Source organism: Ambystoma mexicanum, chromosome 4p (assembly GCF_040938575.1).
Source record: "Ambystoma mexicanum isolate Mex_15411 chromosome 4p, UKY_AmexF1_1, whole genome shotgun sequence".
NCBI classification, from domain to species: domain Eukaryota; kingdom Metazoa; phylum Chordata; class Amphibia; order Caudata; family Ambystomatidae; genus Ambystoma; species Ambystoma mexicanum.
The window spans coordinates 1,171,901,215-1,172,045,393 of record NC_090927.1 but is presented as its reverse complement, the minus strand read 5'-3'; positions in this window follow the sequence as shown (position 1 = coordinate 1,172,045,393).

Below are 144,179 nucleotides of genomic sequence, written 5' to 3'. Positions count from 1 at the left end.
CATAGAAGGTGACAGTGGCTAAGGCGGGGACTCTCCACCGCTTCCAAAACGTTTGGGGACCATTCCTTGACTACGACCAGAAATTCCCGGCTCTCACTTATAAATCCCAGCAGGCCAAACGAATTCTGTACAGCGGGAACACACCCGATGAGGGGGGCGAAAACTAAAAAGAGGATTTGGGGGCCCTAACCTCCAGGAAGGTGACCCGGACAAGCACTTGATGTGGGGGATGGAGGGAGGGCGGGGTGGGAGAAATGTGATTAAAATATGACCGGAATGTTGCATCATTGCATAACTGTACTTGTTTCCTGCCTTGTTTAAAATAAACATATTTAAAAAAAAAAAAAGAATTTAGATGGGTTAGTGAATATTACAGTACTAATTATCCCACCCTCCTTTGTATTAAATGGCACATGAACTCACTAACTTCTAACATGATCAAGCAGATGGAGAATGTAGAAATTAATTTGAATTTTAAGAGGAGAATAAAATGGGCTAAGTTCGACAAATCATCAATCCATCATGATATAATAGCACCAAATGCGTCCTTTTTTGTGACCATTCTTAATGAGGCGAGTGACCGTCAAGTCATCCTACATGCCTTTATTGACCTATTGGGAAAAACACAGATATACTCCAAAAAGAATATGTATTGAAAAAGACACAGTGCAGGGGTTGGTTTATTATGGAATGTAAACAGGAAAAATAGATTTTACTCACCACCCTAAAAAGCTCTGAAGCCACGAGATCAGATATAATTAAGGCAAGGGCATCATCCAAGAAGGCACTAGAAAGTTAGAGCTGGAGGAGTTACCCTGGGAGAATTTATTGGCGGCTCCCTCCTCGAATGATTGAATACAATTTTGGGATCTAGTGGCAAATGCACCCTTATATAAATTCAACATAGTTGGTCCCCAGGCGCTCTGGTTTATCTGCAAACGAGAAGGTGGAATGGGTTAGTAGGTGGAGCGGGAGTAGGATAGTGAGAGGAGTGGTGTTCTGTTGGCAGCTTCAACTCAGTATACACTGGGTGCTGAGCTTTGGTGTGAGTATCGGATCGATGTCAGTCCTCATGTGCTGTTGGTGCAGCTTATGTGTTGTTGCAGTGTTGTGAAGTGCGTGCGGGTTGTTGTGCGAGAGATGGTTCTGTGAGATTTTTGAGTGAGATAAGTCTGCAGAAATGCTGAGTTTTTTTGGTTAGTGGGTTGTATGAAGTTTAACATGCTAACATTCAGAACTCTGTCCGAGTGTGGCTCTCGCCGATCCTCCCAATCTCATCAGGGTGGGCAAAGGGGTTAAGCCTGGCAGGGTTTTAGGTTCGTGTGAGGCGCTCGCTGTACTGTTCTAACACGCTCTGTAACTGTTCTAATTGCTCCTCGCCGTTCTATTCTAGCGAGCTCCGTGGGAGTTATAATGCTGATGGATTGATTAATGTGGGTTGGGTGTCTATTCTCCTCCTTGGGTGCTGGAGCTGGTGTTGTGGTCTCCTCTCACAAACTTTCTATCTAAATGTGTCTGCTGGGGTTTTGGATATGGTACAGCTGGGAGGCAGTGGATGAGTCGTTTAAGGGCTTTCGTCTCGGTCTTACTATGCGATCTGTCTATGGTGACCTTCTTTTAGTGGCTATTTCCCTTAATGTCTTACGGTCTGTCGTGGGGTCCGTTCTTTGGGTTCTGTGTATGTCCGTATTGGGAGTGGCCAAGGTTGGTGTTTTTCATCGTTGTTTAACGGGGTGGGCATTCTAGTGGGTCACTGTTGTAGTTACGCTGTGAAGAGCCATGATATGAGCAGTTTCCTGAATGCTAGGTGGTTTGTTGTGTTCCGTATATTCCTAGGTAGGTCATTCCAGGTTTTCGGTGCCTGGTGAGAGAAAGAGGATCCTCCATGTTTTCTTCTGTTATAGGGTTTTGGTTCCAGGCCTTGCTTGTGTATTGCTCTGTGCGTGATGCACATGGACTTGAACTTTATTCGCTGTTTAAATGGTAGCCAGTGTAGTATTGTAACGCAGGTGTGATGTGTTCTCTTCTGGGTAGCTTGAGGAGGAGTCTGGCTGCCGCATTTTGTATGCGTTGTAGTTTTTTTAGAAGTCGTTCGGGCATACCCTGGTATAGGCTATTGGCGTAATCTACTCTGGACATGATCAGAGCGATGATGTTAAGCGTTTTGTTGGCGAACGACAGGAACGGTAGGATCCTTTTTGCTGCTCGCAGGAGGAAGAAACATTTCTTTAGTAGGGCATTTACTTGTGGCTCTAGAGTGAGGTTGTTATCCATCAGGACCCCTAGGTTTTTCACAGTTGATGATGGTGCTGGTGTGGTGCCAAGTTCTCTTGGCCAGGGGATGCAGCTGATGTCTCCTCCCTTTTTTGAAACAATCATTATCTCTGTTTTACCTGGGTTGATTTTGAGGTGGTGAGGTTCATCCAGTTGAATATATCACAGAATTCTCTAGTGTAGCGTTTTCTTATCGGTTGTCTTGTATGTTGAAGATTATTTGAGTGTCGTCGGCGTAGTTGTAGCATGTGAGGCCGTGTTATTTGATGAGTTTGATTAGTAGGTACATGTAGATGTTGAAAAGAAGCGGGAGAAAGATGATCCTTGTGGTACTCAGCACGTGGAGTCTCTAGGTTTGGACTTAAAAGGTTTCATCCATAGGGTTTCAGTTCTGTTTGTTAGGAAGGATTTGATCCATAGTAGGGAGGTGTCTGTTATTCCTATTCCTTCTAATCTCTTTATGAGGATGTCGTAGTTGACAGTGTCGAAAGCTGCAGATAGATCGAGGAGAATCAGGGCGGTACTGTTGTCCGAGTCTGCGCTCGTTTTTAGGTCGTCCCATATTGAGAGGAGAGCTGATACTGTTCCTCTCATTGGTCTGAAACCAACTTGTGCCTGGTCTAGTAGGCAGTGCTCTTCTATTAATTCTTGGGTTATTTTGTAGACGTATGTTTCTAGCAGTTTGGCTATGTAGGGTATGTTGGAAATGGGTCTGTAGTTGTACAAGTCCTCTATGTTTCCTGTTGTGTCTTTGAGTAGCGGCTTGATGTAAGCCGATTTTAAGGCCGTGTTGAGATTGAGAGGTTGAGGAGATTATTGTGGTATTCCATGTGGTTTCCTTGTTTGAGAATTGTTTTGTATATGTCCGGGGGACAGTGGTATTCAGGGGAGCCTGACTTGTTGCTTTGGTTTACCAGTTTGACGAAAGTCTCCACTGATATTTCTGGGAAGCTTCGTAGCTTGTTTGGATATTCCTCATCGGTGTCGATGGGGTTTGAGGTGTGATCGCTTGGTCTGCTTTGTATGGTGTGTTGGATGGAAGTTATTTTGTTTCTGAAGTGGTCTCCTAGGTCATCGCAAAGTTTCATCGATGAAATTGGCGTGTTGTTGCAGCTCGGTGTTTTTTTTTCCGTTTATGATTTTGAAGAGTTCTTTTTGGGCGTTTGGTGCTCTGAAGATTCGGTTGTCGTAGTGTTTCCTCTTCGCTTTTTGTATTTCCTTTTTATATGAGCAGATCTGTTGCAGGAATTTCAATTTGTTTGCAGTGGTGTTGTTGGTCCTCCATTCAGATTCTTGTTTTCGTTTTTTTCTTTTCATGGCGCTGAGTAGTGGGGTGAACCATTTTGCTGTTGTTTTCTTACGTGATGGGGTGAAGGGCTTTTCTTTGGCGATGTCATCTAGGGTTGTTGCGATCCAGGTATGGAGTAGGGTGACTTTTTTGTCTAGGTCAGCTTCTTCCATGGTTGTTGCTTGTGGTTTGCTGAGTTCCAGGAGCTCGGCTAGGTTGGAATTTTTTATGGTTCTCCAATTTATTTTCATCATGATCAGTGTTTTTTCTTGTTACTTCTTTGTTGGAGCTGCCGTTGTGATTATGAATGGAATGATGAGGTGGTTGCTCCAGAGTATTTGAATTGGGGGTGCCGTGGTGATGAGATCCTTGTTGGCGAAGATTGCATCAAGTGTGTGCCCTGCTGAGTGTGTTGCTCCTTTGACTAGTTGTTGTAGGTTCATGGCTGCTAGTTGGGCGGTTAAGGATTTTTGTGTGGTTGTGGTTTCTTCGTCGAACCAGATGTTGAAATCTCTGAGGATGATCAGATGATTGATGACAGCAATCCTCAACCAGGGGCATAACTGTTCTCCAGACCTTGATGCAATTCCTGCCGATTCATTCCAAGATCTGATGGAGGATCGGGACTGCTTTTGGCAATCAATTTTAATGTCATACTTAAGACGGGTAGCATCCTCCGTCTTGGAAATTGGCAGTTATTTTCCCAATTTTTAAAAAAGGGAACAGGGCGATATAGGCCCATTTCATTGTCAGACATCAGATTTTAAGATCTTTGGGAGGGCATTGCTTGGAAGATTAGAGCAATGGGTTCTTACAAACAACATTCGGCCAGGTTGAGGAACAGGGGACTGGACATGTGCCTGTGGTCGCACATTCCACCTCTATAAAAAAAAAGAGCCAATCTATTTTGCGTTTATGGACTTGACCACAGCCTTTGATAACGTTAGTAGGGCTAAGCTATGGCACGTGCTCATGTCCCTAGATTGTACCCCTGAACCTATAAGTCTACTAACGGCCATTCATCTTGACAATCAGGCTTGTGTCCGAAGCGGTGACTAAGGACCCTGTATGCGTTACTTTGATGTCAACCGGGGAGTATGACAGGGCTGTGTGCTAGCCCCCCTATTGTTTACACTTTATATAAATGGATTGTACAATGCTTTAGTGAAGTCGAATGCGGATTACTATATGCTTGGAAATAGGGCCTTTGCCATGCTGGCATATGCAGATGAAACTGTTGTTGTAGCGCGTACACCAAGGGCTCTTCATAAGCTAATTGACATTTACACGTAATTCATGAACAATCTGATTTTGTGGGTGTAACTCAACACAATCAGCCATTATTGGCTGTAATAGTGAAAAAAGAAATAAATATATGACAAGCAATGGCTCAGCAATTCAGTGGTGTACGAGTTTGATTACCTGGGAATGTGTTTTTCTCTAGATTTGACAGGTGGTGCCCACATTAGAAAACAGGTAATAAGAATGAAACAGCTGATAGGGGGAATAACACGTTTCAAGTCCAAGTGCAAAAGGTAACCTCTTAATATGATTTTCAGGGTGTACGGCAGACCAACTAAGGCAGCCACCAAGTATGGTGCATCGCTACGGGGGCACTCCAATATAGCCGAACTACAAGTCATCGAAAATGACTTGAGCAAAAAAGCTCTTGGGCCTTCCCCCGATCTGCCCTTAATGTTGCTGTGCACACAGAATGGCACACAGGTTGTAGGATTCTTGGAGGATGAATGGCGTACTGAACCAGTGTTGTACTGGTTGCGCATTTGGTCGAACCCCGAGGTTGCTCTTATGCAGAACATTATGAAAGAGTTTTTAAATAGAGATGGCGCCTCCAAAATGCCTTGGTTGAATTATATTAGGAGCAGCTTAGCCCCAATAAATGAGCAGGCACTTTTTTCTTCACCAATCATGATGTTTAAATCAGAGCAAAGCATTTTTAAAGGTAATTTTATGTGAAGGATATACAAGAAGACAGGGAACCTTTAATACATTTTCATCAAAAAACATGCAATAATTAGCACTGTAGACACTTTACAGGAAGATTTAACCTGGAGTCATAAGATGCAGCACAGAAGGTTGAATACAAGAGCTTGCTTTAATTACCTATTGCTAAAAGCCACTACTGCAAAATGGCTGTGGGCTGCCAATAGATGCTAGCTGCCTATTATGTAATGAAGTAGCGGAAGATCTCCTACATTTTATGTTTTGCCTGCATATGTACAAATCAGAAAGCATACAATCTTTTTAGTGGTAAGGCACTTTCAATTCTTACAGTGGCACCCTGCACTATGCTATCTTCTTCCAGCTAATTCGACCTGCGCCACCTCGGCCTCCTTGTCATATCTTAGACAGGCCCGAAAGAAAAAAATGGGATCACACGGGTAATGCAACTATTTTGTAGACATAACTCTTTAAGAGAAATGTGGTTTTGTGATGTGTTTCATGGCTGCAGATTCTAATTGGCTGGCAATGAGATAACGCCGAGGTGATTTCTAATGCTGGTTCTAAGGTTTTAAAAACTGTTTCAAGCACGACTTGCGATGGCGTTGCTGATCAATGGATGAAAATGCAAATTTTACTACAATGGTTTGAGTTATTGTTATATTATTATGAATGTTTTTCCTCTTACGTGACATCTTCTTGAAGTCGACTTTTTAAAATGTAACAACGTGTATTATGAAATTGTATATGTCTGTTTGATGGATTTTATCCGGAATAAACCAATCTTTGATGATGATGATATAATGGTTCTACGTGATTTCGCCGACCTATTTTTGGTCGTGGTACTTTTCATCGCCGTATTTTACATCGCAAGAAACCATGTTTTTGTTTTTTTTTTATTCGGGGGGGGGATCCCACCCCAGACCCCTCCTTACTATTATAATAATACCCCAACCCCAACAAAACACCCCCCAAAATAAAAAAATAAAAAAACGGGATTTCTGGCGATGTAAAATCCGGCAATGAAAAGTACCACGACCAAAAATAGGTCGGCGAAATGCGTGTATACCGATATAATATTAACACCAAAAAGTAAACATGACTAGATACTTTCAAAAGGGGAAACCTAACTTGGGCTGACGTGGCTTTAAATCTGCATGATCCAAGGAGAGACATGTCATCTTATATATAAATGACTCTCATAGGATGTCTGTGCAATGGGAACTGCGCATGTGCACAGAAATCCTTGCCCAAGGGCGTGTCTAAATCTTGTCTGGGGAAGCAAAGCATTATCTCTAGATGGCTTTTGGGCCCTGTTGGAGCACCTAAAGCGGCATCCATTCTACCCTCACATCCAAACCCTGAGTCGGCCCCAATAAGCATCCTTTTAATGTTAGGACGAATGTTGTGAAAAATGAAATGTACTCCAAGCCCACTGTGCATTGTTTACTTCAAGATTCAAACACAGACAAATGCGTGAAATAAAAAGATCTGTGGTCATTCTTATGGTCTTGGAGTATTCTTTGATGTTATGCAAAGCACTTTTTAGCCCTCCCATGTTTTAATTGTCCCCTTCCCGTTTCTCATTGGGGTCTTTTTTGAAAGAGCTCATTAAGAGTGTAACAGACTGCCCTCCTTGGAATGATAACCGTCTATCATAAAATAAAGCATATGGTTATTCTATGTGTTGGTAATGTGCTTTGCTCAGTAAGAAAAGAGTTACATTTTTATTACGACTAAAATACATACTGAAATGATCATTAAAAAATGAAATATTTAAAAAGAGACAGATGACAATATTAGTAGAGTTAAGCAATTATCTTTTTATTTTCTTTGAATGGGTGCAACACAAGTCCTGCCACTAAGATCGGTTTTGTTCTTCTGTTTTTTTTCTTCTGGCTGTAAAGCTGTCAGAAACGGCTGGGGTGGGTCTAGCAAACAAGCATCTCATTATGACACTCTCACCCACTAAGACAAATACAGAGACATAGGGCTTCATTACAGGTTTGCTGGTATCCCGTGGCTGATTCCGGCGGGATCCCGGCAAACTAACTTCCCATTTCCGCTGCCTGATATCCTAGAATTTCTGGGATATTACAGGTGGTGAAAAGGGCAGTAAATCCCCATTCCATGAATTGTCCCACAGGACTTCATCGAGGGGATCGACGGCATTTATGGCACTGGTAATACCGATGCCAGAAATACAGACTGTTTTTGCCATTGGGGGCCTGATTACCTCCAGCTCTTGGCTCTGAACCCTCACTGGCAAACTTATAATGACCCCCCCTAGAGTAAGACAGAGACACAACGGGAGTCCAGAGAGAGTAAGAGAGAGAGAGAGACAGATAGAGTGAGAGTCACAGACATAGAGATTTCCCTATATTGGCATATGATACACTGAGTACAGCTAATATGTATATAATTACGTGCAGGTGTCACAGCAGACCATTTAATTGTTTCAATGGTTAATACTGCAATGCAACAGAAGTTTTTGTGTGAAGAAATGGAGAAAAATGTTATCCTTCCAGTCACGTGGTCAATCACATTATTTGATTTATCTGATGCACTCTCACCAAGATCTTGTATGACCTTTGGCAATGGAATATTATGCTGAGTTGAGATGTTGTAAAACAAAAGAGGTGATGGCTAGAAGGTTTAGAATTAATCTTTACTGCTGGCATATCTCTGGGCAACCCTTGAGACCATTGTTCTTCAACCTGCCAAGCAATTACATAAAGGGGAAAGACCATATGAAAATCAGGCTTAGTCCGGCACCAAGAGGAGAAGTCCAGCCTGAACTGCTAGGTCACATTCCTTCTGCTGAGACAACAGCATCCCCAGACATGTTTCACCCTCATTGGGGTCAACGATGAGGAGTAGCTTGAGTCTTTAGGCAAGATGCAGCATAAGGCCCAGAGGATAGCCCAGGGGCATCGCGCTCACTTTGGAAGCAAGATAACATGGAGCAACACAGGTTGGATCCCTTGGTTCGCGCTTTGAAACTTCTGGGAATTAAGCGTGTTATAAATAGCCAATTACATTACAATTACATAACACCACTATGTGGCTCAGTGCCTGGTGGCTACGTCAGATCCTGAAAGATACATGAATACAATAACCCATATTGCAGCCTTTTTTCTTATGTGTAATGAGTGGTACAACCTGTTTCTACGCACAGGACATCGGTTGTGGGCTATGCCCTTGAGTTATCTTTTTGGGTCTATGTTAGAACAATGCATTATTTTGATAGTGGGTAAAAACAGTTCTTTTCTTTACTTTTTTGCAGCTAAATATGTGAATAAATAATAATAAAAGCATTAAGTAAAAAATGCGTGTTTTCCCCACAACCAAAATGGTGAGTACCCTCTTTTATACCTCGTAAACAGCTACACTGCAGCCGGATGCGGTCAATCATACGCGAGTTCTTGATATAGTGTTAAAACCACCTATCCATTCCATCAAACAGGAAACCAGGTTGCTTGGAGTGGTGAGTGGGGCTCTCCCTCAGGATATTGAATGAAATGTACTAGGATAAAGATCAAGGCATAAATGAACACTAGGTTAATAAACCGGCCCTCATAGCAAGTTTTGCGGTGCAGGAAAAGTGGCAGTAAAAGTGTCAGTCATTCTGTGACTGCCACTTTTCCCACACTGCAAAACTACAAGTTTACCAGTGGGGGTTACCTGATTTACCTTCCGACAAGAGCTGGAGGTAAATCAGGCCCACTGGCAAAAAACAGCTGGTATTACCTGCACCAGTATTACAGGTGCAGGACATACTGGAAATCCCCTCCGTGGAGTCCTATGGAACTCCATGAAATGGAGATTTACTGGTATTCCTGCCGAATGTAATATCCTGGTAATTCCGGGATATGCAGTGGCAGGAACGGTATTACCGTTTGCAGGTATCCCACCGGAATTACCGGCGTGCAATCGGCAAACATGTAATGACCCGGATAAATGAAAGTCCATACAGGTACTATATACAGCTGCTAACTCCTGCATGAGTTGCCTTGCATGGCGTTAGACTCATTCTCCAATGTTTTTGTTATCTCCTGTCTTCACTCATTCAAGTTACCTACCCTCTCTAGTGGACATCTGCTTTTCACACCTTTCATGAGGTCAATATTAGATATATTTTAATTTTAGCATGGGAGGAGTTTTTGAAAGGTGGGACTCCCTCACTCCTGCGCACCTATTTAGTCAGTTGTTGACTATGTTGAACCTGCTGCCTGCGTCCTAGTTTGTCAAGGAACCAACTCCGGGGTTCCTGGTTGTTTGGAAAGTTTGTGGGATTTTGGCAAACACTGGACTAGTGAGGCGCTGGTAGGATTTGATAAGCCACTAGCAGTTGAAAAACAGCTTACACAAATAATTGATTGGTCAAGTTTTTAGCGTTTTCATGGTGATTGTCACCCATGAGATTGTTTTATTTGTAACCAGATGTTACGTTTACACAGCCGACGCGCGTTTCAACCTGAGTCTTTTTCAAGGCTGTGATTTTGGTGATATTGTGTGTTAATGTTTTGGTAAACCCAGTGAGGTGACATACATGTCCAAATCGTATTTTGGATATTCAATTCACATCCATTAGGCATACATGATTGGGCAGTTGCACATGGTAGAACAAAAGAATTCATGATTCATGTGAAAGCATATTGTGACACCCAGGAGAGGTGAATTACCATGTTAGGTGATGGTAAGTGAGAGTGACAGAAACATATTTGAAAGTACAGAGCAAAAGAAATCAGTTGTTTGATTAAAAATGCCAATTGCAACATGATTAACATGAGGAGAAGAAGCCATGTACCAAGGGAGAAGAGCAGAAGGACACAGGTTATGGTAAATTGGGAGGATGGCTAGAAAATTGTTCCAATTAATCCTTTTAGAAGATGCGTTCTGTGATCTTACCTAAATGAGTTGAGGGTGAACATCCGGGTGAAGTGTGCTGGTCCTCCCAATTAGGGTGCCAGTGGACTGGTTAGTCGTTTCTGTAAGAGAATGCACCTGGTTGAGGTATATGGCTGTGGAGGGTGGAGGGATACTTGTGGTAGGAATAGTAGTAGTATGGCGCGTTTAGCATGTTGGTTGGTGGCCCCTGGTTGAACAGATGGTTTGCCGTGACTTATATGGTGTGATTGGAGGCTATGGACAGTGCCTATTGCCTGAAGTATATAGAATACGGTGACTAGGCTGATGAGGTGGTTGGCATTCTCGGGGGTGGGGGAATGTGCATGGTGCTTGTGCAGCCGGTCCGCCTGCCAGTTATGCGCATATATGCCATTTAGTGGCGCCTCGTTAGTGAGGGGAGAGCTAGGATCGACAATGGCGGTGGTCATGGTCTGGGTACCAGACGATGTTATATAATTAATTGAAGCGCTTGTGATTCGTAAGCGTGTTCTGAAATTACTAGCATTAGTTAGCAAAAGCAATATAGGAGGTAGAGATCAGAGTTGTGGCACCTGATGATGTGTTTTAAAAGTGCGAGTGGTCGTTGACTTAATGTTTACGATACGCCGTTTATATTAAGCAAGTTAAAGAGTCGGGGTCGTGAGTGCACCCGGAGATCGGTAATTCCGACAGAGGTTCAGAACACACGTGTGCGTTAGCTTGGGAGGTGCCTGCCGTGGCGCTTACCTGGTGCCGGGTTCGGCTGTGCTGCTGCCGGTGGAGTCGCGGGTCGTCTAGTGTTGAGGTGCACTTCTTCCTGGTAAGACGAGGAAGGTGTGCTGTGATTGGATAATGCAACAAACAAAGTGATTCGTTCGTTGCATAGTGCCCATTGATTGGTTGATGGGCCAGTGTGTCATGATGTTGGGAGAAGGCGCATAGCTTTGTGTGAGGTTGCGATCAGGATAGCGCGATCATACTGGGGAGTAGTGTCTACGCGAGTGCGAGGTTTGAAGGGCTGATATGTTCGCGGTATTGTATGATGTAGAACGCTCTGGTTAGAGGTAAATGGTTATGGACAAAAATGAACTGATCAACCCTGGTGGTTGAGATGGAGGGAGAGGGGGGGATTGCCCGAAGCAGGTTGACACAAGAAGTTGGAGGAGACCCGAGGTGCCCATGTCAATAGTTGAAGGTGCATAGTAATGGCCCTGCACTGTGTTGATAACGAAAAGGGGTTGGAATTTGGGCACAGTCTATTGATAAAATGGTTCTAGAATAAGAATGGGTGGAGTACCAGATGCTGAGATGGTGTGGTAGGAAGGTTGGTGTCCTGGGTAAAAGAGCCAATAACCAGTTCCCTGTAGAGTGTGTTGTTTGAAAATGATCCCAGAATGTGCAGAGTACTACATTTGTATGTGTGCATATTTATAAGAAAACATGAAAGTCATGGTCACTGTTCAATCCAAAGGTGACAGCTCGAAATTTGCTTGGCCAAGCTGATATGCAAATTTCGTGCTCTCCCTCCATCTCAACCACCAGGGTTGATCAGTTCATTTTTGTCCATAACCATTTACCTCTAACCAGAGCGTTCTACATCATACAATACCGCAAACATATCAGCCGTTCAAACCTCGCACTCGTGTAGACACTACTCCCTAGCATGATCGCGCTATCCTGATCGCAACCTCACACAAAGCTATGCGCCTTCTCCCAACATCATGAGACACTGGCCCATCAACCAACCAATGGGCACTATGCAACGAACGAATCACTTCGTTCGTTGCATTATCCAATCACAGCACACCTTCCTCGTCTTACCAGGAAGAAGTGCACCTCAACACTAGACGACCCGCGACTCCACCGGCAGCAGCACAGCCGAACCCGGCACCAGGTAAGCGCCACGGCAGGCACCTCCCAAGCTAACGCACACGTGTGTTCTGAACCTCTGTCGGAATTACCGATCTCCGGGCGCACTCACGACCCCTACTCTTTAACTTGCTTAATATAAACGGATTATCGTAAACATTAAGTCAACGACCACTCGCACTTTTAAAACACATCACCAGGCGCCACAACTCTGATCTCTACCTCCTATATTGCTTTTGCTAACTAATGCTAGTAATTTCAGAACACGCTTACGAATCACAAGCACTTCAATTAATTATATAACATCATCTGGTACCCAGACCATGACCACCGCCATTGTCGATCCTAGCTCTCCCCTCACTAACGAGGCGCCACTAAATGGCACATATGCGCATAACTGGCAGGCGGACCGGCTGCACAAGCACCATGCACATTCCCCCACCCCCGAGAATGCCAACCACCTCATCAGCCTAGTCACCGGATTCTATATACTTCAGGCAATAGGCACTGTCCATAGCCTCCAATCACACCATATAAGTCACGGCAAACCATCTGTTCAACCAGGGGGCACCAACCAACATGCTAAACGCGCCATACTACTACTATTCCTACCACAAGTATCCCTCCACCCTCCACAGCCATATACCACAACCAGGTGCATTCTCTTACAGAAACGACTAACCAGTCCACTGGCACCCTAATTGGGAGGACCAGCACACTTCACCCGGATGCTCACCCTCAACTCATTTAGGTAAGATCACAGAACGCATCTTCTAAAAGGATTAATTGGAACAATTTTCTAGCCATCCTCCCAACTAACCATAACCTGTGTCCTTCTGCTCTTCTCCCTTGGTACAAGGCTTCTTCTCCTCATGTTAATCATGTTGCAATTGGCATTTATAATCAAACAACTGATTTCTTTTGCTCTGTACTTTCAAATATGTTTCTGTCACTCTCACTTACCATCACCTAACATGGTAATTCACCTCTCCTGGGTGTCACAATATTCTTTCACATAAATCATGAATTGTTTTGTTCTACCAGGTGCAACTGCCCAATCATGTATGCCTAATGGATGTGAATTGAATATCCAAAATACGATTTGGACATGTTTGTCACCTCACTGGGTTTACCAAAACATTAACACTCAATATCACCAAAATCAAAAGCTTTGAAAAAGACTCAGGTCGAAACGCGCGTCGGCTGTGTAAACGTAACATCTGGTTACAAATAAAACGATCTCATGGGTGACAATCACCATGAAAACACTGAAAACTTGACCAATCAATTATTTGTGTAAGCTGTTTTTCAACTGCTAGTGGCTTATCAAATCCTACCAGCGCCTCACTAGTCCAGTGTTTGCCAAAATCCCACAAACTTAGATATATTTTACATAGGCTTTCTGGAGGAGATGTGCATTTGTAGCACACATACATGAAGGAAAATGTTGGAAGTTCAATCAGGACATAAATATGTAAATATTTATGTCCTGATTGAACTATTTCTTCTTCAAGAGGAGAAACCAACCAAACAGGGATTTTGAACTTTGGAATAAAATGGTCCTTCACAAAGTGTCAAGGCATCATGAAGCAAGACACAGACAACAGGCTTATTAAAATTCAAATGAAAGATATTTATGAACTTAAATGTTAGGATGGTTGAAGGCCTAACGTCTCCTATGCTGAAGTGGGATTTCCCTACCTGAATGAAACTAACGAAAGTCTGAGCCAAAGAGTTCAACTTCATAGACCGTCTGTGTCCAAAACCTATTCCTGCCCCCACAAGTAGAACAAACAAATGTTTAGGGATGTTAAAGTCAAAATAAACAGTGTTCAACTTAAAGTTCAAAGATTTTGCAGCTCACAGCTTCCTCTCAGCTCCCTTTCCCCAAGCACAAGAAAGTTCCATGAACAAAAGTCTTTTTTTAATACCTTATTTTTTGCATTTTGTCAACACAGAAACCAACCCCAACAAACAACGAGGAGTCCAGTCCTACAGTGGCCCACCCTCCGCTGAATCCACCGAATAACATTACTATACATTTTAAGTGTTCTGTCCAGTCCATATACACATACTTATCCACACATAGTAAGCAGATATTGAACATACAGGGCCCACACATTCGGTGGGCGAGCATGCAGTATTAAAGTTAGAATGAATACTGTCTCCACATCATGAGAATATGCTACATCCCACAGCCACATTAGCATCCCAGCTGGGCTCCCCCTTACTGAGGACATCGCCACCCTCCTACAGGCGACCACCAAGAGAAGCCCTGCCAGGCGTCTACTAGCTCAATACAGGGACTTAGTGCATCCCAGAAGCGCCACCAAGGGATCAGGCTCCACCCGTTCCCCAATGATTGTGGAAACGCTAGCAATGACATCCTCCCAAAACTGGGACACCTCAGCACACTCCCAGACCAAGCGCAAAAACCCAGCCTGACCAGTCCCACATCAAGCACATGAGTCCGGGGTAGACGGAAAGTGCCTATGGGTGCGGGCTGGGGTGTGATAGACTTGGTGTACAAAATTGAAATGGATCAGCTTGAACCTGGAGTTTAGGGATATTTGTGGGTGTGGCACAGCGAATACCACCAGTCCTCATCTGCGATGGCCCTACCGAGAGCTCGCTCCCACCGCCGTCTTGACATGTCCCCTTCCTGAAGGAGATCAGCCATAAATCCACTATAGAGTCGTGAGACCAGGTGGACCTCCCCTGCTATTTAATCACTCTGTGTAGTAATGTCCAAGTTGGTGGTTGCTCAGGGAATATTGGAAATTCTGCTTTCAGGACATTCTGCACCCGGAAATACAGTACTAAGTGAAAAATTGTTTTCACTTAAACGAAAACTAAAAAGATCGATTTAGAATGACGGCTCTGTGACCACTCAGAGCGGTCATTCTAAATCGAACTGTCAGCCCCTGCCACACACGAGTGCGCGCAGAGGCTGACAGGTGAGTGTCTGTATGCTTGCGTGAGTGGTTGCGTGTAGGGATGTGTGAGGACTAATTGTGGTGTGTTGTGTTGGAAAGGGGGTGGTCAATGGGGAAAGGGGAGGTTGGGGGGTAAAACCCCCCTGTTTTACATAACAACCGGTGGGAGAGGGTGGGGAAGGGATCAACTTGGGAGGGTGGGGGCAGGGTGGCCGGGAGCATTTCATATTGCTGCATTTTAAAGACGACACAAAAAAGGCCCAAAATAATCAGTCTTTTTTGTGTTTGGTCTTTAAAATGCGGTAATATCACATAGAACCGGAAATACATGAAGATATCCAATGGGGTACCTCCCCTCTATCAAAGAAATGTATCGGGACTAAGTCCGAGCTTTTGCAAAACCGCAAACAGGACGCGCCATTTCAACAGAGTCGAATGCCTTTTCTGCATCTAAAAGAAATTGCAGATGCCTGTTGTAAAGGACCGGAGGGGGGTGTCTGTACTTCCGCTCTCAATATGGTAGAAGAGAGGCACAGAGGACCCCAGCCAAGATTCTCTATTATTGGTATCGTGGTCGAGCAATCAAGGCCTAGCTTCTCAGGAGGTGATGCAGGCTGGTTCTTAAGTACAGTGTAGTCCCCAAGCACCCACAAAGGAATGTCCGCACACTGTATCGGTTAAAACACAGGGCCTCATTACACGGTAGGCGGTAGGGATTTAACGTTACCGGTAATGAAATACTGGTAACGTTAAATCCACATGCGAATCACGACCCGACACACCGCTATTAGCGGCACCGCTAAGTACGGTGCCACTAATAGCGGGCAGTCCGCGTGCGCGCGACCCACCATCCCGTAAATTATGCCATGACGCTATTAGCACAGCATCACAAGTTGAGCGGACACACCAATAGCGGCATGGTAAAGCCCCCCAAATCCCTTACCGCCATGGCGCAAATACCAGCATCGCGAACCACACGTTAAGAGAACTGAGCAGTGTTCCCACCTGCCACAGGTGGACACAATCAGCACAGGTGGAGGCAATGGAGACTGTGGCAGCTCAAAAGGAGCACACCACACCCCTTCACACACCCCTTCCAACACCAAGATGGTTCCAATACTAGCAGCATTACATGGGCTGGAGGACATGATTGCAGCGCAGCTGCAACAACAACAGGCAGCACAAAGAAGACACAGGGGGAGGAGGCAGAGGGCAAGACAGGCACAGCAAGCACCACCACGGCACCTAATCATACCACAGAGGCACCCACCAATCCCCAGGATCAGAGCCAGTTCATTTAACCTAACCCCTGAGCAGATACACACCCTGTACCGTCTGGACCGGGATACCATCACCAGCATCGTGGACATGATACACAACGACATTGTGAGCCTCATAGACATCAGAACTGCCATCTCCCCTATACTCAAGGTGGTGACTGTTCTCCACTTCCTGGCTACAGGCACCTACCAGCATACAGTGGCCCAGATGCATGGCATCTCCCAACCAGTATTCTCACGCACGCTGAATCAGGTACTTGATGCCCTCCTGAAGCATGCACCTGAACACATATCCATGCCACGGACTGCCCAGAAGATTGCAAACACCAAAGTTGGATTTTATTCAATGGCAGGCATCCCAAGTTACATCGGGGTGTTCGACTGTACACATGTGGAATTGGTGGTCCCACATCGCAATGAAGTGGTCTACCGAAACAGGAAGCAATTCCACTCCATCAATGTCCAAATGGTATGTGACGCCAACAAGATAATCACACATTGCTGTGCCCGATTTCCCGGATCAACCCATGACTCCATGGTCCTGCGGAACTCAACTATTCCACGCTACATGGAGCGACAAACCGCACAACGTTCTTGGCTACTTGGTGAGTAGCAGGGCAAGCACATGGCAGTGTTGTGAAAACAAGGAAATAATATGAGGCAGGGTAACCAAAAAGGAAACACACCAAACACAGGTTACAAAGGAACATACAAAGTACTTTATTTTATACTGAATCCAGTTACAAAAGAACAGAACAAAATTCAGATAGCTATCGACCCTCAGTACAACACAGCGAACTCCGGCGTGGTTCGGTGTGCTCAGAAAGTGCAAATATTCATTGAAACAGTCAGGCTTTTATACATTTCTCCAGCCTGTTGTCCAGCCTTTCTGCAGGTTAACCATTCCATAAATAGGTTACTGCTCTAGGGTCCTTGCCAGGTCAAATCTAGTTCATCTTAGGTTTATACATTAACAAGAAGAAATGGTAATAATGTATGCTCTAGGCCTAACATTACAATGCGGGACTTAATTTATACAATATAGTTAAGCAGGTGTTCTCATTCAATTATAGATCAGTTTCGGTGATACAGGTAATCCATTGCACACAGGTCAGCAGAAGGACAAGGTCTCAGCTCATGACCCTAACAAGTGGCCTGCAGGCAAGTTATACATTAGCTGTACAGAGGTCATGACAATCAAGTTCTGTTCTGAATAACATAGGCTACCATTTTAGCTCACATGGTGACTTTATAGAGCAAGAAAACCTAAAATGGCGGCTTGACCCAAAATGACAGTTTACATGGTTTCTGAGGTCAGGACCTTGCAATGCGAGTTTATTCACATGTAGTTTATAAGCAACTTGTTAGCAGCTTGGCCTAGGTCAATATACATATATTCATAGCAATAGGAGGCACGATATAATTTCTAGTTTGACAAACCCTCCTTTTGGCCTATGCCAAGTGCTAAACTACTTCTGATCTCCCTGCAAATAACTCCATGTGTCATCGTCCATACACCCTGAATAGCTGTCAGAAATATCTATCGCCATTAGATCTGTTACTAAGATCTTTTTCAGTACATACTCCTTAGAGGTTTTATCCGGGGCATACACTTTATGTCCTATTGTACCTATCGCCTGAGCGCAACATCCCCCTAGCATTGAACATATACTTGGTAGACATTGGATACAACAACAAAGAAATAGCACAATTCCAAAAATAATCAGCAAGACTGAAAGCACTTTCCAACCCCAAGACTGCAAGAAGTCCCAGAACCAAGCGCTAAGATCCCAATTTCCCTCGGGAACATGCACTTCTGAACTAAGAATGTGCAGATTCTGTATTGCCTTAAAAATAGTTGGGGAGGAATCCGGTACGAAAACACAGCAAGCGGACCCCACTAGTTCACATACTCCACCACGTTCAGCCACAATGACATCTAATGCCATCCGGTTCTGAAGCGCTACCAATCTGATCGCTTTCTGCTCTAAAGTCATATTATAGAGTATATCTGTGGTCGGTTGATGGTTCTCTCCAGTACTCTCGCTAGTTTCCTGATATCCTCGGAATTCGCTATCTGCCCAAAGAATGGAAGGAATGATTTCGCTACATCTCCTAAAACCTGTGCTGGAGTGTCGCCATTCTCGTCCCGCTGTGGACGAGCCTTCGAAACCTCTACAGTACTTGCTATAAACACCCCAAGTAACAGGATTCCTAGAAAACAAGTTCCCTGCCAATCCCTGGGCAACCATGGAAATGCTACATTACCGCAAACAAAATAGATAGGTTCGCCTACATACAAAGGTCTGTCTTCCCCAGTCAAATTTGCAACGTGGACACAACCTTTAAAATCTCCCATTGACCGGGTGCCATTCCTCTGTATGCAGAAAGAAACTGAATCCGGGCTATGGTTAACAGTATTAGAAGGAGACACGGCATCCTTATTGCCTATCTGAGCCAATTTAAAGGAAATCAAATATTGGAAAGGACGAGACAGTCTATCAGAAGGCCTAATAGAAGCAATATTGAACTTACTCCTATTTGCGAAAAGCGAGCATCCCAGGGGAGTCAGAACACGTTTCTCAAAACTATTCAAATTAGTGCCATCAAAGTTCCCCGAGATGCTATCGTTCCATCGGCCAAAGAACAGTGCTCTAAGTGAAGCATAACAAGCAGTTGTCAAAGGTAAAGGGTGAATATACCAACCTAGCCCCTTATCCCCATGTTGCGGTAAATGCGAGCAGATCCAACAATTGGTTCTGTTAAAGATTGCATGGGTAGCATTCATAATTAGAAGTAGAGTGTTATTTTGATAATTCCGTCTGTGCAAAAGATCTCTAGGTGACAAGGTATGTAGTTGCACAGAAGGAGTGGGAACAACAGTTATATTTTCAACAGGTAGGAAATCATTCAAAGGGTACATTCTCTCCAAATACCAAAACCCACAACCAACAGTTACTAATAGTCCCGTGATTATCACCAGTAGACAACAAAACGTTTTCGGGGCCCCCACACATATCTGCTCATTGTCTCTCCTAGTCACATTTTTGTCCAAAAGTTCAGTACGAACGGTAGCGGATGCGGGCATTGTCGTCTTCAATCGAGAAACACCAATTGTTCGTTTGCTGGCGACTCCGGTCGCGCGTCTTCTTAATGTCTTTTCCCACATTCCTTAGCCAGCAGAACCCTTTATGCAATTGGGCCAAAAAAAGGCAAGCCCTCAAATTCTTTCAATTGTACAGCAAGAGCCGTATTGCAAACCTATCTCCTTGGGCGGAGATTATACTTCACAGTTTCCGGTGCAAAAGAATCAGCAGACAGGATGTCGTCACTTCCCACAGGAGGTGGCGAGTGAACGGAAGTTGGATCAGAAGATGGATGACCCACAAACGATGCAGTGGGAGAGCAAGGAGGCAAGATGGCTGTTTTGTCGGGCCTTACAACTTCCGGAACGGCCTCCGATACTCTCTCTCCACCGTCTGCCGTTTTGGGTACGTTGGTTTCAATGTCGGAAAGGGGTTCTGCGTCTTCTGTATCGTATGGCACTGGGTGTGGGATCCGTTTGGTGTGGCTGCCGTGGATCCAGTGGCGACGTCCTCCTACCTGCACCGCAGTCTCAGTGACCAGGAGCATCTGGTAGGGGCCCCTCCAACGTGGTGCGAGGCAAGACGCTCTATCGAAGCATTCAACAAGGATCCAATCCCCTGGTCGTAGACTGTGACGGGGGCCCTCGTACCTCACCGGCAATGCCTCTCGCACCTGGTGATAAATTGAAAACAGGTTTTTAGGCAATTGGTTACAATAGTCAGAGAGAAGTACATTTTCTACATCGCGCAATGCGCAGTTTTTAGGCAAACCCCAAATATTAGCAGGTCTCCCCATTACCACCTCAAAGGGAGAGAGCCCAGTCTTAGTTTGAGGGGTTGTCCGCATTGAAAGTAACACGATCAGTAAGGCGTCCGGCCATTTTAGTTTGGTGCCGGCACACGTCTTAGCGAGCTTGTTTTTTATGATACCATTGTGTCTTTCCACTAATCCGGCGCTCTGAGCATGTCTGGCCGAATGGAATCGTTTGTCAATTTGCAATGCCGTACATATCTGTAGAATTACAGCAGCGATAAAATGCGGACCATTATCCGACCAGATAACTCTCGGCAAACCGAACCGTGGGAAGAATTCCTTTAACATGGTCTTTGCAGTGGTCATGGCTGTAGCGTCTTTTACAGGGAAAGCCTTGACCCACTTACTAAAGGCGCAAATGACCACAAGGACATATTTTAGATTGTTACATCGCTCCATTTCAATAAAGTCAAAGTGAATCACTTCAAACGGGACAGAAGGAGGCCCAAAGCTACCTCTTGGAGTTGCTGTCCCCTTTCCCACATTTTGGACATAATGCTGGGCAATTTTTGAAATCTTATCATTTACCCAGACTTTCTCTAACATTCTCGTGATCTGTTGAGCGCACACATGTGTGGGACCATGTGCCACGGTAACCATCATTACTATATAGGCATTAGGAAGCAACCATTTCCCTTCAACCATGTCCACCCAACACCCATCATCATCTAGTTTCCCCAAGCCCTCAGCCCACCTCTTGGATTCTTCTCATGTGGCATCGGCTTGGATATCCCGTACAGACCCAACACCCTCATCCATTGCATAGGCATCTACAGTCTCTCTTGAAACATACATCTCTGTGAAGAGATCAGAGGCAGTTTGTCTAGCTATTTGATCAGCGAAAGCATTCCCTTTCCCTACATCATCTATAATCTTGCGATGTGCTGCGCACTTAATGATTGCTAACTGACTGGGGAGCGCAAGCGCTGAAAGCAATTGTACTATCAGGGAGCCATGTTGGATCTTGGTGCCATGCGAAGTTAAAAACCCTCTCTCTGACCAAATTCTCCCAAAGTTGTGAGCCACCCCAAAGGCATACCGGCTATCAGTATATATGTTTACTGTTAGCCCTTCGGAAAGCTCACAAGCTCGAGTCAATGCTATAATCTCTGCGGCCTGCGCAGAGTTATGCGTAATTCTCTTGGTCTCCACAACAGTACTCAATGTAGTGACTGCATAAGCAGCTGTGGATGTACCATCCAGTAGTTTGAAGCAGGAGCCATCACAAAACAGCTCCCCTTGTGGGTTATCCAAAGGAGTGTCTCTCAAATCAACTCTGCCTTTTGTATCTTGTTCAGTAGTATACAGGCAGTCATGTGACTCTTCGTCACTGCAAACAGTATTTTGCGGGAAAGGTAGGAGTTCAGCCGGATTAAGAACGCAGCACCTCCTAATTTGAATGTGGGGAGCAAACAAGATTAATTCATATCTTGTCAGTCGTGCGGAAGTGAGGTGTTGCGTTTGGGTTTTGTTCAATAGAATATCTACAGAGTGAGGCACCATCAGGGTTAAATCATGGCCTAGGACCATTCCCTCACTCTGTTTTACAGACGCAGCAGCAGCAGCGACAGCGCGCAAACATCTTGGCAAAGCGCATGCAACAGGATCAAGGGCGGAAGAGTAGTAACCGCATGGCCTATTCTTCCCTCCATGTTCCTGCGTTAATACAGCCAAAGCACATCCATCACATTCATGCACAAACAACACAAAGGCCTTCTCATAGTTCGGTGTGCCCAAAACTGGCGCCGAACATAATGCAGTCTTGAGCAACTCGAATGAATGTTGATGCTCCGTATTCCATGGCAATGGCGAAGAAATACCCTTCTTCGTCAAGGCCAACATCGGTTTTATCACTAGTGAGAAGTTTGGGATCCATAACTTACAATAAGAAGCCATACCTATCAAGGCTCTAACTTCCTTTTGTGTATTTGGGACAGACTTGCCAGAAATGTGTTTTATTCTTTCAGGTGTCAATCTTCTTCCCTCCTTTGACAGGAGATAGCCTAAATAGGCAACCTCCTGGCAACAATATTGAAACTTTTTGAGCAAAGCTTTGTGACCATGCTTAGCTAGATGGATGAGCAACAACACAGTGCCCTCTTTACAAGAGCTCTCAGAGTCAGCGGCTAAAGGCAAGTCTTCAACATATTGAAGCAACGTACAAGTAGGGGGCAATCCAAGGGTATCAAGCTGCTCTTTCAAAGCCCTACTATAAATACTAGGACTCTCAGTATAACCTTGAGGTGCACGAGTAAATTTGAATGAGCGTCCCCCTAAGGTGAACGCGAACAAGTATCTACTATCCTCATGTATAGGAATACTGAAGAAAGCATTCTTTAGGTCCACAACACTGAAGTGAGTAGCCGTCGCTGGAATAATGGTTAATATTGTCGTCACATCAGGCACAATTGGAAATTGCGGAGCGACGACTTTATTAATGGCACGTAAATCAATTATAAAACTAAATGGAATTGCATTATCACCTTTTTTGTGCACGGGTAAAATCGGACTACTGCACAAACTTCCTGCAATCTCCTCAATCACCCCACGATGCACAAAATCGGAAACAATGCTCTTCAAAGCTTGCTCGCCTTCAACTGAGATCTTATACTGTGGAATACGGGGCAGCTTAATTCCATGTTTCAAAACTATTTTAACAGGCTCAATCTGCAAAACACCGACATCATTGTCATCAACTGCCCACAAACACTCTGGTACATTACTGAATTCTGGCGGCAAAGGTCTAGTCAAGAATTGCGAAACAGAACATTGCTGTGGTGAAATCGTCAAACGCACTCCATCAGAAGAATAATGAATTACCGCATTTAATTCCTTCAACAGATTCAACCCCAGCAAATTCTCTTCACAATTCGAAGTCAAGAGGAATGGACAGTGGTCCGTAAAGGGACCCAAAGAAATAGATACCGGTGAAGAAACCGGACAAACAACTGGTGTGCCAGAAAACCCTACAGAAACATTGGTTTGCCCTGACAGTGGAATGTTTGGAACCCGAGAATGATCACTGGAGCACTTCTGTGCTCCAGTGTCTATCAAAAATTGATGTTTCCTATTTCCCACTACCATTTCAACGTAGGGACCTTTCTGATTAACGGGAATAGGTGTAGGTTCCAAACCCTGCTTCGGGCAACCCTAACGAAACAACATATCATCAAAAGGAAGCTCTTCAGATAGATATGCAGCAGAAGGATGATCAAATATGTTTCTAGTATCCACACTCGAAGTCTGATTATCCTGTGAAAAAGGTTGTTGGGGATCCTGTGAAAACTGGCCTCTACCAGGGCCCCCTACACCCAGGCGACCTCTGGATCGTCTACCCATATTTCCAAATGTGTTATTTGACCTCTGTCGAAGGACGGGGCATTGTGCACGCCAATGACCCTCCTGGCGACAATACGCACACTGGTTAATATTCACAGGACCCAAGGGCACATTCCCTTGTGGAACATACTGACCTCTAATCTGCGAACTACCCTCTCTGGGGCCTCTAACAATTTGCTGTAACAATACTTTAGTCTTCAAATCACCTTTTCTCTTCTCAACTCTATCTTTTTCATTATTGACACGGTTCTCGTAGTACTGAGCCATGTGCAGTACTTCTGATTGGGATTTCGCCTGCCAAGCGCTCTCAGAAGACATAATTTGTGACTGGATGTCAGGCAGCAATCCACGTACAAATTTGTCCACAAATAATCTTTTCCCAGACTCTGTGCCTAAGTCTCGTCCACTGAAATCCAAGAATACCTGTTCAAACCGATTAAAGAACTCGGTAGCACCCTCAGATTTTCCTTGGACACAGGCCGTAAGCTTGTCCCAAATAATTCTCTTTTCGGGGATTATAGTTTTCAGTTTTGCAATGATTCTGTCAGGCAAAGTTAGTATCACCTGAGGTGGTCTCTCACCAGCTGGCCTTTCCCCATCAAGCCTAACTATGTTAGCCCATGTATCTCCCAACCCTGGTACATCGTCTATAGTTCTAACTTGTTTCCACAAATCTACAGGCAGGAGTACAGGGAATAGCAAATCAATGTCGCCTAGGGTAAACACTGAGGACTGCAAAACGGACTCTATCTCTTTATACAACCCTGTCGGATTTTTCCTGTCGTGTAAACGGGACGTGAACAAACTGCGATACATAATGTGCAGGAATGTCCACAGCAGGTGTACCTGCTGCAGCATTAGCAGGAATCTCAACCTTTGGGACAAATGTCGGAGGAACCTCTCTCATAGACAACTGAGATGTAGGCAACTCCGAACGCTTACTAAGCAACAGAGCTAAGTCGAGCGCTAAAGCAGTTGAAGAAGTGTCAAGTGAAAAAGCTCTCTTATAAATGCTCAATAACTCTGTGGGACAACTAACCTTTCTCTTTAAACATTCATCCTGCAGGTACTCTACCATTACCTGTATCACTTTCCTCTGCATTTCTAGCGTATATTGACTGTATGTGTCATATACCTCAACTGGAGTTATCGATATGTCTGAAATCCATCTAATAGCATCTTTTGTACAAATTTGCGCCTCCTCAGATGTCGATTTACGACACGGAAGAAATCGTTTCTGTACATACATACTTTCTTCTTCGTCATCCTCATTCCATAACCTTTCCAACTCCTTTCTATACTCAGATATCCTCTCAACATGCTCATGTACCTTCTGCACAGTGTCTCTTGAAAATGCTAAAGTATTCAGGTCCCTCAACCCTTGTGGGAGGTCTCCATTATTTAATTTACCCCACATTACACATAAATGAATCCCTAAACCTTCAATGAAAACATTTTTCTCAGAAAAATTATCCATATTAGAAAGTGTGGCAAGAACATTAGCTCGATCATCTCTCTCCATACAATGCTTAGCCCATGCAAACAAATCCTGTTTCTTTTCTGTAGGAACAGTATTACGAGTAACAATCCTCGACCCCGCACCCTGATCAACTACAAGCGGTACAGAACTACTTGGGAGTGAGGGTGCAGGCAAATTCAATGAAGGTACTATTACTGGTGCAATGGGAAGAGGCAGAGGAGCAGGTGGAGGAACAACAACCGGAGGAATAGGAACAACAGGTCGAGCAGGAAGAGCAGGAATAACAGCAGGAAGAGGTACAGCAGGAGGAAGAGGAACATACGGAGGTGGTGCAGAGGCACCAGGCCTTCGTTCATTTAACAATTTGTCGATAAACTCATCAGAAACATGAAGATCTTTAGAAGGATAGATTTTCTGAATACCGAGTGAGAAAGCCCTGTCCATATTCCTAACCGACTCAGACTGTTTGTCCTGATCATATAACAACGCCTTTTCAGCATTTGTTTTATGACGGCGCACATGTTTTTCCCTACTTTTAAGCTGCTGCAACGCTTCGCTTTTCCAATTTTGCAAAACATCAAATGCTGCAGGTGTGGCCTTCTTTTTTAACAAGACTGACTCTAAATATTCAATACGAGGGATCTCAATACTACCATTGACTGGCCACTGAAGTTCGGAGGCATGTCTGGTTTGGCTATGCCAAATTTTATTAAATACTACACTTCCAATGCCATGCTTACAGTACATAGTACATGCCGGTGACCCCTCCTGTGGTGCCGGATGGCTAAATTCCAAAGATTGTCTATCGCTGCGGAATAATGCCCTAAAGCAGCTAGACAATTTCCCAGGCATTTCTCAAATACTCGGTTTTACCTGGTCAATAATTGTGTCTGCAGATACAATGCGCCAAATTCAAATTGTCAGGGTTGAATTAAGAGTCGGGTAATGACTCACCTGACCAAACTTAAGGAGGACCGATCGGTTTACAAAGGACTTACCTAACGAATTTTACCTTGTGTATGGTGATTTCGGCAAATCTGCCCGCCTCAAAAAATTGACCCTTGTCAAGATGCCGTCTCAGACCACACGGCTATCATCCAGGGAATGGATCGTGCAGCGCTGTTGAGGTGTCGCGTCTCGTTCAGTCGGGCCCGTTATGTCACACCGTCCGATCCCGGTCCGATAGCGTGCGTCAACCTTCAATAATCCGGCATCAATCTTGAGGGTCCCTATTCGGGGCCAACTGTGAAAACAAGGAAATAATATGAGGCAGGGTAACCAAAAAGGAAACACACCAAACACAGGTTACAAAGGAACATACAAAGTACTTTATTTTATACTGAATCCAGCTACAAAAGAACAGAACAAAATTCAGATAGCTATCGACCCTCAGTACAACACAGCGAACTCCGGCGTGGTTCGGTGTGCTCAGTGAGTGCAAATATTCATTGAAACAGTCAGGCTTTTATACATTTCTCCAGCCTGTTGTCCAGCCTTTCTGCAGGTTAACCATTCCATAAATAAGTTACTGCTCTAGGGTCCCTTGCCAGGTCAAATCTAGTTCATCTTAGGTTTATACATTAACAAGAAGAAATGGTAATAATGTATGCTCTAGCCCTAACATTACAATGCGGGACTTAATTTATACAATATAGTTAAGCAGGTGTTCTCATTCAATTATAGATCAGTTTCGGTGATACAGGTAATCCATTGCACACAGGTCAACAGAAGGACAAGGTCTCAGCTCATGACCCTAACAAGTGGCCTGCAGGCAAGTTATACATTAGCTGTACAGAGGCCATGACAATCAAGTTCTGTTCTGAATAACATAGGCTACCATTTTAGCTCACATGGTGACTTTATAGAGCAAGAAAACCTAAAATGGCGGCTTGACCCAAAATTACAGTTTACATGGTTTCTAAGGTCAGGACCTTGCAATGCGAGTTTATTCACATGTAGTTTATAAGGAGCTTGTTAGCAGCTTGGCGTAGGCCAATATACATATATTCATAGCAATAGGAGGCACGATATAATTTCTAGTTTGACAGTGTGATGGGGGAGGGGAAAAACATACTCCAACTGGGTGTGATTGGGGGGGGGAGATACATACTCCAACTGGATGTGATTGGGGGGGGAGAGATACATACTCCAACTGGGTGTGATTGGGGGAGGGGAGATACATACTCCAACTGGGTGTAGCTTGTCATCTGTCTGGGAAATGCACATAAAGATGTACGCCAATGTCCATCTGGGAAGGCCGCAACTTACTAGAGATGAACCGACATGCAAGTATGAGCTACATTACACACCAGAAATTCCAGGTCTAGTACCATCAAACATCCATTCACATACACATTGCACAACATTGTACCCCACAAAATGGCCAGATTCCATACGTGCCATGAAGATAGTCATCCGGAATCAGTCCAGCACAACATCAATAATGCAATGTGCCGTATGATGCATGCAAAAGGATCAGCCCTAGCCATACACATTGCATTTCACCACGCACTTTTACCACCACTGAAGTGATGCCTCACTGCATGGCAACATCTATGTTGAAATGGCAGTACAACAACAGTGAGGAACAAAATCTGCCTGGGCCCAGGGACACCTAAGACCTCGCCTCACCCAGGACATGTCAATAACTGTTGTAGACAGTAATGGGGCATGTCAACTTGCAGGGTCGAGCTCACCCTTGCACATTGCTGTCACACGGACCATCTGCATGTATGCCATTGACTGTGTACTGGAATCACTATGCAATGTCAATTTGTGTGATATGAACAGGCTGCTCTGCAGGTGAACAGTAACAGGACCCCATTTGTTCCCCCATACAGGTTATGCGGGCTATCCCCTGAAGAGCTGGCTTCTCACACCTGTACGGAACCCACAGAACAGGTACGAAGAGGAATACAAACGTGCACATACCCGTACCGGCATCGTGATCGAACAGACTTTTGGCCTTTTGAAATCACGGTTTAGGTGCATTAGTAGGTCTGGTGGCGCTCTCCTGTATGGCCATGAGAAAGTGGCCAAGATCACCATGGCATGTGTCATGCTGCACAATATGTGTATCAGACGGAATGTGCCACTGCCCCCTGACGTTGAAATAGAAGCACCTGATGAGGATGATGAAGCTGATGAGGACGGAGGCGAAGGAGATGCAGGACATGCAAGAGGGGATGGCCAGGAGGGATGTGCTGTGAGACAGCATCTGATCAACCAAATATTCTGAGGGACATGTTTTGGTACTGTCATATGGACATGGGTAGTGATGCACTGGTGTATGTTTAGAAGTACGCAATGAACACTGTCTCCAATAAGGTACACAAACACAATGAAGATGTCCAAGCCTGTGTTTTGATTAGACACCAGTGTATTAAGTAACGGAAAGATAAAAAAGTGCATGTCCCCAAACATCCCACCACCCTTCCCCCACCCCCCACAACAGACCCATAACACCCTTCCCCCCAACAACAGACCCATAACACCCTTTCCCCCACCCCCCACAACAGACCCATAACACCCTCCCCCCACAACAGACCCATGACACCCTTCCCCCCAACCGCCACAACAGTTCCTCACGTGTCTGCCATGTTTGCGTTGGCCCATGCACGCAGAGGAATCGCCATTAACCCCCTATTGGCCATTGTCTGTAGCAGCATTTGGAGGATGGCCAGACGTGCGCCTGGTGGTGCGTGTTGAGCGGCGGAGGGGGCTTGTTTGTGTTGAGCCGGCAGATGACGATGGGGCAGACTGTCCTGGTTGTGAGAAGTGGCGGTCCATTGTGTCGGCTATGCGAGTAAGGACCTCCCTGAGCCTGGATATCTCGTCACACAGCGTGTCAGTACAGGCGTCCATCCTCTCAGTGGAGTGCCTTGCCGTCCCCACAATATCCTCCCTGAGATGGGCAGCCTCCTCAACATGCTGGACAACCAGCACAGTCAGTTCCTGTTGACGCTGCAGGATGGTGGGCAGATGGAGGGCAGTGCTGGGTGATGGTGTATTGGATGCTGTGCCCTCATATGCATCCATTGCAGCAGGTGAAGCCACCATGGGGAACATTATGGCTGGAATGTTGTCCTCAACAGTAACATCAGACCCAGTTGTCTGGAATGGTGCTGGCTCTGCGGTTCTAGGGGGGCTTGGGGTGTGCATCTCCATTGGGCCAACTATAATGTCCTCAGGATCAGATAGGGGGGCAGTGGCGGCTGCCTCTCCAGCGGAGCTTGCTGCAGCTGATGGTGGGCCCTCGGTGGCTGGTATTGGTGGCTGTGGGTTCACCTCCGGTGGTGGGGCTGCAGTTTGTGGTGCAGCTACTTCTGCCCTGGCAGTGGCACTCCTACGATGTTTCACACTCATCAGGTGTGACCTTCCCCCCTTGCTCCTTGATGTTGTGGGGGTGTCCTCCGAGTTCTGTGCCCTTGGCCTCTTACTCATAGCTGGTGCCTGGGATGCATTTGCGGCATCCTCACCATCTGTATGTGAGCTTGTCAGGGACAAGAAGGGGGATGGCATTGGTTGCGTTTCAAAATACTTAATGCAGAATACATCAATGATGCAGTTGTGGCCATTGGGACTTAGTAGTTGTGGAGGCAGGTGATGTGCCAGTTCAGTGCCTCATCCATGCATGGTTGTGTTTGGAACTTGTCTCTGGTGATGTGTGCATGTGTTTGTGTTTGGGTCTGACACTGACATGGTGAGGGATGGATGCATGTGTGGATGTGTGTCCATGCATGAGAGGATTCTGTGCTCACATATGGGGGGAACAGTACATTCACATAGCATCCTGTCATGTGTACACTCACCTCCATCCGAAGTGGTACCCACGCCTAGCTCCATGGTGCCTACTCCCTCAATGGATTCCACAGCGATTAGGTTTCCACAGGTCTCCTCCCATTCTTTTAGTCTGATGGGTGAACCAGGTCCACCTGCACTGGCTATTCAGTGGTTTTCGGCAAGGATGCCCCTCACCCGCAGTCTGAGGCCGTCCCACCTTTTCCTGCACTCACGTACAGTCTTTCACCGCAACTTCTTCCCAGATGGCTTTTTTTTTAAGTAGTGTTGGCCGCCGCATGTCATTGGCAAAAACAACCTCAGCATTGTCAGCCAGGGTCTGGGTCAGCATGTTCAACTCCTCTGCTGTAAATTTTCTTTGCGCTGCCTGTCGGTGCTTTTTTTGAATGCCTTGGGCATGTTGAAGGTGTCCCGGATGATTTTCAACTGCTAACGACTCCAAACAGGTCCAGGGGGCAGAGGATGGCAATGGATTGTGTTTTTGAAGATGGCCGCCATGCTCTTTCCCGTTCCTGTGCGATGACGCTATTTCCGGTTCCGCAATTTAACGGTCACCGCTAATTGCGGTGACCGCTATTTGCATGCAGCAGGAGGGCAGTGGTGCAATCTGCACTTTCGTCGAGGGCGGTAAGTGACTTTTTTGGGTCTTTACCGCCATGGCGGTAGGGGGTTTACCGGCATGGCGCTATGCTCGTGTCCGCGTACTCGTAATGGTACGCTATTAGCGCCCTCTTGCGAGGGCGGACACGTTGATAGCGCCATGCCGGTATTTTGAGGTTTTTACCGCACAACGTGTAATGAGGCCCACAGTCTTTATATAATTAATATTCAAGGTTATGTACACTATCACAATAACTCACTTTGTGCTCAGAAAGTCAACAATGGTAAATATATACAGTTCTACAGTGGTACCACAAATATTATCAGATCTCATTAAAGTGCATCAACTATACTGTCAAAATGTCACACAGATCAATAAAGAGGAAACCAGCAGTAAAGAGAGGAAGGAAAGCAAGATGGTTGTACAATTGGCAGAATGCTGGCCACTACCGTTAAACACAGCTCTGTGTGGAGATCCCCCCACCTAGGCAACCTGTATAATAAAGATACAAGCCCAGTTCATATATTGTTCACACTAGACTTTCCAATAGTTATGCAACCCCAAAGTACTTGTTGTTGTAGCGTTCCTCGTCGGGGAATCTACGGCCCTTCTTGAGTGTCCTCCCTTTAAGGCAGGAGTCACGGGTCGTCGAACGTCCGACGGACAACAGGGCGCGCTACGACAATGAAGTGCATCTTCGTTCCTAGCGGTGCTCGTTGACGGGGAAGCGTAAATGTCCTGCAAGGAAGACACGTGCGGGGCACCTCGGTGTCGATAGTTCTGGACCGCAAAGAGTTTGAAGAACTGTGGCCCACAAAGGCCGTTGAGTTGTCACGTCTCTGTGGTCTTTGGGTGGCGGGAAACCCACCGGCGGATGCTCCTCGACGCGTCAACGGTCACGCCTTCTCAGGAGGATAAAGCGGTGACGATGCGGACAAGAGCGTCCTTGGATCAAATGAAGTTCTTAGGCAAACGGGAGCACGACGGCTCCGGTCGGCGACGGTGGCGGACAACATTCCGGGCGCTTCTCCTTGTGATTCCGCGGCGGTTCCCGTCTTGGGTCGGCAGCCTTTCGAAGGTCTGTCTACCAGGGAGCTTTGGCAAAAATCAGCTGGTGCACGATGGTCCCTCGTAGCTCGGGAATAGAGCGCCTTACAAGGTCCTCTCTGGGTCAGTCCTTGGAGGCACAGCAGCTTTCAGATTGTGAAGGAGAGCAACAGCAATTCTTCTCGTCCAGCAGGGCTTCAAGGTCAAGCTTCAGTTACTCCAGTTACTCGTCGTAGTGGACTTCAGCTTCTGAACACAATTCCTTGCAGTGAAAGGTCCCCAGATATACTGTTGATCTCCCATTCATTCCGCTGGGTCATACTCAAGCATTGAATCACGACTAAGGGCATTCATGCAGGCAGGCAGCCAATCAGGCACACAGTGCATTCAGGCCATTCACTTCTCTCCAGACACTCACAACAATGTGTATTGGGACAAGTACCCAGTCATTCAACACTCCATACTGCATTCATACCGGTTTCGGGCAGGGCTGTCTCAGTCATTGTGTCAACCACCAGATACTAGACACCCACAACATAGAATGCGTATTCGTCACAAACTCCATTCACCCAGGTCCCACCCACAGGCGTACCCACAACATACGGTCGTTGAGAAGGCTCCAGCCAGTCTGGTCAGCACTTCCCCACACTACCCTATATGGACCTTCCATCCAACAGCCAGTCAGGGGGAAGGGACAGAGTCAGGGCTTCCCGGGACCTCGGGAAGATCAAGGTAACAGGCGATGGAAAGCAAGAGGCCACGAGGGCCATTTTGTCTCCATCAGGAATCTACCGATTCTAATGACAGGGCCTGGGCATCCCAAAATGGAGCACGCTCAGGGCACCAGCCATTTCAGCACGGAGCTGCCACCAGCCTGTTCCCTGCTCTGTGGGCCACACAAAGGTGCCCGAAAACATACACTAAGTGCACAGGGATGTACCCCCACCCTTGGGTGCCATAAGGGTATCCCATGGGTCTGTTCACCAAAACCAAAGGAGAGAGCTCCACCGCCAGGAGTCCCACATGAACTCCTGCGCGGATAACACGACAGAACACACGATAAAAAGCAGTAAAGGACAAGGATACGGAGGCCCTGTGCCTCCGATGCATTTCCAGCATCACACCTGTGCCTATGGTTCCAGCGGCACCAAAACGCCAAAGAAACGATGTAAGCTGTATGTGGTGTTCTACTTGGGCACAAAACCGGCATGATCTGCCAGAACAAGGCCCGGCATGAGAGGAATCAGTCGGTTGGCCAACACTTTGGCAAAGATCTTGTTATCAACGTTGATCAATGAGTTTGGCCGATATGAAGCACACTCCTTGGTCGGCTTCCCCTCCTTATGTATCACAATAATATTAGCCTCCCACAGGGAGGGAGGGAGTGACCCCGAGACCAGGGACTTGTTATACACCTGGCGCAAGAAAGTGGCACAATGGCGGCAGGTAGGCCATCAGGGCCGTGGGACTTGGACCCCGGGAGCTCCCCAATCACTGCTAGAATCTCTGGCTGGGAGAGTTCACTGTTAAGTGCTTCGTGAAGCGGGGTTTCAACCAGTACAGCTCCAACCCGTCCAGGTAGTGTTAGAGGACCTCTGCATCCTGCAATATTCTCCACAGCAGGGCTTCATGGGGGTCCCTGATACAATACACCTGCGCGTCTCACCTACCCGTTGTTAACAGTAGGGGCAACAAGGTCCCAGGCTTTTGACCTTCTACATATTGGCGGACCATGTGGCCCCAGTTCACCCTCCTGGAACATGTCTAACTCCCACCTCAGCTCAGCCAGCGCCTTAGGGTCCGCCAAGGATTCATAGTCGCTCTCCAAGTGCTTTAACCATGTCTCGCTAGCCTCCAGTTCTCTCCGAATATGCGGGAGAATCCTGTTTTTCTTGGCCATACAAATCCCCCTTATGAAACACTTGAAGCTCTCTCATAGCATCGCCAAAGAGGAGACCAAGCCTTCAGTGTGTGCAATTTATGCCCCAATTTCGTCACGCACTTCCGGTCCGGTGCGAACACTGTGTCCTGCAATGCAGCCAGCTTAAAGCGCCAGGAATAGGACCCCCTTATTTACCCCATCCTGTGTGCACTCCAGGAGTACCAGTGAGTGGTCGGAAAGGGTCTCGGGGAGGGTTCAACAGTCGCCCATGTTAAGCCCCCATCACGGGACCAGTAGATAATCTAGTCTGGAACTGGACCTGTGAACCCACGAGTGAAAAGTATAACCGCGCTCATCCCGGTGCTGCATCAAACAAGTTATATGTCGCACCGATCTTGCATACCTGCTGACTCGCCATGGAGAGAGAGCCCCAACCATCCCCGGACCTATCCAGCAAGGCATCCATTACCAGATTGAGGTTCCCACCCCATAGTATCGTCTCACTTTGGTATCCGTCTAGCTGGACCATCACCCAGTTGAAGGAGTCATCACCATCCAGATTCGGCCCATATAAACAGATAAGAGCCACTGCCACCCCCTCCAAAGTGCCACGAACCAGCAGGGCTTTCCCTTCATCATCCCTAGTGACCGAGCCCAGACAAAATCTTCCTCCCCTTGCAATTAATATGGGCGCCCCCCTGGCATAGGAGGAATAGGACGTGAAGTACTGATGACAACCCCACTGAGAACCCCAACGTAACCCTGAGACAGGAGTAAGATGAGTTTCCTGAACAAAGGGCACCTCTACCCAAGGCCAGGGATGATACTGTGCCACCCTTCTAACCTTAGCAGGCTGATCCCCCCCTGATATTCCAAGTAGCTACCCTAAGGTACATTCCAGTGAGCCAAGACAAAGCATGGGTCAAGCATCCCCCGCCTGACCAAATCTCACCCCATACTTCCTGGTGTGAACAGCAGACCTTCTTGTAGGACACAGACTCCAAACAGATGAAAAACACAAGTGCTCCCTTCCCACCACCCCTACATCAACCCCATGATATCCCCCAGTACTCCAAGGGCAACCCCCAAACATCTCAAAGAATCCCCTCCAAACCACCCATCCCATTTCCTAACCCCCCAACACATATATACCACCCCCAACAAATCACAGCCAACAACCGTGCAGCGCTCGGGCGCTAGTGCCAGACCAGGGTGAGCCGGCTCCGCTTCAAAGGAACCATCCGTCCCCTGCATGGGGACTGCTGCTATCCACAAGGAGGGATCATTGTGTGTGTGCTCCATTCAAGTCTCAGGTCAGTACTCCAGGCCAAGACCAGGCTAACCCAGGACAACATCGATCTCAGGGGCTCTCCTGGCCCTCCCCGCCATGGTTCCTAACACCATTACGGGGTTGCTGATGGTTCTGCCTATGTGCCCTGTCAATGCTGTCAAGAAAGGTGCTGGCAGATTCCGGGGACAAGAAGAACTGTGTCTTTCCTTCATGTTGGATTCTCAACTTCGCCGGGAATAGCATTGTGTATTAGATATGATTTTCTCGGAGTCAGGGCTTGACCCCCTCAAAGGATTTCCTGGACGCCTGTATCGCCACAGAGAAGTCAGGGAACACATGGAACTTGTCCCCATCAAATTGTAGATATCCCTTCTGTCTCGCCAGCTGCAGAATGGTGTCCTGAGCTCGATAATTTAGCAGGCGAGCGATAATAGGTCAGGGGGGCCGACACAGAGTACAAGGCCGGTATGTGGTGTGCCCTCTCTACCACAAAGAACAAGGAGAGTTCTGCATCACCGAAGACTGCTCTACACAGGGGTTCAACAAACTCCTCCATCTTGGCCTGCCCCTGGCGCTCTCTAATCCCAAAAAGCCGGATGTTGTTCTGGAGGACCCACCTTTCCAAATCCTCATTTTTAGCGTTGACTGCCTTAATCTACACCTCCAAGGCCGAGACCCTGGCTGCGAGAAACACTACACCATCTCTGACACCAGGCACTCTTCGCTCCACCTCATCGATACAGTGCCCATGCTTATCCAATCTGTGTTGGAGCATGTCTATCTGGGAAGAGAGCATGTCCAGCTTGGCATCCAGCCCCCCAATCCCAGTCTTGAGGTCCAAAAGAATAGCTTTAATGTCCACCTTGGGCTCTCTGACTGCCACCTCAAGGGCAGCCTCCCCCAGATCCAGAGCCCCAGGTTGAGCCATTGCACGGGGAGTTCTGGTTGAGGAGATTCCTTAAAAATTGAGTTTCTTCTGGAGTCTGTAACCCTTTCCCATCGCGGGTCGAGCTATGCCCACAGGAGACTGGGCAAAAAATGAGGTTTCAGCTGGTCAGCACGCCCACCTCTCTCAGTGCACAGTGTAGCCCCCTGAGCCACCGCTTCTACCCCATGCCAACCCGGCCCTCCAAGATGTCAGTAAGGGGGTGCCCCACCCGTCTTCACTCCTGGCCAACCTAACTGCACCAGGGAATCAGTGGGGTGCCTTTCACAACCCAACCCCATCAATAGATCCCTTATCTGACATGGCTCTTAGATCACTCTGGGGCACCTCCAAGGAAGGCGACCAAGCCTGGGACACCCAGCCAACCTCTTACAGTTTTCAGCCCCAGTCGGGCCCTGTCGCCACACAGTCTTGGGAAGGGGGCTCTCCTCACCTCCCAGTGGGGGAAATTGTAGATGGTCGCCAGCCACCTGCAACAGCTAGGCCCAGAAAGGCCCTTCGCCCTGCCTCAGGTGCACCTAGAAACACTTGTGTACAGGTGCATTAAAAACAACATATCATATCATAACCGAGCCAAAGATGCTGCAGTAGGCAGGCTCCAAACTGCCTCCGCCCGCACGACCTGCAGGCCCCCTCTCCTCTTCTGTCTCTGATGAGGGACTAGGCTGTATCTGCAGCATGCAGGCTCCATACTGCATCCACCTGCTGCATTCTGCTTGTAAGATGGATTTCTGAACTCTGACCAGGTGGGCAGAGGTTCAGAAGGCCAGCCTAGTTTCTTGCAACAGGGTAACCTCTGGACAAGCCAGACCAATCAAGGTAGCTATGGCAGGCGGTCAAGAGGGCCTCATTACGAGGCTTGCGCTTACGGAATGAAGGGGACGGTATGGGACCGGCCCCCTTCATTACATCAGGGCTGATTAGGAGGTTCCCTTCTCGGGACCCGGATCAAACGTCTGGTAAAACCAGACGTCTTTTCCGGGTCCCGCGAGGGGAAGAGGGAGGTAACAACGGGACACTTATAATGTGCCCGTTGTTACCTCCATCCCCATTCCCATTGATCCCTATGGGGGCTGAAATGGGAATGGGGAATGGTTCCTGCAAGGAGGATTTACCGGGTCCTCCTATGTCAGAATGACCCGGTAAGTCCCAATGCAGGAACCCGGTAAAGGAGCCCGGTTTGGAGGCAGCCATGGAGCTAATAACTCCATGGCTGCCTCCAAACTCGTAATGAGGCCCAAGGTCTCAGGAGGGGTGAGGGTGACTGATGGACCTCAATGAGCACACACAGCAAGGACACTTATAAATTACTCACAGACAGGTATTATATCAAAAATATAGACACATTTATTACAAGGCCTTTGTAACTCAGACCATAGCAAAAGAATCACAGTAACACTAAGTAAACCAACACAACACTATCAATACAATGTATATAGAAGACCCTTGGGGTCTAAAGGGTTATATGCACGAAATATGTCTACAACCTAGAGGGGAAGGAAACAGGCAGTGCAGGTAGTCTTTAGGGTACCCGTCTTGGGGTCCTAGGAAGGGTGATTGTTTATGATATCCCCCAGGTAGGTGGTAGTAATTCCTGGGAGGGGAGTCCTAACCACCATAGACTTGCATTGGGGAGTACTCCCGTTCTCAACTTCTCTTCAGGGGTAGGGATGTCCATCTTCCGACCTCTGGAATGTTTCCATGGAGTTTCCTGTGGCCTTCCCTGGGGTGAGCATTTGCACCTGTGCGTTAGAACGATCAATAGGAATTGCTCCTATTATATGCTCTGTAAGTTTAAACTAACACTGCAAATCTCCTTATAGTGACTCTGGGACACCGACCTGCCCTGGGAATGTTTGCTTGATCCCCACAGGGTTCTATGAGCTCTGTTTGCCATAGGAAATGTCTTATTTTTCCTGCTGACGTAACCTTCCGTAAAGTGCTGTAGGGACACTTTGTGTCCCTATAAGATTGTTTTTAGCAACTTTTTGTTATTGCATGATATTCCGAGGATGGGCAGCGGATACTTTTGTAGTGTTTGCACTTTTGTAGTCTTGAGTTTTAGCATTTTAGTGCGTATAGCCAATTAGGGTACCATATACTCTAAAATGGCCATGCAACAAGATTTTCGTCTGTCATCTTGTCTTTTAGCCTTCTATCTACCCTAGAGAGGCTGGAGTTTCCATATATGGTAAGCCCTTTCCCGGGAACAGCTCCAACTTGCACAGCAAAAGTGGCAGTCTATGTGTGGCCAGATGTTGGGGTTGGGTTTGTCTGGGCCAGGTTCAAATCCTGGCCAAGTGTCTGTAGCTGGGCAGATGCAGTGGTCAGAGGCTGTCACGGGTTGGACAACCCTTTCTAGTTTGAATGGTGTAGATCCTTGCCATTGGTGGGATGGGGCAACTCTGGCCTGGATTTTAGGTAAATCGAGGACTCCTGCAGTCGTTTCTCAGATCATGGTTGGATTCAAGACCCGTACACTGGAGAGCAGCCTGCTGGAGACTTGGAACTTATCATTGGAAGATCGCCAGCAGCCTTTTCTTCGCTTGCCTGGCAAAGCCCAGTCTCTCTACAGATCGCCTGAAGACCTTCATCAGTGCTTCAAATCCTATACCAGTGGGAACAAGCAGTCCCAACCTGCTCGAAGATCCAGCCACCAGAAGCACTCTGTTGAGCCTTAGAAAGCTGCAGATACTCTGCTTATAGAACAAGCATTTCCCTGATGGGGCCTTGCAGGACCAGTTTTTGTTCATGCGACAAGGGTTAACTTCTGCCATTCGTGTTTCATGTGGCTATTGCTGTTCACTGCTTGCATCGTGTCCTAGCAGTCCGCTGAGGTTGGTGGAGTGGTTGTCCTGTAATCTGTTTGACCTGGGTGTCGAGTTGTCCAAAATCTGGTCTATATGAGTACGGAACCGCGAGCTAGCCAGACCCAATAAACTGGCTGCTAGAATGACCTCTGCACCCGCGACCCCTGTGCTTCATCCAACGGAACAAAGGCACACAGCCAGAAGTCCCAGTGATTTCAGGAACTCCTACTGTGCAATAACACCTTGAAGCGTCGATGGAATTGCCAATAATTATCTCGGAACCAAATAACCATACAGACTCGAACATGGCAAAGTACTACTTTATTATCCGCTTAATAAAGTACAGCAATCGGGTGAACAAGTCGTAGTCCACTTCAATTTTGATTACACAAAGGCTTTATACTCCAATGTACGTCGGCTATGATGTCCTACGTGGCAAACAAAAACCTATTGAGGAGAGGGATTGGTTAAGGGAACATATATACTTATAGTATGCGCTAATAATATGGCTGCCCTTTATCTAGTAGGCACTCCTCGAGCTACCTCTAAAATACGTGTAATATTGATTATTGCAAAATACTAACAGCCAATTGGGTTTTGCAACATTGTATAGCATGCTGCATAATAGCCCCTTATGATTGGTTGGCATAACCTCCCAACATTCGGCTCGCTAGCAGCACATGAACAAAATTAAATTCTGGTGCAGAGAGCAATGTCGGACTACTACCCACTTTCCCAACTGGTCCATCTCTCATCGGTCAGGCCCCAAGCCAAGCCTTCTTCTTTTTAGTTGACCTTGCTGACTGTTTTCTTCAATGGGACTTAAAGGGGGTCTGGGTACACCACTATCTTCTGAGGCCTAATAAATAGACCTGGTCTTCTGTTTTTGCACCACGTGTTAGACCACAAATTTGTCCATTTTGTCTTTTTATTTACTGCTAATTGATTTAATTGTGCTGGGTATTATTACTCCTTTTGGCTTCTGGCGACTTGGTCGTTCTACCTTACATATGCCTTTCACATCTTTAATTGTCCACTACCTGGCACTTGCAGATGTTTTTGCTTCTGCTCAATCTAAAAAAAATGTTCCCTGCATTCTTAGTTTATCCTGGTTAACTCTTTGTACTTTCCAATTATGTCCTGCTGTGTCATCGCCTGTCTTAGTAAAATAGATATCCTTTGTTCTTAGCACAAAGCTGTTCCTGCAGCGTCTCCCAGTCATGCAGCCTTGGTTTGTCTTGGAGGTAGTTTCAACATGATCAAACGCCCATCTTTCCATCATGGCTGGTCTATTTACATTATAGTTTCTATTGCAGCAAGCTTCTATAAGTCTTATCTACCTTGCGTTTCTGCAAGGGTGGGGACTGAAGCAATTACTACACGCCGGAATACCCTACCACCTTCACTAAATAAACCTTAAACGTTTTAAAGTTGCACTGTACTACCACATATTAGGTTTAAATGATTATTTCTACCCTAACAGCATCACTATACTGAACCTTGCATGTAGACTGTGCTCCCAACATCATTGAGTGTGCCTAATAACGTCAAAGTTGAACCTAGTAAGTGTGCCTAATGGTGTGCTAAAATTCAATTTAGAAAGTGTCCCTAATAGCATCAGTGTGCTTAAGTTGATTTTAAAAAGTGTGCCTAATAGTGTCATCTCTAGTGGATGGAACGGATGGAGCAGATGGAGCTGAATTTAGAAAGTGTGCCTATTAGCGTCACTGTGGTTAAGCTGAACTTAGAAAGTGTGCCTAATTGTGTCTCTATGCCAAAGTTTGAACTTAGAAAGTGTGCCTAATTGCATCACTATGGTATAGTTGAATTTAGAAAGTGTGCCTATTAGTGTCACTGTGGTTAAGCTGAACTCAGAAAGCTTGCCTAATAGCGTAACTGTGGTATAGTTGAACTTAGAAATACCGTAATAGTGGTATAGTTGATTTTATATAGTATGTCTAAATTAACATCTTTGTGCTAAAGTCGAATCTAGAAAGTGTGCCTAATAGTGTAACTATGGCATAGTTGATTTTAGAAAGTGTGCCTAATAGCGTCTCTATGCCAAAGTTTGAACTTAGAAAGTGTGCCTAATAGCGTCACTGTGGTATAGTTGAATTTAGAAAGTGTGCCTATTGGCGTCACTGTGGTAAAGCTGAACTTAGAAAGTGTGCCTAATTGCGCCTCTATGCCAAAGTTTGAACTTAGAAAGTGTGCCTAATAGCGTAACTGTTGTATAGTGAATTTAGAAAGTGTACCTAATCTAACATCACTGTGCTAAAGTTGCATATAGAAAATGTGCCTAATAGTGTCACTGTGGTATAGTTGAATTTAGAAAGTATGCCTAATATCATCACTGTACTAAATGCTGAATCTAGAAATTTTGCCTAATAGCGTAACTGGTATAGTTGAACTTAGAAAATGTCCCTAATAGCATCACTCTGCCAAAGTTTGAACTTAGAAAGTGTGCCTAATAGCGTCACTCTGCCAAATTTTGAATTTAGAAAGTATGCCTAATATCATTGTTGTGCTAAATGCTGAATCTAGAAATCGTGCCTAATAGCGCAACTGTGGTATTGTTGAACTTAGTAATTATGCCTAATGTATGCCCCCTGTCCTCCTCTCATGCTTGATCGCAGGTGCTTTACTGATAACCACCATATCACACTACTATGCTTACTCTCCCCTATACACCATCATTCAACTAGAACACAGCTGTACTATGACACATTCAGTCTAGCTATTGTCATAATAACATGACCCCACAAACTCCACATCATCCTAATAAAACACAGCTAGCTGAGCACATTCCGGCTATCTTAAGCGTCTACGCAGGCCTGACGCACCCAGAACTCAGTCTGGGTGTCCACCCTCCAGACTGAACACATCCAACTCATTTCCTCAGCACCACAACTACCGCTAAGAAGCAGCTATCATGCAACAACCTCACCAGCTGCAGACATATGTGGTGCGCCCACGCACTATACCACACTCTCTCTCTCTGCTGACTGAACTGCAGTTCCCGAGGGCGTTCAACCTGCCAGCGCTTTGAGATCAAACCACCGATACATACGGCGCTATATAAATGCCAAGTAATATAACATAACATAACATTTAGGCCCCTTCGACATCAACAACACACCTAACTAAGAGGCAGTCCAAGCCCTAAGAAGAGAGGAGCCTTGTGCTCAATAGTACATGCAATGCAAGCGCACGCGGTTGTTCCAATGGGCAAAATGGGGTCTCTTCAGGGGTCTCTAGCAGCACAGGAAGGTGGGTGAGGCGATGAAGAATAAATTCCCACTATTCAGTGAGGACCTCCACTTGAAGGCAGAGGCAGTTCCAGAGTTCGGGAATAGTTTGCTAGTTCGCACTAGCAGTGGAAAGGAGAGGGGCCCTCATGGGGCATTCGTGCGTAAAAAGGGGCCTTGGCACTAGGGGCCACCGGTTAGTGTTGGAAGTACTCACCGGTCCCAGGCGCACTCGGGCGTAATCTTCGCCAGTTCATTCCACTTCGCTTGCAGGTTCGAACACGACAAAAAGGACGTCTATGCGGCTTTCAGTTCCGAAGATACAGTGATGATTCCCAAATGGGACAGTGGCAAATTCTCCGCTTCGGGTGGATGAATCGACCAAGTTTCACTGCAGCAGGCTTCAGGGGCAAGAGGGTCACAAATACAGCACACCTGCAAAGGTTGTTGCTGTGGCAGGGCAACACGGTAACCGCATATGCTCCGGTCCTGGCGCAGTCGTCTCACTTCAGACCTGGGAATGCCAAGTGTACGAAATTCAGTGTGAAGGGGCCGCGGACACAGAGCTAGCAGTACCAAGTTTCGAGGGCCTCCTCAAAACGGTGACAGTGACAGAGCAAAGCAACTTGGTAAACTGCTCAGCCCACTGGTTGGCCCATGGACACTTCCGAGAAAGCTTACTTGCAGGTTTTGATGAAGGTGCCGAGAATAGTTGGTCCCATTATTATAATGGGTCGAAGCGTCTTTGCAGACCTTCTAGGATGATCAGATGCAGAGGGGCCCCATGGGACAATAACAGGCTCGGGGTGCCAAACCTTCCAGCCGGTCACCAGCAGTTCCTCGACTCAGCTTCGTAGTTTCAGGATACTTGGATCCTATCCTTTGTTTAGTGAGAACTCCAGAGATCGACATGGTATGGGTGTTTTTGGCCTCTCATCCAAAGTTCCCTTTGCGCCAAAATGAAGAGGACCCAATGGGAGATCTGCTCACAAACACACACTCCATACGTGGACCAATCACAGACCACGGTGTTCCCACTCATTCAGGGCACTCCAGACTCTCTGGCACCCAGGATGTGTATTGGACTCAGACGTTCCAGCCCACTAGCTGGAGGCACACACACAAGGCATGCAGAAGCCCGCGAAAGCAGTGCGTTTTTCAGGAAAATGCATGACCAAACAAGGACGGATCCAGGTCGACTCGACCTGGGGAAGATGAAGGGGCAAGATGGCCAAAGGACAGGACAAAGAACCTCGTTGCATGGCCATTTTGGAGCCAGGCCACCTATTCCTGCCAAACACAGTTAACGTGGTTAACATGGCAGGAAAGGGTTCAAAATAATGCGAAAACATAGCTGCCACTAGCCCTGTCCATGACACATCTGCACATCTCACAAAAAGTCCATGGGGAGTATCTAGGGCCTTTGGAAATGACTACAGACCCAAGTACACTGTACTGGAAGGTACATTGTGCACTTGTTACATGTTGCAGAAAAGTTGCAACATTGGAAAAGGACTAAGGGAAACAAAGTCTCCCAGTACTGACTGTCTTAAAGGCATGTCAGTTTCCCCATTAAAAGTGAGCAAAAGCCCAGAGGAGTGAAGCTGAAGGCAGTGCTTCTCTGGCAAAGTCAGTCTATGGTGTCTAAACAGCAGCAAACAGTTTGGGGGTGTACACATGGAGGGAAAAGTGCATACAATTATGAAATCTTTCCTAACAGTGCTCCCCATCAAGCCTGCAGCGTCCGCCCTAACACCCAGGAGAGCTATGGCCCAGGTGCAATTCCATGGGTAAGGCCGGCTGATGGGATCCAGACTGCCTCTGTTCGCCGCCTCTTGGGCTTGCCACGTGTCACTGCTCCCCTTGCTTCAGTACAGCTGCAGTAGGCTCAGCGGGAATGTGGCCCCGTATTTGTTAGCAAATACGTTGGGTGGGCTCCAGCCTGCCGGCCCCTCCCGGGGAGAGGGTGCCCTTCACTGGCACCACAGCTCCTCGCCCACATCCTGGCTAGGGGGCAGTGCCTGGCCCCCTTAACCTCGGCAGGGCCAATGGGTTCTCTCAACACCACCTGGTGGGTAAATAAGCCCAGGCACCTGCCTCCCTCTGCTCTTGGCCATCGGGGTACTCGTCCGGGCTTCTCGACCGAAGCCCACCTCACAGCCACCAGGTCCTGATATTGCTTGGTCCCTGGCAGGCAGTCTGCTCCAATGTGCTCCCCTAAGTAGGGGCACACCGCAGGCACACTTTTAGTGTCTCTCAGACAGCCCTGGCATGTAGGAATTCAGAATTAATGGGAGCTGATGAGCAGAGCTCACAAGGAGTCCACCATTCCTGGTCGGCTCACTAGCGCCCTCCACCATGAACAAAAGTCTTGAAGTTTACCTTTTTCCAGTTCAAAAGCAATGTAATTCAGAGCCACTCCAGGTGTTCCCTTCCCCAAGTTTCAAACACAACAATCCAAACAAAAGAGGGGGTCTTGAGATCCCAACCCCAAGACACTTGCTAGGCCTCAGGGTTCCCTTCCCCAAGACTTTTATGTCTCTAATTCAAGGTCAGTCTTGGGATTCCCTTCCCTGGGTTTCAAATACAACAATCCAAACAACAGAGAGGTTCTTGAGAACCCAATCCAAGAGACTTGCCAATCCTCAGGGTTCCCTTCCCCAAGACTTCAAAATCTCCCACAGGCTCCTTGGAACTTCCTCTTGTGAATCAAGTTACTTTCACTTGATTCCTTTTATTCTTCTCTGGATTTAGGGTGTTCTCTTTGGGCTTCTCTGGTTTCTCTTTGGCTACCCCGTGGCTCTGCCATCATGTGTCACACACCCTTTTCCAAAGAGCAGTCTTGTACCACTTCATTCCCTTCTTGTGATTCATTGTTAAGACTTTTTTTATGGTGCATCAATCATTCAATGATGTTTAAGTATAGTTCATGGTTTAATACTGTATTTTGTCGCTTAATTACATTCAGCTTCAAGGTTTGAGTTTGTTAATTGTTCTACATACAGTTAGTATTCAGTGTTTTATGGGTTTGCTTCACTGTTAAATTCCGCTTCTAATTCAATATTCAATATACACTCTTTTCTGAGTTCATTTGGTGTGCAGCATGCATTCAGCAGTCAATTGTTTTAATGTCAAACTTCCCTTTGAGTTCGGTATTCAATGTGCCCTTTCTTAACACTTCCATTTAATACAATATTCAATGTGCGCTAATTCGGTATTCAATATACAATACTTTCAGTACTTTTATTCTGTTGTTGAAGACTTTCGAAAATATTCCTTTCATCTAGGCGACCACTTCAAAATTCTTAATTAGTTAATAAAGGAAGGATTTGTAACATTTGGAGGCTTTCCAAAATGTGCTTGTTTCTTTAACAAGGCACAGGACCTCTCTGCTACACTATATCAGTCTCAGGTATTATTAACAATACCAATTCACTTCCCGAAAGCTCGCGATTACAGTAACACCAGGTTTCTCATTTTGAAAAACTCACCGGCTTCATCTGCATCGCACAGGACACAAATTTGACTGCTTCCATCCAGGGGGTTCACTCTGTCCCTTAAACACTCTTGCAGCACCACGGGAGAACAAGCAGTTCCTTAATTGGAATGAAGGACGATCCTGCATTTGGTCTCCTTCCCATTCCTCGCCTCTGAGACACGAAGCTCCTGCTCCAACTTCACACTCGCCCGGACCCTCTGCTGCTCTGGTCCTCCTTGTGCTTCTACGACTGAAGTACAGCTCCTATGTACTCCCATCAGCATCTCCCTTTCCTCTGCTGCACACACCCCTTTCACACACCTGAGATGTGTAAAGGGTTTGCAGATGTGTATCCTTTTCATTAATTGACTAACTATAGTTAGGCTTGTTAGCGAGACATGCCTGATCTTTATAATGATACTCTTCTGAGGTCCTTTCCCTCGTCTCAGTACTGTTAAACGTAATTTGTAGAAAGCTGATGGGGACTGACTTGGAACAGCCCATAAAGGACAGGAAAGGGTTAGGCTTGTCATCAATGGGAAAAGGGGGATACCATGTCTCGCCCAACCATATTTAATCCTTTTTGTTCTTTTTCTTGTACATCTGGACTGGTGGTATTTCATACCTCTTCCTTGATTAATGGAACACGGATAACAATATCCCATTACTGTCTCTGGAAAAGAGGGTTCCTTCTGGATGGGTTATGGGAAATGCTGTGCTTCGCCTGAATATGCCTCACTCCCAATCCCCACAGAGGCTCCTCCCAGGCGATCCTCCCTCATTTCTCCGCCACCAGGGTCAGGATCCAAGAGCAAGGGCCTTTCCCTGGCCACCTGCGCAGAGGATCCAAGGGAAGTAGAAGTGAGAATACCCTCAGGTTTCTCACAAAAGGGAGGTATAGATTACTTCAAAGCTAGAGCTGGAATTCCATGTGAGGTGATTGTGGAGTGAAAACATTTAGTAATTTCCATTTACTCCAGAAACACTTTTGTAATACACAGCTATACTGTAGAATATTATAACTGTTTAGCAAATGATTTAAAAATACTGGAAACAAAATGTATTTTGCAGAACCTTTGTAGAGCCGTATATGGTGAATCAGAATTAAAGATTGGAAAATTCACCCTGACAGCTGTTAGAGCGGCAAGTCACCACAGTGTAGCTGGTGTATTTTCTGCCTAGTTTTTTATTATTTGAAAAAACGCTGCTATGGCATTGAATTTGGAAAGTCTGTATACATGAGTGTGGAGGCTTCCTAGTATCACCGGAAGGTAAAGTTCTGTGGATGTACATTCGAAGTGTTGCTGGAAGAGGTGCTGACAAAGGAGCCAGTTCTGATTGTGGCCCAAGTGCAACACACAACACAATTACTTAAGAAGGCATTCTACAGGATTGTCCTCAATCAGACATACAATTAAGGTGGCAAGAAGAGATGGTATGATATACATTCGTATCTGATCATACACATTGGCGGTTTTGGAAGAAGTCCCTGGATGCCAAAGTTCATCCGAAAAGGGTTGGATGCCCAATAAATGAACCCAACTACGCTTAACTAGAAGCTAAGGTCCCGGCTACTGAGCGTGCTTGGAGCATTGCACATGTAGGGTTATACACATATAACGCAAGTCCTCGTTGTAATGGATTATGTATGAATTTGATTATGTTGTGCAAACCTAGTTAGAAAACAATGGAGTGCTGCACATATACGAGGTAGAAAACACAGACAGAACCGTGGGAGCAGCGAAGGGAAAAGTGGCAGACAGAGGTGAAGTGTATTCAGCGATGCCATGGGTGTTTCTTGACAAGCATGGTCTTTCATTCCTTCCCTAAATGCAGCAGGGATCCTGCCAATATGAAAATCATCAGCGTGTTTTTGCACTTATCAGGTGCATTGCAGAAACCCCCTTTTTTGTTCTTCCCTTCATATATCACTTAGATTCAAGTACTGAGGTGCAGATGGTGAGTTTCTTCATCCAGGTAGTATGCAACATTGTCATTGCTGTGCGTGTGATGCAGGCCATTTTGGAGGTGATTTAGAATCCCAGGGTTAACTAGTGTAGCTTTCTGAGGGTTTAGGTGATGTGGTCATATTTGCCATCTGATGTGAAGAAACTGTCTGCGGCAGGCTTGACAGCTTTCACTGGGGCATAGTGGAGGAAGGTATCCAGCAAGGAAAATAGGTCCAGGGCTTGGATGCTGATTGTATGGACTGTGGTGATAATGAAGGGTTTATTTTCACAAAGGCGAGGAGCGTGTGCTAGGTTGTCTGGATACCCTTCATGATGTGGACATTGAAGGTATGCTGGATGTGAGCCGGTGAGAGATGCTACCATGCTTCATTTCTGTAAGCCAGATAACTTTTGAAGCTGATTTGTAGTGCTCTAAAGAAAGATAAATTCTGTGTTCTTGATGTTCACTTTCAGGCAGGTGCTTGGCATCAATGCTTGCATTAATGAGAGCATTATCTGTATTAGACATTTATTGAAAGGACCATAGGTTAGAGTTGGGTCGTTGTTATACAGGTGGATCTTGAGGTAATGTTTATTGTGGAGTTCTCCCAGTAGTTTCACTTACAGGTTGAAGAGGATCTGGTTAAGGATTGACCCTTGAGGGACTCTGCATGCAACAGGGTGGGCACTGGAATCTAAGGATATTCTTTTGGATGAACCGATTTCTGTCTCTTCAAATAAAGTCAAATAAAGTCTCCATTCCTCTCGACCCTTGAACCTGAAGTACTGCCCTCTACGTGTGTCCTATTACTTTGTCTCTGTCTATATGGAATGTGCTCTGAGGCCTGCGGACTGCAGCGCTTTATAAATATATAAATAAAATAAAATGAAGTAGGGGTTGAAATGAAGAATTTAGTCATTTAGCCCCATGGGAGTGGTATGTATTTTACTGAGTGCTTTGTGGCAAACAGCATAAAAGACTCTGAATAGTTTGAGCAGGCCAGGTGGACAGGGTTAGTTTTATCCATGATGAGGAGTGCATCCTAAATTAAGGTAAATGCCATGTTTGGAGGTGTACAGATAATTATGTTTTTTCTTTTTATTCTCATATTATATAAAGAAGAGCTGACACAAAACTCTGTAAAAACAGAAACATGCAACAGAATGAGGACACATGGCGCCCAGATGTGGCCAGCAACTTACAAGAGATGAGTGAACCATGGATCGTTCTGCATGAGGTACAGAAAGCACTTCACAATAATCCATCAATACCCCTTGGTGGGGTTTTCCAAGTAGTGGGCAGCACTACCAAAGTACAGTTGAGACAACAAATGCTTCCCATAGCAACCCCAAACATTTGCCTTTAGGAAGAAGTATTCTAAGACGCAAATAGGAATGAATGTCAGTTGGGAGCATGTGGGAAGGGCTATGAGACGGTGATACAATTTAGAAGATTGCCAGCGGAAATATGTATTTTGAAATCTCTGATAGAGATCCTTTGGTGGCTGCTGAAATGTACACTAGTGAATCAAAGAGGAAATTTTAGCCTGCAGGAAGGTCAAGCAATGATCCCCTTAACACAAGATGTTTGTAATTAAATAAAGTGAGTTTATTTTGTAGTATGTCAGCAAAGGGTTGACCAAACCTATAGAAACTATGGAAAGTTCTAGAAGCAATAAAGGACTGCCTAATAAAACAGTGTAACAGTGTCAGGAATTGAACAACACAAAGTAGGACGTTTCTCAGGTGTCCAACAACTTCAGTGGCATTTCTACAAATCATGAAGATCAGCACCTAGCTTGAAGCATCCTGGTCCCTACATTGACAGCCTAGTTTACAATTCAATGTCCAAAAATGGTGGCCAACAGAAAGATGTACAATTTAAACTTAAAATGTCCTTGGCCTTCTGGATATCCCTAAGCTAAAACACAAAGGTTTCAAGTCTTGGCCAACAGAAAAGTTCACAAATCCTATTTTGACATGACCAGCACTATACTAAAGACAAATAAAAAAAGGTTCGCCTTGGAAGGCACTTTCAAGGGTATTCATAGTCTTTACCGTCCTACAGTCTTCCTGCTTTCACGATCCACCACAAAACCTTTCCAGTGCAGGTCCCAGGATTCTTAAGATGAGGCTTTTTGTCTTCCAGTTTGCACTGGGTGTTTCACACTGTCTTGTTGAGTTTCACCCAAAATTTGGAACTTCACAATACCACATATACCTCCTCAACATCTCTTGATCCTTACCTTTCAGGACACGTCCCTCCCAGGTCTCGGGTTTCCAATATTCATGATTTAGGTCTCTTCAGGCCCTCAGGTTTTCCATCTCCAGTCGATAGGCTTTTCTTGGGTGGCTTGGTTTTCCAATGTTCAGGGAATAGGTCCTTTGTTATCATTTGGACTGAGCAGGTGTCTGCCAGACCTTGTGTGTCTCATTGGTCCAGAATGATCCCTTCAGGGTGCTTTGTTCCACATAGGTCCATTCTAGACCTCTAGTTTCTTGGTGTTCAATACCGTGGTTTCTCAAGTTTCTTTGTCATTCAGTGTTAAGGTCTGGTGTGGAATTTTGAGTTTTTAGCATTCAATGTTAAACACTTTCATAGACCTCAGATGCCTCAGCAGTAAATTGATTGGGCTTCTCATAGCCCTCAGGTTTCTCAGCAATCATCCGGTTAGGTCTCTTATAGATCTTTTATCTCTCAATGTTTATTTGTTCAGGTCAGTTACGACATCTGGTTCCTCAGTATTCAATTGTTTAAGTCTCTGGTAGAAATTTCTCATCTGTGATGAATCAAACAAGTTCATCATCACTCCCCAAGGGGGATACCATTCCTTTCGGGACTAGGACAGTGAGACAGCTGCACTTAACACCCTCTGGAGACAGGGTAAGCGGGATCCTTCTGGAGGCAAACCCCCCTTAGGAGATAGAGGAACCTCAGAGAGAGACTCAAATTGCCATCCCTCCCCCTAGATACTAATACCTTTATAAGGTATGCAAGAGCTAGTGTATGTGAGGAACCTTTAACAATGGCTGGCTCGGCTTCTGACCCTAACTCATTTAATCTCCTTTAGGGAAACAGCAGAAATGTTGATTAATCATCCTCCTGGAGTCATATCAGACGAGGAACCAATCAGGAAGGAGTATATGTGCAACCCTCAGAGTTTATGTACACCATAGCGCACATTGGGAGGAGAGACGCTCGGGGAGACAGAACGCCAGATGTGACGTTGCACTTGGAGGACTGCACTTAGAGATTCCAATGCAACCCGTCAAGTGAGAAATTGAAGCTGTAGGGTGTGGAAGCCTGAGAACTGAGTACCTCAACAAGCTGAGGCAGTGCCTGGAGGAGGACCATGTACAAGGTCCCACACCGAGCAAGCGGGAACCAGGAGAAGATGTCCACTGTGAGGAGTCACATAAGTGCCTCGCGGAGAGAGGAGGACAGTTGGCCTACATAGCCTTCCCAGGCAGCACCACTCGACATATACAGATGCACAGTGGCTTCCGAGGAATAGGTGGCAGACAGCAAGGTCAAAGAAAGAAACCTCAGAGTGGGGAAGAAAAGAGAAGCCCCAGAGTGGAGAGGGTAACTGAAAGGAGCCCTGGGGTGGGGAAGAAACAGAGAAGCACCCAAGTGGAGAGAGAAACCAAAATAAGTCCTCATGTGGGGAAGAAACACAGAAGCATCTCAAGTGGGGAGAGAAACTAAAAGAAGCCCAGGTGGGGTGTAGAAACAGAGAAGCTCATAGTGAGGAACGAACAGAGAAGCTGTGGAGTGGGGCGAGACACAGAGATAACTCCCAGTGTGGTGGGAAGTGCCAAGTAGTCCCAGAGTGGGGAAAAGAGAAAAAGGGAAGTCTGATGTGGGTGATAGAGCCAAGTAGCCCAGAGTGGGAAAGAGATAGAAGCCCCAGTGTGAGGAAGTAACCAAGGAGGCCAGAGGGGAAATGAGCAAGAGCGACCCCAGACTGGGTGAATGGAGAGACTGAAAGAACACCAGACTGCTGGAAGAGGAAATACGAAAGTGAAACACACATGTTTCAAGGAGTTTCTCCAGCTGGAGCCTTGGGATGTCACTCCAGCTGTACACAAACTATATCTTTTGGACTGTGAACATAGGCAAGGGCCTAAGGTAAAGAGACACATGGGTGAGGATCAGAAGCCAGAAGTTATCTCTTTCACTTCAGCAAACCCTCAAAAGTATGTCTTGGTAGTTTCATATGTTCTTTCGAGCAATAGGGAAAGAAAGTAGGTTAGAATAGGATTTCTGAACAGAGGGCTATATTTATGTTTACCCATCTTGACACCCTGATTAGCACAAGTATTGGCTTAGTAGGGCTCTGTATCATAGAGTTAGGAAAAGAACAGATGTTTTCTGAGAGAATAAAACTTCTGGAAATCATGCCTCCTTATTCGTATCCTGATTCTTATTTGCCAGGCACCATTAACTTGTTTATTTTCAGGTCTCTGATAGACCTCTGAATGCCCAACATTCACTTGTTGAGGTTTCTTGTCGCCCTCTGGTTTCTCAGCACTCACCTGATTATGCCTTACCCAGACATCTGGTCTCTCAAAATTCAGCATTCAAGTCTTTCCTAGACCTGTGGCAGAGTTCACACCCTTGTATCAGAGCACAGGTATCAAGAAGCTTCTTCAGCAAAGTGCACTCCTTATACCAACTGGCAGTCTCTCTGTCTCCACAGGATGCGGCTAAGAGCAGATCCTCTTCATCTGCCGCTGCCCTTTCTGGATTCACCCAGACCTTTTTATAGTGCATGGCTCAAGTGTGTATCTGTGTCAGTCTTTGGGATTGGACAGGCCACTAGAGTGTTGTGTTACATGTTGAGATTGGGGTTTTGCCCTTGTTTACTTTACTTGCCTCTTAACCTTATAATGAGCAACTTCTCTGCATTGGTTAATGGCTGTTTTGGAACTCAGTGGTTCTGTAGCTATATAACTGATACATAACGTGGGCATCATAATTGAATCCTTTTCGGAGAAGCTTCTCGCTTTGTGACATTCCACACCCTCCCAAGCTTAGGGAGTGTACTGTTGAAGTGTCGCTGCTTGACCACTTGGCTAGCGGTTGTTTTTCAGTCGTTTTTCCTCTGTGGTTACGTTTTGGACCCATTCCAATTGTATTTCATGAGTGTCGCAGATCAACAAATGGATGTTGTAAACTTTGGTGTTTTCATCTGTTTCCTTCCACAAACTGTTTGTGCACAGATGGCTGTGGGTGTTTAAGTCACATTTACCTTTGGGAGCTGAACTCATGGATATTCCTGGTTGGGTCCTGCTCCATCCATCCTCTGGGAAAAACATTGTGTGGTGGACTATCCCAATACATTGTGGTTCACCTGCCCAATCAATAGGATGCAGAGCTCCTTAAACTCACCACAAGCGCAAAACCAAATATTAACAGACTTCATGCGTGCTTACAAAGAGTGCGTTCCTAAGAGCACCTAGAAATGCATTGTCAGTTCAAGTGAAAATTCAGGTAAAAAGCCAGGGGAGCGAGTGGAGATCGAGCAGAAGCAGTCAACGGCAGTGTACTGACTTCTGCGAAACCCCTGCAGGTAAAGTGGTCTACCTGGAGGACTCCTGTGTGCGGAGCACACTTGCTCTTTAAAATATTATCTGTGTAGAGTGCGGCATGGAGCAAGGCGGTGAGGAAGTTGTAGCAGTGTGCAGCAGTGACCTCACTTGTGTGTGTGTGGAACCCCTGCAGGGAAAGTAGTATACCCGGCGGACTCCTGTGTGCAGAGGATACTTGTCCTTTAAAATCTCATCTCTGTGTGGAGAGAGACAGAGAGCAAGTTGTAGCGGTCTTTTGCAGCCCGCGGTGGTACATGGTTCATGGGGCCAAACTTACAATTGTAAGGGCTAAGCTCAGATCTCTGCACTCTAAAATAGCCCACCTCTCAAGAAGTTAATGCACACTGTCATTACATCTAGTTTATTTCACAACGGCTGCTGGGACAGAGGCTGGACAACTCCTTGGAGATTGAACTAGCCTGAGTCTCCCTGAACCACAGAACAGATACAGTACCTTTCCAGAACAGTTGGCACACTCCCACATCTCCCTCAGGTTCACTTACATAGTAATCACCCAAAATACAAATGGGTTAGCCCTATACAAGGAAATCTAATCCCCAAATCGCATTCACTGCCTTCACTGTGGCACCATCCCCTTAGACATTCAACTTTCATGACATTGCAAATACAAGCTCAACTCTCTTCTTGGGTTTCTTTCTGCAAAACATAAAACACCCTAACATGGGATTCCATTTAGTCACAGACCTACAACGCTAAATCTGACATGCATGGTTTATGTATGGTCACTTCATGAAGCTATAGAGAGCTAACAAAAGACTCCTTTGATCGGGCACTAACTCATTTTTCCGAAAACTCTGACACTCTGGATATTTATTCTTGGGGTCCTCTCACACTCTTTCGTTATGCAACCACCAGTTCAATCCATCTGTCCTCCGTTCCCATTATGATCTTTTTCCTGCTGATGTATTTGACCCTCTCTTATGCCCGTGATCATCTCCGCTCCCAGTCACCCTTTTCCAGTTTTAGTCACTAAACCTAGATTGACAGTGCCAGGTGGCAGATGCCTCTTCGGCCACTCGCTCAACAATTTTCAAGCCCAAACCCTGGGCCCATGCACTTTATTCTATTTCAGCTTCAAATAGCCGTTTGCATGTTGTTCCAGCTGTTCCCCTGCCAATTGATACCTTGCTCTTTGGCCAGCCATTCTCCTGAACAAGCTATACATCTATTTCTCAAAACCAGGCCTCACTTTACATGAGTTCAAAACTACTCCATCCCCTCATAATGAGTTTCCCATTCCAGAGCCTTTTTCCACTTTGTATGAATCTCTGCACTTTAAATTTCATTGTGCAAAATTGCACAATGTGCTGCCATATTATGGCCACACAATCTTAATCATTTTGCTAGATATATACTAATCTAAAATGTATCATGTTCAACACCAAATAACACTAAAAGTAGCCATTAACAACCCTTTATTAACTATCTTAGATACATGCAAAACTGCAGCATTGTAACAATATCACATCAATTCTTAACATTAATATGGTGGCTGCAACGTGAACCTCTTCTTCCCATTGAGATAAAATCCATCTACCCTAACACAATCGAAGGCTGAAGGGTACTTGTAACCCTATCTGATTGTTATTACCTCACACATGCATCTTCAAGAGTGTTCCAAGTGCACAGTCTGCGGTCTGCTGTGCTGCAGTGTATTCCGTTCTACTGTCCTCAGATTTCTTTAACGCAGTGAGTTCCACTGGTAAATTACAGTATAAACTCCAGCTGACATAGACCTTGTTGTTTGGTACCACTATCTTGTATGGTTTCTGGCAACACAGTGAATAACTGTGAGGTTATGATAAGCATTTTAATCTGAAGGGAGCCTGCTAGTCGAAAGCAGATGTTTTCAGGGATTGTTATCAGTGCAGCTTGACACACAGGTTAAATTGGGTGCTGGTTACCGGTACCTTGAAACTTTTACACAGTGCTTAAAGTGGGCCGGGGCCTGCCGGGGCCGGGCCCCGGCAGTCTCCAAAAAGTGGGACTGAGCCGGGGCCCTGCCGGGGCCCCCGTCCAACCGCAACATTGGCGGAATGCATTATCCCGTCGCGGCCGCAGCCGCGACGGGAGATGCGCCTGCCATGAAGTCAGGCGAGCCGACAGAAGTGGCAGCCAGCCACAGCGACGCTGTGACTGGCTGCCACTTCTGTCAGTCATAGTAACTGCCTTTGGTGACCCCTCGCGCGAAAGGTCACCAGAGGCAGTTGCTGTTCCTTTGTTTCCCCAGGTCGCCGAGGCGTCTTTAACCCTCGGCGAACCTGGGGATTCCTTGACGTTTATAAAAGATGGCTTTGAAAGTACACATTTCAAGCCATCTTTTATAAAGCTTTGTCGACGGACAATTTTGTCCGTAGTCAAAGCTTTATAAACGATGGCTTGAATTGTGTACTTTCAAAGCCATCTTTTATAAACCCGAAATCTTTTTTTAAAAAAAGATGGCCTGAAAACTAGGCAAACCGTAGGGTATGCAAACAAATATATATAAATGTTATATATTTGTGTGCGTACCTTACTATGGTTTGTGTACTTTGCAAACCATCTTTTATAAACGTAGAAATATGTTACATATCTCTATGTTTAGAAAAGATGGCTTGCATAGTACACACACCATAGTAAGGTACGCACACAAATATATAACATTTATATATATTTGTGTGTATACCCTACGATTTGCCTACTTTTTAGGCCACGCCCCTCCCACAAGCCACGCCCCCAAATGAGGGCCCCCCCTCGATTTCTCACCCCACTTAAAGCCCTGCTTTTACATTTTTATGCAAATTGCTTGCGGCTTTGCACATTTCCAGACTCTTATAGTATTCAGACCACGTATCATCTTAGATATGTTAAAGAAGTAGCTTTCCATAAAATGGCTTCTTCCTACATTCTCCGGAGTAAAGGTGTTCATGAAATAGAGCGAATCCCAGAGAGTGCTTCAAGTTAATTTGATAAACTATAAACTGGAATGCTGAAGAAGGCTGTTGAAGACCCAGACAAATTAGTTACCATCTATTTTGTTCCCTTTACATACCACTTTAAAATTTGTCAAGAAGTAATTGCAAGTAACCCTGAATATGAAAATGACTATGTTTTTTTAAAAAACTAAACACACCATATGCCTCAATTTCAACTGGGAGATACAACCCACTGCTCTAACTCAAATTTAGTTCTGGTGGATGAAATCTTGGATAGTGAGATGATATCCTGTTTACATGCAAATGCAATATCTGATGCCATTCTGGATGTAGATGCTGAGATAGACAAACCAATGAGGAATGCTAGTCGTGATGAGCAACCTGAAGATCTAAGAGAATTGCTGGACACTTTGGAACACAGTAAGGGCATAAGTGAAACCATGGACCCAGATTCAATATCTTGTGCCTAAGAGGATTCAGTACAAAAAATGTCTGAATTCCCAAGGTTGTTGGGTAAAACAGGATGTGAAGCATCTGAGACACAAGTTGGAGATTCAGCAGATCTGATTGGACTCTTATTTGAGAATCAGCAATCTAATGGTCAAGAACATTCTGATAAGCACCTACCTGCGTCACTGCTAACTTCACTGGTTCTTTATAATTCACCTTCTGCATCTGAGAACTCTTCGCCTTCCTAATGTTCCTCTTCTGTTTCCCCCACTCCTGGCTCTCATTCAACTCATTGTTTTGAATCAAACACCTTGGGACTACCTTTGGGTCCCACAACATTATCTGCTCTAAATTCTGTGTTAAGTTTCTTGGTATGTTCGTATAATAATAAGCTGAATTGGACAAACTGCTGTGTTGAATACGTTAACCTCAAAAGTTGCCTTTCTAGAAGGTTACATTGTGGCAAAAACATCTGTACATTCCTTAGCAGGATTAGAACCATGAGTGGAAGATTCTAATGGTGGGAATCAGGTGGATGAAACAGATTTAGAGCAGATTAGGTTGGTTAGCTTTAATGAAATGTGTATAAATTAAGAATGCACAAATGTGAGTCCTTGCAGAACAGTGAATTGTAACAGTAAATAAGGTGACGTACAAGAAGCAGTGCTTGTCGAAGAAGTAGCGGTAAATTCTGAAGTAGTGTTTGTAGAATCGCAAACGGATGGGTTGAATCCCACTGTCTTGGTAGAAATAGAGCAGTAAAAGGAGGTGTCAAACTACTCCATCTTTTGTCAAAAGTGGAAAAAGAAGCTTGGTGATAAAATGTGTCAATCTAATGCCCAACAAATCTAAAAATGTTAAGGCAGGTGGGGCAGTAAAAAATGGTGACTCATGAACATTTTTTAGATCCCTGAATCTTCCACCTCAAAAAAATACAGAAAGAAGTGTGACTAATAAACCAAAACAGCTGTCGAAGGGGGAAACAGGTAAGAAGTGATTTTGAATGGACTGGGCAAGAGTTACCCATTACCCATATTGCTAATCAAGCCGTGGATTTAGACACACATTACGATAACGTTTGGATTGATTATGAATGCAATGATTTAATTAATATTTCTTTACATTCACTAGATGGTACCCTGTTACCTTTTGTTTCTAAGCCTCCAGGACAGCAGAATTCAAAGGGAGGTGGGAAATATGTCTCTCTGTCTTTGATTGCGCCTTCACAGCATATTCCTACTATGCTAGCTGTGAAAGGGGCATCAAACGCAGTAGAGCTTACTGATAAACCAAACTCCCCTTTTATCACTTTGGAGCAGCATAGAAATATGTTAAGCAGCTTGGTGCTTCCAACAACACAGCTGAACTCTTTAAAATCTGCAGCGAACTAGCCAATCCTTCCACAGTTTCCGCCTCCCCTCTTCCATCCCAGCCACTGTGCAATGCACTGGCCACACATTTCACCACTAAAACTCTGGACATCCTGAGCACCCTTGCTACCCTCCCCCCAACCCCTTCCACAATCCCTTGCCTCCTATGGCCTCCCACCATCCTTCTTCCTCTCTCACTCCTTCTCCCCATCACACCTGACGAGGTCACCATAGTTGTCCGCTCTATGAAGGTCTCATCTAGACAGGTTTCCACTTGCTCCTCCAGAATCATCAAGGACAACATTGGCTCTCTTACCCCTGCACTCACTGATTTCTGCAACCACTCTTCTGCCACTAGTTCTTTCAACTCCTCCCTCAAGCACTCCCTTGTGTGCCCCTTCATAAAAAACCTTCAGCAGACCCTACCTGGCCGGCCAACTACCGCCCTACCTCTATCACCCTCTTCTTGGGAAACTCCTGGAGAAGCTGGCTTTCCCCCAACCTATCCCTCTGGTGGCCAAGATAAGGCCCCCTCGGCGAGCCTCAGTTTGCAGCAAATAAAGAAATCAGACAGACGGGTGGTTAATTAGGCTTCATGTATTATATCGCAAATACACAGCATTCAGAGTTATCAAGCAGGGACAGCAGCATGCAGCATGCAAGTGTTCGGGCAGTTGGCACAATTAGCTCGCTCTAGAAATAGTGCCGGTTTATATAGCATATCATAGGCAAGCACTAATATGTTTCTGTACTTTCACAATGGAGGTGTTACTTGGCACAACATTACAGACATTTGGCAAGAACTGTCAACATCTTACTTGTGACCTTGTGATGTAGCCCTGCAGAGACATTGTGTTGTATTATGAATAAGCAGCATTCGCAGAAACCCCTTCTGTTGCTAAACCTGTAGAGAATAAGAAACCCCTTCTGTTGCTAAACCTGTAGAGAATAAGAAACCCCTTCTGTTGCTAAACCTGTAGAGAATAAGCGGAAGGAAAGGTCTGACGTGCCCTCTGCCCTAGGAGGGGTTTGGGACTGTCCGGGGTGCTGTGTGTAGATTTATTGAGAACATTGAAATAAAAAAAAGTTCTCTCGCTTTTTGCCAATGATTTCATGGTAATCTTTCTACGTATCACACTTTCAATAATGTGACTTAACCTCAGGCATTTGCTTATGCTGAATAGATTATGACTTTGCTTTAAATCAAGTCCAATGGGAAGACCTTTTTGTATGTTTATGCTGATTGCTTCCTTTAGTTCCGTTGATGTTGAAGTTCCCTTTAGTTTTATATATGCGTGTAGAGCGTGCACAGGGAGACAGAGGGAGTTGACATGGAGGGTATGAGGCCTAACTGTATTGGAGAGCCTAATAGCATTACATTGCATAACATAACTTAGTATTGCATAACATAGCATACCAATCCTGCATAGCATAGCAATCCTGCATATCATAGCATAGAAATCCTGCTTATCATAGCATAGCAATCCTGCCACATCAACGCCCTGTTTGGCCGTCCCTGAACAGGGTGTAGACCACAGGGAGCAGGATTGGGGTATAGTCTTAACTAAAGATACCCAGGTATATGGGTGACATAAGGAAAGGGTGGAGAAGCCTAAGGATTGCTACTAAACAATGTTGTTCCTAGAGACAGAGATTGTGCACCTAAAAAGTTCCTAATTCAAAACGTCAGCCCAATTAGTGTTGTGCATTTGAAATGTCTATAATTTGAAGCTTTTCTATTTCATGTGGCAGCAGTCTGGATTGGAGGGTCAGTAACATACCTGTCTAGCACAGCATGAAGGAAGGACGCGAATAAGAAAATGGAAGAGACCTGTGAACCCAAAATTGTTTGAAAGTGGTGAAAGAGATCAGAGCATAACTTATTGGTGCAACATGGTGCAAATACGCCACAAAACTAATGTAATAGCAGTAATATTCCTAGCATTAGCAGTCCAACCATAAAGAGATTGGGGCCTTATGCCCAAAAGTTCCAAAGAGTGTGTGTTGTCACCGGACCCGGTAGGCAGGAGAGATGATGATGCAAAAGTTCAGGATCCCCGTCAGGATGATGCTGACAGATGGGTGCAGCTGAAAAAAACCTTTGAGAGTGATGGTTCACCTGCCGGAGACAAGTGTAGCAAAACCTTTGAGATCGATGGGTCACCTGCTGGAGACAAGTGTAGCAAAACCTTTAAGATCAATGGGCCACATGCCGAAGACAAGTGTAGCAAAAAATGTTTAGAGCAATGGGCCACATGCCGGAGACAAGTGCAGCAAAACTTGGAGAGCGATGGGCCACCGGCTAGAGACAAGTGTAGCAAAACTTTGAGAGGGATGGGCCACCTGCCGGAGACATGTGTAGTAAACCTTTTGAGAATGATGGGTCAACTGCCGGAGATAAGTGTAGCAAAAAATGTTGAGAGCGATGGGTCACCTGCCGGAGACAGGTGAGATGGTGGCCACACTCCGCAAGTTGTACCTCGGGACCAGTAGCAGAACTTCTGATCGAGGAGTGCTGGATGCAGTGTTCCTGATGTTTTAGCTTCTTGAACCCCCGTGGGCAGCTGAACAGTAGTCTCTTTCTCCTGTACCCATGCAGATTGCAAGATTGCTGTGTCTTTGGTGCTGACAGACAGCGGGTTGGCTTTGTCCTGGACCTATGACTGTTTTCCATCATCGGGTGGAGGTGCTGCTTTCATGCACTGCCTGGCGTGAACCCAGGAGTCATTTCTTCTAGCGAACAGCTGTGTGGGTTGTCAATAAGAACTGGAAAGGTCCTTTCCAGTGAGGATGCAGGGATGATTGCCGCTGATGTACTTTTAGGACCACCCAATCTCCCAGCAGGAGACTGGGGCATGACGTTTAAGGTGGTCAAGGCAGAACTTCTTTAATTTGCTGGAAGTGAGAACTGACAACGAGCATTAGTCTTTTGCAATATGATGCAACAAGATCATCATTCAGTTGTAAATCACAGAGGTCAGGGGAAGGTGGTGCAGTAACTGCCATTCACATGGGCCTCCCCATGAGGATCTCGTGGGGGGGAGAGTCCATGTACTCTGTTTACATAGTTTCTTAGGTCCATGAGGGCAAGAGCGAGGCATCAGACCAGTTTAGGCTAGTTTCCTGGCAGACCATGCAAGGCAAAGCTTCATGTTGAAATTTCGGCGTTCCAGAGCCCCTGCCAATTGTGGGTGAAAATGACAATGAAGGTGCTGGAGGATCCACAAGGAACTGCAAATGTTCTGTACAATTTGTCCAGTGAAATTGGTGCCGCTGTCAGAGTTTATGGAAACTGGAAGGCCAAAGCGTGGGATAAAATCTTTTAGCAGTCTCTAGGCCGCTGTAATGGAATAAGCGTATTTACAGGGGTAGGCCTCAGTACATCCCGAAAATTATCAACTATTATTAGGACGCACTCAAAGGAGGCACATTTGGGTAAGCTAATGAAATCTATTTGGGTATTCACAAAGGGGCCATAAGGGACTTCATGTGCCCCTGGAGTGGTTTTCACAGGCTTTCCAGGGTTAAATGTGAGACATGGTGGACAGTGAGCACAGTATTTCTGGGCAATGGAGGGAATTTTGGGGGCCAACCAATATTTCTGGGCCTCAGAGGTCATCTTCCCTTTGCTTGAATGGGACGCCGAGTGAGCAACACATGCAATGTATGGGAGGAGTGCTACTAGGGCCACTAACGTGCCTGTGGTGTCACGCCATAGGCGATCGGAGTAACAAACACATTCATGCTTTTTCCAGCCCTGTTTCTCGGCCTGTGGCCCATGTCTTGGAGATCCGCCAGGATGGGAAGAGATTCTGGGGGTCCTCCACTGAGAGGAGAAACAGGGGCACATAATCTGGAGCTAGAGGGCCATGGAGGGCCACATTATTTGCATGTCCATCAGCCAGCTCGTTACCCTGCAAAGTGCTGTAACAATATCTAGTGTGGGCTTTGCACTTCACAATAGTCAACTCAGTAGGTAGTAGAATCGCATTAAGCAGGGCTTCAACATAGGGTGCGTTGAGAATGAGAGTACCTTGTGCAGTTAGGTAACCTCTCTGTTTCCATAGGTTTCCATAGTCATGTGAAATACCAAAAGTGTAGCGTGAATCCGTGTATATCGTGACTGCGTTGTGTGGCAATCCTGCAAGCCCATGTTAAGGCAATGAGTTCAGCAACTTGTGTTGATCATACTGATGAGAGCTTAAACACTTCTACTACTTCAAAGGAGGTGTACACAGCAAAACCTGCCTGGAACTACCTGTTTAATCGCTAAGACAAGACCTGTAAACAAAGGGAATGAGGTCTGCATTGGGGTGGGGGATATCCTTGAGGTCAATTCTTGGTGAAAATACAATGTCAACCGCTGGAAGGCAGTCATGTGGGTGACCGTCCCCGGGTATAGGCAGGAGGGAGGCAGAGTTGAGTGGGGCACATCTGATGAGAGGGATCTATGTGATTATTGCGACAGCCGAAAATGCAGACTTTTTTTAAAAACCCCTTTACACCACATATAGATGCGGGGGGAGACCCCCCGCTGTCCCCCCTATATTAATATTATACTCTGTACCCCCACATATATATGTGGTGTAAGGGGGGGTAAAAATAAAAAAGGCAGCATTTTTGGCTGTCGTAATTGTGAGGGCGACATTTTGGTACGATTCTGATGGGAGTGATGTTGGTGGTAGAGAGGAGCAGTTTTTCATATTTGTTGGGACGTGCAGCCGATAAATGTTGTGTTTTGTCCCTGAGGAGGAGTGCTAATGCAGAGTGTGGTCCTGCTATGTTTATGTGATGTGCTAGGGTGATTTTGTCAGCTTTTGTAAGGAAAAGGGCAGTGGTAGCTACCGCTCTGAGACATTTTGGACTTGCGGAAGGCACAGCGTCTAACTGTGAGCTAATGTGGGCTACAGGGAGTTGTAGGTCCCAGTGCTTCTGTGTGAGTACACCAAAGGCTTACCCATCTTTCTCATCACAGAACACAGTGAATAATTTACCGTAGTCAGGAAAGGCATGGGCCGGAGCAATGAGGAGGTCAGTCTTGACCTTGGTGAAGGCTGTTGAAACATCAGGAGATCATGTGAGCTTGTCAGGCTTGGAGTCATGTAGCATCACCTGCATGGGTGCAACCTTCAGACATAATCAAGACTCCATAGGCAACAAAAATTGCTCATTCCAAAAAAGGAGTGTGTTAGAACTGATATAATATTGTTTCGTCCTCAGTGTATATGTTGGCCTATGCCTAGTCACTTTGCGAGGAAATCCGTATTGCAAGGTCGTGACCTTAAGTGAATCAAGCCACCATTTTAGGCTAAAGCCGCCATTTTAGTTTATTGTACAAAGTTACCCTGTGGCCTAAAATGGCCGTCTTGTGTTCTCTTGTTCTTGCTTTAACCTCTTCAACCTCTGTAGGAGAGTTAATGTCTAACCTGCCTTCAGGCTACATGTTAGGGTCATGTAGACCTTGTCCTTTGTTGACCTCGGGATCAGGGGATTACTGGAATCGGCGATGTTAACCTACAAATATACAAGAACAACAACGCTATCTAAACATGATATGTGAAACATTTGTATGATCTGTATCAAAGCAATGAGTAAAGAGTGTAAAGTTAAACCTAGAGAATAATAGTGTTTGTTAGGAAATGTATTAAAAAAGTAAACCGCATGCACGAGATATGTAAATTAGGAGCGAACCTGGAGCGACCCTAGCCCAGTACATGATTAACTTGTAGGAGGCTGGACATCGTTATAACAAACTGTATAAATACGCTGATGTCCAGCTAGCAAATCCTGTTCACTGCTCACATTGAATCCTGCTGGTGGTCTCTGTGATGTATTGACGGTCAAATAGCTATTTGTGTACTCTGTTTGTAAACTGTACAGAATTGCAATAAAGATTCTGGGAATCTTTACAAGCCTGTGTAGGTGTATTTCTCTTTGCATGGTGTAAAAGCCTTAATATTGTATTTTCTGATTCCACAGATGGCGCCCGAATAGGGACCCTCAAGATCGACTGTGTCTCGTTGAAGGTTGGCTCGGCTATCGGACCGGGATCGGACGGTGCCAACAGAAACGGCCACTCTGGACGAGAAGTGAATTCCTCGACAGCACTGCACGATCCGATCCCTGAATGGTGAGCTGTAGCCCGAGATGACGTCTTGACGAGGGTCCATATATCGAGGTGGGTAAATTTGCTGAAATCACCAGACACGAGGGTCCTTAGCATTGTCCTTAGTAACCCGATCGGGCCTCCCAGTCCTTTGGTCAGGTGAATCGTGACCCGATTATTAATCTAACCCTGACAATTTGAATTTGGTGCATTGTACTTGCGAGCACAATTATTTGACCAGGTAACACCAGAACTTTGATATGCCTGGGAAATGTTCTGCCTGCTTTAGGGCATTATTCCGCAGCAACAGACAATCTTTCGAAGATAGCCGTCCCGCACCACAGGAGGGGTCGCCGGCATGTACTATGTACTGTAAGAAAGGCTTTGGTAGTATAGCATTTAATGACATTTGGCACAGACAGACCAGACATAACTCTAATCTTCGGTGGCCAACCAATGGTAGCTTTGAAATCCCTCGTATAGAATATCTAGAGTGTGTATTAGTAAAGAAAAAGGCTAGACCTGCAGCATTTGACGCATTGCACAGTTGGAAAACAGAAGCTTTGCAGCAACAAAAGAGTAGAGAGAAACATATGCGTAGACATATGACAAGTGTCGAAAAGGCACGGTTATATGATCAAAATAAACAATTGGAGTCACTTAGGAACACGGACAGAGCGTTTCAATTAGGCATTCAAAAAATGTACCCTTCAAAAGATGTTCATACGTCAGATGAATTGATTAATAAACTTTTGCATGAACGAAGGCCCGGTGCCTCCGCGCCACCTCCATACGTCCCTCGTCCTGGCGCTTTGCCCCTTCCCGTTGTTATTCCCCCTCCTATAGCTCCCCCGGTCCTCCCTGTTGTTCTTCCTGTTGTTCTTCCAGCCGTCGCTCCCTTGCCTGCCCCCTTGCCTCCACCTGTTGATATTCAGAATGTGCCTACTCTTCCTCTTCCTCTTCCAAGTGATTCTGCATCGCTTGTAGTAGACCAGAGAGCGGGATCAAGGGTTGTGACCCGTAATACTGTGTCCCCAGATAAAAAGAATGAATTGATTGCTTGGGCCAAACATTGCATAGAGAAAGGTGAACAAGCTGATGTTTTTTCCACACCCGAAAATGTAAAAGGTATTCCTCAGAAAAATGTCTTTATTGAAGGATTAGGTATTCATTTGAGTATAATGTGGAATAGATTAAATGATGTAGATCTCCCACAAGGGTTACGGGATTTGAACGCCTTAGCGTTGTCCAGAGATACTGTGGAGAAAGTACATGAGCATGTCGAGAAGATTTTTGAGTATAGGAACGAGTTGGAAGGGTTACAGAATGAGGAAGCAGATGGTGGTAGTTTGGGTATTATGTTCTTACAGAAACGGTTTTCTCCTCGCCGTGAATTAAAAGGTGAGGAAGCGCGAATTTGTACAAAGGATGCGATAAGATGGATTTCGGATATGTCGATAACTCCAGATGAAGTATATGACACATATAGTCAGTATACGTTAGAAATGCAAAAGAAAGTGATACAGGTTATGGTAGAATACCTGCAGAATGAGTGTGTAAAAAGAAAGATTTGTTGTCCCGCAGAATTGTTGAGTGTTTATAAGAGAGCCTTTTCGATTGATACTTCTTCGACTGCCTTAGCGCTTGATTTGGCTCTGTTGCTTAGTAAGCGTTCGGAGCTACCTACTTCTCAGTTGCCTATGAGAGAGGTCCCTCCGACATTTGTCCCAAAATTTGAGATCACGGCCGATGCTGCACCAGGAATACTCGCGGTGGACATTCCTGCACATTACGTATCTCAATTTGTTCATGTCCCGTTTTCAAGACAGGAAGTGAACACCATAAAGCAATCTATTCCGGATGTTAGAAAGAACCCGACCGGATTCTATAAAGAAATAGAGTCGGTCTTACAGTCATCGGTATTCACCTTAAGTGATATTGATTTATTATTTCCCGTACTTCTGCCAGTTGATTTGTGGAAACAGTTTAGGACTGTAGATGATGTACCTGGGTTATGAGATACATAGGATAACCTGGTTAGGCTCCACAGAGAAAGACCAGCTGGCGAGCGACCGCCTCAAGTGATATTAACTTTGCCTGATAGGATTATTGCAAAATTAAAAACTATAATTCCTGAAAAAAGAATCATTTGGGACAAGCTTACGGCCTGTGTCCAAAGAAAGTCTGAGGGTGCTACCGATTTCTTCACTCGGTTTGAGCAGGTATTTTCAGATTTCAGTGGACAAGACTTAGGCACAGAGTCAGGGAAAAGGCTGTTTGTCGACAAATTTGTACGTGGATTGCTGCCTGACATCCAGTTACAGATTATGTCTTCTAAAAGTGCTTGGCAGGCGAAGTCTCAATCAGAAGTATTGCACATGGCTCAGTATTATGAAAATCGTGTGAATAATGAAAAGGAAAAACTTGAGAAAAAAAAGGGTGACCTGAAAACAAAAGTCCTATTACAACAGATTGCTAGAAATCTTAGAGGGGGTAATCAATTCAGAGGTCAGTACATTCCACAGGGAAGTACGCCCCTGGCTCCGGTAACCATTAACCAGTGTGCCTATTGTTGACAGGAAGGCCACTGGCGCGCACAATGTCCGACCTTGCAGCAAAGGTCATTTGGGAACATGGGTAGACGATCCAGAGGTCGCCCAGGTGCAGGGGGCCCTGGCAGAGGTCAGTTTGCACCAGAATCACAGCAACCTCCTTCACAGGATAAGCAAGTTTCGAATGTGGATAATAGAAACATTTTTGATCACCCTTCTGCCGCGTACCTCTCTGAAGAGCTTCCTTTTCACGATATTCTGTTTCGCTAGGATTGCCCGAAGCAGGATTTGGAACCAACGCCTATTCCCGTTCATCAGAAAGGCCCCTACGTTGAGATGGCGGTGGGAAATAGGAAGCATCTATTTTTAGTAGATACGGGAGCACAGAAATGTTCCATTGACCATTCACGGGTTCCAAATATTCCCCTGTCAGGGCAGTCCAACGTTTCCGTAGGGTTTTCAGGCACACCTGTAGTTTGTCCGGTCTCTTTGCCGGTACCAATAACACTGGGTCCCTTCACGGAGCAGTGTCCATTTCTACTTACCACAAACTGTGGGGAGAACTTGCTGGGGTTAAATTTGTTGAAGGAATTGCATGCAGTGATACATTGTTCTCTGGACGGAGTTCGGTGAACAATTTCACATCAGCAATCACTCGTCTCTCAGTTTTTGACTCGACCTTTACCGCCAGAATTCAGTACTATTCCGGAATGCTTATGGGCAATTGATGATAATGATATGGGCATTCTTCAAATTGAACCTGTTAAAATTATTCTGAAACATGGAGTTAAATTGCCTCGCATCCCACAGTATAAGATCTCAGTTGAAGGCGAACAGGCTTTGAAATGTATAGTCTCTGATTTTGTACATCGTGGAGTAATTGAGGAAATTACGGGTAGTTTGTGTAACAGCCCGATTTTGCCAGTATACAAGAAAGGTGATAATGCGATTCCCTTTCGGTTTATAATTGATTTACGTGCTATTAACAACATTGTGGCTCCTCAATTTCCTATTGTACCTGATGTTACAATGATACTGACCATGATTCCGGCTTCTGCCACTCACTTTAGCGTTGTTGACCTCAAAAACGTGTTTTTCAGTATTCCCATACACAAGGATAGTAGGTATTTGTTCGCGTTTACCCTAGGTGGACGCTCGTTCACATTCACTCGCGCACCACAAGGGTACACTGAGAGTCCAAGTATTTATAGTAGGGCATTAAAAGAGCAGCTCGATACTCTCGAGTTGCCTACTACTTGCATGTTACTACAGTATGTAGATGATCTCCTCTTGGCTGCTGATTCTGAGGGTGCCTGTAAAGAAGGCAACGTGTTGTTGCTTTGTCATCTAGCGAAACATGGCCACAAAGCTTCACTCAAAAAATTCCAATATTGTTGTCAGGAGGTCGCCTATTTAGGCTATCTCCTGTCAAAGGAGGGAAAACGGTTGACACCTGAACGAATAAAGACTATTTCTGGCATGTCTGTCCCAAATACGCAGAGGAAGTTAGAGCCCTGATAGGTATGGCTTCTTACTGTAGATTGTGGATCCCTAACTTTTCGTTAATGATTAAACCAATGCTGGCTTTGACAAAGAAGGGCATTTCTTTACCATTGCTATGGACTTTGGAACACCAGACAGCATTTGACTTGCTCAAAACCACGCTGTGTTGAGCGCCGGTTTTAGGAACTCTAAATTATGAAAAGGCCTTTGTGTTCTATGTGCATGAACGTGATGGATGTGCTTTGGCTGTGTTAATGCAGGAACATGGAGGGAAGAATAGGCCGTGCGGCTATTTCTCATCCGCCCTTGATACTGTTGCATGCGCTTTGCCGAGATGTTTGAGAGCTGTTGCTGCTGCTGCTGCTGCATCTGTAAAACAGAGTGAGGTCCTGGGTCATGCGTTAACCCTAATGGTACCTCAGTCTGCAGATATTTTATTGTATAGGACTCAAACGCAACAACTCACTTCCGCACGATTGACAAGATATGAATTGATCTTGCTTGCTCCCCACATTCAAATTCAGAGGTGTTGTGTGTTAAATCCGGCTGAACTTTTGCCTGTCCCGCAAGATACTATTGATGGTGACGAAACATCACACGATTGCCTTTATGCGACAGAACAAGTGACTAAAAGTAGAATTGATCTGAAAGACACGCCTTTGAATAGCCCACAAGGAGAGCTATTTTGTGATGGCTCTTGTTTTAAACTTCCGAATAGTACATCAACGGCTGCTTATCCGTTACTACTTTAAGCACGATTGTGGAAACCAAAAGAATTATGCATAATTCCGCGCAGGCCGCAGAAATTATAGCGTTAACTCGAGCTTGTGAAATTTCTGAAGGGCTTGCAGTAAATATATATACTGACAGTCAGTATGCTTTTGGGGTGGTTCACAACTTTTGTAGACTTTGGAAAGAACAAGGTTTCTTGACCTCACATGGCACGAAAATCCAGCATGGCACTTTAATAGTGCGATTACTTTCAGCACTCGCACTCCCTGTTCAGTTAGCTATCATAAAATGTGCAGCACATCAAAAGGTTACAGATGATGTAGGAAAAGGGAATGCTTTCGCTGATCAGATAGCTAAACAAACTGCCACTGATTTTAGTTCAGAAATGTATGCTGTAAGAAAAACTGTAAATATTTGCACTTCGGGTGAAAGTATCGATTCTGTGAAATACATTCAAGCAGATGCTACTATAGAGGAAACCAAGAAATGGGTTGAGGGTGCAGGAAGATTGGATGATGATGGGTGTTGGGTGGACAATGTTGAAGGAAAATGGTTACTCCCTGACGCCTACATTACAATGATGGTTATTATGGCTCATGGTCCGACACATGTCTGCGCACGTAAATTGACTAAAATGCTACACAGTGTATGGGCCAATGATAAGATTTTCAAAATTGCGGAGCGCTTTGTCCAAGGGTGCATGGTCTGCTTGCAGCACAATGTAGGAAAAGGTACCTCGACTCCTAGAGGAAGTTTCGCTCCACCTTCTGTTCCATTTGAGGTTATTCACTTTGATTTTATTGAAATGGAACGTTGCAACAATCTTAAATATGTGTTGGTTGTCATTTGTGCCTTTAGTAAGTGGGTTGAGGCCTTCCCTGTTAGAGATGCAACGGCCATAACCACGGCAAAAACTCTGTTGAAAGAGTTTTTTCCTAGGTTCGGGCTGCCGAGAGTCATCTGGTCGGATAATGGGCCACACTTTATCGCTGCTGTAATCCTACAAATATGCAAAGGATTACAGATTGATAAACGGTTCCATTCGGTCAGACATGCCCAAGGTGCCGGATTAGTGGAAAGGCATAGCGGCATTATAAAGAACAAGCTCGCTAAAACGTGTGCTGGCACCAAGTTAAAATGGCCGGACGCCTTACCAATCGTGTTGCTGTCAATGAGAACAATCCCTCAAACAAAGACTGGGCTCTCTCCCTTTGAGGTGGTGATGGGGAGGCTTGATAATATTTGGGGTATGCCAAAAAGTAGCTTGTTGCGGGATATAGAGAATGTGCTTCTTTCAGATTACTGTAACCAGTTGACTAAAAATCTGTAATCAATTTATCACCAGGTGCGAGAGGCATTACCTGTATGTTACGAGGGTCCTGGTCACAGTCTACGACCGGGGGATGGATCCTCACGAAAGTTTTCGAGAGGTCGTCTTGCCTTGCACCTCGGTGGAGGGGTCCCTACAAGGTCCTGCTAGTCACCCAGACTGCTGTGCGTGTAGCGGGTCGTAAGAACTGGATCCATGCGACGCACACCAAACGGATCCCACAGCCCATGCCATACGATACAGAAGACACAGAATCCCTTTCCACTGCTGTAACCAACGTGCCCGAAACAGCAACAACCGACACGAGAGTATCGGAGACCGTTCCAGAGTTCGCAAGGCCAGACAAAACGGCCATCTTGTCTCCGCACTCTCCAACAGTGGTACTTCCGGATCAATCATTTTCTGATCCCATTTCCGTGCACTCGCCACTTCCAGTGGGAAGTGACGTCACCTTGCTTTCTGATCCTTCGGCACCAGAAATAGTGAAGTATAATTTCCGTCCAAGGAAGTAGACGTACAGCACGGTTTGACTGTGTGATTGAGGAAATCATTTGAGGGCTTGCCTTTTGGCCCGATTGTACGAAAGGATTCTGTTGGCTAAGGGTTGTGGGAAAGACATTAAGAAGACGCGTGACTGGAGTCGCCAGCAAACGAACAATTGGTGTTTTTTCGATTGAAGACTACAATGCCTGCACCTGCTACCGCTCGCACCGAACTTTTAGATAAATATGTGACTAGCAGAGACAATGATCAAGCATGTAATGGGACCCCCAAAGTATATTGTTGCCTTTTTGTAATAATAACTGGGTTTTTAGTAACTATTGGTTTTGGGTTATGGTATCTGGAGGAAGCATATCCGCTAGAGGACTTTTTACCTGTTGAAAATGTATCTGTTTTGCCCACTCCTTCCGTGCAATTGCATACCTTATCACCTAGAGATTCTTCGCATAGATGGAACTATCAGAATAATACCCTTCTGTTAATAATGAATGCCACTCATGCAATTTTAAATAGGACCAATTGCTGGATCTGCTCACATCTACCGCAACATGGGGATAATGGGCTAGGTTGGTATATTCATCCTTTACCTTTGACAACTGCTTGTTATGCTTCTCTTAGAGCACTATTGTTTGGCCGATGGAATGACAGCATCTCAGGGAATTTTGATGGTACAAATTCGAATAGTTTTGAAAAACATGTTTTTGATGCCCCTGGGATGCTCGCTTTTTGTAAATAGGAGTAAGCCAAACGTTGCTTCTGTTAGGCCCTCTGATAGATTGTCTCGTCCTTTTCAGTCTTTGATCTCTTTCAAAATGGCTCCTATAGGCAATAAGGATGCCACGCCTCCATCTTATTCTGTTAACCATAGCCCCGATTCAGTTTCCTTCTGCATACGGAGGAATGGAACACGGTCAATGGGTAATTTTAGGAAATGCGCCAACGTTGCGAATTTGACTAGTGAGAACAGACCTCTATACATAGGTGAACCTGTCTATTTTGTTTGCAGTAATATGGCATTTCCATGGTTGCCCAGGGATTGGCAAGGAACCTGTTATCTAGGGATTCTATTATCTGGGGTATTTATTGCCAGTACTGCAGAAATTTCGAAGACTCGCCCACGACGAGGCGTGAAAGGGGATACTCCAGCGCAAACTCTAGGAGACATCATGAAATCCTTTGTGCCAATTTGGGCAAATTACGAATTCAGAAGATATCAGGGGACTAGCGAGAGTATTGGAGAGAGCCATCAACCGGACCACTAACATACTCTATAATATGACATTAGAACAGAAAGCGATAAGATTAGTGGCTCTTCAGAACCGGATGGCATTACATGTCATTCTGGCTGAGCGTGGAGCAGTATGTAAATTAGTGGGGTCCGCTTGCTGCATTTACGCACCAGACTCCTCTCCAACGATCTTTGGGGCTATCCAAAATCTACATGTTCTTAGTTCAGAAGTACATGTTCCTGAGGGAACGTGGGAACTTAGTGCATGGTTTTGGGACCTTCTACGGTCATGGGGATGGAAGTTGTTTTCGGCCCTGCTGATTATCTTGGGAAGTTTTCTGTTCCTTTGTTGTTGTATACAGTGTCTCCCTGGTATATGCTCAGTATTAGGGGGGTGTTGCGCGCAAGCAACAAGTGTATTAGGGCATAAAATATAAGCCCCAGATAAGGTTTCCAAGGAGTTTGTGTTGAAAAAAACTCTAGTGTCTGATCTAATGGCAATAGATATGTCTGACAATGATTCGGGGGTGTATAGATGTTGAAATGTGGAGTTAATCGCAAAATGATTGAAGGTAGTTTAGCGCTTGGCATAGGCCAAAAGGAGGGTTTGTTAGAACTGATATAATATTGTTTCGTCCTCAGTGTATATGTTGGCCTATGCCCAGTCGCTTTGCGAGGAAATCCGTATTGCAAGGTCGTGACCTTAAGTGAATCAAGCCACCATTTTAGGTAGAAGCCGTCATTTTAGTTTATTGTACAAAGTCACCCTGTGGCCTAAAATGGCCGTCTTGTGTTCTCTTGTTCTTGCTTTAACCTCTTCAACCTCTGTAGGAGAGTTAATGTCCAACCTGCCTTCAGGCTACATGTTAGGGTCATGTAGACCATGTCCTTTGTTGACCTCAGGATCAGGGGTTTACTTGAATTGGCGATGTTAACCTACAAGTATACAAGAACAATAACGCTATCTAAACATGATATGTGAAACATTTGTATGATCTGTATCAAAGCAATGAGTAAAGAGTGTAAAGTTAAACCTAGAGAATAATAGTGTTTGTTAGGAAATGTATTAAAAAAGTAAACAGCATGCACGAGATATGTAAATTAGGAACGAACCTGGCGCGACCCTAGCCCAGTACATGATTAACTTGTAGGAGGCTGGACATCGTTATAACAAACTGTATAAATACGCTGATGTCCAGCAAGCAAATCCCGTTCACTGCTCACATTGAACCCTGCTGGTGGTCTCTGTGATGTATTGACGGCCAAATAGCTATTTGTGTACTCTGTTTGTAAACTGTACAGAATTGCAATAAAGATTCTGGGAATCTTTACAAGCCCGTGTCGGTGTATTTCTCTTTGCATGGTGTAAAAACCTTAATATTGTATTTTCTGATTCCACAGAGTGCAGCTGCCGTTTAGTGGTGGGCATGGGACACTGTAACCTGCAGGACACTCGAGAGGGGGCAAGGCGCCTAGCGCCATGGGAAATGTCATGTCCTAGTTAGTGAAATGTACATAGACAGAGCAGCAATTTCACTTGTTAACTTGGTGACCCTTTGCTGCCAAGGCAGTCAGGGGCACTTCAGAGTCGGCGAGGGAGACCTGAAAGGAAGCTGATGCTAATAGCAGGTCATCCATGTATTGGATCATAGTGGAGCCCCCCTGGAAGGTGATGTCCTGGAGTTCTTCCTGTGGAATCTGGGAGAAGAGGGATGGGGAATCAACAACCCCCATCGGAAGGGACCTGTAGGTGAGCTGACATTCCATGTATTTGAACGCAAAGAGATACTGAGAGTCATGGTGGATGGGTACAGAGAACAAGTCTGAGGCAAAATTGTGCATTGACTGGGACACAGGAGAGAATGGTTAGGCAGTGCAAGACCACTGGATGTGAGGATATTACTGCCTTATTAAGGGCACGCAGATCGTGAGCAAAACAGAATTTGCCTGTGCCCTTTTTCACAATCGGCAGCACCAAAATATTGCACGAGCTATTGGTGTAGTAGAGTATGCCCTGTTCAATGAGGAAAGAGATGACAGGATTGATACCTTCCTCTGCTCAAGGTGATATTCTGTACTGGGACACACGCGGGAGACAAACTTCCCAATTGAGAGTAATGCGAACAGGTTTAGTAGAGAGAATGGGCCTCATGAGGAGTTTGGAGGTAGCCATGCTGTTTTTAGCGGCATGGCTACTCCCAAACCGGGTACCAGGTCCGGTTCCAAAAATAGGGAATTACTGGGCCATGCCGACTTTAGCAGGCCCGGTAATTCCCATTCTCGGTACCCAGACCCGGTACATCCCCATTCCCATTTGAGCCTCCATAGGGCTCAATGGGAATGGGGAGGATGCTAAAAACAGGCCCGCTAATGACGGGCCCGTTGTTAGCATCCTGGTCTGCTAGCGGGTCCCGCTCTGCATGTCTGGTCTGGCCAAGCGTGAAGAGTGGGACCCGCTGCAGACCTCATACTGTTGCGGCCCGGAATGAACGGTGCCGCGCCCTTACCGACACTGTTCATTCCGCGGCTGCCAGCCTCGTAATGAGGCCCAATGTGTCCTATTTCATTTTGCATGTGCTGTTCAGAGGGCCATAACACAGAGTCAATAAGGTGTTGTACCTGTGTAGCTTGTGCAGGTGTCAGTAATGAAAGAGGCCCTGTAGGAGGCTCCATGTGAGTGGGCTGTTGGAAGAAAAACAAACATTCAGCTTGCCTAGATTGTGGGACCTCTAGATAAATACCCTCCGGTTATCAATAAATGGTACAATGCATCTTGAGGGATATATTTACCCACTCAGCAGTATTTCCCCACATCACCAAGCTGCGCAGCTCCAGTCAACAGCATAATGGCTGTGCTGGTTCCTGTGAGCACCACAGCCTCAAAACTGCATTTTGCCGTGCCAAAGGGGTGGCTGCACCATCTTGCCAAATATGAAATGGGCGAGTTGGAACAAGGAGCACACAGAGAAAGTTGCCTGTGTGTGCTCTTGTGTGCACCCAAAAAGAAGCAAATCAAAGCTGCACTGCTCTACTGGTTGCAAAATGTCCCATTGAAAAGGGGATATTTTACCTTGAAGAAAATGCTGCTCTGAGGCTAGTTTCATCTGTTCTTCATTAAACTACTGTTATTAATAAGGTCCTGCCATGCCCATTAATACCCCATTGTGCTTCAGCAAAAGAAAGCATGACGCTGGAATGACAGGTTCTGTCAAGCTAAATCTGAAAAAAAGGCCCAAGAATCTTCACTTTCACCCGCACAGCAAACCCTGTACTTTTTGAGTTACAAAGTGTCAAAGATCAGTAATTCAAAGAAACTCCAGCTCTGGGCTATGTCAATTTCAGTGCATATGTGGTTCAAGTGAAATTGCTGTATAAAGGAACTAACTACGGCTGCAAAACCATGTGGGAATTCAGATGGAAGGGCAAAACCGAATTTGAAAGGAATATGCCAGCTTTCACCACATGTGTCAAAATGGGCCTTTGCAAACTAAAGAAGAAAATGCCCATTTGAAAGTACTATGTTGAACAAAAACTTCTCCTTGCCTAGCAATGTGAAAGGGGATTGTGCTGTGAAAATACATGTATGAGATGGTTTTATTCAGTAGGATTTCTTCCAATTCTGAGCAAAAATAAATAAAATAAATCAAACTGTAGTGGCTGCATCGGGGGAGGTCAGCCCAAAAATAGGTCTGCTGGGAGGATGCTAGCAACAGAAGGACCCCACATTAGATCCTCAAACACACTAGTGATAATTACTAGGTTGGACAGACTGTTGTCTGTGTCTGTGCTCCAGCCTCTTTCAATAGAAATTCCGGGATTCCAAAGTGCGAAGTGAAAAATCACACTTCCTCGTGACCTTAACCAAAATCTCTGTGACAACCCTCGTTGAGGGAGTAGCCTTTGAAAGGCATGCCCATACATGGAGAACAATACTGACATTTGCCTCCAACGACTATGTTATTAATAAAAATGTTAATACTTTTATTTCTGCAGCAGGAAAATGTGAAAATTTAGCAGTTTAAATGTGATTTTGTGGTTCATCATTTAAGAAGTTGTAGCATTCACGGACACCGTGGGAACAGAAATGGCGGAGAATTGAGTATTCCGAGGAAAGCGTACCTGATGCCAATGTAAAATGTAATACTGACATGCCTGACAATAATCCAGACACACATGTGAAGTTACAGAATTTTAGACACCACCTAACCATTCTCTCCTGTGTCCCAGTTCATACTCAAAATAACAAAAAAGTATTAGAAGGGCGAAACAATGTCTTACAGATTGCAGAGTTGGCCTGGAAAGGTCTGCATAAAATATGTAACCTGTTTATGTAAATTGTTAAGAGACTCAACTGTATAAATGTACCATTTGTGGCAAAATTGGATTTTAGCTAAAGTAACTGTGTGAGGTTGTGAACATTGTAAAACTCACATCATAAATCTGGAATCATGCTCTTGAAATCCAACCAGATGAGAGCAAGGCACCAACCATCACCCCTGACCAATCCAGTGGTTTAGGGGCATGCATAGCCAAGCCTGTCCTGCCATATACTTTTGTGATGTCACCATGCTCTATATAAAGAGTCCCTGACAGGACTCTAGACAGTCTCTCCTGAATTTCCTGCACTCGCATTCCTGATCTGCTCCATTCATTTTGCTGATTCCAGATTTTCACTACAAGGCCAAATCATTGCTGATCCCGTCCCAGCAAGGCCATTGATCCAGAAAAACCCACTAAATCCCATTAAAAAGGGAAAAAGCTGTGGTATTCTTTTGGGAAGCATCCTGAGACCAGCCTGGCTTGCAGCCCACTAACTGTTTGCCCACTAACTGCATCCAGCGGTACCTGTGCCATCCAGTGATCTGAATTGCCCAGCTGTCCTTGCCATCAGGTGACCAGAACTGCCCAGCTGTCTTTTGCCAGGCGTGTCTGCCGTTTGTTGGGGACCAGACCTGTTGACTGTCCAAAATCCTAGATTCAAAGGTGGACTGTGAGTATCCTGCATCCCATCATCCATAGTCTACCCCATCTTGATTTTTCTTTATTCCACTTTTAAAGCAACCCTATCCATACCCTGATAATTTGTCCAACTGCCAGAATTCTTTGTGCATCTTGTCCGTGCCGTGATTTCCTAGTGTTAGCGCCAATCTTTTATTCACCCCATCTTGTAACTCCTTAGCTACGTTTTGATTAAAATCAATTAATTTCCCCTAAAGAACAGAGGTACACTGCATGAAGGGTTACAACTGCAGCGTAACTTTTATATTCACGGGTGGCATTCCTCTTTTCTAAGCCATTAAAAGCAGTATAAGCAAAAACTGTCTTTTCCTTTCAAAACCGATTTTCTTATTTTTAACTGCTCTATTTTCCTAATACTGAACCTCATTCCACCCTGAACATCTCATACAAATCTTCAACTACCACCATCCTTTCACTTTAATATTGTCCCTGTGATATACATCTTTCCCCAGCACAAAAACTGTATTGCAAATCAGAGTATTTCACCCGTTTTCATAGAAACGTTCATGCCATTTTAAACGGGAATTAGGTAACTTGCAAATTTTACAATGCGTCATTTGGCTGCAGCATGCTCTAAACTTTCCACTCATTTTCGAATTGTATACCTTTTGCTGATCCATTGACTTGTGATTGCCAGTGATATAACCTACATGCTATTGTGGTAAAACATATGTATATCATAATTTACCAATACATTAATTAATTATTTGTTAAAATTCTAGTGTTATTTTAGCCAGGGAAGGTAGGATTTTGATTCTGTTTACTTTCACATATTCCTGACTACCTGCTGCTTCTTTCTATCCACTCAGAATATGATTTTTTTGTGGGTTGAGAGAACCATGCAGGGGGAAGCTTTACCTTGGGTGCTATCTATCCTAATTCAAAAAGTGCTTGTATTCTCTTGTGCTTTGTGTATGTTCTAGGAGAAGGTTAATTAAGTAGTGCATTGCTTCCATTTTCATTGTCATTATCACCCCATTGGTGATTGCTGCCCCATATTAAACATTGTATGATCTCTTTTGAATTTTTAAAATAAATAAAATTTTGCTTTTTCACCAACTAGCCTGGTGCATGGTCCATTGTTACGCAGGGTATTTAAAAAAGGGGGTGAGATACGAGTTGTGTACCATCTCAAATTGAATTTGCGTAAAATAAGGAGAAAGCCATCTCAGTTGCGCGCTACATAATTGGCTGAGACCAGGGTGTGTGTTGATCGATTGAAATCCTTAACAATCTTACATAGGAGGTCAATACCTAACAAATTAGCAGTTGAGCAGGGGCTTAACAGAAAGGCATGGTGTTCAGAAGTAGGACCAATAGACAGAGACAATTTATTTAATATTGGTGGTTGTGGGATAGTGGTGCCAGGTATGCCAACAGCATTGATAATTTATTTTGAGACATCCACATTTGGAAATTCAGCCGCTCATAACGTGGAGTGGCTGGCCCCACGATCAATCAAACAGTTCACTCTCTTCCAATGAATGTCACATTGAGATAGGGAGCAGACCAGTCCAGTGGTAGCAAGGCAGCAGACCGCACAGCAGGGACCATGTGGCAATTTCATTGTGGACCATAGGAGATCTGAATTTCCTGGTAGCCCACATTAGGAGGAGGACGAGGAGGTGGAGGGACATGTTGTGTGGGTGCCGGGTAGCCATTAGAACTGTTAGGTGGAAATAAATCATTGCAAGGAGTAAAGGGACCATATTGCTTTGGTCTGGAAGGTTTGGTAGGACATTGCTGGATGAGATGACCCGTCTGCTTACCATATCTGCAGAAATGTTGCCCTGGCAGGGGTTGTTGAGCAGGCAAAAATGGGTGTACAATGTCTGTTGTGGTTGAGGGATCTGTTGGGCATAGGTCTAGCGTGGGGTACCCAGGCGTCCCTGGCCCCCAGTGGCAGTCTTTTGTTGAGCATGCTGTATTTGCAAAGACACCAGGCGTGTAGCGCCATCTTTTTCCTGGCGTTTGTGTTTGTCATAAAAAGGTTGTGCTGCTTGCAGGGCTTTTTCAATAGATTCAGTTTGCATATTCTGTATATTGTTTGAAATATCAGGAAGCAGACCATTCACAATACAAGAAACAAATGCAGGTTTAGCTTGTTCCCCAGCGTTCGCAATACCAGAAGATTTAGTGAAACAGTCAGTTAATCTAGAAAGGTAGTCAGAGGGAGATTTTGTTTGCACGTGGCAATCTTTGACCAGTCAGTCAGCTTTGAGTGGGTATTTCTCTTTCATGAGGGCGGTAAGTGCGGTAATATATGCATTAATAGCCTCCCCCTCTTCCTGGCAATCAGGCCATTGCAGTTTGTCCCTAATTTGTTTGTGTCTTTGAGCACCGCCCGTGGGAGTTGTTTAAGTTCTCATAACTGGCAATTACTTTGTTCAAATGATCCATGAAAACAGTGGGGTTGTCAGACAATGAGGGGAAATTCTGTGCCATGTGGTGTAAGTCAGTGGAGCTCCAGGGAGTGTAAATTCTCTTAAATTCTGCATCAGTTTTTGCCTGAGGGAAGGTGCACATAGGCATAAGCGTGGTGGCCATAGCAGAGGATGTGGAGACGTCCATAGTGTGTAGCGAGGAAGGCTCAGACATGGAAGTAGACAATTGATGTGAATGTGACAGTTGAATTTCCTGCCTTGTTAATTGTCCTCGCCTGGATTTAAAAGCATAGGAGTCAGACAGTCCTTGCAGGTCCTCCATGTATTTCTGCCAAATTAAGTCAGACATGTGCCTGTAGGACTGGGGATAGGCAGGAGAGTGGATGCACATTGAGGTGGGAAAATACTTGGCTGAGAGTGGGTCCAGGGTGTTGTGTAAGTAGAGGCCGCTAGTGGCAGAAGTGGAGGCGGGACAGGGTGGAGAGAAGTTGTACTGTCTCCTAATGGAGTGGATGGATCAGTCGAGGAAGCAGGCTGGGGTGTGAGAGGCAGGGGAGGGTGGTGCGAGAAGGTGACAGTTGGTGGTGGTGTAGCTGGCAGTGGTGGGGGTGGAAAAGGAGATGTGCGTGCTCTCAGATGGGACGGGTAGGGTACTAGGTCCTCCAAAATGTCTACAGGTGGCACTGCAGGTGCCTCTGAAACGGCAACTCTACTGGTGTCCGCAAAAACACTGGGTAGAGGCATGTTTTGCTAGTGGGTCTATTCTTTTGCCGGCCAGCTTTTGGGAGTAGCCTGTACTGCTCTAATTCTTTCTCCAACCTATGCTGAGAGTTCTTAAGCAATCTAGTCTGACAGTCACGCAATCTGTCCATAGACACTTTGTACCATGCGAAATAAACTACCCAATGAACATCAGACACCTTACACTTTCTTTGTTCCAAAGCCTCGCACAACAAGGTGGTCTGCCTGAAATGACCCTTCAGTGGCCACTGAAACCCCTTTTGACCCTGAGTCAAAAAATTCAAGCCTTTCAAATATTTACAGGTGAATGCCCCATAGGTCGAATATATGAAGAAGGCATTCATCCCTACTGCAGGGGTAAATTGTGTTGTGGAAAGCACAGAGCCCATAGCTAAGTCCAGAAATCCAAAAGAGCGGGGGAGACACAAAGGGAGGTAGGCCCACAGGGACTGCAGATAAAGAGTGGTATTGCAAACAACCTCCTGGCAATTGGTTTTTACCAGTGTTGACTGCTTAAAGACAAACAGGAGAGGTGGTACACAAAAGGGAGACAGGAGCAAGCAAGAATTTATAGAATTTGCTGAATATAAAGATAAAGTCATGTACAAGAAGGAAAAGAGTAACCGTGTCCCGCTTATGTCAGCAGTAACTTTTGACACTTAACTATCAAAACGCCAAAATTCCCTCCACCTCACCTCTATAGATGAAATAAGAACATAGCTATAGACTGCAGGGCTCTGAGTTTTGTGATAGGTAAAGCAATGAAAGTAGGAGGCCAAATACGCAAATTTAGTTAAGCAGGAAGTTTTTTCTTGTCAATCAAGCCCCCCCCCCCGTGCCTGGAAGAAAAGCATGCAGGTATTTATGTAGCACTAAGTTGTCTGTAGCATGGACAGTGTGATGGGGAATAGCAACACAAAGTCGCAAAAGCCCACAATAAATCAAAAAGTAAAACCCAAAGTCAATTAATCAAAAAATGACAATTACAAGTAACCCAAGGGAATATAGCAATTCCCTAAACAAGGTGGGCCTGCGGGCAGCAATTTAAAGACTCTGACCTAAGCCAAGGATATTTATGGTAATGGCATACCACTGCGACCCTTTAATTGAGGGGCAAGTGTAAGCCACAGCGTGGAGAAAGTGAAAACTAACTCAGCGACAGAGAAAATCACAAGGTCAATCAATCAGCTGTACACCACCAAAATAAAACAACAACCCTGTGCTGACACTGAACACAGACAAAGAACTCCTAATAACCAGTATTGGACATATGGGGGTCATTACGACCTGGGCGCAAAGGGATACCGGGCACTGGTAATGACACTGGTGCCGGTAATCCCTTTGCGCCCTATTCCGAGGTCCATTTGCGGGTGGCTCCCTTAATGCCTTGTTTTACCAGGCGTTAAGGACGGGACCCGCAAAGGGATACGGGGGTCAATAACGGTACCGCAATTTACGGTACCGTTATTGACGCCTTCCCCCTTCCCATTGAGCCCTATGGGGGCTCAAATGGGAATGGGGAATGGCTTTTCAAATGGGGACTTACCGGTCCCACCAAGGTCGGATTGGACCGGTAAGTCCCCATATCACCAATTTGGTGGCGGTACCGATATTGGTGCTAGTCATGGCGCTAATAGTGCCATGACTAACACCAACCTCGGAATGAGGGCCATGGATTGATATCTGCGCACAATCCTGTACAATGATGCCACCACCCAAGGACCAAAATGGTGGTGCCTGTGGCGGTAATGAATTACCAACTCACTCAATCTGGGGCAGCGACATGTCCCCTGTTTTTGTAAACTGTGGTCCCGGTGAAAGGATAAAAAAATATATAATAATAATATGGAGGTGGAGAGGGAACGAAAAAAAAACACAAGACAATTCTGTCAGCTGCAATCTAGGAAACGGTAGCCCACAGGAATGCACAACAATCAATCTGAGAAAGTACCTTTAATATCCACCCAGTGGCAAATGCATTGCAACCTGGAGGCCATGTGACAACACACCTGGACCCCCCACACCTAGTCAGAAACCGTGTTTATGTGGCAGAACACATATACCATGGGGGCACTAGCTCCAAAACCAGAAATCAACCATGACAGCACACAGCCCCTTTCCTAAATCACAAGAAAATGCAATGAGGATCTAAATATTGTCTTCAAACAGTGTGAGCAGCAATGTAAGTCCCAAAATGAGTTACTGCAAATAAATGAAGAACACCAGTCGCGGAACAAATATGTGACAAGAGTTTTATTCTCCCTTCAAGCGGTCTCAGGTTCAGCGATGTCTGCGAACAATCATAGAGAAATTGGGCAATTTACAGGGTGGCCAGTTAGCCTCTTTATACAGTTCAGAGCAGCATTGGTTGTTGCAATTATAGATGGTTTACGACCTGCGTAACGTGGGCATTATCCGTGGCAACACATGGATCCTTGCTCTACATCATGTCTGTACAATTTACTGTTGTCACAGTGATGAGGTTTACCCTGTTCCCAGCGCAAGGAGACATTCCTGGCCTATCATTATCTGTGTTTTTCTTGTACGAAAAGGGCACTTTGCATTTCGGCTCAGTAGTATCTTTTTCCTTCCTAGAAAGTGCATGGTTCATCATGTTTCCTAAACATTGGTCGCGCAATTAGCTTCGGAAAGCAGGAGACAGGAAGACACATAGGCTACCCTTTATCTCTGTCTGTGTCTGCATGTTCAAGGCTCGAAACTGGTATATTCCATTAGTTAAGCTTTCCTTTGTAGGAACACGTTCACCAGCCCTTCAGGCTGCAATAATTTTCTGCATGAAACATGAAATCCCAAAAAGTGAGCAAAGAAACCAAAATGGAGTCTGGAGGGTGCACTTCAATGTGTGCGCTTAGGTTAACACAGAATAACACAAAATGGATGCATTTTCACAAACCCTAATTTAAGCATTAGCTAACACATCAAGGTCATGCATCATCATCATCACGTATATCGATAGCCATAAATTGTCTAATCTCTACATCCTGCATGATCAAGGCATTAGTCACATCAAAAGGAGGAGAAGGTACCGGTTACAATTTCTCCAGAGCTCTAGAGCAGCAGTTACCTAGTATAGAACCTAAAACTGGTAAAGATTGTACACAGCAGCAACAAAACAAAATCACTCCAACGAAAATGGCAAGTACAGATAATATCTTCCAACCCAAGGTTCTAATCAGATTCCAATCCCATGTCCCAATCACCTTCATCAACATGGATATCAGAACCCAGTGTATGTAACCTTTTGATAGCCTGAAACTCAGTAGGGGAGGAGTCAGGTGATATCCGCAACACACTGGCCCAACCATTTTGCAAACTCCTCCACGTTCAGCTAACATGACATCCAAGACCATTCTATTTTGAAGAGCAACTAGTCTAATAGCTCTTTGTTCTATTATGTCAGTAGTTTCATAAATGGTTTTCTCCAAATACTCTGGTCAACCTTTTAATATCTTGAGAATGGATTATTTGTTCCCAAAAAGGAATCATGGATTTTGCTACATCTTCTAATATCTGGAGAGAGGTGTCATCATCGATCCCCCTCCTAGGGCAGTGTTTCAATATGTCTGCAGTTGAAGTGATGTAAACCCCTGACAACAGTATGCCCAAGTAACATGTCCCCTGCCAATCTTTGTATACCCATGGATATGCTTGTTTCCCACAGGCAAAGTAAATGGACCCGACGATGTATAAAGGCCTTGTCTCATTACCAAAACCGCAGTGTGCATACATTTGTGATATGTACCCATATGTCGAGAACCTTCTTTACTTAAACCAAATGGTACTGTATCAGGATTATGATTGATGGTGTAGGATGGGGGAGTTGCTTCCCTATTACCTACTGGTGACATTTGGAATGAGTTCATCGATTTGTCGGGTCTAGATCTTTTATCTGTATATTTGCTAGAGGCAACATCGGTTGTGCTTTTATTAGCAAAGACAGAGCATTCTAGAGGCAGCAATACCTGTTGATCAAATTCATTGAGGTTTGTGTCAAGGAGTTCCCCCCTTCTCATCTGAGTTCGATCTTTGCTGGATTTCTTGATCAATGCCTTCTTGCGTACTGCTCAAGTCTTGAATAAGGCTGCATGAGTCTCTTCCTACTCCAGCGTGCGTTCAAGTACAGGGATGAGGGATTCAGGAAATAACACAGTGTGCAACTAGCACACGAGTCCAGGAATCAAGAAAGGAAGGAAAGGGACTAGAATTGGGTTAGAGTGGAAGAAGCAAGGGAAACAATACCGCGAGCTATGGAGCACACGTCTGGTCGCTACTTTGCAATAGCATTGAGACGCGTGTTGCCGCGAGGGCGTAGCATATTTATGGAATGTACTACTTCCGCTATGTAGGCTGGTGCGTGGCGTGTCACGTGATACGGCCATGTTGGGAGAAACACTGAATGCAAGCCCCGCCGTGACAAGGACCAGGAAGTCCAGAAGGGGCGCGTTCTGTGGGTCATGACAGCATGCCTCCTCCGAAAACCTGTTCCACCAGGTTTGCCTGGGTGTATAAGGTGAAATCTTCTGAGTAGTCGAGGGGTCTTGAGATTAGAAAGTGGTTCCCAGGTTCTTTCACTAGGAGGATATACTTTCCATTCAACCAGGTATTGAAGCTGACCCCGTTTATACCTGGAGTCACATATTCGAGATACTTCATATTCCAATTGGTTTTCGACCAGTAGAGGAGGAGGTCGGTAGGATTTCCAGGAGGATTGGTGGTAGGGTTTTAATAAGGATGTGTGGAATACTGGGTGAATTTTCTTCCAGGAGTCTGGTAGACTAATCCGGTATGAAACTGGGTTGATCATTTCCTTGATGGGAAATGGACCATAGTACCGAGGGGCCAACTTATTTGGCCGTAGATGCCGGGGTAGTAATTTCGAGGACAACCAGACTTGATCACTGATTGCATAAGAAGGACCTGGTCTCATTTTTAAATCTGCATACCTCTTAGTCTGTGTTCTGGCCTTCTCTAAATTTTCTTTGGCCTCTTGGTGTACGTTGATGAGGGTTTCAATCCAGGAGTGAACAGTAGGTACTGGTGTAGGATGAGGGAGAGCAGAGGGTAGAACTGATGGATGGAAACATTGGCTACAATAAAAGGGGCTGGTCTTAATTGTTGAATGGTCAGAATTGTTGTAGGCGAATTCAGCCACGGGTATCAGGAGCGACCAGTCATCCTGAACCTTGGTGGCGAAACTTCGAAGATACTGTTCCAGGGTCTGATTAGCACATTCTGTGGCCCCGTTGGTCTGGGGATGATAACCAGATGAGAGGGCGCGTTGGATTCCCAAAATGCGACAGAGATGTTTCCAGAATTGAGAGACGCACTGAGGTCCTCGATCAGATATGATTTTGGAAGGGAGTCCATGTAAACAAAATATGTGTTCCAGGAAGATTCCAGCAAGTTCGGACGAGGATGGTAACTTACACAGGGGTGTAAAATGAGCCATATGAGTGAACAAATCTATGGTAACCATGATGGTCGTGTACCCTCGGGAAGGTGGTAATTCCACAATGAAGTCTGTAGCAATGAATTCCCATGGCCTTGTTGGCAGCGATGGTTGCATTAGAAGACCCGCCGGTCTCCTGTTATCATGTTTGTTTTGACTGCAGACAGCACAAGCTTTGATGTACTGCTGTACGTCGGTCTTCATTCCAGGCCACCAAAACTGTCTTTGTATAAGACGGAGGGTGTTGGTTATGCCACGATGTCCGGAGTGAAGGGTATCATGACAGAGGTTTATCATTCTTTGTTGCAAATTCTGTGTAGGAATGATCAGTGCATTGTCCTTGAATAAGTATCCTTCCTTAAGTCTTAGGTTCCATGGATTCTTCCTTGAAATATCCTTCCAGAGGTCAGAGGATTGGGTTTGTACTCGAATTTCTTCCAGGAGGTTGACTGCTTGAGCTACAAAGATCGTGTGGGGAAACATCTTAGGATAGGCCTTGTCTTCAGTAGTTACATAGTCAGGACGTCGAGATAAGGCTTCAGCAATCATGTTTTGTGATCCTGGAACATGAGTGATTTGGAATTGGTATTGGGCAAAGAAGTTTGTCCAACCCGCCTGATGACTGTTCCTGCACTCCAATGATTGTAGAATTTGAATATTCTGATGGTCCGTGTGGACCTGAACTGGACATCTAGCACCCAGAAGTAGATGTCGCCATTCAGTGAAGGCCTGGCGGGTGGCTAACAGTTCCTTTTCCAGGACGGAATAGTGCATCTCACTGGAAGTCAGGGTTTGTGAGAGGTAAGCAATGGGGTCTTCCAGTTTATCCTCAAGTTCCTGTTTCAAGACCGCTCCTATGGCGTAGTTAGAGGCATCTGTTTCTACTAGGAATGGGCGATTTATGTCTGGTTGGGCCAGGATGGGGGCTTGCGTGAACTCTGTTTTCAATCGTTGGAATGCTTTGTCTTGCGGTGTAGACCAGATAAAGGGAGTGTCTTTCTTCAAGAGAGCAACAATTGGCTGGACGATCTCGGAAAAGGTAGAAATGAACTTCCGGTAGAAGTTGGCAAGCCCCAGGAAGGATTGAACTTGTTTCACGGAGGTGGGAGCAGGCCATGTCAGTGTGGCCTTTACCTTTGAAGGGTCCATACCAATTCCTTCTGGGCTAAGGATGAATCCCAGGTAGTGAACAGAAGTAACGTGAAACAAGCATTTTTCGGCTTTGGCTAAAAGTTTGTGTTCACGGAGTCATTGCAGTACTGCCTTTACATGCTCTTCATGCTTTAGAGGATCCTTGGAAAAGATCAATATGTCATCCAGATAGACAATGACAAGAAGGAATAACATGTCAGAAAACACCCTGTCCATAAAATGTTGAAAAACCACGGGGGCATTAGCTAGTACAAAGGGCATGACTAGATATTCATAGTTACCAAAGGGTGTTCTAAAGGCTGTTTTCCATTTGTCTCCTTCCCGGACATGGATCAAATGATAGGCACCCCGGAGATCCAACTTCGTGAATACTACGGCGCCTCTCACAGCTTCCAGGATATCCGAGATCAGGGATAGTGGGTACCGATCTTTGAGGGTGCATTGATTTAAGCCACGATAGTCGAGGCAAGGTCTGAGTTCCTTGGTGTCCTTCTTGGGAACAAAGAACAATGAAGCACCCGCTGGAGATTTTGAGGGTCTTATGGTGCCGTTTTCAAGGTTAGTATCCAGGTGTTCTCTGAGGGCCTTTTTCTCAGGTTCGGAAAGAATTAACGTTCTGCCAAAAGGAATCACTGCTGAGGGATCTGTATCTATGGCACAGTCTTCAGGTCTGTGACGGGGTAAGGCCTGGACTATGGCAGTTGAAAATACATCAGCATATCCCTGATAGGCCTCTGGGACTTGTATGATATTAGAAACCATGAGTGGTGTTTTCAGGTCTCTTGGTGGTGCTTTAAGGGGTGTCGAGGAGGGATCCAGGATTAGACAGTGGGACATACAAATCTCTGAGCCTAGGAATAGTGATCCTGCTGTCCAATTGATATACGGATTGTGCTTCTGTAACCAGGGCATACCCAATACCATGGGGTAATGGGCTGACTTAATGATGTCGAATGTAATCCGCTTTTGGTGATTGTTTATGGAAAGTTGGATCTCTTTTGTCTGCAGGCATATGGGTCCTGAAGAGAGGGGTCTTCTGTCGATTGCTTCCACCAGCTGCATGGTGTTTTGTGTCTCGTACGGAATATGATGACTAACAACCCAGTCTTGATCAATGAAAATTCCCATAGCTCCGCAGTCCACCAAGGCCAGAATGGGATAAGTCTTATTCTTGGAGGGCGACAGGAAGGCTTGTAGTATCACCAAATTGTTTTGTCCAGGAGAGTTCAAGGATGGAATTGATGTGGAGCAAACATCTCTCTCCCAAAGCTCTGCTCCATCTAGGATCGGGAGCTGGCGTTTCCCGAACGCAGAGGAGGGGCCAGAGGTCACTCCCTAACCAGGTGTTTGTCTGAGGCACAATACATGCACAACCCCGTATGAATCCTTCTCATTCTTTCTTGCGGGGATATAGGTCCATGGAAGGCTCCTATCTGAATGGTTCAGAGATTGAGCCTGGGTATGTGTCCGCCTTGGTGGTACTCTCAAAGGACGGCTTCGGAGGATTAGTTTTGGATTTCTTCTTCTCTGCCTTTCTTTCCTGGATACGAAAATCTATTTGCATAGAAAGGTCCATTAGTGCCTGGAATGAGTTTGGGCGAGCCACTCTGGCCAACTCATCCTTAATCTCCTCATTCAGTCCTCTCCTGAAAAGGGTAAAACTCGCCTCCGGGGACCAATCATCTTCCTTGACTAACTGCTTGAATCGGGTAACATAGGTGAGCATATCCTGGGATCCTTGCTGAAAGTCTAACAGGCGTTCCTGGGCACTATAGACCTGTTCTGGATGGTCAAACATGATTTTAAGGGCTTGTATGAAGCCATCATAGTCATGTAGAAGAACGTCGCCGGAATTAACGAGGGGCGTGGCCCAGGATAAGGCGTTTCTTGAAAGGTGGGAAATTATGAAGCCCACTTTAGCCCTGGGAGTTGAAAAGCAGTAGGGTTTAAAAGTAAAGTGAACTAAACATGATTCCAGGAATCCTCGAAGGGTTTTTGGTGAGCCATCATATTTGTCCACTATACCGCCCAGCAATACACTTTCTTTTGTGGTAGAATCGTGGGATAGAACTAGTTGTTTGAGAGCGGCGTTTTCTGCCTTTAGATTCTGCACCTCGGTTGATAGCTCTTGCATGCCACGCATGAGGTCCTGGACGGCTGCTTCCATGTCCATATCGAGTTCGGTCGGTTGGCGTCTCAAACTGTCAAGGAGTTCCCCCCTTCTCACCTGAGTTCGATCTTTGCTGGATTTCTTGATCGATGCCTTCTTGCGTACTGCTCGAGTCTTGAATAAGGCTGCACGAGTCTCTTCCAACTCCAGCGTGCATTCAAGTGCCGGGATGCGGGGATCCAGGAATCCAGGAAATAACAGGGTGCACAACTAGCACACGAGTCTAGGAATCAAGAAAGGAAGGAAAGGGACTAGAATTGGGTTAGAGTGGAAGAAGCAAGGGATACAATACCGCGAGCTACGGAGCACACGTCTGGTCGCTACTTCACAATAGCATTGAGACGCGGGGGGCTGGGGAGGTGGCATATTTATGGAACGTACTACGTCCGCCGTGAAGGCTGGTGCGAGGCGTGTCACGTGATACGGCCATGTTGGGAGAAACAATGAATGCAAGCCCCGCCGTGACAAGGACCAGGAAGTCCAGAAGGGACACGTTCTGTGGGTCATGACAGTTTGTCCTATCAAAGTTACCAGTGGTACTATCATTCCATTTACCAAAAAACAGAGCCCTAAAAGAAGCACAGCAAGCAGTTGATAATGGGAGTGGATATATGTACCAACCTAAACCTTTCTCACCGTGTTGTAGGAGGTGAGAACATACCCAGCAATTTATTCTGTTCAGGATCGTGTGTGTGTCATTCATAATTCATATGAGGGTGTTGTTAAGATACCCTTCTCTGTGTTCGAGTTCAAGAAGACGAAGGGTATGGAGACAAGGTAGTGGAGCTAACTGTAAGCAACAGTATGCAGGGAGGATGCAAGCTTTCCAAGAACCATAACACAGGTATCAGTATGAGCAAAATACATGCCACAATAATTATGATTATACATTTGTACCTAGTGGACCATAGTCCTTTAGATCTGGACTCTTCAGTGGCAATATTTTCCATTTCCTCACTTCTACGTGCCCCAAACAGAGGCATAGTCTTTCAGTGTCTGTTAAGAAGCCTCACCGAAACAGGCTCTATAAGTTCATCCGTGGGTGGCACCTGACCACGTGGCCAATCTTGCTTGCAGTCTTCTTTTCCTAGCCCCCCCCTACCTTCAAGCGTCTTTGAGTAGAATAGAGGGAATACCATTGCTTTCTTGTGGGTGCAGTATTCTTACCACACTTTCCTACCTACCAAATGTCATTCCCTAGCTAGTTCCGTGGTCGAAGGTTATACCTGGTCACTCCAGGCACAGAGTGATCCGTGAACAAAGGATCCGTATTCAAATAAAGTGGTGAACAATCAGGCTGCTTAGACTGACGATGAGAACATGTGTCATCACTGAAAGGGGCACACTTGGTTTCAGGATCTCCTTCCCCCTCCTTTACCCACTTGTCATAGGACAAAGGCAAGGGCACTCATTTCAGGCGTGCTGCATGAATCCAGTGCCTCTTTCCGTCCACTCAAACAGCTGTCTGAGTGGCCAGTAGCACCAGATAGGGTCCTTTCCAACAAGCGGCAAGACTGGACGTCCGCTCAAAGTCTTTCACCAGGACATAGTAACCAGGTCGAATGCGGTGACCAGGACCCTCATATTTATCTGGCAGTGCTGCACAAACCTGTTGGTGAATCAAACACACATTTTGAGTCAACTGGTCACAGTAATGAGTCAATAATGGGTATTCAACATCAGATAATCTCATAGGCCTGGGTGCGTTCCATACATTAGCAGGTCTCCCCATTACTATATCATAGGAAGAAAGTCCTGTTTTTGCCTGGGCAGTCGTTCTCATAGATAACAGAGCTAGTGGTAGGGCATCGGGCCATTTCAGTTTGCTTTGTGCACACACCTTTGCTAGCGTGTTGTTAAGGATGCCGTCACGGCGTTCAATTAAACCAGCACTGTGAGGATGTCTTGTGGAGTGAAATCGCTTCTTAATCTGTAGCCCCTCAGATACCTGTAGTATGGTAGCAGCAATAAAATGAGGTTCATTATCAGACCATATTACTCTAGGGCCCCAAATCTAGGGAAGTACTCTTTTAACAAGACTTTCGAAGTGGTCAAAGTAGTATTATCTTTCAAAGGAAAAGTCTCAACCCATTTGCTGAATGCACATATCACTACTAACACATATTTGAAATGTTGGCATCGCTCCATCTCAATTAAGTCCAAATGAATCACTTCGAATGGCATGGAAGGAGGTCCAAAACTACCCTTAGGCGCTGGTAATCCCTTCCGAATGTTGTGCTGTAGACAGAACACACAGTTCTGAACTAGTCACTCAGCAATTTTGGGAATGTTGTAATTACTCCATACTGTGTCTAGATGTTTACAAATACCTTTCGCAGTGATGTGAGCTGGCCCATCTGCCATAGTAACTACAGCTGTTACATAAGCGTTGGGCATCATCCATCTTTATTTTTCATGATCAACCCAACAACCTTCATTATCCAACCCTGCTGGGCCAGAACCCCATAGTTCAATGTCCTCGACTGTGGCTTTGGTATAAATTTCTTTCACGCTACTAATGCCATCTTCCACCATCCCGCTCTCAGTGACTCACCTAGCAGAGTCTAACAAATATATTCTTTATTGTGTGTCTGTGGCAGTTTGCTTTGCTATTTTGTCTGCGTATGCATTCCCTCTCCCAAAATCGTCTTTCACTCTCTGGTGTGCTGCGCATTTCATTATGGTTAGTTGTTTAGGGACAACCAATGCTGATAATAGTTTCACTATCAAAGGACCGTCTTCAATCTTAGTACCATGAGATGTTAAACATTCCCTCTCTCCCCATGGTCTCCCAAACTTGTGAGCTACTCCAAAGGCGTACTGACTGTTAGTATAAATATTAACTCTGAGCCCCTGGGATATCTCACAAGCTTGGGCAGGATTGTGAGGAATCCTCCTACTTTCAATAATGGTGTCTAAGGTGGTGATTGCATAGGCAGCAGTAGAAGTGCCATCAGAGAGTTTGAAACAAGAACCATCCAAAATAGTTCCCCTTCCAGGGATGGCAAGAGTGTGTCACTTCAATCAATCCTCCGTTTGCTGTCTTGTTATGTTAGTAGAATATTTAAAGCGCACGCACGCCCGAAGGCATCATGGTGCTAGGAGGAACCAGGATAGTAGATAACAGCAGAAGAGGTTCTAGAATGGCAGTGTTTTTAATGTCTGTCAAAAGAGGAGGTGGTCAGCAATCTTTCAAAGGTCAAGAGGAAGTTTATTCCAAGCCTTTGCTGCCACAACAGTGAACGCGCGCCCACCAGTGCGAGTGCACCTGAACCGGGGGACAACTAGGAGATGAGCGGATTGGGGACGAAGAGTGCGAGTAGGAGTATAGTGAACAAACTTAGCTTGCAAATACTCAGTACTGATGCCGTAAAAAGCCCAGTGAACCATACGCATAGACTTAAACATAATCCTATCCTCAACAGGAAGCCAATGCAGTTGTCTAAATAATCGGGACATGTGTGTACCAAAGGAAGGACGAAGAACCGATCTTGCTTGTGCATTTTGAAGAAGTTGCAGCCGCCTGAGTAAGTACAGGGGCTGACCTAAGTAGAGTGAATTACAGTAATCAAGTCTGCTTTAAACCAGGGCAGCCACCACAGGTGCTTGGGGAGCGGTTGGAATGAAAGGAAGAACTTTTCTTAGAGTACGTACTTTGAAATGACCATTCTTACATACCACTGCTACCTGGTCCGCCATGGTCAAAGAGGCGGCTATTTCTATGCCCAGGTTTCTTACTGATGCAACAGGCGCAGGAAGAGAGCCCAAGGAGGGTAGCCAGAAGTCTTTGATCAATACAATGAGGGAAAGCCATGCCTACAACTAGAACCTCTGTTTTGCTGGCATTCAGCTTGAGCCAGTTGGAGGTCATCCAGCCTCCTAGCTCTTCCAGGCAGTTCCTCAAATGGGCTGCAGTATCCAATTGAGATAAATCCAGGCGCACCAGAATCTGGGTGTCGTCAGCATAGGAATAAAATCGGAAGCCGTGTGACTGAAGGAGAACCATCAGGAGTATAATACAATGGGGGACAGCGCAGAGCCTTGGTGGACCCCACAGCTGATAGAGACAGGAGCAGAATGAAAGGGGGGAAGGGACACCGATTGAGATCGATCGGCCAGGAACGCTGAGAACCAGCTAAGAACTTGGCCTGTCAGGCCGGCAGCCGATAACTGGGCTATCAGAGTAGAGTGATCAATGCTGTCAAAAGCCGCCGAAAGATCTAATAACAGGACGGCTCCGACACCGCCCAGATCAACCAGACTTACCAGGTCATCAAGCACTGAGTTTAAAACAGATTCAGTGCCTCTTCCAGGCCGGAAGCCGGACTGAAACTTATCAAAATATTGGGAGGACTCAAGAAAGGTAGATAAGAGAGGAGATACCAGGGCTTCCAGGACCTTCATGAGAAACGGCAGTAGTGAGATAGGACGATAATTAGCAAGTACTGCAGGATCTGATGATGATTTCTTCAGTAATGGAATAACTAAGGTATGTTTAAGAGCAGGGGGGATAATTCCAGTGGAGAGAGACAGATTGACAGCAGAGGTGATATGAGCAATCAGATCACCAGAAGATTCCTTCATAAGAGTCAGGGGTATGGCGTCAGCGGGGGCAGCAGATTTTAGGTGCTGAATGGCCCGAAGCACTTCAGAGTGTGTGAAGATAGGGAAAGTGGACCAAGTCCCCATAGCAGGTGGAGGTTCAACAGGTGTCATATTCACAGGGAGAGCCCTTGCCTCCTTATTTATAGTGTCTCTAATAGCAGTTATTTTGTCTACAGGGAAGGAGGATAGGGAATCACATAGTGCCTGAGAGGGTGTTATCGGGGGACAGTTAGATATATGGGTCGAAAGAGATTGCACTATGTCAAATGGACCCTTAGGCTTGTTTAAAGCCACTTACACGGTGTGCTCAAAGTAAGCATTTTTAGCCTTTGTACTAGCAGTATGCTATATAACCAGGGTCCTACAAAAAACAACTTTTGTCTCATCTAGGTATGGGGCATGCCATTTCCTCTCTGCTTGCCTGCACTGAAGTTTAAGAACACAAAGTTCATTAGTAAACCACGGTTCTGGAGGGTGGGCTCTTTGTTTAGGTAGTTTCATAGGCGCTATTAGGTCAGCTGTAGTAGTATATGCCTCTTCTAGGATGTGTAGAGAGCAGTTTTCAGCCTGACCACAATGGGCGAACAAAGAGGTAGCAAGCTCAGGGTTACTGATATCACGCCAGTCGTGTTTCAGCTTAGCTGGCTTAGGACAGGAATGGGGAGGAGTCTTTCCAAGAGCAGAGAAGGGCACCAGATAGTGATCTGGCCATGGCACCGGGATAGGGAGGCCACATTAACAAGGCTATCAGAGCCAAAGATCAGGTCCAAAACATTTCCATGTACATGTGTAGGATGGTTGACCCTCTGGGGGAGACCTTAGTCACTCATAGTAGCAGTGAAGTTGGCCACTTGAATAATAGTGGAGGGGGTCAAGGGCATATTAAAATCACCAATGACTATCAAATCAGGATGGCAAGTCAGTAGTTCCAGTACCAGTGACAGAAATGTGGCACAGAAGTTACTGCCAGGGGCAGGTGGTCAGTATACTAAAAGAACCGAGAGAGTATCGTTAGAAGATACTGCGATCTGCAACAAGAAACACTCCATTTTGAGGGAGTGGTTAGGAGTGGTGCATCACATATTATATTTGGATTTATAGATCAGTGCCACACCCCCACCAGGATGAAAGGATATGCAATCTAAATGAGCTATAGAATAGCTAGGGGTAGGGCCTGAACAAGGGCCGGGTCGGAAGAGTCTCTTAACCAGGTTTCGGTAAGAAACAGTAACTCAAACTCATTTGTAGTTAGAAGATCATGGAAATTCATATGGTGAGCTACCAACAACCATACATTCAATAGGCTGCATTGTAAGACAGCCAGCTGTTTAACAGTAGCAGGCATCGTATGGGGCAGTGCAATTATAAATCCCATCGGTTGTTTGGTCTCAAAAGGGGCCAGTGAGAGTAGCGCAGATCTTTCCCACGTGCCGGATGTATAGCAGTAACCAAGAGCCCATCCAGCACAACCCGTGCACGGACGGGCACAGACGGGCTTGCCTTAAGTGCGCCTTCAGCGCACTGATGCGTACCTGCTGCACCTGTCCGCTGCGTGGGCAGACTCCTCGGCACATAGATGCTGGTAGCCATTCAGAGCGAGGCGGGGACCACCCACTCAAGATAAAGAAAGAGGACTATAGAACTGTAAGAGCACACGTTCGTGACAGGGGGGAAAGACTTCCCGATCTCTCAGTATGTGTTGCAGCACACCCCTAATCAACAAGGAAGTCAATATGCCTTGCCTTACACAATAGTCACCAAGTAAAATCACAGATCAATCATACATCAGTCATTAAAATCTCAGGTTTATCAAACAAAAGTATTCTTTTCTGTGCTGCATTCGTTGTTGTGCTCAGTACTTGATTCCTAGTGTATTAAACATATTATTCTGTGTTCTGTAACCCCCTTGGTGATTGTGGTTACCTATTAAAATATATTGTGATTTAAATTCTATATACATAAATAAATATTTACCTTTGCAAACTAGACTGATTCCTGGTTCAGTGTTACCGGGGGAGGGGGACCTCAGGGGAAGGGTGTGATATGAGTGGTATATCGTTCAGAATATTGAACTTATAGATAAAAATAAATAAGGGTTTCATTTGTACACTACATGCTGGGCGTGACTTGGGTCTGTGCCAGATTGGAATCACTTACAATTCCCTCTGCGTGGTCCTCTTGCAACCTGCTGCAAGAGTACCCTAGTTTTTAAGTCAACCTTTTTCTTTTCAATCTTTTCTTTATCATTGTTCACTCTATTCTCATGATACTGAGCCATATGTAGAATTTCGGATTGCAACTTAGTTTGTCATGCACTTTCAGAGGCAGTGATTTGAGAGTGAATTTCGGGCAATAGCCCACGTACAAATTTATCAACAAACAATCTCTTCCCTGCTACAGAACTCAAATCATGGCCACTGAAATCTCAAAACACTTGCTCAAACCTGTTAAAATAGTCTGTGGCACCCTCTGTCTTCCCTTGCATGCATGCAGTTATTTTATCCCAAATTATTATTTTCTCAGGCACCAAAGTCTTGAGTTCGTCCACATGTATGTGATTTGGTAATTTCAAAATGTTCTGTGGAGGTTTCTCACCAGCTTTTCTTGACCTATCAGCTAGTTCAAGTACAGCCGATGTATCGCCAATAACCTGTACATCGTCTATGGACCTAACCTGTTTCCATAAATCTGCCAGCAAGAAGACAGGGAATAACAGATCTATGTCTCCTATAGTAAAGCCCGACAAGTTTAATACAGACTCTATTTCTTTATAGAACCCTGTGGGGTTCTTCCTAATGTCAGGGATAGACTGTTTAAGAGTATTAACTTCCTGTCTTGATTATGGAACATATACAAATTGCGAGATATAGGGCCTCATCATGACTTCGGCAGTAACCCTTAAATCCGGCGGTAGTGCTATTACCACCGGATTTAAGGGTCCGCCAAAGAAGGACCTCGGCGGATTTCTCCCCAGCTCTGAGCTGGGGGGAAATCCGCTGAAAATCCGCGCTATTACCGCCGGCGGAAAATCCGCCAGCGGTATTAGTGTGAAATTTCCCCATTGAGCCCAATGGGGAATGGGGCATTCCCGAATGGGCTCATTGGGGAATGGGGATTGACATTACCGCCAAACTCGTGATCCGGCGCTATTAGCGCCGGGGAGTTCGGCGGTAGGGCTAATACCGCCCGCGCTAATAGCCTTACCGTTACCGCCCAAGTCGTGATGAGGCCCACAGTGTGCAGAGGTGACTGTTGCAGCCGCACCATTAATGCCTGCTTCCACCTTCTGGGGCAGAAGAGTAGGGAGAGCTTCTTGTATAGGTAACTATGCAGTGGGATTTTCAGAGCGTTTATTAAGGATCAAAGCTAGGTCGAGAGACAATGAGGTTAGCTGTGTGTCACTAGAAAATGTGCATTTGTATATTACCATAACATCTGCAGGAAAGCATAATTTCTTCTTGAGACATTCGTCTTGCAACCTGTAATGCTTTTCTTTGAAGGGAGGGAGAATATTGGCTAAAACTGTCATGAATGTTGATAGGGGAGATAGAGGCATCTTAAATCCATCTAAGAGCATCTCTCGTGCAGATACGCATCCCTTCACTAATAGTTTTTGGTGCAGCTAAAAATCTTTTCTGAACATAGGATGTTTGTTGTGTTCTCGCTATTTAATTTTAATTGGTGCAGCTGGTCTAGTTCTAGTTTAAAGGTAAATCATTTTTTACATGTGTTCATGTATTTTCGCTGTTGTGTCTCGAGTACAGGACAAGAAATTTAAATCCTACAACTCCTGTGGAACGGTGGAAACAGTAAGATCACTGCAAATCTGGGCCAAGTATTGGCCAATTTGTTCTAGTAATATCTTTTGTTCAGGGATACCTCCATGATCTGCCAGAGAGCCAGAAGCGGCTGCTTCGCCGCCGTCCCCTATATATACTTCTGCCCATTGCTGTAAGATTTTTGTCCGCTCAAGGGGTACTGCACTATGAGTCACAGTTCTTGAGTTGCTAGGGAGATTTGAAGGTGGTAGAAGAGCAATATCAGAAGTGGCAGAGTTAATTGGTGGCAAAAGTAAATCCTGTGCGGTAGGGTATGGAGGCCGATCGTCAGAGCGTATGTCAGGAACTGGTAAAGGTGGCTGTGCTGGCATAGATGGGGTGGAACATACGGAGGAGGTGCGGTAGAAGGTGTTTGACATTCATTCAATAGTTATATTAATTCATCAGATGGATGCAATTCTTTTGATGGATATTTTTTCTGTACCTCTAATTGGAACTCTATCTCCCTTACCCTGATAGCCTCATCTTGTTTCTGTTTAATGTATGCTAAAGCCTTTCCAGCATGGGTAAATTTCTTCCTACTTTTGAGACGTTGGGTGGCTTTTTTGTGCCAGTCCCTAACTGCGTCAAAAAATGGCAGGCCTAGCCTTCTTCCTTAATAGTACTGACTCTAAATTCTATATCCGGCTCAGTTCAAAACTTCCCAACGACGACCTTTGAAGGTCCGCTTCATGTCTGGTCTGGTGGTGCCAAATACTGTTAAAAACTATAGATCCTAACCCATATTTTACATACATTTCATAGGCAGGTGAACCTTCCTCCAGTGCCGGAAGACTATGTTCTAAACCATTTTGCTGTCTTCTTTTGCCAACAAGTTGACAACTTACTAAAACCAGGCATACTTCAAGAAAAACAATTATTACCTGGCAAATATTTTGGGCAAAATATTTTATCCAAACAGTTCCAGTTTGAAACAAACTCACCTGATTCAAAAAACAAAATCAATTCCCCATCAAAGAACCCCTCATCGTGGCTGGTGGTCTCCCAAAAACCAAAACACAGTCACTGCATACGGTCCGGGACTTTCGCTATGATGACCTCTGGGCAAAGTGGTGAACGTAGATCACGAGTAGCAGACTGTGAGAAACAGTGTCTCCTAATTGCAGGGGCCCCGGATACTCACTGGTCTCAGCCCATCCACTTCATCCTAGGAAAGCGATGGGTCATCATCGGAAAAGGCCCTATATTGGATGTCATTTGTAAGTCCCAAAATGTGTTACTGCAAATAAATTAAGAACACCAGTCATGGAACAAATATATAACAAGAGTTTTATTCTCGCTTCAAACGGTCTCAGGTTCAGCTATGTCTGCGAACAGTCATAGAGAAATTGAACAATTTACAGGGCGGCTAGTTAGCCTCTTTATACAGTTCTGAGCGGCATCGGTTGTTGCAATTACAGATGGTTTACGACCTGCGTAACGTGAGCATTATCCATGGCAACACATGAATCCTCACTCTAAATCATGTCTGTACAATTTACTGTTGTCTAAGCAATGAGGGTCAGCCTCTTCCCAGCGCAAGGAGACATTCCTGGCCTATCTTTATCAGTATTTTTCTTGTACCAAAAGGGCACTTTGCTTTTTGGCTCAGTAGTTTAATTATATTTCCCTTCCTAGAATGTGCATGGTACATCATGTTTCCTAAACATTGGTCGTGGAATTAGCTTCGGGAAGCAGGAGACAGGAAGATACATAGGCTACCCTTTATCTCTGACCGTGTCTGCATGTTCAAGGCTTGAAGCGGGTAATTTACTTTAGCTAAGCTTTCCTTTGTAGGAACACGTTCACCAGCCCTTCAGGCTGCAAACATTTTCTGCATGCAACATAAAAACCCAGCAAGTGAGCAAAGAAACCAAAATGGAGTGTAGAGGATGCTCTTCAATGTGTGCACTTAGGCTAACTCAGAATAACACAAAACGGATGCATTTTCACAGCAAAACGAACTGCAACATGAACAGTAAACCTAACATTACAAATTCATAATTCAAACAGCCAGTGCCACAAGCGATACCAAATTTACCAGTAGTAGAAACAACAACACTTCCAATATCCTTACACAGAACATGACAAAGAGACAAAAATTACATTACACGATAGGTCAGTTAATCGCCAGAAAAGCCCTTTAAAAAAAAAAACCTACTAAACCTCTCCTGCCTTCTGTAGTCTCGATCATGACTTTATCATTGTTTTATGTTTGTCGAGAAAATTTGCAATAACATTAAATACTGAACATTAAACATTCAGCTTTGATGTTGAGCTGTGCCAGCACTTTCTGCGTTTGGATCGTGCTGCACTGATACAGCGAAGAGGGGGTCGTGGGTGAATGCAGGGCACTGCTCTGCTATACTATGAAACACTATGGGACACTATATGTTTCTCTATTTGCCTGCCACAAACTGTACACAAACTTGTAATACTATTTATCTCTCAGGTGATAGCTAATAATAAACATAAAATCGCTACGCACAAGATAGCTTCCTGCACTCATTCTTAGTTATTCATTTTATTCCCTACACCGAAGCCACCATTTAGCATCCCACAACAGACAGACCGAAAGACAAATACAATGACTGCGCTCAACAGAGCTGAAACTCTCTGACGTGCTGCTATCACATACAAATACTGAACACAAAACATCAGGGGGTGTAAGAAGAGAAAGAGCATATAAGACATTCCAAATCAACTTTAGTCAAAGTAACGTGCAGTGCCGAGAAAACACAGTGCCAGAAGGGTAAGGTTGATATTTAACACTCCATTTGAAGAAAATCAAACAGGTTCACGGGCATACTCTGTGACAGAGATTTTCCAGAGGCCACGTCCCAATCACACCACTGAGTTTGGCATCTTTGAAGATAACAGGTGTTCCATGCTTCTTAACAGCACCCTCAGTATGATTAGGACCTATTATATTCGGCTGGCGGTGGCGGTCGATGGCAGCCCTCAGAAAAACTCCTGTCCATTCCTGACCAGACATCACAGCACCATTTCTGCGGTGGCCAAGGTAAGGCCCCCTCGGCCAGCCTCAGTTTGCAGCAAATAAAGAGATCAGACAGGCGGGTGGTTAGTCCGGCTTTATGTATTATAACGTAAATACACAGCATACAGAGTTATCAGCAGGTACAACAGCATGCAGCATGCAAGTGTTCGGGCAGTCAGCGGAATGAGCTCTTTCTTGCCCCCCCAGCTCTAGAGTGCTGGTTTATATAGCATATCAAAGGAAAACACTAATATGTTTCTGAACTTTCACAATAGGGGTGTTATTTGACATGACATTACAGAACTGTTGACATCTTACTTGTGACGCAGCCCTGCAAGGACATCGTGTTGTAGTATGAATAAGCCGCATTCACAGAAACCCCTTCTTTAATCTATATGGGGATAATGCTAAACTTGTAGAGAATACGTGGAAGGGAAGGAGCTGATGTGTCCTCTGCACTAGGAGGGGTTTGGGCCTGTCCGGAGTGCTACATGTAGAGCAGGCAGAGGGAGGTGACATGGAGGGCCTGAGGCCTAACTGTATGGGAGAGCCTAATAGTATTGCATTGCATAACATAACATAGTATTGAATAAACTAAAATAGCAATCCTGCATAGCAATCCTGCATATCATAGCAGAGCATAGCAATCCTGCCTATCATATCATAGCATAGCAATCCTGCTACATCACCTCACACACTGAGCTGGTTAGTGGTCTCCACAACCATCAATCTGGATTCCGAGCATCCAGAGGCATGGAAACTGCTCTACTGAACACCCATGAAACACTGCTCGCATCTCTGGACTCTAACTCTCCAGCTGTCCTCATTCTACTCGATCTCTCCTCTGCCTTTGACATGGTCAACCACTCCATCCGCATAAAACAGCTCCATGATACCCTGGGTATCTGGTAGCGGGCACTGGACTGGCTGACCGCCTTCCTAACTGACAATTCATCTCAGGTTATTCTGGGTACCTTGTCCTCACCCACCTCTTCACTCCACCTGTGGAGTCCCACAGGGCTGCAACCTTTCCCCTTGACACTTCAACACTTATCTTGCTCAGCTCGAACTCCTAATTTCCTCCTTCTCCCCCAACTTCCAGTGTTACGCAGATGACACACAACTCTTTTCAAAGTTCCTGCTGACCCTCTTGCATCTTCCATCATCCTGGACTGGCTCTCTGCCATCCAGTCCTTGTTCAATTCTAACTATCTCAGCCTCAATGCCAGCAAGACTGAGATCCTTCCTGTTGGGACCCCAGCTCCCTCTTTCTTCCCTGCACTCTGCCCATCCTCCATGGGCTCTCCCCCTTCTTCTTCATCTGACGCTAGAAACCTTGAAGTCAATTTCAACTCCTCTCTTTCCTTCCTCCCTCACATTCTGGGCATTGCCAAGAAGTCCAAATTTCAAATCTTCCTTCTCAAAGGAATTCTTCTTTTCTCATTTTCCCCCAGAAGCTCAATATTCTGGTTATCTGTAGCCTAGATTACTACAATAGCCTTCACTTGAATCTACCCTCTTCCTCTCTACAACCCCTCCAGCAAATCCAAAATAAGGCAGCAAGACTTATCCTTGGCGTTAGGCCCAGGGACTGCATTTCTCCTGCCGTAAAAACTCTTCACTGGATCCCGGCTTCTGCAAGGATCAAGTTCAAATCCCTCTGTATCATCCATAAGGCTATCTGGGGGCAGGGACCACGCTATCTGCAACTTTCCTTACTAAATACTCTCCCTCTATACCTCAATGTTCTTCTGGTAACAACTCTCTGTGTGTCAAGCGTTTCGCCAAACAGAGGTCTAGGGGCCAATCTCTTTCCTCAGCTGGCTCCCTCTTATGGAACAGCCTCACCCTTCCTCTTTGTCTTGAGTCAGACTTCCTCGAATTCCAGAACCTCCTCGAGACTTTCCTGTGCACCTCCTCCTTACGTTCTTCCCTTCTCTGCTAATTTCACAGTTTCTGTGATTGGTGACCACGGCCCTTAAGTGTCCTGGCCTCCCACAGACAATCGCATGCAGCCTCTGCCTACACAATGCACTTGCATTGGCACTTAATGGCCTTTGCCACTGTATGCCTGCACTAAGCCATTTATTTATTTTTTCAGATGAAAGTTCCCTAGCAATTCCTAGACTAGGCACTTACACCTGCTGCTCACTCATGAGCATGGGCACTCAAGCACTTCCCCCTTCTCCCTCTTCCCCTCTCCTCTCTCTGGACTTGCACGCTCTGAATACTCACAAAGCCTAGTAGGTTTGTCTTTACCCTCGAGTGTATTAATTGTTTTCTATTCAAAATGGAAATATTCAGATATAATCACAACTAGATGTTTGCTATTAGAACACATTCTGGGACCGCAGAAGAATACCACCTTGAATCACTCAAATGTTTTGTCATTATTTCACACAATACCAAGCCTTTATGTGATTGTTTCAAAAGATATTCTTGGTAGAATTGATGGACAACACAATCTTGGATTGGGTATGCATACGCATTAATTCTCGATTGGTTGTGCAAGTTGTTTTAGAAGCTGTTTTATTATTACTACCATTTGGATATGACTTGACGGGGGTTGATTATTGGAGTCTTCAAAACAAAAGGAATGATCTAATTAGAAATAAAAGAAATGGTGAAATGAGCTTAAGTAATCAACCCTCTATTAAGGTTACATGCATTGTAGATGATAGAAATTCAAGGAAGGTTTTGCTGAGTAACTTAAACATTCACTCCCTTGAATCAGAAGAGAGCTGGTCTTGGCTGGCAAGGACCTTCAAATTGAATAAACAATAGCTTAAAAACAAAAGAGCTATGGAAATATAATGATTGCCTCTTGGAATACTAGAGGATTGAAGCATCTTTTATAGAGAGAGTTTGTGACTTTGGACCTAAATTTCTATGATATATTTATGTTCCAAGATTATTGGTTGCAAACACTACCTTCACTAGACGGTTACCAGTTATTTTTAAATCTAGCTACTAAAGGACCTATGGGTAGACATGTAGCTGGTTTATTGTTTGGAGTTCGAAACAGTTTAGGAATTACCGCCATCATCTGTAGACAATCAACTCCTTTTATACAAGTTGATCTGGCATCCAAGGTTTTCAAAGGTTGCAGTCCAATCCTAATGATTAATATCAATTGGAACCCTTTAGTATTGATACACAAGTTTTCCTGGATATATTTGCACATTTAATGGATGATTGGTGGTAGGACTCAATTTATGGTGGTATTCTTATAGGAGGGTATTTAAATTGCACTTGTCCAATGGAAAACAATAATACACAATCAAAGAAAAATGTTTCTACGAGAAACCAAGGTGATGCTTGGTCAGGTTTAATGCATGATTGGGATATACATATGCTGAATGTAGAGGTTGGGGGAGGCCTCTCTGCTCATTTAACTTGGTCACAAGGTATGCAATCAGCATTGATCGATTATATGCTGGTGTCAGAGTCAATCTTTAAAAATTCAAGACATTAGCAGATTATTCCCTGTGAACATAGTGATCATCACATTATTTAAATGGAATGTGAACTTTGATTGGAAGAAACATTGAGAGGAAAATATGCTACTAACCTATAGGTCAACTCAGGGAGGAATAGACTGAGGTGGAATGTTTCTAATGTAGAAGAGTTCAATACGTTTTTACAGAAAATTCTGTTGAATACGGCTGAAACAAATAATGTGTTTTGCCTAATGAAATATGCCATGGTTTTAATTTGTATATATGAAACAAAAAAATTAAGAATAAGCATGTTTCTGAAATTGTTATCCGGAGACGTAAAAAGGCAGATAAAATCCTTTATCAGGGCACTCAAATGTGGGGATGGGCTGCTCCTGAGAATCCCCATCCATGCTTTGTGTGGGGACTGTTGTGTGGGGATGGGATGCTACTGAGGATCCCCATCCATGCTTTGTGTGGGGACTATGGTGTGGAGATGGGCTGCACCTGATCATCCCCATCAATGCTTTGTGTGGAGGGACTTTGGTGTGGGGATGGGCTGCTCCTGAGAATCCCCATCCATGCTTTGTGTGGGGACTGTTGTGTGGGGATGGGATGCTACTGAGGAGCAAGATGGTTAAAGTCAATTTATTTTAAAGGTGTACAAACAGTGGGACCAGGGCGCCTTGAGTTTGAAAAAGAGGATATTCAACAGATAATTCTAAAAACTAAAAACTCATGTGCCCCTGGCCCTGACAGCCTCTCAAACATTACCCTTAAGAATTCACCAGAACTTTGGTCTGAAATCTGATACCAAATTTGTATCTAAATTTTAATTGACAAAGATACTCCATCTTTCTGTATGTCGCAATCAAGAAGGCCAGCTATCTCGGCAAATACCCATATATATCGGGGTCTTAAACAGGGATGCATGCTGGCTCCAATGTAATTTAGTTTATTCATCTCGGATATACATGAGATGCTGAGTAAGGCCAGCTGCTCTACGCCGTGTTTAGGTTCTCAATCGTTAAGCAGACATCTGTACGGAGACGATTTGCTGTTAATTGACTAAACATCAATATGGCTTCAACATCAATTGTCAGAATTAGCAAGATATGCAGAAGCTAATGCTCTCTCAACAAATGTCTCGAAAGCAAAGATTTTGATAATCTATCCTTCTAGGAAGTCTAAAGAGAATAGGTATAGTTGATATTTAAACCAAAATGTGCTGGAGCGAGTGGATTCCTTCATCTACCTTGGGTTTGTGTCACAGGTACTGCAAAGCTGACATTAATGATTAATAATGTAAAACTGGAACAAAATGTTTAGCTTTGCAGGCATGTATAGTAAAAAATAAGTTTGGGAACTTCTCCTTTGTGCTGGTAATACGGTTCTACAAATTGAAGGTGATTCCTGTCCTAATTTATGGTGCAGAAACTTTTGTCATGCCTGCACATGATTCTTGGGAATCGTTGGAGGGGTTGTTTTGGAGGAAACCTTTGGCCCTCCCAAATGGAGTCCTGATTAAAGGAATCCAATTTGAGTTAGGGTTATTGTCAATGAAGGCTGTGATCAAGTGGAGACTTATTTCCATGCTTCGTAAATGCCTTATTGCAGTAGGAAGTACTGCCTATTACCATGTATATAAAACTATGTGGCAGGAAAAATTATAAATGTCTTGTAGAATGGATGAAAGAGATATCAGCTATTCTTATACAATTGAATGTAACTGTTGATAGCTTATTAACCAATTTGTTATGTGTAAAGAAGAAACTGGGCCTTATTAAACGGATGGTGGTAACCATGGGGTCAGTAGCACCATGGTTGCCGCCGGAGTCCGACATGGTGAATAGCGGAATTACCGCCCCATTCCAAGGTTGGCAGGGGCGGTAATTCCCCATTCACCATGTGTTATGGAGTTACCCCCTTCTAACCTGGGTCCGTTCTTTGCTGCAGTCCTTGGTCGCTGCCTTCTTGCGGACGGGCCTGGTTTTGAATAAGGCTGCCCGAGTCTCTTCCGACTCCAGAGTGCGTTCAGTTTCCGGGACGCGGATCCAGGAATCCGGGGAACTAGGAAAGGTGCAACTAGCACACGAGTCCAGGAAATAGGAGGAAAGGAAGGGGCAAGGAACGTGTAGCTAGACAGGTACAAGGAAACAATACCGCGAGCTACGTAACACACGTCGGATCGCTACTTTGCAATAGCATTGAGACGTGTGGAGCCGCGGAAGGCGTGGTCTATTAATAGAATACGTTACGTCCAGCGCGTGGAGCGAGAAAGGGGTTTCACGCTGGACGACCATGTTGGGAGTATTATGGAGTGCATGCCCTGTTGTGACAAGGACCAGGAAGTCCAAAAGGGACGTGTTCTGTAGTTCATGACAGCATGCCTCCTTTGAAGACGCTTTCCTCCAGGTTTGCCCGGGTGTATGAGGTGAAATCTTCTGAGCAACCGAGGGGCCATGATATTAGAAATAGGTTCCCAGGTTCTTTCACTAGGAGGGTATCCTTTCCATTCAACCAGGTATTGAAGCTGGCCCCGTTTATACCTGGAATTGCAAATCCGGGATACCTCATATTCCAGTTGGTTGTCGACCAGCAGAGGAGGAGGTCTACAGGATTTCCGGGAGGATGGAATGTAGGGTTTCAATAAGGAGGTATGAAAAACTGGATGAATTTACTTCCAGGAGTCTGGTAGTTTGATCAGGTATGAGACAGGGTTAATCATTTCCTTGATGGGAAATGGACCATAGTACCGGGGGGCCAATTTGTTTGGTCGTAGATGTCGGGGTAGTAATTTTGATGACAACCATACTTGGTCACCGACTGCATAAGAGGGGCCTGGTCTTCTTTTGGAATCTGCATATCTCTTGGTCTGCGTTCTGGCCTTCCCTAAGTAATCCTTGGCCTCCTGGTGTATGTTGACGAGGGTTTCGATCCAGGAGTCAACAGTAGGTACCAGTGTAGAATGAGGAAGAGCAGAGGGTAAAACCAATGGATGGAACCCTTGACTACAATAAAAAAGGACTGGTTTTGAGTGCTGTATGTCCGGAGTTGTTGTAGGCGAATTCAGCAACGGGTATCAGGAGTGACCAGTCATCCTGGACCTTGGTGGCGAAACATCGAAAGATACTGTTCCAGGGTCTGATTTGCACGTTCTGTGGCTCCGTTGGTTTAGGGGTGATACCCTGAAGAGAGGGCACGTTGAATTCCGAGAACTCGACAGAGATGTTTCCAGAATTGTGAGACGTATTGAGGTCCTCTATCAGATATGATCTTGGAAGGAAGTCCATGCAGGCGGAATATGTGTTCCAGAAAGATTCCAGCTAGTTCGGAGGGGGATGGTAGGTTACTGAGGGGAGTAAAATGAGCCATATGAGTGAACAAGTCTATGGTAACCATGATAGTAGTGTATCCTCGAGATGGTGGTAGTTGCACAATGAAGTCTGTAGCAATAATAAATAATAATTTGGCATTTATATAGCGCTACGAACCCTCAGGTATCTGAGCGCTGCTTATTATTACCCACGGTGTGTGGTGCTCATTTATCGACCTCGGAAGGATGAAAGGCTGAGTTTGACCCCGCCGGGATTCGAACCTGTTTTAGCAGGCTCTGCACGGATGTCAAAGCGAGCGCTCTACTCGCTGTGCCACTTGACCGGCTTTCCCATGGCCTTGTTGGCAGTGTTGGTTGCAGTAGAAGACCCGCCCATCTCTTGTTATCATGCTTATTTTGAGCACAGACAACGCAAGCTTGGACGTACTTCTGTACGTTAGTCTTCATTTTAGGCCACCAGAACTGTCTCTGTATAAGACGGAGGGTATTGGTGATGCCACGATGCCGGAGGGAAGTGTGTCATGACAGAGGTTTATTATTTTCTGTTGTAATTTCTGTGTTGGAATGAGCAGTACATTGTCCTTGAATAAATATCCTTCCTTGGCTCTTAGATTCCATTGGTTTTTCATTGACATATCCTTCCATAACTCAAAGGATTGGGTTTGCGCTCTGATTTCTTCCAGGAGGCTGACTGCTTAAGCTACGAAGATCGTGGGGGAAAACATCTTAGGATATGCCTTATCTTCAGTGGTTACGTAGTCAGGATGTCAAGACAAGGCGTCAGCAATCAGGTTATGTGATCCGGGAACATGAGTGATGTGGAACTGGTACTGGGCAAAAAAGTAGGCCCAACGCGCCTGACGACTATTTCTACATTCCAATGACTGTAGAATCTGAAGATTCCGATGGTCCTTACGGACTTGGACTGGATGTCTAGCTCCCAGAAGTAGGTGCCGCCATTCCCTGAAGGCTTGACGGATGACTAACAATTCCTTTTCCAGGACTGAGTAGTCTGTTTCACTCAGAGTCAGGGTTCGTGAAAGATAAGCAATGGGGTGTTCCAGCTTATCTTCTAATTTCTGTTTCAACACTGCTTCTATGGTGTAATTAGAGGCATCCGTTTCCACTAGAAATGGTCGGCTTATGTCGGGTTGGGCTAAGATAGGAGCTTGTGTAAACTCGGTATTCAAACGCTGGAACGCTGTGTCTTGCTGTGTGGACCAGATAAAGGGGTGTCCTTCTTTAAGAGAGCAACGATCAGTTGAACAATCTTGGAAAAGGTGGATATGAACTTTCGGTAGAAATTGGCAAGCCCAAAGAAGGATTGAACTTGTTTCACGGACGTAAGAGCAGGCTATGCCAGAACAGCCTTTACCTTTGAAGGGTCCATACCAATTCCCTCTGGGCTAAGGATAAATCCTAGGTAGTGAACAGCGGTAACGTGAAACAAGCATTTTTCGGGTTTGACTAAGAGTTGGTGTTCACAGAGTCTTTGTAGTACTGCCTTTACCTGTTCTTCATGCTTTTGAGGGTCCTTGGAAAAGATCAATATGTCATCCAGATATACAATGATGAAGAGGAACAATATGTCAGAGAACACCCTATCCATAAAACGTTGGAAGACTGCCGGGGCATTAACTAGTCCAAAGGGCATGACCAGGTATTCGTAATGGCCAAAGGGTGTTCTAAAGGCGGTTTTCCACTCGTCTTCTTCCCGGATACGGATCAAATGATAGGCACCCCGGAGATCCAACTTGGTGAATATTACCGCGCCTCTTACGGCTTCCAGGATATCCGAAGTCAAGGGTAGTGGGTATCGGTCTTTGAGGGTGCATTGATTTAGGCCACGATAATCGAGGCAGGGTCTGAGTTCCTGGGTATCCTTTTTGGGAACAAAGAATAACAAAGCAGCTGCTGGAGATTTTGAAGGTCCTATGGTGCCATTTTCAAGGTTGGTATCCAGGTATTCTTTGAGGGCCTTTTTCTCGGGTTCAGAAAGGATGAACATCCTGCCGAAGAGAATCACTGCTGAGGGTACGTTTCTATTGCGTAGTCTTCAGGCCTGTATGGGGGTAAGGCCTGGACTATGGCAGTCGAAAACACATCAGCGTAACCTTGGTAGGCCTCAGGGACTTGTATGATATTGGAAACCATGAGTGGTGTTTCTTGGTCTTTATGCGGTTCCTTAGGGGGTGTTAATGAAGGTTCCAGGAATAGACAGTGAGACATACAAAACTGTGAGCCTATGAATAGTGATCCTGCTGCCCAGTTGATATACGGATTGTGTTTTTGTAACCAGGGCATGCCCAATACCATGGGGTAGTGGGCTGACTTAATGATGTCGAACCTAATCAGCTCTTGATGGTGATTTATTGAGCTCTGGATCTCCTTGGTCTGCAGGCTTATGGGCCCTGAAGTGAGGGGTCTTCCGTTGGTGGCTTCCACAGTCTGCAAGGTACTTCGTGTCTCGTACGGAATCTGCTGACTAGCAACCCAATCATGATCAATGAAGATCCCCATAGCTCCGCAGTCTACCAAGGCCAAAATGGGATAGGTCTTGCTCTTGGAGGGTGATAGAAATGCCTGTAGTATGACCAATTTGTTTTGTACAGGAGAGTTCAAGGATGGAATTGATGTGGAGCAAACATCTCTCTCCCGAAGCTCTGCTCCATCTAGGATCGGGAGCTGGCATTTCCCGAACGCCAAGGGGGGGCTAGAGGACATTCCCTAACCAAATGTTTGTCCGAAGCACAATACATACACAACCCCGCATGAATCCTTCTCATCCTTTCTTGCAGGGATATGGGTCCACGGAAGGCTCCTATCCGCATGGGTTCTGGTTCTGTGACTGAGACTGGGTTTGTGTCCATTCTGACGGTGCTCTCAAAGGACACCTTGGAAGGATTTCCTCTGGATTTCTTCTTTTCAGCCTTTCTTTCCTGGATACGGAAGTCTATTTGCATGGCAAGGTCCATTAGTGCCTGGAATGATTTTGGTTGAACCACACTGGCCAGCTCATCCTTAATCTCATCATTCAGTCCTCTCCTGAACAGGGTGAAACTCGCCTCAGAGGACCAATCAGCTTCCTTGGCCAATTGTTTGAATCGGGTCACATAAGTGAGCATATCATGGGAACCCTGCTGAAAGTCTAACAGACGTTCCTGGGCACTATAGACCTGCACAGGGCCATCAAACATGTTTTTAAGGGCCTGCATGAACCCATCATAGTCATCTAGGAGGGCATCGCCGGAGTTAACGAGGGGTGCATTCCCCGAAAGGTGGGAAATTATGAAACCCACCTTAGCCTGGGAGTCGAAAAGTAATAAGGCTTAAATGTAAAGTGGACCAAACATGAATCCAGGAGTTCCGAATTCCGGGATAGGACCAATTGTTTGAGTGCAGCGTTTTCCGCCTTTAGATTTTGGACCTCGGTTGATAGTTCTTGCATGTGACGCACCAGGTCCTGAACGGCGGCTTCCATGTTGCTATCGAGTTCGGTCGGGTGGCGTCTCAAACTGTCCAGTAGTTCCCCCCTTCTCACCTGGGTCCATTCTTTGCTGGAGTCCTTGGTTGCTGCCTTCTTGCGGACAGACCTGGTTTTGAACAAGGCTGCCTGAGTCTCTTCCGACTCCAGAGTGCGTTCAGAGTGCGGGACGCGGATACAGGAATCCGGGGAACTAGGAAAGGTGCAACTAGCACACAAGTCCAGGAAATAGGAGGAAAGGAAGGGGCAAGCAACGGGTAGATAGACAGGTACAAGGAAACAATACCACGAGCTACGGAACACACGTGGGATCGCTACTTTGCAATAGCATTGAGACGCGTGGAGCCTCGGAAGGCGTGATCTATTAATAGAATACGTTACGTCCAGCACGTGGAGAGAGAAAGGGGTTTCACGCTGGACGACCATGTTGGGAGTTTTATGGAGTGCCCGCCCCGTTGTGACAAGGAAAGGGAAGTCCAAAAGGGACGTGTTCTGTTGTTCATGACACCATGGCCCTTCCCCATTCCCATTGAGCCCCCATAGGGCTCAATGGGAATGGGGAAGGAGAAAATAACGGTACCGGAATTAGCGCACGTGGTAAGCAGTGTTCGCAGGGCAAGGTTTAATTGTAATTGTTAATGCGACTTTCCATGTGTGCATGGCAAGCAGCACTCACAATTAAAGTAAACACTGTCAGCGTTTACTCACTTTGCACAGTGGAGTGCAAACGCCCAGGACAAAAGGCAGCATGCACACGTCGCCTTTTGCCCCACACTCTGCCATGCAAATTACAAAATGTGGCATCTGACCCATTTACGTCGCATTGCTAGCATAACATCTATCCGCCAGCAAATTTCACTTTTGGGGAAGATGCGCTCCTTTGGAGGCACATTCCGTTGGTAGTCCATCAGTATTAAGCCTGCTTGAAAATCTCATGCAGACGTAAAGCCAAATACTCTCCTGAGATGGAGGAGCACCCCACCTTCTCCCCCCCACGCCTCAGGTCAGCTGTAACAGGAAGTGGAGTGTAAAAGGAAAGTATGAACTACTTTTATGCTTAACTTTTATGCTCCAATTCATTATAAAATGAACCGCTTGGAGGCGATTTTCCCTCGTTTCAACCAGGAAATCATTCCAAAATGGCTTGGATCGTCAAAAACGGATGTAACAAGTTTACCTCTGCCTATTTATCTGTATACTTTTTTTTGTAATTGTGTGCTTAATTTAAAATGAGGCAACATTTTTGGCAGTATGCTGAACAACTATGCACTCAGCATATATTAGATGTTCAGTTATATTAGGGAGGGTTGTTTGTTTTGATGGCATTGCTTTTATTTTAATTGTAACATGAAACCCCATTGGAATGCAGGGACCCATGCACAGTACCTGCTGTTTATAAAAGTATGACTTCTTTAGTTGTAGCCACTTCCTCTTCAATGTCACGCCTTTTCAGATGACGTGAATGAGTGCATAAATCCTTATGAAAAAGGAAAATGGCGCTTGCTACTATTAGTGATGCTAAAGACGTATTTTTACAAGCTTGTTACAAAAGCACTACCGAATAACAGTAGAAGGTGTCTGGGAAAGTGTTCTTATTGGTATTGGCTAAATTGAACAAAACCAACCAGAACACTCAATAGTACAATACTTACATTTTTTTTTAAGTGAATATTTTTGCAAAATGTCACATCTCACAGATGACTCTGTGTCTTCCACATTGTCGTGCATGGGTCAGTTTCTCTGTGTTGCAGCATGGAGCAATGTAGAGTACACTATCTCAATGTGGCAAGCCTTTTTTCGGGTGTGTACATTGGGTCAACACCCGTGTTATCAAGACAATGAAAGCGACATTTCAGCAGGCCGAATTTCCGCTCGATAATGTTATCGCTGTGCATGGGTGCTGCATTGTATCGCATCCGAGCACATGTTTTATAATTAATGCGAACAGCTCATGATGCAAACTCTTCATGAGTGTGGCATGCAACACGTCAGAACACCATGGGCCTCATTATAACTTGTGCGGAATGGGTTTAACGGCGCCGGTAATGGTGCCGGCGCCGTTAAACTCATTCCGCACAATACGAGGTCCCCTCGCAGGACCTGCTCTGGACGTCTGGTTTTTCCAGACGTCCATAGCGAGTCCTGCGAGGGGACCAGGGAGCTAACAACGGGCCTGTTCGTAATGGGCCTGTTGTTAGCTACCTCCCCATTCCCATTGAGCCCTTTGAGGGCTCGAATGGGAATGGGGAAGGACCGGGCCCGGGTTCCCTGAAGGAGGAAATACCGGGCCCTCCATACTCAGAATGGCCCGGTATTCGCCCATTCAGGGAACCCGGACCGGGACACGATTTTTGAGACAGCAAAGTCGTAATGAGGCCCCATGTGAGTTTCCTGAAATGAACCAGAGGTTTGCAAATGTTATCCTGCAAAATGCTTGACAGCTGTGCAAAATGGTTCTGCTGCACTCAGAGTCATTCAGGATTAAAGCTAGAAAAAAGCATGATGCTTTACAGTCTATCCTATACAGCTTTACTGCCTGATCAATGCACATCTTCATCACATTGATTCTGGCATTCAAGTTATTTATTTTGGGATAATTACATTGGGGGTCATTACGAGTTTGGAGGCAGCCATGGTGCTATTAGCACCATGGCTGCCTCCAAAGTCGTGTCCGGGTTCCCTGAATGGGGACTTACCGGGTCATTCCAACCGTGGAGGACCCAGTAAATCCCCATTAAAAAAACCCATCCCAATTCGCATTCGAGCTCCCGTGCGGCTCAATTGGAATAGGCAGGGAGCTAATAACAGGCCCGTTAACAATGGGCCCGTTATTAGCTCGCTGGTCCCTTAGCAGTTCCCGCTAAGGACGGCTGGTTTTGCCAGCCGGCCTTAGTGGGACCCGGTAAGGGACCTCCTAATGAGGTGGTAAGGGGTTAACGGCATCGGCATCCTTACCGGCGCTGTTAAACCCTTACCGCCACACTCGTAATAAACCCCATTGTGTGTGAAAGCAAGTAGAGGTGGAGTTAAATGCAACTCCCATTTTAGGAATAACTAAGTGGTCTAAGGTAATAGAAAGTTCAGACCCATCTGAACATCCACAAATAAACTGAAAGTTTAGGATAGTTTGCTTGCACTCTGGGATTGTCTCAGGGATCAATTTCTGACTGAGACCTTGGATGAACTGCGCACAATCTGACGAATTCCAGAAAAATGTACTATATTTTCAACTTCAGTTTTCAGGGTTTCCCACACCCTCTTCTCTTGTGTCTCCAATTTCAGTGGATTCTCAATGCCTGGTTCTTTTCTTCCTCATGGTTCTTGAAAACCACTACCCAACCCAACCCAACATGCAAATTATGGCGTAGTTTCGCTCTTATTCTTTCCCCGTCTCAAAAACATCGTATTCCTAGTCCTCTGTCCGTTCGCCCTTTGAGAAACCACAGCAGTCTGATTCTCGAAGAGGAGAGTCTTGATGAAGTACTTGAAATCCCATAGCTCGGAGCACAGGGCCTTTGGTAGGGATCATGGCAAGTCCTGGATGCCTGGATGTGAGCTTGGCAAGGTTATCAGGATGTGAGTGTTAAAAGGTTCTCTGACTCCCTGTCCCATCTCAACATTCTTGCACTTCGGCCCCACTGGTTGCTCTGTGTGCACTGCCTCTTGCTTGAATTCCAGTCCTCCACTCCTCGAGTTTTCCTTCCAGTTCTCGTACCAATTTCCTCCTCTGATTTTCCTGGCTGGACTGTGGCTCTCGACTCCTCTACTTTCTTTAAAAACATGTTGTCCGGGAGGGCGCTGTTGCCCACGGGAGAAAATGGCCGCTCGTGTGTGAGCTCCGGAGTGAACCAGGGCGGTAATGCAAATATAACTGTTCAACGGGTCCGGTTCTACTTCTATGACACATGGATTGAATGGCAATCGCTACTGAACAGGGCTGTGAAATCTGGAAGCCAACGGTGAACGACTCTCCGAGATATAGCATTATACGAACTTCACGGACAGCGGGGATTGGAGCCTGAGGTCGAGCCCGAACTCGAGGGGAGGAGCTCGGCGGAAATAGACGCGCTTCGCGCCCAAGACACTGGAGGCCCATCGTTATTGTGGCCTGCTGCGGGTGCTCTGCTCCTCATAGAGCGCCTGCCGGGTCCCCCCACGGGCTCCCGCCACCCCCCTCCTTCAAGCACCGCTGAACGGCCGGCTCTCGGTCCCTAACCGGCGACAGGAATCCACTGATGAACTGCTGGAGCGGTACCTTCTCGGCGAGAAAAACGCAGATAAGTGGGGCGGCGAGAGGGAGGTGGCAGCATTGCACAAGACACGAACTCCCCCGGCCCCCGCAATATATTTGGGGCGATTTACAAACATACACGGCAGACAGAAACGATTAGAAAGAATTTTGGTTTGTGTGTCGTGGATAGTGTATACGAAGGCGTCACAGGGACACTTTCAGAACTGTATCTTCATAGCTAGCGACCAGGAGGCTTCACGACAGGCCGTGTCGAGCTTTTACCATGGCTCTGGTGCTGTGACTACGCACTACCTGCAACAAGCATATTTACACTGACCCCCCCTACCGCTGATAAGACTTTCCGCGAAACGAGTGCTGTGTTGGCCCGACTAGCCCTGCTGTGGGCTGTGCACACTGGGGGCCTCGACCACATATTGCAATTACAACCATACGCCGATCAGAGAAGGCAGAGCACATTAATCCTGTTGAACAATCGATCAAAAAAAAGGGGATAATGCCCAAGAATTTTGGCCCTACGAAGAACAAGTACAAATACACCACGACTATCCAGAATGATCCGACATCCGAGATGGAGGAGGTAACGATCCAGCTCGACCAGCAGGCTCCGTCAACCACGCTGATGGACCCGCAAGCGGTCTTCCTCGCAATGCAACAGGGGTTTGCAGCACTGAACGACAAACTTGACGGGATCACCGCAAACGTGGCGTCCATTAAAACAAAATTGGACAAAACGACAACACGTATAACGGAGGCGGAAACAAGAATACCGGTCACTGAAGATGCCTTTAAAGCCCTGAAAAGTATGGTATCCACGATGGCGATCGAACTAGGAACGGTGAAGACTAAATGCGAGGACTTAGAAGCGAGGTCAAGACGCAACAATATTCGCATAGTGGGGTTGCCGGAGGAAGCGATGACGGGCTCCATGGAAAAAGGAGTTGAGGCCCTCCTGCACACACTTCTGGGGGACCCCGGGTGGTCACCAATGTTCATTATTGAGCGAGCTCACAGATCTCTGGCCCCGAAACCGAAGCCGGGAGCATATCCCAGACCAATAATAGCACGTGTGATGAACTACAGGGACAGGGACCTGATACTGAGGGCGGCAAGGGAAAAGCAGGAGCTGAGATGGGAAGCCAAAGTTATACAGATCTTTCCAGACTTTACACTAGCGGTGCAACAAGAAAGGAAACAATTCAATGGGGTTAAGAAACTGCTCCGGGAACGGCAGGTTCAGTACGCCATGCTCTATCCGGCAAGACTTAAAATTCAATATCAAAACAAGATCCACTTTTCCACCTTCCCTGAGGAAGCCGCCAGCTTCATAGAGACACATATCCCCACTCCGTCGAGGAGCACTGAAGTTAACGAACAAGATGCACTGAAGTTAACGAACAAGATGCATTAGTCCTGTAGCATCGGCTCCCTCGTTTGGGGGTAGCTTTAAGTGGGGGCGGGAATGTCTCAATAAGTGTGATAAGCTGCATTGCAATGTCCCCCGCTGACAATAACAAGTGTGAGAGCAACATATGGAACCGGTTACCCTTATTCAAGGTTTGGAAAGGCAAAGGCCCTGGGAATCGCCACAGGCCCCCCTGTAGCAGGTGCATATGCAGTTGGAAGAGGGGAAGGGTTGGGATCCTAAAAGCACAGTTGAAGTTAGGGGAACTGTGAGGGTGGGGGGAGGGGGAGAGTTTGACACGCTGGGCGGGGGTTATGTTATGTTGGGGAAGAAAGTAAAAAGCACACAGTAAATGTACACTGGCAAATCTGAAAGCATTGTGAAGCAATATTCGCAAACACACATTCACGATCATTTCGTGTGGAATGGCTGAAACAGGCATTGAAGATATTAAAGTAATGAGCTGGAATGTTCGAGGTCTAGGCTCCAGAGTTAAGAAACGGAAAATGATAGCATACATTAACAGACAGACTCCCAAGATTCTTTCCTACAAGAGACACACATTGGGCCACAACAGGGGGGACAGCTGGTTCCGAATTGGGGAACACACCAATATTACACAACTTACTTGAAAAGAGCTAGAGGTACAGCAATCTTGTTACACAAGACCTTGCGGTTCACGTGCAAAGAAGTGGAATATGACTCTGGGGGGAGATATGTGTTAGTACATGGTACTCTACGAGATAAAGACATAGTCCTCCTTAACATATACGGGCCGAACATAGATGACCCGGAATTCTACTCCACAATCTTTGGGAAACTGGCAAACTACCCCAGAGCCCATCTGATATGTAGGGGGGACTTTAACACCATTCTTGATGTGAACATCGACCGTACTTCGACACAAGTGAGAGCACTATCCAAAGCAGCACAGAGAATTATCACTCACATGGCAGATTTGAGACTGAAGGATGCGTGGAGGACACTACACCCCTCTGCGAGAGGATACACATATTACTCGACAGTACACAACATGCATTCCAGGATAGATATTTGGTTGCTGGATAACACAGTATTATCATGGGTCACCGACACTCAGATACTCCCCAGGACATACTCAGATCATTCCCCCATACTGATGGCATTGCGAATACCCGGCGATGCGGTGGGCAGGCCCCATGGAGATTCAAACCGGCTGTGCTACGGGATCTGGTCTACAGAAATGCAATAGACCAGCACGTACAAGAATATTTTGAACTCAATGAGAACTCAGTGTCCTCTCTCGCGATATTGTGGCAAGCATTTAAGGTGTATATAAGGGGCGCATCCATATCAAAGGAAAGTGGCATCCTCAAAGATATTAGGAATAGATTGCAACGACTAGAAGCGCAAATAGCATCAATACAAGCCCAATATGTGCTCAATCTGACACCACAACTCACTTTAGATATAAAAAACAAGCTAGACGAATATACGGACACAGCGGACCAAGAGATCCTCTACTTTGACAGACCGGTGGCTGCATGCCGCTAGGGTGAAAGCGAACGCCCGGGGAGGTTGTTAGCCAGAGCAGTGAGGGGAGAAAGGGGATCAACAGATATCCCATGTATACAAACAGTGGACGGCTCGGTCACCACAGATCAGGGTAAGATACGTGACACATTTCACGCATTCTATGAAGAACTTTACTCACCTCAATCCGACGCTACTGAGGCGGACATTGAACATTACCTCTCCCAAATCCCAACGACATTACTGGCGGAGGATACCAGAGAGTTGTTGGAGACTCCGACATCTGAGGCAGAAGTTGTGGAGGCAATTGAGGCACTCCCCAATGGGAAGACCCCTGGCACCGATGGCCTTAGCGCAGAGTTCTACAAGGAGTTTAAACATCTTCTGGTGCCCAGACTACTGGCAATGTGGACCGAAGCCCTGGACAGGGGAGAGCTGCCTGAGACTACAAGGGAATCAGTCATAACGCTACTGCTTAAATCTGGGAAACCCCCGGATGACTGCGGGTCTTATAGACCTCTATCATTAATTATACAGATGCAAAGGTCTTGGCAAAGATACTCGCCACTAGGTTAACACCTTTGATGCCACATATGGTCCATGAGGATCAGGCAGGGTTCATTCCTGGCAGGTCCACGGCCACTAACATCAGAGGATGCCATGAGATCCTGACTACAACACCCCCAGATCAGCAAGCCATAGCCGTGTCACTAGACATGCGCAAAGCATTTGATACGGTATCCTGGCCCTTCCTATTCGGGGTTTTACGAAATTATGGGTTCGGTCCAAACATCCTGAAATGGATACAATTACTATACACAGGCCCCCAGGCCAGAGTTAGAGTTAATGGCACCCTAACAGAAAAGCTCGAACTGCGAGGGGGCACTAGACAGGGTTGCCCATTGTCGCCATTACTGTTCGCCCTAATAATAGAACCACTGGCGGACATATTGAGGGCTCGCTACAGCGCATATGGGCTAAGGATAGGGAATAAACTACACATCATAAATCTATATGCAGACGATATCTTGCTGTACCTAAAAAACCCAGACAGAACATTGGGGAGGGTCCTGGCAGTAGTAGAACAATTTGGTAGACTCTCGGGCCTACGACTTAACCCCAACAAATCAGAAGTGTTCCCCATTACTGAAAACACGAGTAAACTCCATGACCTGCATGGCCTACAGTGGTGCCCAACACATATTTTGTATCTGGGAGCATGTATAGCAAGGACAGCTCAGTTGTCTCGGGCACTAAACTATAGCCTGCTGGCAGACGCTCTATGTATGAAGTTAAAGCGTTGGAGTGCTCTCCCCATTTCCATGATGGGTAGGATCGCCTTAGTGAAAAAGATAATTCTCCCAAAGCTGTTTTATTTATTTAGTACGGTACCGGTCTGGCCGGGGCGGGCCTTATTCTCCAAGATGTCTAGCGCATGTGTTTCATTTGTTTGGGGTGGTCATCCTAGGGTGAGCTGGAGGGTACTTACTGATGACTACCCAAAGGGCGGTTTGTTGGCACCAGACCTCGAACTATACTACTTGTCTGCACAGGTACAGCATGCCGCCCAGTGGGCCACAACATTTCTTAACCCAGCGGGCCCTGTACCGAGCCAGCCCGAAAAAGAGGCCGTGTTGGCGCTCCACCAACTTACGAGGCCCACTTCCAAGCATTATAACTCCCTGAAACCATCAAAGGTGGTGACTACGGCGTGGGCAAAAATAGTTGAGATATATGGCACGGATAAGATATACCACCCGAGTATGCCGCTCTGGGGTGACCCCCAGACACCCTTCAGTATAGAGGGGGAAGTAGCCTGCCATTGGTCCTCCAGGGGCATATCACAATGGGGTCAACTATTCACAGATGGGCACTTTACCCAGTGGGATGATATCAAGGATGTAGTGGGGAATAGGCACGGGACCAGACAACAATATTCCCGTATACGGGCAGCCATACAAAGTATATATCCGACCTTTCCTAATGAACCACCACTTAACATGGGATTGGGATATATGTTCACGGGGGGATCCCAAAAGATAACGGCGTCAGCACTGTATAAGATCATACACGCCCGATAGAGAAACACACAATTAAGGCCAAGTGGGAACAAGACTTGGGTGAGCAGATTGAAGACGATGAATGGTCCCGACACTATGCACTCACCAAACAGATTTAATGTAACTCCAGATACAGGCTAATTCACTATAAGATAACACAAATAACACCCTACACTCCTATGAAGCTCAAACGCATATATCCGGCCATGACTGGGAACTGCCCGAGATGCCATGCTGAAAATGCAAACATTTACCATATGTTATGGGCGTGTGTTAAACTGAGGGGATATTGGGAGGAGGTGTGTCTAGCATTAGATGGGATGGCAGATCAACCAGTGAAATGGACCCCACGGATGTGCCTGTTGGGGGTAGTCGAGAAAATGAACCCGATATGGCGGAAACTGCTGAACTTAAGTCTGCTCCTGGCCAAGAGGACGATCCTGCTCAAATGGAAGAGTGCAAAGCCCCCAACGAAGGCGGATTGGGACAGGGACATGGTATGGGCAAACGACATGGAGGAACTGTACATAGACTTGGTACTGCCTGTTTGCCGGCCAAAGAATATATGGGAAAGATAAAAACTGTACCTATTTGAAAAGACCGTACAAGAACACTCTGACCCTGAACAGTAATTGAAATTGTACAATGTATGAACATATTAATATTACAGCTAAGTGTTTGTATTAACTGTGTGCAACAGAAATAAAGAATTTAAAAAAACAAAAACATGTTGTCCCTCTCCTTCAGTAATTTGTTCCTTGACAGCCACCTTAGTTCTTGGTCCTGTGGAGAATCCAATGGGATTCCCCCAGGAACCTTGTTCTGGGTCCCTTCTCATGTGGTATGGGGAAGGCAGGGCACTCTGATCCCAACCCTGGGGCTGGAGTACTGTGGGAGGATCTCATGAGCGGAGAATTAGACAAGGAGGACTGGGAGGAACCCCTTTTTAACTTTCCCCGTAACCCCACCCTTCTGATGGCCTTTTGTCAACAGAAAACAGCAAGAAATCCGAATTCCCTTTAAAAGGACCCATGTCCCAGAATCCCTCTGGGAATGTGATGAAGAAAAGGGCTGAAGAGGCATGTAGAGCTAAGGAGGCCCAACATCCTTTGGCAGGGTCAGGCAATTAAAAAGAAGGGCCTGCACCTGAAACCAATTGACCCACCTCAGGGGCATACAGGCTGCTCCAGGAGGGAGCAGGAGCTGAAAGGTCGGCAGCAGTAGCAGAAATAGAAGCAGAGCATGAGGCTGGCAGTTCATTAGGAAGTGTGACCACAGAAGGGATGCCAGAGCAGAGGAAGAGCAGATTTCACCTGCAGCCTTTAAGTTGGTCCTGTGCTCACGAATTCTGTTTGGGTGTGGCAGCACTGGAAGAGACTGGAAGCAATTGGCAGTCTTTCCAGGTGTGCCTAATTGCTGGGACTCCAGAGCTGAAGCCATGCCTTTACCCAAGGCTCATGTGCAGAAGCAAGCCGGGGGAAGCTGGAGAGAAGGAGACTCTCCCCTATTAAGGATGGATCAGAGAGACACCCGTACTTTGGAAGGGTGGTGGTCCCAAGAGAGCATGTAGCAGCAGTAGCATGAGTCAGAAAGTTGAGAGGTGGAAGCAGCCTGCAACCGTTGTGCTTCCGGAGCTGGTGAGTGAAGCTCCGTACTCCGAATCACTTCAAAATACCTTGCTGGTCACTGTAACCAGCATAGTTTATACTGGCGTAGAAGTGAAAGTGAGTTGAACCATTCGCAGTTGTGGGAAGTCCTGATTAACAAAGGGAATTGTAGCACGCGCTTGTTCAGCATTAAGAAAAGTGCTCTCAAATGAAGACCTCTTTCCTTTTCCCATTGTTATCCAATATTAATTACCAGAAAAGTTGCATATCTCCTATTAAGTTGGAGAACGTAATTGGTAATGGTTCAAAAGCCGTAGTTGACCTTCCCAAGGTGTTGCAAGATTACGTATGAGATATTTTGTTTCCCGGTAACTGTTAAAGTAGAATGCTGTCGTAATCAAAAGGGAATGCAAGTTCATAAGCTGAAGTTCTTCATTAAAAGAATATCGCGTGTACCTAAAACTGTTTCAGCAGGGAAACCTGAACCTTGTAACACTTAGGGCCTCATTACGAATCAGGCGTTAAGGGGTTAACGGCGCCGTAAACGGCGCCGACCCTTAAAGCCTGATTCCGAGGTCCCTTTGCGCCATGGTGAGTTTAACGCCTGCTTTTTGCTGGCGTTAAAATCCATGGCGCTAAGGGACCATGGTGCTAATTACGCCACCGTAATTTACGGTGGCGTAATTAGCGCCTTCCCCACTCCCATTATGCCCTATGGGGCAAAAATGGGAATGGGGAAGGGTAAAATGGGAAATGGGGATTTACCGCCCCACTCACCTTGGAATGGGGCGGTAAATCCGCCATCCACCATGGTGTAAACATAGTTTACACCATGGTGGTAAGGGTACGACCCAGGCGGTAACTTACCGCCTGGGTCGTAATGAGGCCCTTACAATTAACTTTTAAATACTAACAGAAGTTGTTGAAGTCACAGAAATAACAAACATTGCCCAAGCCAGTAGACAAAGCCTTCTTAAGATTAAACCAGCACAATTAAGAACTGATCAGCAGTTTTGAAGTTGTTGAAGCTGCTATAAACCCAGGATCCTCTGATACAAGGGTGACAAGGGTATCCATGGCTGGTAGAGTTGCAGCAGAAGCAGTGGAACTGTGTTTGTCTATAATTTTGCCAGAACATATGCAGCTGAAGGAAGTTGAATCAGTAGTAGACTGTGAAGTAAAGGATCCTGCTTTCACAATACCATTTGTAGAAGGGAGTTGCTCGGGAAAAGCAACCTCCTTGGAAGAAGCATCCTGACAAATTGTATTCACAATGCTGCAGAGGTAACAAAACAAAAAGAAGAATTGTTATTCAAGTTAAAGTGGTACTTTTGTTTTGACTTTTTCCATTCCATCCTGGAAGGAGGTTATCCAGGATCGCCATTGGTATTGTGTTATTTGTGGAGCTTGGGAAGGGAATCCTTTCAACAATCAAAGAAAGAACTGTTACGAGTGGATTTTTGCTTGGGGGAACTATTGTTTCTTTGGAACTTTGTAGAAACTGATTTAGAACTTTATTTTTATTTCCTGGAAGAAATTGACTTCGGACATTTCTGGGGGGAACACAATCTACCCAGGAAGTCATCCTAGACACTGGTTATGTGGTAATCTTGTATTTATGGTGTTTATGTTTGAATTGTTCTGTGTTTTAGAGTGAGGGCAGTTTTGCACATGCTAGGAGTTTTCCCTTTAGATTCTAGACTAGGTAGGGTATTCCCTGGTAGAGTAGGATTAGTTAGGTTATATGTGCATTTTTTCTTTAAAATAAAATGTCAAGTATTGAGAAAACTGCAAGCAGTTGTCTACCTCGCATTGCTGACCCCTCACAGTTCTCTTCCCCTACCTCTCTACTCACTGTTTCACTTCCTTCATCCCTTATGGTGTCCTCTTTCTCCTGACTTCTGCTTTCTTCACCACTCTCATTGCCAGTGTTCCTACGTTTTCAGCTAAACCTGAATATTTGTGAAACCTGTCCTGTGTCTCTTACCTTCTTCACCCCTTTGAGTCCCAATTATTGCACTCCCTGCTTATGCCTATCAATGCCTCTGTTCAGTTGGGCCCCACCTTTATTACCCTATTCCCACCAGTAATCAGCTCTATATCTTTCCTGTCTTCTTCACCACCTGAGCATCCCCTTTGCTTCTCTGGGCCACACCTTCTTTCCTTTGCTTTCACTGCCAATAATAGTGACATTCATCGTCTCCACCCCTCTGTGCACATTCTTTCCCTCTCCCAGCCCTATCCCCTTTCTCCTTACTGATACCGTTAACCACCTCTTTATCACTTTGATCTTCCTCATCCCAATAAGAACCTCTTTTATGGTTATGTTCATTCTCTTTGGTCATGCTCACCACTCCTTACCACCTTCTCCAGCTCTGTTAGATGTTTCTCTTGCTGTTCTCACCTGCTGGCCCTCAACACCCACGTTCAAGTGTTTCCCAGCCTTTTGGATCTCTACTCCAGCCTCCTGGATCTTGCACTTTTGGACTGTTTTACAAGCTTCCGAAAAGGGACCCATGTCCTTTTCTCTGGTTCATACCCCTGTCTCCAACTCTTATGCTTGGTTCTTTTCATCTCCTTCCACAAACACCTTCACTGCCAGATTGTACTTGCGTGATTTTAATGGGCTGTCGCACAACTTCGCAGCCTCTCTCTCTAGTCTAGTGGAAGGGGACTGAGCATGTAAGCTGGAATGGGGATTAGTTTCCTGGCTCCACCCCTGGGATGGCTTACAGCCCTGATGTTAGACTGGAGATTGGCTCGTCCCTCCCTTTGGGTGATCTACTTTCTGCCTGCCACACCCTGGCCTTCCAGCCTTCACACTGGAGAAAGGGAACTCATGTACCTCAAGCAACTGGTCTAGGGAATGATGGGTGTACCTCATCCCTCAGGATGGCTTTCACTTTTGATGCAGGATTTGATGTGACCTAGCAGTGGTGAATTGGCCTTCAGGGAAGTCTGGAGATTTCCCAGTGGGCCTCATGCACCACGGGCCTCTTTTCTAAGAGTACTCAGAATTGTTTATGTTGCTGCATGCAGCACATATAATTAAGATGCTATTTCTGCTTCAGTGTTGTAATATGGGGCCACTTTATAAAACAAATCTAGGCCTCTTTTGGTTCAGAGTCCACTATTGCTGCCTAGTCCCTTTTCTTGGCCGGTCCTCTCATTGACTATAAAATTCTAATCTGTCCCCCGAGGAGGACTCCCTGAGGCTATCTGTTCCTAACTGTATGAGAGTGGATACTGTATTAAATGCATGGCTAGTTGGAAGTCGTATTTCCCTTCCCAATTCATGACACACCCTTTCCTCCCATATGTTCAGATGGGTTTCCAGCCCCATGCAAGGGGAGCCAATCACACATATGTGGGCAGTTCCATATAATCACCATTCATCCACTCCCTTAAAGGGTCTGAATCTTCAGAGTGCTCAGCTTCAGTGTAGACACTATGCCTTGGTGTTGGGGAGTACCTGATTTCCCAGGTATAAGCACTACCCCTTTTAAAGGGACCCTGTCATCAGGTAGCCTCATTTGACTGTCCCCTTCCCTGAGATGGGGACTAAGTAGGTATGTTCAGAGAATCCTTTCTCTAGTACTCATTATGTTCTAGTTTGCGGAGGGTACCTGTTCCTCTTGGTTACCGCAGTAGGTATCTTCAGAGATGATAGTGAGCCAACATTCTTGGCACCCCCTTGGTTTCTCCTGAAATAAGGTAACATTTTCTCCACTTGTCAGTAGAATGACTCCTTGTTGGATCTCAGATTCTACTTTGATGGTCTGAGAGTGAGGCACTCTCTGAGGTTCCCAGCCACAGTGACAGGGCTCTACTTGAAGGAATGCCATTACCTCACCTCTGTGTATCTGAATCAGCCAGCTGAATTGATTCTACAGGAGGACCTTTAGCTCACTTTATGGGTTTTAGGGTTCCAGAGGGTGGGAATTATGGATTCCTTTCTTGATTTATTGGCTCAAAGTGCAGTGAGTAGGCCATAACAACATTCTGGTGGTTCCACCTTCAAGCAGATCTGGGGTGCACTATGTCATAACTCATCTCTGCTTCAGTAAGTGGAAATTATTGATGGTCTGGGCCAGGGTTCCAATTGGAAAAAATGCAGTGCTACTCTGCTTAGTATAATCAGCGCAGTACGTTTCAGGGCTGTTTAGAAGTCCCTCTGCCAGGTCCTGTATAGAACGGTCTTCTTTAGAAGTCATGAAGCCCACAAGGTCATTATTTGGAACAAGCCCCAGAGTATATTGCTGGGAAGGGTGGGTATAATATTCAAAAGCCATTATCTATCCCAAAGATTCCCTTCCGAAGATTATAAGTAAGAGGTTGGAACCCCTGGGTGGTATGGGCATGATCCAACTTTTGGTGTCTTAAGGTCCTTTGGCCTCCCTCATAATGTTTTTTATTTCCCTCTGGGTTCTTGGAGTCTAACACCTAGCACTGGAACTAGGAGGACGTCTCCCTGTTCTTCCTCGTCAGTCTCCTGGACTCAGTCTTTCTGGTCTTCTATCCATTCAACCCTTCACAGGCCTCCACATTCTACTTATCAATGAGGAGAGCCTTCAGGAGGCACTTGAAATCTCATGTCAAGAAAAGAGGAGCCTTTGGTAGACAGCATGAATGTTTGCCGATCATGGTTAGTAGGATGTGAGGACTGTCAACTACTCTGACTCCCCTGTCCTGTCACAACAGGCAATCACCTCATCTCAACAGGTTGCTATATGCACATTTTCCTACTGCTTGAATTCCAACCTGCCACTCTTCTATTTCTCCTTCAGATTCCACAACTAGTTAATTCTATTTTCATAGCCTAATTGTGGCTCTCCTCTGCACCAATTTATCAGCTCCTGTACTGACTCCTCCACACTCTCCTACAGTTCTATGTCCATCAGCATCTACCCCAGGTCTTGGTAATATTCCTCCACCTCTTTACTCACTATTTCATTTCCTTCACCCTGTCGGGCATCACCCTTCTTGTAACCAGTTTTCTTAAGATTTCTGCTATGCCTTTTACCTTGTTCGGCCCATCAGGTACTTTTCGATTTTTGGCTATGCTTAAGTTCCACCTCCTCTTCCTTTCGGCTTTGCTCTTCTCAGTCAACATTGTCGAAACGTCTTCAGCTTCTTTCTTCTTCACCCCTTTGGGCACCCCTCATTCCACTCCCAGTGTTCCCACTTTTAACGTACGTGTCCCTTTGAGCCCCACATTTATCATCTCTATTCCCACTTGGAATCAGTCCGATATCTTTTCTGTCTTCTTCATCCCTCTGGGTACATCCTTTGGCCCTTTGGGCCCCTCCATCGTTTCCTCTGCGTTCACTTCCAAACACATCTACATTCCTCTTGCCTTCTTCACCTCTCTGGGCACTTTCTCTGCCCATCTGGACTCCAGCCTCATTCTTCTTAGTGTTACCCTCAACCCCCTCTAGATCTCTTCCATCTTTCTTACCCCACTAGGCACCTCCTTTCTGGCTATTTTCACTCTCTTTGGTCGCAACTCGCCCACTCATTACCACATGCTCAGCTCTGTAGGGTGTTTCTTGTGACGCTCTCCTGGGTCTCCCCTCCAGACACCAGGTTCCAGTGTTGTCCAGCCTCCTGGTCCTCTCTTCCAGACACTTGGGTCTTGCTCCGAGTTCAGTCCCACCTGGTGTCTTTTTCAATTTTCACCAAAGGGACTCATGCCCTTCAATCTGGCTCCATATTCCTGTGCTCGCTCCCCTCATGCTTTGGGATTTGGGATTTACTCCACCTCTCCTTAGGCTAGCCTCTCTCTGCCTGCCATGCCCCAGCCCTCTTTTTCACCCTCTGTCTGGTGAAAAGGGACCCAAGTGCCTTAGTTATCCTAGGTATTGTTTGTCTGGCTCAAACCCCTCGCATGGGTATCAGCCTTCACATAGGACTTAGGATTGGCTGGTCTCTCCTTTGGGCGGTGCGCTCGCTGCTTGCTACATAATGGCCCTTCCTTCCAGCCTCACTCTTGGGAGTAGGCAGTGACTACAGAGTCCCCAGCTTCCGTCGAAGCACTGTGCTTTAGGCTTGGAGAGAGACTGACTTCCCTTATCCCATATGACCTCCACTTTCCAGGTATGAGCACTGACCCATTTAAAGGGACTCTGTAACCAGTGAGTGTCCCCTGCCCTGAAACTGTCCTGAAACAGGGACCACGTGGTTGTGAATACGTTATCCCTAGCTATTACCCCAGAGCACACCATCCTCTACCTTGGGGCGGTACCCGGCCCTGTTGGCCACACCACAAGAAGTGTTCAGAGAGAGGCAGGGGACTTCACCACAAGGCCCATTCTCGCCAGAAGGGCCACCATTCCATGAGTGGTCGCTGTGCACATCACTTGCTGCCCCCTGTTGCTGCACAACAGTTCGTCAAAGCATCATATGGTTAAGGCTGCAGCTGCATGAGCAGCCAATCCATGTAAAATGTACCCGAGACACATCAGTCATCAAACACAATTCACGACTTCAATTCCATCGAAAGAAATACGTCAACAAAAGGACGAAATACACTTTTTCTTTTTTAAGTGGCCTGCATCTGATGAGGTTTAGCCATATAAAAGGACACTAACCCCCGTCACCATACAATGACGACGCACAGTCGGAAACACAATTGTTAACAGTAACATTGAACTAAAGCACATCTTACTCCATTTTCAAAAACGATGACAACAAGGTGAAATGTAGGAAGCTTTTGGGCCAAAGCACTGAAAGAACTTTGCACCAGTTTGGTGACCTCATCAAAATCGGACCATGCATTGAACATGAAGTACTTTGCACCAGTTTGGTGACCTCATCAAAATCGGACCATGCATTGAACATGCAGTGCAAGCAGGGCTATCCTTGGAACGCGCATCATCTCTTCCTTCTGGGCATGCTTCTAATTAGATTTTATAACCTACATAGAATACCTCCATCCAGCAGAGTTAGTTGATGATATATGACCTTCTGTAACCTCTAAAAGGCTTTTAAAAACCCATAATTGACGTTTATTTGCAAACGAAGGCAGATAAAATAGCTGCAGGGGACACAGAAACTCCTGACACAGAATGGACAAAAAGTGCGTAGCAGATGTCTTCTAACTATGCCAGATGCTGCGGTCCCAAGCCTGCAACTTTGTAAAACAAATCCGCCATCTTGCTACTATTATCATCAATTAGTGTTATTACTCTACCTAAAGAACAAAGACATTTTATATGCGAAGTAAAGAAATAAATAACAACAATTGGACACCTTCAAAATCTTTAAATACTGACCTCTTCTACATTCTGTAATGAGCCCTGTCAGCTGTGCATTGCTCAATGGTTGCATTACTCATAGGCACCAGCTAGAGATGGCCTCCATATGGTCCTTTCCTCACATGGCAGGAAGTAAACTTGACGCACACCGAGGAATGGATTCGGGCCTGTGCATTGTCAAATCTTTTGAAGTAGTATTTAGTCGGTCAGGAACTTCCCAAGGAAGTTGTTCTCTCAAATCGAACTATGCCAAACTGAGGTTCGGAGAGCATTCTCATGTGCACTGCACTGTATGTTGTTTTGGTTGCTATTTGCAGCTCTTTCCGTTGAGCCACATTGTTTTCCGTGTGTGTGTACAGTGTACTGCAAACACGGTTGAACTTTGTGTGAATGTGAGCTGTACTTTGTAATACTAGTGTGTGGGAGCCTGCGGTCCTCTTCAGGAACTGCTATTCTTTAAGGTACTGGTTTGTGGAACGTTTCGATTCTGTTTGGTACTTTGTGGGGATACTTGATAAGACTTTGTAGATTTACTTTGCAGTAGTTTGTGGTAGTAATCTGGGATTATTTGCATTTCTACACGCCCCTTTGTGATGCTACTTTCTGATAGATTGTGGCTGTTAAAAATAATTTCAGATCTATTTTTCAGCATATTGTGGTAGTTGATGATACCATGCATACATGCCAACCCTCCCGATTTAGGCGGGAGACTCACGATTTCTCTGTGAAAAATTATGCTATTTTTCACGTTCTCCCGCCTAAAATAAATCTTTGCCCAATGCATTCCTATGGGAAAATCTTTGTCTCCCGATTTTTCTGACGTTATCTCCCGCACAGGTGGGTTGAAATGTTGGCATTTATGACCATGGCATACTGATTTGTGGGGCATTGTGGTAGTTTGTTGTAATTTGTAATACTTTGTGGTAGTGTGTGGTATTATTACTTGATACTATTATAGACTACTTTATGGAAAATGTTTTTAATGGTTTTAAGTGCTCTTAGGTGCTTAATCCGACATATTTAAATTTGTGATTAGTGAGAGCATACTATCGAGATCATTTTATTTTTTTAAATGGGCTTAAAATAATATAAGGGCTTGGGTAGGGTATTTTTGAAGCTGGGGAGCATGTTGGCAGGGTAAATGAAGAAGGTTTGTGAAGGTTTAGGATCTGGGGGTAATGTAGATCTGATTTGTTTTCAAGCGTTACCTCTAACTCTAAGATCTCGATTTTATTAGAGCAGCAGAAAAGAAGATTAAAAAGCAGTGTATGTGCAAATTGAGGGGAGAGAAATACTTTTAGGTAATTTAGGAATCGATCGCTGGTTTTTGATTTTAAAAAATCAAGGATTGAGTCGTAAATTCATTAAACATGTTTGATGGCCAGGAAATAGTGGGGGGGTGGATTTGTTGTTTTGGGGATGCAGGATTTTGTGAGGATGTATGTTGTTCTCCTTTTTAAGTGAACGGAAAATTGGGCCAGTAGAGTTGTTCAGATGAATATTTTCACTACCCCTTTTTTTGTTGGGACAAGCGTTTCACGTGATTTACATTTAAGAATTAATAGCTCCATATTCCCTCTGCATTAGCGAGGGAGCTCGTGATCTTTATATGAAATCCATGTATTTAAGTACATATGTAAAACAGCAATTTAAGATATATTGGATTGAGGACCATGAAAGAGAAACCTGGGTCGAGTCACTGTGGAAACTGATACATTAAAGAGGGAGAAACATTTGCACTGTTTATTTCAAGATCTCAATCTTCCTTCCGATTCCGGGAGCATCCCACCCAAAATCATGATGCTTATGATGAGAATCTCGCTCTTCATTTATAAACCATAGACATGTAGTTCATACAGTCATCAGTAAAGTAAAGCTTGTGAAGGGAACGTGAAAGGAGGAGGAAAGAGGTTTGAGCTGGAGTATTGCATATCATTTTAGCATAATTAGGGAGAAAGAAATAGAACATTTTAAAAAACATCTCAATTTGTCTCATGGCTGAGTGTACTTTTAAGATCGAGATCTAAGATCTCGATTTTTAGGATGGAGAACACATACAAAAATACAAATGATTGCAAAATGTTGGGTAGTGGGATTTGGTAGTTATGGCAAAATAGTTGAGAAATATTTTATGAGATAGTTTAACAGGATCACAATCCTATAGTGCAACAAATAGGGAAGATCGAGATCTGTTAACAAATTGCACGAAACAGGGAAATGAAATGTTTGGGAAATATAAGTAGCAGTATGTTATAGTGCTGAGTGGCTTGGATAGTTAGTTTTCTTAGGAACATAGCTTTTAGATCAAGAATTAAGGAATCGATTGTTGAGTTGTATGTGCTAATAAGTTCCCAATCTTTGCGGCGTGTATCTTTGGAGGGCTCAATCTTAGCAGATGTATTCTAGAAATAGTAGAAATATGTAATTCACTGTTTTTAACGAGGAAGGAAATCTGTAATGTCCCCGACAGATACACATAAATACAGCTTTCATGTGTAACCGTGAAGTCATTAGAAAGATAAAAAACAATGATAAAAAACACTATGTTTTGTACAATCTCGATCTTTGGTGTGTGAGAGATTGGTTCCTGCTTGCATGCTTTTTTGTTTGATCGAGTTTTGACTTTTTGGAAAGGGTTGAAGATCTCAATCTTCACTTTTATAGGCTCTCTGAATTTGGAGATGAATGCTTTTGAAACACTGTTGAGAACAGAGGATCCTGGCCTGAGCAACTTCCCCCTGTCTATAAAGAGTGCTTGCCCATTCATTGAATTCTCCCTTTGACTTTCCTTTTGTGTTTTTCCTCTGTTGGCTTCTGTTCTGTTTGGTGGTTCTGTGTTTTGTTTTTGGTTACATTTTTTATTGTTGTTTTGGAACACTTATTGACCATTGTTTAATGTTTGTTTTTCTCCTGTTTTTTTGTGCTCTTATATTTTCTGGAGAATGAATCAGGATGAGGCAGGCGTGTCGGCTGAGGATGAGGACGTACAGGAGGTGTCTGTACCTGGGGGAAAGGACGATTCTGAGGCTGTGTACATGGAGTGCATGGAGGACCGGTCCCCACCTAGGAAGTACCACTGCATGCAGTTTATTCCAACACTCCGCTGGTGCTACTATAAGATGGAGAAGGACACTCCACCTTCTGAGTTGGAGCAGCCCCTTTTGTGGCGAGGTGATGCGTCATCAGTATGCGACAGTGCCAGCTCAGAGCCTGGGAACAATGCTGTTTGCGAACCACCTGGAGTTTGTATTTTGGCCTTTTTTTCGTTTTTTCTAGTTTTTGTTTTTAAAATTTAAAATAAAACAATAAACATATATAACAAATATGTGTTACTCGCCACCTTATCCTCACTAAAGGTTCTTTTCAGAACCCCATAGTAGTTAAAGAATAGATGAAGAATATAAGGCATTGGGTTTCAGTTGGTGATGACATGGAGTACATTTCATTTTTAAAAAGTATGTGAAAACATTTTATGCATGAATGTTAGTGCTCTCCACATTCCATTATTTCATTCATTTGTATGGCGGAGTGTGGGCATGGTTCATAATTCATTTTTCTCACTCGCTATTCCTCTCTGCTATACACCTACTTCAGCATTCATGCCAGAAGGGGGACACCGGGGGGAATGCGAAGCACATGGCCAGCGAGATGGCCTGCAGGCAGAGCGCCTCCGAGGGTATTTAAGAGGTCAGGGAAGGTTCGGGAAGCAGGCGACGGTTGGACGTGAGATTGATCAGTCCTGGTTGCCTGCTCCCGATCCTTCCCTGGAGTAGCTGGGCCTAGTCTGTGTGCGAGGTTAGATCAGGTTAGGTAGGGTTGGTGTTAGGTATATCGGGTGGTTAGGCATTTAGTTAGGCATTTAAATAATATTGTTGTGAAATTTCATATAGTTAGGGGTGCTGTAGATAAGACACCCCTCTCTGCTTAGCAGAGTGTCCCGGCAGGTCGCGTAGTTAGCAGCTGTTTGTTCTACGGAGCGGGACAAGCATCACAGCTCAGTTGATGTTTTGGGGGAAGGAAATTATATTTCTCATCCATAGGTCATCCGGTGCCGGGGGAGTGGAGTTTGTGTCTCTTAAGAGGCGGATCAGTGCGGCAGGAATCTTCGGGCCCCTTGTGTGCGGCTGTACTTCATTCAGACTGTTATCTGTCTACTCGGCGTGTTGTGCGTGGTATCACTCACCGGTGTTAGGGGGCAGTGCAGTGTGCTAATTTCGTTTTTGGGCCCCAGTTGATCTTGGGCTTCTGGTTTTTGGGTGTTTTCTTCTCTGGGGGCGGGTTAGGAGCTAGGGGGGTCTTTTTAGGGCAGTGGTACAATTTAAAGGGGGGTATATAAAAAAATTATGAAGGCTCATAATTATTTATATATTTTATATCTTGGAATTATAGGGTTTAATTGATTTTTCGAGAATATTAGCCTTTATAGCCCAATTTTCTTTACTGGGTTTCCTATTTCTAGGTATTGTCCACGGGTAGGTGCTGGCTCGGGGGCTTAGTTAGCTAGTGGAGCTGCAAGGGGCATATTTTTAGTGCACATTCAGAGTATTGGTGCACGATGGTGGACCAGGGAGCCAGTAAGAAGGGTCTGGTGGGTGCTAGGGTTCTGAGGGAGGTCCTGGAAGTTATTAGCAGGGCATCTAAGGCCCAATTGGAAGGGGCGGTAGTGGAAGTAACGGGAGAGGGGGAGGCAGGTGGAGGTAGGCCGCAGCGTAGAGCATTGGCAGATGGAGCTCTTGTGGCAGTGGTGGCTTGCACCCCCACTGCAGGGAGAGGGGAGGTTTGGGAATCCAGGGGCAGGAAGATTAGGAGGGAGATTGACAGGAGAGCATCCAGGGGAGTAATGATTTCAGGTGGGGAGCCAGAGAGGGATAGAGTTAATAATGACCAGGGGGAATTAGAGGATGTAAGGATTGTTCAAAAAGGGGTGGGTCAAGGGAGCCACGGAGGGGGGGTGATGGAGCGTAGAAGGGGGCGACAGGACAGAGGGGAAAAGGGGGTGAATACCCACGGAAGAGTGCAGGTGGGAGGAGAGAGAGGTCCCCATCAATTGTGCGGGCGGAGGGTGCTGCACAGCCCCCGCTGTTCCAGAAGATGAATATGGAGAGGGTTTAGGAACGGCCCCTCCTCGGTCGGCGCGAGGAGAGTCTAGAGGGTGCAGCACGGCCCCTAGCGATGAGGATCACAGGGTGGAGGAGTTCACACCTCGCCCGAGAGAAGAGGACCAGGAAGGGGTTTCTGCGGCCCCGCCGAGAAGACGTCAAAGGAGTGGCGGGGTGGACGCCCAGGGCTCGCAAGAAGATGATTGACTCAACCCGAGCATGAACTTGCATCCACAATGGTATTTAAGGGGTGATGAAGCTGGGATGGAGGATTATGTGGGGCAGTGGGAGGAAGAAGGTTATAGGGTGGGAAGGAGAAGGGGGGAGAAGAGAAGGATTTGAGTTGGGATTGGGAAAGACAGGAGCAGGGCAGTAGGGGGGCAAGAGGTCAGGGGACAATTGGCTGGGTGTGACTGCTGACATGTTTTGTCCCTGCAATAGGAGCCCGGTAAGAAAAGAGATGAGGAGCATCGGAGTGGAGGCCAGACCGCAGACGGGCTGTGTGGAAAGAGTTGAGAGGGAAAGGGAATGGTCATTTGCATGGCATTGGGGGGACACAAGAATGGGGACAAGAAACGAAGGATCTGGTTTGCAAGGGGTAATGAGAGAGATTGGTGTACCGGCTATTGGAGCCTTGGTGGATGAAAAGGGCAATTGCTCTTTGGAGGTTCAAAAAGACAAGGTGGTGGAGCCATTGGTGCTCGAGTTGCAGGTTTCAAAAGAAAAGGAAGTTGAAGTGAAGGGCAACGAGAAAAAACTACCGTACATGGGTATCACGAAAACTTTGGGGGTGCACCTGATGGCAGCGACCATGGAGAAGATTCAGGCGGGGGAATTTGTGGATGCTTTTAGGCTGCTCCATAGGGAAGTGAGAGCAAAGGAGGGGTCTAAGGAAGAATAGGGAACTAGCTTCGTGCCCAAGGGTCCCAGTGACAATTGAGAATTGGAAGTCAACATATATTATTTATGCCAGTGTCTATTGTGAGAAATTTCCGGAGCGATGCGTGGCTCTGCTAAAATATATGGATGTAATAAAGAAGGCATTTATGAGCTTTGGGGGCTTTGTGTGGGTCCGTTACGATGAGGAATTCAGAGCAAGAATGGCGGAGGATAGTCAGGCTGTCTGGGGGGAAATAGACATGGATCTATGGCTGCAATGGATGGCTCCAACGAGGCCTGCACCGACATTGCACACAGCAAGTGGGCTGCCTGTGCCTTTCCGGCCCTTTCGTGGTCGCCCCACCCTCAGCAGCGTGTTGGGCATTTAATAAGGACGGCTGCACAAGGAACTTATGTAGGTTCAGGCATGAGTGTAGCAAGTGTGCAGGGAAACACCCTCTCACACAGTGTTTCCAACAGGGGGATAGGGGAAGGGGGAGAGGATCCGGCAGAGGGGTTGTGGGGAAAAGCTTTTACTCCAATTAAATTGGATGTGCTGGAGAAGTGGTTGCAATTTTATCCGGACAGGGAAGGGGCTAAGATTTTAAGTGAAGGGTTTGGTCAGGGTTTCAGGCTGGGTTATCAGGGCCCAAGGGTGCGTCGGTGGGCGGAAAACTTGAAGTCAGCCAAAGAAAATGTTGAGGTGGTAAGACAAAAATTTGGTAAAGAAATAGCGGCAGGGAGGATAGTGGGGCCATTTGATGATCTGCAGGGTGATTTAGTCATATCCCCATTGGGTGTGGGGCCCTAGAAAGCCCTGGGGGAGTTCAGACTGATACATCACTTGTCATGGCCCGAGGGCATGTTGGTTAATGATGTCATTGCCCCGGAAGAATGTGGGTTGTATATGCAAGTGTGGACCAGGCGGTGGAGTTGGTGAGGAAAGAAGGGTGCAGGCCTTCATGGACAAGTGTGACATTAGGGTGGCTTTCAGGTTGTTGCCGGTGCACCCGGAGGATTTTTGGCTGTTAGGTTTGCAATTTGAGGACCGCATATACATACACAAAGCTTTACCAATGGGGTGCGCAATTTCCTGCGCTTTGTTTGAGCGTTTCAGTTCCTTCTTACAGTGGGTTTTTTCATACAGCTCGGGTTGGGGAAGTGTTCTGCATTACTTGGATGATTTTCTGTTCATTAGCAGGGCAGAAAGAGAGGGAGAGTGTAAGGAGATGCTAAAGTTGTTTCAGGAGTTGATGGGAGAGTTGGTGGTGCCTCTAGCAGAAGACCAAACAGAAGGGCCGGCAGTTGTGTTGACATTTCTAGGAATTGAACTGGATTCAGTGGCTATGACCTCACGCTTGCCGCACGACAAGGTGAGCAAATTGGTAGGACTGCTGTAGAAAGCGGTGGGGGCCAAGAGAATGATGCTAGTGGAAATGCAGAGATTGATGGGGCATTTGAACTTTGCATGCAAGGTGGTGGCCCCAGGGCAGACTTTTTGTAGAAACATGGTGCGGTCTATGGCGGGAACTAAGTGGCCACATTATCGGATAAGGATATCAGGTGCAGTGCGGGAAGATTGTAGAATTTGGCTGCGTTTCTTGGAGAGCTTTAACGGAGTGTCCATGTGGTTGCAGGGAGATCCGGTGTCATGGGAGGTGCAGATATTCTCGGATGCAGCAGGAGCGGGAGGTTTCGGAGTTTTCTGGGGAGGAAAGTGGTGTGCGGAGAAGTGGCCATCGCTTTGGTTGAAAGAAGGAAGGAGTATAGCGTTCCTTGAATTTTTCCCTTTGCTGGTTGCATTGGAGTTGTGGGGGAAGGATTTGCAAAATAAGAAAGTGAATTTTAACATTGACAACGAATGCGTGGTTCATGTAGTGAACAGGCAGTCAGCAAGGGATCAGAGGGTGGCGAGACTGATGAGAGAGTTTGTCCTGCGTTGCATGAAATGGAATGTGGTGTTTAAGGCAACACATGTGCCAGGGAAGGATAATGGCATTGCTGATGCATTATCTTGTTTTCAATGGCAGAGATTCTGTGGATTGGCTCCAGATGCAGATCAGGAGTCGCAGCAGATTCCAGAGGAGCTGTGGAAAATAGGAAGCTGAGAGCGCTTGCATTGGTGGAGGTTTCCCTGGAGCCGGCATCTAGAGAGGCGTACAGGAGGGCTTGGGAGGATTTTATAGGGGGGGAGCTTGTAGTTGGAAGGGTAGGGGGATGCGGAAGAGAGGAGAAGGGATGATGTCACTAACTTCCTCTTGAGGTACATGGATAGGAGCTGATCTAGGGCAACTATAACAGGGAAATTGGCAGGGATTGCTTTCTATGAGAAATGGTTTTGGGGTTTTCAGCCGAGCGGGGGAGAAATGGCAAACAGGATGTTGGAAGGATGGGCAAGGGGAAGCAAGAGGGATAAGGATAAGAGGAGACCGGTATCGGCGGAATTGCTAAAGAGGTTGTGTCAGGCTATGGGAGGGGGGTTTGCTGGTCAGCATGGGAAGGGGAGCTCTTTGTGACTTGTTTTACTTGGCTGTTCTTCGGGGCTTTTAGGGTTTCTGAGCTGGTGGGGGGAAAAAGAGGGATAGGGGGACTGCAATGGGAAGATGTTCAATTTACAGAGTCAGGTTTGGACATCAAGATCAAGAGGTCTAAGACAGATCAAAAAGGAAAGGGCTCTTGGGTTTTGCTGGGTCAAGGTAGCGAGGAGTTATGCCCGGTTCAGACAGGTTTGGTGTGGAAGGAGCGTTGTGAGGGGAGGACAGGTTTGGTTTTTCAGCATCAGGATGGGGCGCCGGTATCAGCAGCACAAGTTCTGGGGGTATTGCGAAAAGTTCTGGTAGCGGTAGGGGAAAAGGCAGAGGAGTTTGGAACACATTCCTTTAGGATTGGCGAAGCATCTGAAGGTAGGAGGCTGGGCTTTTCGGAGAACAAGGTGAAAAGTTTGGGGCGTTGGAGGTCCGGGAGATACAACAGGTATGTCAGGGATTTGGTTAAAGGGAATGTTTGAAGGAAGGCTTCAAGGGACCTAAGGAGACGGGTATGCGGTAGGATGGTTTAATTTGTAAGTGATTTTGTAATTTCTTTTTCAGAGGCTGCTCGAAAGCTGGGGGAGATGGCGCAAATCTGGATTGTCGGCCATTCAATTGTTAAGTGGGCGGGGAAGGAAGCAGAGAAAAGGGTTTTTGGCAGGCAATTAGGTTGCAGCTATAAAGATGTTTTGGTAAGATGGTCCGGTTTAGGGGGGCTTCACTGGGATCAGTTACTTCCTATGTTGGCTGGTTTGAGGGAACGCTATGGGGCTCCAGATGGGGTGATTATTCATGCTGGTGAAAATGACCTGGTAAGGGATACAGGTGTGGCTCTTCTTAAGAAAATGAAAAGGGATTTGTTATGGGTCCGAGAAATGTGGCCTCGAGCATGTGTAGTTTGGACTGAGTTGTTGCCGCGGAGAGTTTGGAGGGGCGCGAGAAGTGAGGGAGCGATAGAGCGAGTGAAGAAGGGGATAAACAGAGAGATGGTGAAATTTTGTGCCTCGGCGGCTGTGCAGGTTTTGGACCACATAGACATAGTTTATGAAGGATTCATGATATTTAGAGAGGATGGTGTCCATTTGTCAGTTATTGGAAATACTTATTATCTGTCGGAATTGATCTGGTTGGTGAGAGATATGTTAAAGAGTTGGAAGTAGGAAGAAATGAGGGGGGGTGGGGCAGAAAGAACACTTCAGGAGAGGGTTTTTCTGGTGCCAGGGGCATGGCTCCTTTAGATGTGGGGGGAGGGAAGCACAGTGGGGGAATGGCGCGGGAAAGGATGGGATGGTGCTGTTTGCACAAGCGGGCCACCCCGGGGGAACAGGTATTGAACCTGGAAGGGCATGGCCCTAGGGAGAAAGCAGGACACCTGGAGAAGTGGTAAGGAGACGGTAGGGACCAAGGCATAGTTAGGGAGGAGGTGTGATTATTTAATTATTTAATTGTTGGGGAAATGAAAATGTTGAATTATTAATTGGTTGTTTAAAATATCTTGTTAGTCTGTAAGGCCATGGAGCCAAGTAAGCGTTTAATTGTAAGCTTTGGCCTGTCACATTAAAGCAACCTTTTCCACTTTAAATGAGTCTGGGTGTTTGTGCAGTAAGCCAAAATGTATTTTTCATGTTAGTGTGAATGCTGTGGATTCCTCTGGAATCTGCCTGCTTTTTACACAGGGGAAAACAGAAAGATTCCATAAGAATCCATTGTAAAAGATGGCTTTCATGCACAAACGGTAGAAGGCTTTTACTCAATTCACATGTCTAAGTGCATAAGAGAGGTGTAAAGTCAACGTGCAAATGATGGTAATTATGGGGAGCTGACCTGTAAATGCAAATGTAACATGTCTCATCCGTGCAATTTGTAGGGAACATCAAAATGAGCCTCATCACATCGTAATTGTATGTAGGAGAACATGCCTGCTGTTTCAGGGCATAGTGCCCTCTGCATGCAATTTTTCCATTCAGAAAACTGACATTAATTGGGATGTCGCTTTTATGAGTGTTCTTTCGTTACCACTCCTGCATACATTGGTGAAGGCAGTGTTTTTATGTTTGAAACCTGTGCCGATTGGCTCCATCAATTTCAACCCATATGGTGATCTGACAACAGTTATCATGCTGGTAGTAAAAAATCCACGTCACAGTAAGAAAATATAAACAGAGTAGCTGTAGCAATTTTCTGGGTGGAGGGTAAGGTACAGGAAAAAGCATAAGCATTGATAAGCCTGTCTACATTTTGTGGATGGAAAATGCCAAAGAGCAGGAAACGACCTGTGGATTTTGTAGATACAAGAGAAGGGAAAATGCAGTGCATGCTTTGAGTACCAACTAACAGCAGGATGCATCTGTTACTAAGGTTGGTGTTTGCTATTTGATGTATGCTTTATGGCATTACTACATGACATGACATACATGAAATCATGCATCCAATGTGAAATCTTTCAGATGTGGCAAACTTGCATTTCACTGAATGGTTGAAATTGAGGAATCACAGAAAATTGGATTTCTCTGTTTTTCTCTTCTGTCTGTTCCATACAGGAACTTGTAGGTTTATGGCAGTGGATACAGATCTGTATTCCCTTGAGTCTGTTGTGCATTTTGAAACCAGATATGTGTCAAATATCAACGACTTTGGGATTTCCCCAGATACTAAAGCAGACATCACACACGGCTGTATTACTGCACATGACCCCTCACAGAGAAGAGCGTTTATTACTCTTTGGTGACAGATGTGAATCACAGGACCAAACGAGAAATTAGTAAAACTGTATATTTTGTATTTCTGTTTCTCCTAGACTTTCTTTCAGAGTCTGATAAATTCTAGCCCCACATAGTGTCTGTCAAGAAGTGCTTGCTCAAGGTTTTCTTCAAATTTATTGAAAATAGTACTATTCTCTCTTGCCATTCATGCAGAAGTTTGCTGGTGGTCAACCTAGGTAAAGTCTGTGTTTGAGACAGTTTCTATCACTCATATGGAGTTAATCCCCCGTTCGAATGGCTGGAACAGGGGTAACAGCCCATCAGGCCAAGTTATCAGCATGAGCGAAGCGAGGGCCTATAAAGTGGCAACGGGTCGTTATCCCCCCCGTCCTCGTTCCAGCCTTTGGAACAGTGGATTAACGCTATAAGCACCGCAGGATGCCAAAGCGGTAACCCGGGGTGATAAAAAATAAATAGGTATGTTCGTTCATTCAACGGGACGCTGTGCCCATCCAGATGAATGATGGAAAATACTTTACCAAGATGGCTGCCATGGTTATAGAAGGCGGGGTTCCATACAGAGGCCCTCTTCTACGACCATGGAGGCTGCAAAAGGGAAACTGCTGCTTTGCTGCCACTGCAAACATTACGTAAGTGGGGATGGGAGTTGGGATTAAACAAAACAAAAACTAGTTACGGGAGGGAGAGCAGGGGGAAAGATGGTGGCCCCTGGTGGGGAGGCAGCGTGAGGGTTCTATCGATAGCAGACTCATATTACAGGTTTCAACCCACGATCCGCGGAACCTGATTGGCTGTATACGCCGCCCCAGATGCTAATGGACTTTAATGACTGCCTAGAAGTTATTCTATTTTAATCTCTTTGGTTGCATGTTTACTTTGAATTGCAATGCAGATATTATGTCAAGTAAAGCTAAGTAGGGGTGGGATATGGCGCCAAGCAAAGAGTCTAGCATTCTGCCTTGTTCACATTGGAATTTCCCTATTTGGACATTATGTTTTTTATCCATTTGACTGATTTCAATAATGCTATGTGTTCTCTTGTGCAGCCTTCCAAATGGGGCTCAAGGCTTGAGCTCTGCCTGCAGTGAGCCAGAGGTGCACAATAGAGACTTGGTTCCCATCTATCTGCCAATACGCTCTGTCTTGTATCACTCCTGGGAAGTTCCTTTCAGTCCCTTATCCTTTGTCTTCTTCGCTCCATCCCTCTCCTTTTTCTCCTGGTTTCTGCCATGGTTTCCATCCTGGCCTGTGATGAGTGCGGTGGCACCAATCCTATTCATAACTCACTTTATATCAACTCCCTACTCCATCTTGGATCATTTCTCTAGCACTCCTGATCTCCTAATTGTAGGTCCCTGATTTACCCTCAAGCATTTTCCTGCTCCCGGCTATGTTCCCTTCTCTGTCTTTCATGCCTTTCCATCTCACTGCTTTGTTCCCTTCTCAGTCCATGATGCCTTTGGTACTCTTAGCTTTGCTCCCTTCTCTATGATACGTTTCCTGTTCAGTGTTGTTCTCTTCTCTGTCCATGATGCTTTCCTGTTCCCAGTTGTACTTCCTTCTCTGTCTATGACGACTTTCCTACTCCCGGCTGGTCTACCTTCTCTGTGTATGATGCCTGTCTTGCTCCCTGCTACTCTTCCTTCTCCGTCTATCATGCCTTTTGTGATCCTGGTTGTGCTCCCTTCTCTGTCTGTTAGGCCTTTCCTGTTGCCTAGTGCACTCTCTTCTCTGTCCATGATGCCTTTCCTACTCTCACTACTCCCAGCTGGGCTCCCTTCTCCTCTGTCCATGATGCCTTTTATGCTCCTTTGGTGCTCCCTTCTCTGTCTCTGAGGCCTGTCCTGCTCCCTACTGTGTTCCTTTCTATGTCCACGATGCCTTTCTTACTGCCAACTATGCTCCCTTCTCTTTCTAAAGTGCCTTTCGTGCTTCCTGCTGTGCTTCTTTCTCATCTATCATGCATGTCCTGCTCTTGCTTGTGCTCCTTCTCTGTCTATGATGCGTTTCCTACTCCCTGCAGTACGTGTGTCTCTGTCTGTCATGCCTTACCTGCTCCTGGGTTGTGTTCACTTCTCTGTCTATGATGCCTTTCCTACTCATTATTGTGCACCCATCTCCTTCTTTTATACCTTCCTGATCCTGTTTATGATCTCTTGTCTGTGTGAGATGCCTATACGACACCCTACTGTGCTCCCTTCTCATCTATTGTAGACTTATAGAGTGAAGGAGGGGTCATTATTGTGGGATAATAACCCACCACCAAGTTATAGCTTGAGGCAAATGTTGAGGAAGAGTCATTTTCATTTTCCCAAGCAATAATGACCCCTCCCAAGGCCTATAAGGCTACTAGCACATAGTGGTAATAGCAAAACATGTTGAGTTTTGGTGGTGAAGTAAAAAGATGACTTTAATAGTGAGTAGAGTAAATAGACAAAATGAGTTGGTATTATATTAAATATGGTCTTATATTGTAGTGTTTAAATAGCAATGTTGTCTCCATATATTAAGTGTTTTAATTGCAAACTTGGTTAAACTAGAGTGGGCTTTACATGATCATGCACTAGGAGTCATGTTAAAGTAAACAGTTTATTTATAATAAATTGAAAGCATATTCCCAAGAGGTAGCTTTTATATAGGATGCTGTGGCAAAAAAAAGTCCTCAAAGGAAGGTGGAGTCTTATTGAAAGAAACCTTTCTTGGAAATTTTATTGTGGTTTAACTGTCTGCTTTTGAAGTCAGAATGTTCGGAGTGCAGTCAATACCAGTAGTTATTGACTGTGCTGTGAACATTCTCATTGGTTGAGAGAAGGTCAATATTGATGTCGATGTGTTAATATACCTTCATTGATCCCAGCTTTGCTCCTTCTTTGTCTATGATGCCTTTCCTTCTCCCTGGCTGTGCTCCCTTCCCTGTCTATCAAGCCATTTTTGCTCCTGGCTGGGCCCCTTCTCTGTCTATTATGTCTTTTATGCTCCACGTGGTGCTTCCTTCCCAGTCTATCATGTCTTCCATACTCCTGGTTGTACTACCTTCTCTGTCTATAATACATGTTTTTAAAACAAGGGTGTCTTTTAAAGTTAATCATTTTAATTGCAAACTTGGTTGAACTGGAAAGGTTTTATTTAACACGAGCATGCATTATGTGTAATTTAAAAAGAAACAGTAAACAGGAAAGTGAAAGCTGTTTGCATGTTTTCGCTTTCTATTTGGTGTGGTAAAGTGGGTTTTGCAGTGTGAAAGAAGATCCTTCCAGAGAGAAGCTGTTTTGTTAAACAAAATCATAGCTGGAACATGAGCTGGCCATTATGGTCATTGATCATATCTATAAGCAAGACTCTGCCTCTTATCTCATTCACAATGAGATGATGAAAGAAATGTTGAGGTTTACTTTGGACAATAATGTATTTTTGTTTAATGGTGAATATTATCGGCAAATAAAGGGTGTAACCATAGGGGGCGAGGTAAGCACCATTGCTAGCAAACCTATTCATGGGCCACTTTGAAGATTTGCATGTGTACAACAATCATGCCCACTATGAAAATAATGTCTTATGGAAACGATATATTGACGATGTGTTCATGGTATGGCGAGACAATGATTTGCAATTGCATATTGTTGAATATATAAACTATAATTATTTTGGGATTACTTTCCGGTATCAAGCCAACAACTCAGAGTTATATTTATTTGGACTTGCATATCTACATAGCTAATGGCCAAATTGAGACAAAAACCTATGGGAAACCTATAGAGGTCAATTCCACTTTGCAGGCACTGAGCTGCCACCAACATAGTGTTATAAATAATATCCTTGTAGGTGAATTTATTAGAGCCCGCACAAACTGCAGTGAGGTGTTCTGTTTTAAGAAAGATTACACAGAGGTTCAAAGCAAGTGACTAGACAGATGTTTGTGTTAATATTGCTAGGACTAAGGTCCCCAACATAAGCAGAGATTCCACTATGCAAAATAAACCCAAGACATCTGATGCTCATGTTCTTACTACTAAACATATTACTAAGTTTTTCAATAATTCCAATAAGCTTAACTAAGTTCTTAATAAACATTGGCATTGGTGAAATTATACTGTGATCTGAGCAAGTGCATTGACTCCAGGCCTGGGATAATTTACACCAAGGTTGCTACTCTTCACAATGATTTGTTTCCTTCCTTTATGGACAAATTACAAGAGAGTTCTGACACAGCGAGGACTTGGCTGAAACCACCTACCCCCTTTTTTTTGCGGTACATGCACTATGCGCAAATGTGCACACAATAATTGTAAAACATACGTCCATAACAATGGGATTAGAATTGATATAAGAGATCACACGAATTGCCGTTCCAAATATGTTGTCTATATTATTATTTGTTTATGTAAAGAAATCTATGTGAGCAGTACTATTAGACAACTCAGAATCAGAATTCGGGAACACCTGGCAACACTAGGTAGCCAGGATCAGAGATATCCACTTGCAGAGCACTGACAGAAAGAGCATCAATGGGGAGACAAGACAGGAATGAGATTCATTGGACTCTTGAGAGCTAAAACTGGCCTAAAAGGAGGAGACTTGGAGCAGAAACTGCGACATCTTGAAGCCAAGCTCATCTGCCTGTCCGGAAGTACTATGGATGGTCTGGACACAGAACATGAGATGCCAGCATTCTT